The 144,179-nt window shown below is 45.5% G+C and overlaps 1 protein-coding gene across 1 annotated transcript; it reads right to left on the bottom strand.

Moving 5' to 3' along the window:
• Window positions 1-57,707: 57,707 nt before the first annotated feature.
• Window positions 57,708-103,133, bottom strand: FAM174C (family with sequence similarity 174 member C). The gene is made up of 3 exons (XM_033954566.1): window positions 102,871-103,133; window positions 62,899-63,015; window positions 57,708-59,951 (listed from the first exon to the last, which is right to left on the bottom strand). The coding sequence occupies exons 1-3, from the start codon at window positions 103,083-103,085 to the stop codon at window positions 59,948-59,950; spliced, it is 336 nt and encodes a 111-aa protein (XP_033810457.1). The 5' UTR covers window positions 103,086-103,133; the 3' UTR covers window positions 57,708-59,947.
• Between the last annotated feature and the right edge of the window lie 41,046 nt (window positions 103,134-144,179).

The raw sequence follows: 144,179 nt of genomic DNA, 5'->3' as shown, positions 1-144,179 counted from the left end.
GTTGCCAGGCATTAGACTATTCCTCTAATTTTTGCAGATCCTTTTTCATATTTTCCACTCCCTCTTCGGTGTCTACTCTGTTACAAATCTTGGTATCATCTGCAAAAAGGCACACTTTTCCTTCTAACCCTTCAGGAATGTCACTCACAAACATATTGAACAGGATTGGCCCCAGCACCGCACCCTGAGGGACTCCACTACTCACCTTTCCTTCCTCCGAGTGACTTCCATTAACCACCACCCTCTGGCGTCTGTCCGACAGCCAGTTTCTAACCCAGTTCACCACTTTGGGTCCTAACTTCAGCCCTTAAAGTTTGTTCAACAGCCTCCTATGAGGAACTGTATCAAAGGCTTTGCTGAAATCTAAGTAAATTACATCTAGCATATGTCCTCGATCCAGCTCTCTGGTCACCCAATCAAAAAATTCAATCAGGTTCGTTTGGCACGATTTACCTTTTGTAAAGCCATGTTGCCTCGGATCCTGTAACCCATTAGATTCAAGGAAGTACACTATCCTTTCTTTCAGCAACACTTCCATTATTTTTCCAATAACTGAAGTGAGGCTCACCAGCCTGTAGTTTCATGCTTCATCCCTGTGACCACTTTTATGAATAGGGACCACATCCGCTCTCCTCCAATCCCCAGGAATCACTCCTGTCTCCAGAGATTTGTTGAACAAGTCTTTAATAGGGCTCGCCAGAACCTCTCTGAGCTCCCTTAGTATCCTGGGATGGATTCCGTCTGGTCCCATCGCTTTGTCCACCTTCAGTTTTTCAAGTTGCTCATAAACACTCTCCTCCATGAACGGTGCAGAATCTACTCCATTTTCTCTTGTAACTTTGCCAGACAATCTCGGTCCTTCTCCAGGATTTTCTTCTGTGAACACAGAACAGAAGTATTTGTTTATCACATTTGCTTTTTCCTCATCACTCTCCACATATTGGTTCCCAGCATCTTTTAGTTTAGCAATTACATTTTTCATCTTCCTCCTTTCACTAATATATCAGAAAAATTTTTGTCTCCCTTTTTTACATTTTTAGCCATTTGTTCTTCCACCTGTGCTTTTACCAGACGTATCTCTCTCTTGGCTTCTTTCAGTTTCACCCTGTAGTCCTTTCTGCACTCCTCTTCTTGGGTTTTTTTATATTCCACGAACGCCAACTCTTTCACCTTTATTTTCTCCGCCACTAGTTTGGAGAACCATATTGGCTTCCTTTTTCTCTTGTTTTTATTGATTTTCTTCACATAAAGGTCCGTAGCTATTTTTATCGCTCCTCTCAACTTAGACCACTGTCTTTCCACTTCTCTTATGTCCTCCCATTCTAACAGCTCTTTCTTCAGGTACTCTCCCATTGCATTAAAGTTCATCCGTTTGAAATCTAGGACTTTAAATAAAGTGCGGCCGCTCTCCACTTTAGCCATTATATCAAACCAAACCATTTGATGATCGCTACTTCCCAGGTAAGCACCCACTCGAACATTAGAGATACTCTCTCCATTTGTGAGGACCAGATCCAATATTGCTTTTTCCCTTGTGGGTTCCATCACCATTTGTCTGAGCAGAGCCTCTTGAAAGGCATCCACAATCTCCCTACTTCTTTCCGATTCCGCAGACGGAACATTCCAGTCCACATCTGGGCCACCGAGGAGCTATTAGAATCATAGTGGCATGATTACTCTTGAGCTTGTCAAGAGTCTTGAGAATGAGAGGGAATGGAGGGAACGCATATAGGAAGAGATTCGTCCATTCCAGAAGGAAAGCATCTGCCTTGAGGCGATGAGGAGAGTATATCCTGGAGCAGAACTGAGGCAGTTTGTGGTTGTGGGGAGATGCAAAGAGATCTATCTGAGGAGTTCCCCACTGAGAAAAAATGTGATGAAGAGGTGAGGAATTGAGTGTCAATTTGTGAGGTTGCAGAAGATGACTCAACTTGTCTGCCAGACAGTTTTTCTCTCTTTGAATGTAGACAGCTTTCAGGAAGGTGTTGTGATGGATCGCCCAGTCCCACACCCTTTGATCTTCCTGACAAAGAGGGAGAGATCCTGTTCCTCCCTGCTTGTTGACATAGTACATGGTGACTTGATTGTCTGTCCGAATAAGACTACCTGGTTGTGAAAAAGATGCTGAAAAGCTTTGAGAGCATTGAAGATCACTCTGAGTTCCAACAGATTGATATGACACTAACAATCCGTGCTGGACCAGTGGCCTTGAGTACGGAGACTGTCGAGATGAGCTCCCCCCCCAAGCATAGGTCGTGGAATCTGTCACGAGGACCTTCTGATGAGGGGGTGTCTGAAACAGTAAACCTCTGGAGAGATTGGAAGAGAGCATCCACCAGTGGAGAGACTGTCTCAACGAAGAAGTGACTGTAATGTGTCGAGAGAGTGGATCGCAAGCCTACGTCCACTGAGATGCAAGTGTCTACGGAGAAATTCTGAGGTGAAGTATGGCAAAAGGAGTCACGTGAACAGTCGAGGCCATGTGACCGAGTAGTACCATGATGTGTCTCTCTGAGAGTGAAGAAAGGGAAGACACTTTGCGGAAAAGCTGAAGGAGATCATCCAGACGTGCTCAGGAAGGAATGCTCTGAGTTGGATAGTGTCCAGAGCAGCTCCGATGAATTGTAGATTCTAACAGGGCTGAAGGTGGGATTTGGGGAAATTGATTTCGAATCCCAAGCTTTGTAGGAACCACATAGTCCTTTGGGTCGCTATATTAACCCCCCCCCCCCACCCGAGATGTTGAATCCTTGATAAACCAGTTGTCCAGGTAGGGGAATACCTGAAGACCATGGTTCCGCAGAGCTGCTGCCACCCCACTAGGCACTGGGTGAACACTCTGGGAGATGATGCCAGGCCGAAGGGTAGCACTCTGTACTGAAAATGCAGATTCCCTACCCGAAATCTGAGGTACTGACGGGAGGCCGGATGAATGGGGATGTGAGTGTAAGCCTCCTTGAGATCTAGAGAACATAACCTATCGTTCTGATCTAGAAGGGGATAAAGGGATGCCAGGGACAACATGCAAAATTTTTCTTTGACCAAAAATTTGTTGAGAACCAGAGATCCAGTATGGGCCGCAGATCGCCTGTCTTCTTCGGAACTAGGAAGTAACGGAAGCCCTTGCAATGTACAGTTCTAAACCTTGATTCCAACTTGCCTGAAACAGCAGGAATGGCATATGGAGTCTCCAGGTTTCGTGTGAAAGTTTGAGAAAGCCTGTTAAAAGGAAGTTTGAGAGACTCCGCAAGAGACTGAGGCAAACTAATTTCCTCTAAATACTCCTTAGAGTACTTAGAACCAGAGTCCAATTTAAGATCCAGGTCCTCAGCCATTTGACAGAGGAAGGAAGAAAAGGACAATTGATCCGCAAGAGGATGGCCTCGAGAGGGTCTCGATGACCTCGAGGCACCTCGAGTGGAAAATGAAGGTGAGGCCTCTCTGAAGTATTGATATCCCAGCGAATAAGGGACGAGGCACCGGGAGAAGCATAGCACTCAGATTCTGCTATTGGTGTTCTGGATCAAGGAGTTGGAGGCCTCGAAGAGCTGGAACACCTGGACGAGGAAGGCTGCTCTCTTGAAGAGGACCTGCACCTCGATGAATGCCTTGATGGGTGACTCGACCAGCGATGAGAGTGCTGCCTGGAAGCAATTCTCATGCAAGGTCGAGGAGACTTCGCCCTATGCCTCAAAACGGGCAATACCTTATGTGAGGATATAGGGCTGGAAGCTGTAGATCTAAGTCCCATAGACTCAGTGGTTTGGATCGAAGCACGCCCAAAGACTCAGCTCCTTGTATGGAGTGTGAGGATTCCAGACGAGACACTTGCAAAAACTCGACTTCTTGCATAGAGTGTGAAGATTCCTGACCAGACACTCAGAAAGACTGGACTCCTTGCATAGAGTGTGTAGATTCAGCTCGAGGCACAGGCAAGGACTCGACCTCTTGTGAGCCTGCTGAGTGCCCAGGCTGGACTGCAGGAAGCAGAATCGAGGCAGGCCTATATTTGGTCAGTAACTAAACAAATTCACACTCTAAAATGGTCTGAATGGTAGCCTGCAATTATGGATCCGAGTCTAAAACTGGACCACTTGCTGAAGCTAAAGGCTCCGAGGACGAAGAGGAAGAATGCTTCAACTTGGAGGAATGATGCTTAGGTAGTTTGAGGACCACCGCTGGAACTGTCTGCTGACGTATCTGACCTGGCAGATTTACTCAAGGTCGAGGACATTCCAAACCAGGAAGGTCTGATGAGAGTCAAGGTCAAGGAGGTAGGAGGACATCCCGTAGCAGGCGTGACCGAATCATAGGTTGAGGGTAGAGTAGGGGTGAACTCGATGTGGTCAGGGCCCATACACTGAAAGCACCAACGGTGTGGGTCAGTGAGGGATATTGCACTCTAGCACTGGCTACACTTGACGAAGCCCGCAGGCTGAGGGCACGTGACAGGCCCCGCCGTCACTCGACAAAAAGTTTAACTTTTTTTTTTTTTTAAACAATGACCGAAAGAAAACACAGCGACACAGTAATAAAGAAATAAAACATGAGCTGCGGTGAGAGAAGGCACAAAGCGAACTAAGTTCAGCGCAGAACGTCAAAGACAGACTTCTCAGCTACACGGAAAACTGAGAACTGAGGAGACGCACCCTGTGCTGGGTGAGAAGGCACTCGCACATGTGCGGTGCAGCAGACTCGAAACTTCAGAGTTTCTTCAAGCAAGTCTGCTTGCGAGGCTGTCCACATCCGGGCTCCGTGGATGACATCACCCACATGTGAGAATAGGCTGCCTGCTTGTCCTGGGATAATGCCAACTACTGAAACTGTGATCTCATCACTCAAGAAGTCTGCGCAGCCCCCTAATCAACCAGTATTTAACATAATAAAGCAGAAGCTAATGCTCATGAACTACTTCCAGTGGGGATAAAGAACACCTCAACAAACAAGAAAACATTAGAGTGAACTTACTAATTTGCTTTTTTTTTTTCTTTTGAATTGCTAAAGAAATATGCTCTTAGCATAGACCTTAACCCAACAACTTCTTAAATTGGTAAATGGTACTGAGAAAAGAGACCAGTCCACATACTTAGGATGTATCAAAGAAGGTATTCAAGAAGAATGGGTCAACACAAATCCCAATGTCAAAACTCTGGCTTCCATTATTGTGTCTCCTCAAGCCTGTACATCTGGATGGTATTATCTTCTGAAACAGGACAATTACTACTATTTCTATTGCACTACTAGACATATGCAGCACTGTACACATTATATGTAGGTATCTGTACCTAGTGAGCTCACAATCTAAGTTGTACTTGGGACAACCGAGGGCAAAATGACTTGCCCAAGGTCACAAAAGGAGCTAAGTGGGGATCAAACCCTGTTTGCCAGGATCAAAGCCCACTACACTAACCATTAGGCTCTTCCTCTACTCCAGGGCAAAAACTATTAACTGACCTTCAAGGATGCCAGGGCTCGCTTTTTTCCCTTATATGATCCTACAAAAATTCTAAAATATCTGAAATTGAAAAACACAGGGGAGAAGTATACTTCTCTTGACACCAACGGCCTCTTTTAAAACTTGCGGCCTCTTTTACAAAGCCGCACAGAAACAGCCCCGAAGCCCTTTAAATCTCTATGGGCTTCGGGGCCATTGGAGCACAGCCGCTAGTGCAGCTTTGTAAAAGAGGCCATAAGTTTTAAAAATCCTTCAAATTTTGGAGGATGAGATGTAAAGCGTCAGCATCTATGAGACAAACATGTTTTTTTCAGTTACATAGATCTCTTTGGACCCCTGTTAGGTTACACAAGTTAGTTCTAAATCTAAAAGATGCTGGCACTGTCATTTAGACATTGGGACACTGGATCATCTGTTGTTCTATTGTCCTTTGAAACTCGGCTTCTGGAAGTCAATATGGGGACAGATTAATCTCATACTGGAATCAACAATCCCTTTGATGTATAAGGCAATTATATGTGGAACATTACTGCCTCCCATGGATCGCTACAAAGGCAGGCTCTTCTTGATTATGACAGGGATAGCTATGCAGATGATAACTCGCAGTTGGAAGAATTGCGAACGCCTCAACTTTCCATTATGGTGGGCCAGTTTATGTTTAGGGTACAAATACAAAAAGATGAATGCGGATATGTTGGGGCATAGCAAATTATTTAATTTGGTTTGGGGCCCGTTGACATCCTTTGTTAATTCAACATAGTTGTCTTGGTTTAAATTTTTTGTTTATTTTTAATACATGTCCAGGATGGGGAGGGAGGGTGGGTGGGGGATATCTTTTTGGATTATATCTTGATTAAATTGATGGAGGGGAGGGATATTTATCTTCTGCGTTGTTATTAATGGAATTTAAGTGCTTATTTTGTTATTAATGTCTGTATAATTATGGCACTTTGTATTAACTTTGAAAACTAATAAAGATTAAAAAAAAAAAATCTCCAAATTTTGACATATTCTATGGAAGAAGAGGACTTCCTGGAATGTAAAAGGGTATCTGTCACCAGGCAGAAAAGCCTCCAACCAAGCCATAAGACAAAATCAAAATGCATCTTGCATACTGAGCAGTCCCTGCACCAAGAGATGATCCGGATCCATGAATGACAAAGAATCATGCACCTTGAGTTTTACTAGATTTCCAAATCATTATGTTTATTAAAATATTTAATATTACAAAAAAGGTCATAGTGGCTTACAATATAATACGTAGCATACTAAAACAAATATAAAGAAACACCAAATTTTGAAAGGATAGAATAAATATATATTAATTACAAATCCAAGCATACCAATTCATTCAAATATAGAATATTCTATCTTATGCATTAGTCTCAGATACAGCCAATCCAATCTGCCAAACAATGTTATTGTGATATGTTAACGTTAAATACAATTTGAAAAAAAAAAAAGTTTTAAGTAATGCTTTGAATTTAGAATATACCAGTTCTGAATATAGATATGGGGGTAAGCCATCCCAGAGCACAGATGTTAAGAAAAAATATGCAGCCATCCAGGTAGATTCCTAGTGGGCATATCAAGGGGAGGGGAGAACCAATTTCTGAAAATCCAATGAACGCAACAATCTAGATGGAGTGTACAGGATAGTGAAGATGGCACACCACGATGTAAAGCCTTAAAAGTTATGCAAAGAATTTTGAATTTACATCTAAACTGAACAGGTAATCAGTGAAGACTGATCAATAACGGTGTTACATGATCACAAATGCTTTGCAGAGCAGCCTAGCTGCTGAGTTCTGGAGAGTTTGTAACCGTCGAAAAGACAAAGCAAACCTGTTAGTCCACCAAAAAACCCAGAAATACAGTAGTGCATCCTAGAGATTACAAAAGCATGTAATAATGTGTGAATGACAGCATGATCCAACATAGATGATATGGAAAGAATCCTTCTTAACCAAAAATAGCCTCTTTTAACAACCTGAGATGCGCCTCTAAAGACAATGATAACTCAAAACTAACTCCTAGATAATGAAAAGATTTTAAAGGGGTTAAATCTGTTCCAAAAAGTTTTATTGGGATTGTAGGGACCGGAAGAAGAGAATGACATGGGGAAAAAAATTGTCCCCATCCCCAAAAGCTCAGCCCCATCCTTGCCCCGTCCCCACAAGCTCAGTCCCTGTCCATGCTCCATCCCTGCAAACCATCTGATCCCATCCGAACAAGCCTCGAATAGTTATGATTTTATATTGAACTTATTTTATTAAAGTATAAAAAGAAACAATATTCTGTACAATTGTTTCAAGTTTATTTAAATTCTTTGATTTACTCGCATTCTCCAAATCCAATGCGATCTACATAAGTTAAGAGTTAGGTTAAAATAAAAAAACAAACAAACATAACAATTAATACTAATTACAATAATACATTTAGGGAAATAGGGGCCGACAACAATTGGCTTAAATACAATTCTAAAAAACAAAAAACAAAAAAGGAAGGTCTAATGACACAAAAGGTTGGGGAACAAATACCTGCTTGAATTGTAATTTTATAAACACAAATAATACAGAGCAAGGATAAACAAAACCCCTGTCTCCCCCCCCCCCTTCACAAATATCCCCTCCACTATCAAGAAAACTGAATAAGCCAAATTATTACAGAATGCTACACAGAAAAATCATGCTAACTGAATACTGCAGTCAAACATGACAGGAATAGTGTTAGGGGAGTGCAACTAGGGCAACTACCCCCGGTCAGAGAGAGCCCTACGCCAACTGGAAGCTAAAGCAGTACAGCCTGGGTTTTGCAGTCCCCAGTTATGTCTATCACCAACTCTGGCAGGATACATAGTTCAAATCTGATATATTTTAATCACAAAATAGAAAATAATTTTTTTTTCTACCTTTTGTTGACCGGTAATTTTATTCTTCACGTCACATTGGTCTCAGGTTCCGGTTTCTGTTTCCGTATGTCTACTCTTAACTCGCCAGGATCTCCTGTCCATTTGACATGTCTTCTTTCTCCATGCTCACCATTCATCTTTCATCTCTGTGTATGTTTTCCCCTATGTTCATCAAGGATTTCCTTTCTCTGTCTCCTATACTTCCCTTTCTAGTATTTCCCCTATGCCCATCTCCCTGCCTTCATCATTTCACCATTCTATGATCCCCTCCTCCTTTGTATAGTATTACTCCTCTATATCCCTATGCCATGTCTGTCAAGCATCTTCCTTCTGCATTCTTATTGTCCCCCATGTCTAGCCATCTTCTCTCTGTGTCCACCACCACCGCTGCTACACACGGCTGGAGAGAGGGAGAGGGAGAGCAGAGGGAGAGCTGTGCTAGGCGCTGGGAGAGCAGGAAGCGCCAGCACAGGCATCGGAGACTTCGGGGAAGCAGCGTGAGTAGCTCCGCCCACCCCATTGCATCAGTAGCCAGCGATTGGGCTCCTCCATAAAAGGAGGCGAGCCAACGGGCGCTGCTACTGCTTCCACCACCACCGCTGCTACACGCGGCTGGAGAGAGGGAGAGGGAGAGCTGTGCTAGGCACTGGGAGAGTGGGAAGCACCAGCACAGGCATCGGAGACTTCGGGGAAGCGGCGTGAGTAGCTCCACCCACCCCATTGCATCAGTAGCCAGCGACCGGGCTCCTCCATAAAAGGAGGCGAGCCAATGGGTGCTGCTACTGCTTCCACCACCACCGCTGCTACATGCGGCTGGAGAGAGGGAGAGGGAGAGCAGAGGGAGAGCTGTGCTAGGCACTGGGAGAGCGGGAAGCGCCAGCACAGGCATCAGAGACTTCGGGGAAGCGGCATGAGTAGCTCTGCCCACCCTATTGCATCAGTAGCCAGCGACCGGGCTCCTCCATAAAAGGAGGCGAGCCAATGGCGCGCAGCCATTCGGCGTGCAGCGAAGGGGAGCGCGCCTTTGCGAAGAGCCTAATTGCAGATGGGACAAACTTCTCTGTTAAGACAGAATTTCTCTAATCTTCTCAATTTTCTAATCTATTTACAAACAGGCAGCCTATGCGGCACAACTTGAATATGGCAGGGAGGATGAGAAATGCCAAGACTGCTATCAAACCCAGCATTCCAGCCACCGAGAGGACCCAGGAGGTGGTTACAGCCTGCACGCTACAGGAGGAGGACCCAAGACGGTGGACAAAGGTCTCTGTGCAGACCGAGGCCATTCCCCAGCACTACACTACAGTCTCCACGCAGACAGAAGGAGAGGACCAGCTGGACGGAGACATGTTGCAGGAAGTAAGGAACCTAAGAGAGGAGATGAAACGCCTGAGGAGCATCCGTGAGAACGAGGCCTTCATAGACGGAGTCATCCAGGAACTATCCCATATCACCGAGCCGGCACAGGACATATTCACACTCGAGACACCTGAACCTTTAGCTTCAAAACCAACACTTGGAGTACAGGAAATGGCTGAGGACACCGATTCCTGGCAGCTGGTTACCTCCTCCACAGGTAAGCACAAGAGACCCCCCTCCTTTTTTCAATTTCTTCACCTTCTTCTCTTTCTCACCTACAGGGCAGCTTTACATCAACCCATCATCTCACCCTGAAGAACAGATTCCAGATCCTACAGGAAGAGACTGCCAACAAGGAGGAGGATGAGGTCCAACCCACAGCTCCAGCTCCAGAGACGGCTGATCGACTCCCTCCGATGAGGCGAAGAGTAGTGGTCACTGGGGATTCCATGCTGAGGGGCACCGAGGGACCCAATCTGCAGACCGGATATGCAGTCAAGGGAGGTTTGCTGCCTGCCTTGAGCCAGAATCTGTGATGTTACTGCCTGTCTAGATAGACTTCTCACACCCCAGGACCACTTCCCTAAGCTTCTCATCCACATCGGAACAAATGACACTGCCAAGAACACCCCGGAGAATATACCTAGAGACTTCGGAGCCCTGGGTGAGAAGCTGAAGCATGTGGGAGCTCAGGTGGTCTTCTCCTCGATCCTCCCAGTTAGAGACAAAGGAAGAACCAGGGATGAGCATATCCAGAGGACCAACGAGTGGCTACGTGGTTGGTGCAGGGAGATGAACTTTGGATTCCTAGACCACGGAGAGGCACTTCAGGGACCAGACGGACTCCATCTAACCAGTAGAGGTAAGAATGACTTCGGACGCCGATTGGCCCGACTGCTTCACAGGGCTTTAAACTAGGTAAGTTGGGGGAGGGTACTGGTACAGTAAGCAACTATCCGGAGGAGGGGAGTTGCTACTCCACTTCTGTGCCCGAGGTAAGTACTCACCTTGCAAACGATTCTTTAGGTGCCACATCAGTTCAGATGGGAAACTCCCCTCGGGAGCCTAGCAATCACAGGGTATGGAGGGCTATGTATGTTAATGCACGCAGTCTGGGCAATAAAATTCTGGAATTAGAGACCGAAATAATGACTGCTGACCTGGATGTAGTAGCAGTTTCTGAGACTTGGTTCATGGACTCTCATGGGTGGGATATACTGGGTTACAACTTGCTTCGTCAAGACAGAGAGGGCAAGGTAGGGGGAGGGGTGGCACTATACACCAGAGAAGGCATCAAAACTACGAGAATCACAGATGTCAAGTACACCGGGGAATCCCTCTGGGTTAATTTGGCCAGAGGCAACGAAAAATGCCTGTACCTTGGTGTAATATACAGACCTCCAAGACAGCAGGAAGACAAGGACACTGGATTAATCAACAACATTGAGAATATCACCTTACGGGGGGATACGGTACTGCTAGGGGATTTCAATATGCCAGATGCAGATTGGAACGCACTTTCAGCATCTACCAGCGGCAGCAGAAGGCTATTGTCTTCCATAGGGGAGCGCGACTCAAGCAATTGGTGTTGGAGCCTACTAGGGCCCAGGTGATACTGGATCTGGTACTCACCAACGGAGAAAGCGTCTCAGAGATCTCGGTAGGCGATAAGCTAGCCTCCAGCGACCACAACATGATATGGTTCAACCTCAAAAAGGGTTTCTCTAGATCAAGCACGACAATAAAAGTACTCAACTTTCGAGGCACGGACTTTAAACGCATGGGAGATTTTGTCCGTCACGCACTGTAACACCAAGCGGTGACCAATGATGTGGAGGCTATGTGGTCAACCTTGAAATCTACCCTACACACAGCAACAGACCACTATATTAAATCGGGAAGTAAACGGCGAAGGAACAAGAGACCTCAATGATTCATTGCAGAGATATCAGATCTTGTCAAAGACAAGAAGCGAGCATTCATTTCCTACAAACGCTCAGAGGAAAAAGAGGCTAGAATAAAATATATGGCCAAGTCAGCAGCTGTCAAACTGGCAGTCAAAGAGGCCAAGCTTCGAGTAGAAGAAAACTTACCAAAGAACATCAAAAAGGGGGACAAATCTTTCTTCAGGTATATTAGTGATAGAAAAAGAAACACGGATGGGGTAGTATGCCTTAGAAAACCTGACGGGAATTATGCAGAATCAGACACAGATAAAGCCGAACTACTAAATGAGTGCTTCTGCTCAGTCTTCACCTGCGAGGCGCCGGGGTCCGGCCCACAGTTGCAGGAGAAGCATAACTCAGGAGACCCATTTCAGAACCACGAGTTTACACCCAGTGACGTCTACGGCGAGCTATCAAAACTCAAGGTGAACAAAGCCATGGGACCGGGCAATCTGCACCCCAGGGTGCTCAGAGAGCTGTGTGACGTCCTAGCGGAACCATTAGCCATACTCTTCAATCTCTCCCTGAGTACGGGAAAAGTCTCTTTGGACTGGAAAACAGCTAACGTCGTTCCTCTGCACAAAAAGGGTTGCAGGGCAAAGGCTGCGAATTACAGACCGGTGAGTCTCACTTCAATGGTGAGTAAGCTCATGGAAACACTAATCAAATGCAAATTAGACACTATCCTGAACGAGGAGAATCTACGCAATCCCAACCAACACGGTTTCACCAAGGGTAGGTCATGCCAATCCAATCTTATCAGCTTCTTCGACTGGGTAACTAGAAAGCTAGACCAGGGAGAGTCCCTGGACATTGTGTACCTGGACTTCAGTAAAGCTTTTGACAGCGTCCCCCACCGTAGATTATTGAACAAAATGAAATCAATGGGACTAGGTGTGACACTAACTGCATGAGTCAACGACTGTCTAAGTAGTAGACTTCAGAGGGTGTTGGTTAACAGTACCCTCTCTAAAACGTCAAAGGTGACTAGTGGAGTGCCGCAGGGCTCGGTCCTGGGTCCGATCCTTTTCAACATATTCATAGGAGACCTGACGCAGGGGCTTCAAGGTAAAATAGCATTATTCGCTGACGATGCCAAATTATGTAACACTGTAAGTAAAAATGATTTGTCAGACAGCATGAAGCAAGACCTGCTTTTACTGGAACATTGGTCCACGACCTGGCAGCTGGGCTTCAACGCGAAAAAATGCAAGATCTTGCACCTTGGCAACAATAATCCGTGTAGAATATACACACTGAATGGCGAGACCTTGGCTAGGACTGCAGCAGAGAGGGATTTAGGGGTGATCTTTAGTGGAGACATGAAAACAGCCATTCAAATGGAAAAGGCTTCATCCAAGGCTAGACAAATGCTGGGTTGTATCCGTAGAAGCTTTGTTAGCCGGAAGCTGGATGTCATAATGCCTTTGTACAGAACCATTGTGAGACCTCATCTGGAGTACTGTGTGCAATTCTGGAGGCCACACTACCGTAAAGATGTGATGAGAGTTGAGTCGGTTCAGCGCATGGCCACCAGGATGATCTTGGGGCTCAAAGATTTCTCATACGAGGACAGGCTGCATAAATTGCGGCTATACTCTCTCGAAGAGCGCAGGGAGAGGGGAGACATGATTGAGACATTTAAGTACATCACTGGTCGCATAGAGGTGGAAGACAACATTTTTCTTTCTCAAAGGTCCCTCGGCCACAAGAGGACATCCGCTGAAAATCAGGGGCGGGAAATTTATTGGGGATACCAGGAAGTACTTCTTCACAGAAAGAGTGGTAGACCATTGGGAACGAACTCCCGGAGCAGGTGATCGTGGCCAGCAGCATACAAGATTTTAAGAAAAAATGGGATGCCCATGTCGGATTTCTACGAGGGTAGTGTAGAGGTGATGCCACCTGTAAGTGATCGCTTGGAGGGTAGTTTGGGGAGGGATAACAGAGTGGGCAGACTTGAGTGGGCCCTTTTCTGCCGTCATCTTTCTATGTTTCTATATACCCTCCCATGTCTAGCATTACTCCTCTATGTCCATATACCAACCCCATGCATATGCAGCATTCCCCTTTTTGTCCCTGTTCCTATGCTCCCATCCATGTCCATCTACCCTTTTTTGTATATCTCCCTGTGTCCAGCTTCTCTCCTCTCTTACTTCCTTACACCAATGTGTCTCTCACATTCTCTTTCCTCCCTCCCTCCGCTATGTTCAATATTTCATTCACTCTTCCTTCATCCCCTTGGTTCAGCTTTTCTCTTTCTCTTTCCTTCTCTCTCCTCCTCCCTGCAAGTCCTGCACCCCTCTCCTTTCCCTCTAGCCTCCTTCCCATGGGTCCAAAACCTCTATCCCGTCCCTTCAGCACCCAGGTGTGGGACTGGCACCTCTCCCTTTCCTCCAGCTTCTCTTCACCCACCACATGAGCCTGTTTCTCTTCCCCCCAATCCCCAGACCGGATCCAGCAACTGTCTCCCTTCCCTGCAGCTCCAGCTGGTCTATGTCCAGCAGCCTAAGCAACACCCTCCCCCCTTCGCGGGTGCAGCAACAGTCTCTCCCTCTCTTGGATCCAACAGCCCCCCACCATCACACCCTCCTGATGGCTGGTGGCAAAAATACCCCAAAACAACAAACCTGCAACTCTTTTGGCTGGGTCAGCCCCATCGCACTTCCTGGGGCAGGCCTACCAGCCTGTTAGATGCTTCCCGCACGCAGGGCTTCTCTGACCAGAACTTTCTTGCCGGCGAGTCACTCCTTCTGATGCTATAAACCTCTAGCACAGCTTCATTAAAGGGGCACTAAATAAACTAACTGTAACTGGTAGTTGTCTCTCCCCATACTCAACACTTTATAAAACAATGAAAACCAACATAACCATGTTTCACCTTTCAGGCTGCATCAGGGATGGATACTATGATGAAATTAAAAACAATCATGAATAAATAAAAACCTAAACAATTAATAGAATCAAAAATAATGACAGAAGATTCTCCACATGGAATATGGTGTTTTGTTTTAACTTACGCTGCTCTGTTATGCTCGGAATGGGACAAGTCATCGTAGCCGTTTAATCATGGAATGTTTCATCACAGCCACACTGAAATGGCCACGCTGAATCATCCCATTCCACACGTCCAGAGGCCCGATGGACACTCAGTCCTGCCCCTGGAAGAGAAAACGACAGTTGGGCAGCCATGGAAGTCTGGTGGCCCAAAGCAGAGGGGATGCAGCACCTGACACCGCACAAAGTCCCAATCACTTGGAGTCCCAGAGTCATTAGTAGGTGGGGTTGGCAGTCCCAGTAATGGTATGGAAGGTGCACTGTGGCACACCACACTGGCACCAACAAAGCAGGATGGTGCAAGGAGTCTGTGGGGAAGGAAAGGGGGAGGGCATAATTTGGGGGGTGGGGGCATCGCCCCTTCAAACGCTGAATTTTAAAGACCCAGACTCAGAATAGGATGATCACTATGGCCAGTGCTGAAATGGCCACGATGAATCATCCTAGACTCGTTATGCTTGTCAGGAAGCGTGGAATATAAAGCTATATAAATAATAAACTACAAACCATAAATAAATTGGTCAATATTCAGCTGATTGCAGTTAGATCTCAGGCAATATCAGCCTGAGCCCGTATATGAAACTTATGTGAATCCTGGTTGAAAGATTTCGCCTCCATCTGATCCAACTACCAAATAAGCACAAACCTCCAAATGGCCAAAATGATAATAAACCCTCTATTGTCCACCTGTTCCCTTTCCAGGCACCAAAGACCCCCTTCATCTCCCTACCCACCTGATCCCAAGAACCTCCAGGTCTTACAAGGGGGGGAGGCATTAATGGTGGTATAATAGGACAGCCCTTATATGGAAGACTGATCCCTAGTAGTACTATGAGACTATTGCCAGGGGTAAAGAAAGGCACCATTTTGCATTTGGTGCCAGATGAGCAGGAGTGGAGGATCCCTCCTGCCCTGTCTAAGCCACTATGGAAGCCCCCTGGGTAAGTCCTAGAGGTTCTCAAGTGTGTGTATGTGGTGGACGAGAAGGGCTTTGGAGACATTAAGTTGGAGGTCAAGTTGGTGGGAGGAGCATTGGGTGTGCTCTTTGTGGTCATTTTGGCTATTGGGAGGGGGTTAGTGGATGGGAGGAGCATGGGAGGGGCCTTGATTCAGAAGACTATCAGTTTTCTCTTCTAGTTCTGTCACTCTACTTAATTTTGACATTATCATCTTGCTCAGTGTTACAATCTAATGTGCTCCTGCCATCAAGTGGTCATTTGTCTAAAACAGAAAGCTGCACTACAAATGTCAGATATATTGTACATTGTTATAAATAATTTATCTGGCTAGGGTTGCTTACTTATTACCAAATTGTTTTGTTATTTAACATAAACTGCCTTGAATGGATTGGTTCAGGGAAGCACTATTTAAGCTTATAAAATATAGAGGCTTCCGAATTTTAGTACAATCCCTAATCCTATCTCAACCAGATTACTATAATGTAACACTAGTTCTTTGCTCTAAAACAGTACAAAAAATTAGGTTCTTACCTTTGCTAATCTTTTTTTTTTTTTTGGAGGGGGGATCCACACTTTATTCTGGGACCAGTGGGTTATGTCCATCTACCCACCAGGACTTCAGAGACATACCCCTCCCCCTCTTACATCATCACTGTCCCTGTAAGCATCAGTTAGTGTTAAAGCAGCCAGGAACATCTGTAGAGGATAAGAACAAGAGAGAGAGGGGAATGGGGAAACTGCCCGGCAAGTAAGTCTATTCTACTCATATCAACAAATGCAAAACAGTAACAATAAAAAAACGAGAGAACCAGGTCATGAAACATTAGAAATCTGAATGACAAAAACAGTGCTATAAGGAGACATAGCCTGCATTACCAGAAGGGAGAGTCTGGACTAGGAACAAGTTTTCAAGTTTCAAGTTTTATTACCATTTGATGAATCGCCTATACAAACTTTCTAAGCGATGAACAGCATTATAAAAACAACAGTTTAGCGGACAAACAGCTTTTTAAACAAAAGTAAAAAAACTGACATAATTATAACACTTAACAAATTTCATCTTACAAATGGATTAGGGACAGACATGATGTAAGAGGGTAGGAGGGGAAAAGTTACAATTCTCTCAGGTATGAAAAAAACATAAAAAAGGATAGAACGAGGGGAAGGGATTCATATTGAATTCTAGAGTAAGTTAACGTGTCTCAGAATTTAATTGTTAAAAGCATCATTAAATAAAAAAGTTTTTAGAAGTTTTTTAAAAGAAATAAAATATTTTTCTTTTCTAATATAGTGTGGCAATGAATTCCACAATTGTGGAGCTATAACAGAAAACATGTCATCTCTTCTTGTGCCCACAATTTTCAAGGAAGGGACGGTTAATAGGTCTAGTGATGACGACCGAAGAGAGCGGGGGGGCATAATGAGGAATAATCATTCTTGTCATGAATTGTGGTTCATTGAAAGTTAGTATTTTGAATACTAGAAATAATATCTTAAAGGTAATACGGTGGCTAATAGGAAGCCAATGGGAGTTGATCAATAAAGGTGAAACATGGTCATATTTTTTCGCTTTGTGAATAAGTTTTATTGCAGTGTTTTGGATTATCTGAAGCCTTCTTTTTTTCTTTTTGTGTTATATTGATTAAGAGAGAATTACAGTAATCGATTTTAGTTATAATCATAGAATGAATAAGTATGTTAACGGATTTAGGGTCTAGAAATGTAGAGATAGAACGTATCAAACGTAGTTTATAGAAGCAAGATTTAACTATTTGACTAATGTGGTTATGGAATGATAGGTTAACATCAACGATTACTCCTAAAATTTTTAACATAGGTACTGATTCTAGGGGAATATTATCAAGTAAAAATGAGGATCTCGGCGTTAAATCTTTTTTCCAAGTGAAAAACATGGTTTTAGATTTTTGTATGTTTAGTGCTAATTTATTAAAGCTTAGCCAATTTTTTATCATATCCAATTTTTTATTGATTGCAGTAATTTCTTCGTCATTTTTCGGGTCAAATGGGTGGAGAAGTTGAATATCATCTGCGTATGAGAATGATGTAAAACCTAAAGATTGACAAATAGTAAGTAGTGGAGAAAGGAAAATGTTAAATAATAGAGGTGACAGAATAGAGCCTTGGGGTATCCCGAAGGATGATGAATAAGATTTAGAACAGTCATCATTAAATCTGACACTAGAGAAACGGTTTGAAAGAAAAGAAATAAACCAATTTAGGACTTGACCACCAATACCCAGAGATTCTAGCCGGTTAAGTAAGAGGTCGTGGTCAATAGTATCAAAGGCCGCAGATAAGTCCAATGAAAAAAGGGCAACTGATTTATGGTGGTCTAAGTAATAATGGATATTAGTTATAAGACCTAACATCGAGTAGTTTTTCGGTTAGCTTTGCTAGAAAAGGTAAATTAGAAATTGGACAATAGTTAGATGCATCATCCTGACTGATTTTATGATTTTTCAGTATTGGAATAAAAATAGCTGTTTTCCAGTTGGTGGGAACGGTTGCTGTGAGAAAACTATTTTGAATGAGTGACTGAATAAAAGGGCCGAAGCAAGAGAAAAATTTTTTCAAATAAAACGGGGGAATAATTTCTAAACGAGAACCTTTTATGTTGATTTTTTTGAAAAGTCCCTTCTATTTCTTTTAGAGATGGTATTTTAAAGTTAATACATTTGGCTGTAGGTATGGCATTATTAATGCAATTATCTAAGGAATTGCCTGTTGTGCTGACATCAAAAGTTTGTCGGATAGTGGCAATTTTTTCACAAAAGTAGTCCGCCAGACCCTGTGCTTTGAGAGTGGATTTTAGATTAGTATTACTATTTTTGGTCTCCGGTGTGATGGATTTTAGAATAGTATATAAAACAGAGGTATTTTTAGCTTTATAGATTTTAGTGGAATAGTAGTTTTTTTTTGCCTGGTTAATTTTATTTTTATAGAGAGACGCCTTTTCTCTTTAACGTTGTAAATTTGTAGGGGTTTTGGATGATCGCCATTTCCTTTCCAGTGAGCGGAGTTGTGTTTTTAGCAAAGAGAGGTCTTCCGAATACCAAGGATTGCAGAGTTTACGAGGGGAAATGGTTTTAGAGATCATTGGTGCTTTATTATTCAAAAGAGTTTCAAGAGAGGAATTCCAAAATTGTAATTGCTCCTCAATAGATTTGAAGTTGGGGATATTAGCAGAAGAACTAAAAAAAGGTATATCGGTGGTTTCTAATTTGGAAAAATCCCTAAACATAATCTTTTTGTTGAGTTCTAAAGAAGGTTTTGACATTATTGGTTTGGAATAATAGCAATTAAGCGAAATGAAAAAATGATCCGACCAGGGTACAGGAGAGATAAGCGGTACTGAATGATTTACATATTGAGATTTGGATGTAAGAATCATGTCCAGAGTGTGTTTAGAAGAGTGTTTAGGTTCCTGGATCAGAGTTTGCAGATCTAAAGTTTTAAGAAAGTTTAGTGTGGGGATCATGTGATGCACTGAGCCAAGGCAGAAGCAGGCTGCCTGAGCTCCCAGGCCCCGAGTCCTGAAGCGCCCTGTTACTAGCCTTTGGAGGTGAGCCGGGAGACGGCGCTTTGCAGCGCTTGCTGTGCATAATATATGGACAGATTTCTGTCCTCTCCTGCGTCGCCGATGTCCACCCGCACTAAAAAAAAGGATCGGGACCGCCCGCAGCACGGCGCTGACAAAATGGCGCCGGTCACCTCCACAGCCGCGATTCAGCAAATAGCGCCGGAGGCGCTGACGGCCCTTACTCAAGCAGTAACAGTGGCAATGCAGCCCAGCATAGAAAAACTTTCTGAACAGCTCCAAAAGCTTGAAAATCTACTTATGGAGACTACTAGCCACACCACAGCGCTGGAGACTTGGGTTTCCAGCATCGAGGATACACAGCAGGCACATGATGCACGTTACAGGAACTGCAGGCTCTGACTCAAAAACAAGCAGAAAGACTGGATGATCTTGAAAATAGATCCAGAAGATCTAACTTACGTTTTTTGGGGATTCCAGAAACAGTACCCGGTCCTAAGCTCCTGCAGGTGCTGGAGGCCTGGCTGACCAGTTCCTTTCCCTTGAAGGAGGGCCTGGGGCCTATTCGACTGGAGAGAGCACACCGGCTAGGCCGAGAACAAGCAAGAGAGGCGAGGCCTCGCATGGTAATAGCCAAACTTTTAAACTATAACCATAAAGTGGAAATCTTGCGCAAATATAAACAACTTCGGGAGACTTTAGCATTTGAGGAGTCTGAGGTGCGCATTTTCCAGGACTACTCTGTGCCCTAACGGAGCGCAGGAAGCAATTCTACCCACTTTGCTCCTCTTTGGCTGAAAAAAAAAATACGCTTTCTCTTTTTGTATCCAGCCACTTTGAAAATTTACCATCAGGGATGCTGGCAGGTATTTGAGGCCGCGGCCCTTTATGTGAACACTCAGGTGTTGCCCCAGTCGGACCTTACATGAAAGAAACATGTAACATGGTGTGCTTCCTTGTTTGTCACATGCTCCTGTGTGCCTGTGGCATTGTGGATGCACTGGGATCTCCTGGTTTGGGGGAAGCCTGGATCTCAGATAATATGGCTGTTACTTGCTATTCTGGTTTAAGTTTGTTTACAATTTTGTGTTTTTTCCTGTACTAGTTCAGAAATTGACATACTGTATATTTGAGCTCATCCTAACGTTCATTTGCTCTGCAGACTGCTCTTATGACTATTGTATTTACTGTATGGGAACTCGGGGCCCGGAGTGGCATTGTTTTGTGATCTTTCACACCTTTGGGACCGCCTAGGGCGAACCTGAGGCTGTGACCACAACCATGAAATTGGGGAGAAGATTGGGAAGGGAGGGGGGGTGGGGTTCTAGGGGGGTGAAGTCCTTGGCCTACGTGGTTGCTGCTGGTATTCTTTCGATTATTGGGAAGGGTGGGATCGGACCCTGCTGCGAGACTCCTGCACCTGACATTTACCATGGTACTGGTGCTGCTCGGGCAGGTCCTGAGCGTCATGTGGCTGCCCTGGGTATGGCTGGGAACCCGGGGTGGATTTTTTCTGCACTTAGCATTTTATATGTTTGTACTAGCCCCTTTTGTACCTGCTGGCTAACACTTTGAGAATAGTATCCTGGAATGTTTCGGGCATTACCTCTCCCATAAAACGAACAAAAATTTTAACACAGCTCAAACGATATAAGGTTGACATAGCCTGTCTGCAAGAAACCCGACTTACAGACTTGGAACATCAGAAATTGAGGAGGTCCTGGGTAGCCGCAGTGAATGCAGCATCTTCAACTCATAAGCGGGCAGGGCTGGCGATACTGATTAGTAAGACATTGCCTTACACTACGAAAGTAGTAGCCTCGGACCCACAGGGCCGCTACCTCTTGCTGCAGTTGTCCGTAGGCACATATTCCTTTTACTTGATGAATGTATATGCACCTAATACCTATGACCATTCCTTCTTTGAGGGTCTCACTGCCATGCTTCTTGGGCAGGTTACTGATCTGGTATACATTGCAGGGGATTTCAATCAGGTGTTTGACCCGACTTGTGATCGTTCTCAGCCGGGACCTGGTGCGAGTATATCTCATACCAGAGGCCTGCCCTATCTTTGCGTCACTTTAGATCTGGTGGACCCGTGGAGAATTCTCCATACCACTGAACGGGATTACACACACCGCTCCAGAGCACATAACACACAATCTAGGATAGATTACATCCTTACCACGTGCAGAGCATTTCTAAATGTAGATGCAGCGGTAATAGGCCCGGCGGTGATTTCAGATCACGCGATGATCTGGCTAGATGTAAATGTGGGCTTCGGTTTACGCGGACCTGTACGTTGGCACTTCCCTAGTTATCTATTTTCTGATGACCATTTCAAAACATACCTAATGACTAAATGGGGTGAATTCCTAGACTTTAATGGTCAGCATAGCAATGATCTGACACTGTTTTGGAGCACGGCTAAGGTGGGGCTCAGAGGAGATTGTATAGCTTATGTAATAGCGCGTAATCGCCATTTGTCCCAGGGAATACTGCGGTTGGAAAAAGAACTAGCAAGCGCTAAGCGTCAGTATACCCTGTTCCTGACCCGCCACGCTAGGAAACACTTAGCTTCCGTGGAAACGACCCTCAACTCCTATATACATGAGCGCACAGTGAAAATGCTCTTGTATCAAAAATTTCGCTACCATCGCTATGGAAATCGGGCAGGAACGTTATTAGCCCACTTGACTTCCCAGGTACGGGGTCACCGTTATGTTCTGGGATTGAAGGATAGTACGGGCCAATTTCACCACACTACTGAACACATTGCACAACTTTTTCAGTCCCACTTCGGGAAGATATATGGGCGCCGGGACTCGGGAGCTGAACCCCTTATTAAGGACTATTTCACGGATTCCGGTTTACAGCCGCTCTCTGACTCGGATGTTAGGTTTCTTAATGCACCCATCACCCCTAAAGAACTACATAAAGCTATCCACAATCAACAAAACTTTTCGGCTCCAGGGCCGGATGGCTTTACGGCAGAATTTTATAAACTGCTCTCAGGGCAGCTTAGTCCTTTTTTGAGGGACTATTACTCCCAGGTAATCCAGGATGAACATTTCCCTGGAGAAGCGAATGAGGCTTTAATCACGTTGATATTGAAGCCTAGCAAAGACAGTTCTGCTCCCGAGTCCTATCGCCCAATTTCTTTGCTGAATGTAGACATCAAAATTCTGTCCAAAATCTTAGCTGATAGATTAGCGACCCTTCTCCCCGATGTGATTGCATCCACACAAGTCGGCTTTGTACAGGGTAGACAAGCAGTACATAACGTATGTAAAGCATTGATAGCCTTAGCGCACACGCAACTCCATCACATTCCTATGCTTCTACTCAGCTTGGATGCGGCACAGGCGTTCGACCAGGTTGATTGTACGTACCTCTTTGAAGTGTTAAATTGTATGGGGATATCTGGCTGGTTCGCCTTGGCATTAAGCACTTTATATTCCACTCCAATAGCAAGACTACTTGTCAATGACATTATTACTGACCCAATACCTATTGAGAGGGGAACTCGACAGGGCTGTCCCCTGTCACCCCTCTTATTTCTATTGTACCTCGAACCCTTTCTTCGCACAGTGTCTCAGGACCCCGACATAGTGGGTGTGGACTTCGGGATTCATTCACTCAAAGTGTTGGCCTTTGCAGATGACCTATTATTTTTGCTAACTGACCCCGCTCACTCTGTTCGATATTTATTGCAAGCGCTTGACGAATTCAAATTTTATTCGGGATTTACGTTGAACTACCAGAAATCTATGGCCCTAGCTAACCCCATGACACTACAACAGACATGGAGCGGTCACTTCCCATTTACGTGGGCTCAGACTTCAATTCGCTATTTGGGGGTACAGATCCCCCGAGACCTTACGACCCTGTACACCAGCAATATCACCCCATTGCTTCAAGACACCTCACAACATCTACAGAATTGGTCCACTTTTCCCTTATCGGTGGCGGGCCGGGTAGCCCTTTTTAATATGGTGCTCTTTCCCAAATGGTTATATCGCTTTCAGGTTTTACCTCTGCTGCTGTCCCATGCCCATAACATTCGTTTAACGAAAGAGCTACAGCGTTTTCTATGGGGTGGTAAGCGACCACGTATGCCCTTGCTACGGATGTGTCTGCCCAGGGATAGGGGGGGCTATGGTTTATTAAATGTACGTTGGTATGCTATGGCTTGTCAGATGAGACATATTAATGATTGGTTTAGAGGAACATCTGATTTTTCTGCTACACCACAGGAGTTATCTTTGCTGGCTCCGTTCCATGTGAGCTATTTTCTACATGTGGCGGATCCGAGGATGCGTCCTTTGGTGTCTCACTACCCCATTTTTACGCCGGCCAGAAGGACATGGAGATGGGTCTGTAAAACAGCCAAATTGTCTTCTAGGTGTCTTTATATTTGCCTATACAGGGCAATGGAGCTTTCCAGCCGGGCATGCAAAATGCCACCTTTCTTAGGTGGCAAGCACAAGGTCTACAATATCTTTTTCACCTGTTTTCGGAGGAGAGGAGCCTGGTCACATTTGCCGAGCTGCAAAGGACTTTTGACTTACGGGCTAATGATCTCTTCGCCTATTACCAGATCCGTCACTATGTTCAGTCCCTCCCAGTGGCTGCCCTTACTGAAGTCTGCAGGGAGGTGCTTTCGGAACTCTTCAGCCTTTCAGCTAATCTGGATATATAAGCGACAGCGTGGGCTGAGGACTTGCATTGCCAGTTGACTGCTCAACAGTTACAATGGGTCCTAAAGAACATTCAGAAGGTGTCACCCAATATTACTCACTGGGAAATGCAATTGAAAATTGTTCTTAGACTTTACATTCCTCCGGAACATGCAGCCCGGATGGGGATTACTGCGTCACATTCTTGCCCGAAATGCAATCAGGCTCACGCATCTTTGAGTCACATGTTTTGGGCCTGCCCCGCAATCCAACAGTTTTGGAGACATCTGGGCCTATATACCACATCGCTTTGGGGACGGCGATGGCTTCCACAACCGAGGGCGTTATTTGGATTTTATAATATAGCCTCGCCCAAACCCAGGGGAATGTCAGCATTTATCTTCAGAGCCCTTTTGATGGGAAAAAAAGCCATCCTCACCAACTGGCTCTCCCATGATCCCCGTCATATGCACAATGGAGATCCCTAATGATAGTGCACGCAACACTGGAGAGACGCATAGTGGGAGACTTGACTCTTGGCCCGGGTCGCAAATTTTGTCAGGTGTGGGAGCACTTCTGGCAGAACCTCACACCGCGTACTCGCAGTAGACTTTTGAATCTTTAAGATTTTATTCCCACTCTCAGCTGTTGGACTGGCCATGGATTCTTGGGGAGGGGAGGGGAGAGGGGGGATGGGAGGGGAACTGATTATATTGTTGAAAATGTTATTTCCTGAATGGTACTACTGTTTGTATTTGCTTCTTACTGCTGGAATAATAAAAATCATTTAAACATAAAAAAAGTTTAGTGTTTCAGTAGTATACGAGTTAGTAAGACTATCAAAATGAATATTAAAATCTCCCAAAATTAAAGGACAAGCGGAAGCTGAACAGAAATCAAATATTAAATTTTGAAGGGAAAGTAACTTGGTATGGTCTATAGGGGGAGGAATATAGAGTAAAAGGAGGTCAGTTTTATGATACAGATTAATTTTAACGTGGAGAAATTTAATAGCGGCGTTATTAATGGATTGGTCACAGATCTTGACTAAATTCTTTTGGAAAATAATAGCTAAACCGCCGCCTTTACGATTGTGGCGATGGTTCCAATAGTAATCAAAATTAGGAGGACAACAGAAAGAAAGATAAGCTTCATTGCCAGTAGAGAGCCATGTTTCAGTGATGCAGAGAATATGTAGTCCTTGTTGAAGAATAGCATCTTTTAATAGATGATGTTTGCTTTTGATTGATCTGGAATTGATAAGGCCAAGTTTTAAAGTTGTATTGTTAAGGAAGAAATTTCTATGGAGAGGCACAGAAGTATTTATTGTTGTATCACTAGAGGGCAAAGATAGAGTTTGAACTGTCAAAATAGTATGTGGGAGAGTTCTAGTAGGTCTGTAAGGAGGAGGTCTATGACCCCAATGAACTGGAATATTATTATATGGAGAAAGCATAGTGGGGTCTGAATTAATGATAGTGTATTGGAATTGAGAAGTCAATGTTAAGGTGCAAAGAATAAGGAGAACTAAGGATTTGTATGTATGGCTAAAGAAGGCTATAAAAAATAAAAAAGGTTTAACAGTGAAGGCGCCATCGGAATGCGCACGAAGGAGTGAACTAAGGAGCAGGTCCTGCTCCTTTAGCGCGCTCCTTCGGCGTGCACCGCAGAGAGTCCAACTAAATAGGACATGCGCTAACCTGGTGGGGGGAGGAGTCCGGCGGGCCGCCGCCTTGCGGCGGCAGAAGAGTAGCAGACAAGTTTAACTACAATTAAAATAAAACAGTGAGTAAATCAAGACAAAACAGTAAAAATAATAAAAACAGATTAAAAATAATTTCCACAAAAAGGTGCTAGTTGGTACTAAACCCATTCTGATGGCACTCTTATAAAGGCTGATCAGAAAACAGAAAACAGAAATCCAGCTTACCAGTGGTTCCTGGAATAAAGTGTATATTTACAAGAAAGAAGATTAGCAAAGGTACCTAATCTTTCATTCTTGTGCAATCCCACTTTATTCCAGGACCAGTGGGACGTAATAAAGCAGTCCTGGAAAATCAGGGTGGAACTGATGAACCTGCTGCCAAAACAGAGGCACCAAAAGCAGCATCCTGCTTGGTCACATTGATCCTGTAAAACTTGGTGAACATATGCAAGGAAGACATAAGAACATAAGAATAGCCTCACTGGATCAGACCAATGGTCCATCAAGCCCAGTAGCCTGTTCTCACGGTGGCCAATCCAGGTCACTAGTACCTGGCCAAAACCCAAGGTGTAGCAATATTCCATGCTACCGATACAGGGCAAGCAGTGGCTTCCCCCGTGTCTTTATAAATAACAGACTATGGACTTTTCCTCCAGGAACTTGTCCAAACCTTTCTTAAAACCAGCTATGCTATCCGCTCTTACCACATCCTCTGGCAACGCATTCCAGAGCTTAACTATTCTCTGAGTGAAAAAAAATTTCCTCCAATTGGTTTTAAAAATATTTCCTTGTAACTTCATTGAGTGTCCCCTAGTCTTTGTAATTTTTGGCGGAGTGAAAAATCGATCTATGTGTATCCATTGGAGATTTTGTCCATCAGGAGCTACATAAACAAGCAATATCTGACAATGTGGAGGATATGTGGTCGTCTCTGAAGTCCATCCTACACGAAGCAACAGACCGATACATAAAGACAGTAAGTAAACGCAGGAGAAACAAAAGACCCCAATGGTTCAGTAAAGAAATTTCAGACCTAGTTAAACAGAAAAAAGACTCATTTATCACCTACAAACATTTAGGCAGAGATGGGGCGAAAGAGGACTATCTAGACAGATCTAAAGCTGTCAAAACAGCAGTCAGAGAAGCCAAACTCCGAATGGAGGAAGAGCTAGCACGGAAAATTAAGAAAGGGGATAAATCTTTCTTCAGCTATATTAGTGACAGGAAAAGAAACAAAGATGGGATAGTACGCCTGAAGCAATCGGATGGTAACTTTGCGGAATCAGATTCTGAGAAGGCAGAACTACTAAACAAATACTTCTGTTCAGTGTTCACCCGCGAAGCGCCGGGAGCTGGTCCACAGCTGCAGACGGGAGATAACCAGAAAGACCCGTTTCAAGATTTTGAATTTACGCCCAGTAGCGTCTATGACGAACTATCAAGACTCAAGGTAAACAAAGCCATGGGACCGGATAACCTACACCCCAGAATGCTCAGGGAGTTAAGGGAAGTCCTGGCAGAACCATTATCTGTTCTTTTCAATCTTTCCCTAAGCACAGGAAGGGTCCCCTTGGACTGGAAAACCGCCAACATAATCCCACTCCACAAAAAGGGCTGCAGGACAGAGACAGCAAACTACAGACCAGTGAGTCTCACGTCTATAGTGTGTAAACTCATGGAAACACTGATCAAACAGAATCTTGACACAATCCTAGACGAAGAAAAACTGCGTGATCCACACCAACACGGGTTCACCCAGGGCAGATCCTGCCAATCTAATCTGATTAGCTTTTTTGACTGGGTTACTAGACAACTGGACGCCGGAGAGTCACTGGACGTGGTATATTTGGACTTCAGTAAAGCATTTGATAGCGTCCCTCATCGAAGATTACTGAACAAGCTGAAATCGATAGGATTAGGAGACACTCTAACTACATGGGTTGGGGATTGGCTGAGCGGTAGATTTCAGAAGGTGGTGGTGAACGGTACCCCATCCGAAGCATCGGACGTGATCAGTGGAGTGCCGCAGGGCTCGGTCCTGGGCCCGATTCTATTTAACTTATTCATAAGAGATATGACGCAAGGACTTAGAGGAAGGGTATCACTGTTCGCCGACGACACCAAACTTTGCAACATAGTAGGCAAAAGCTTATTACCTGATAATATGACACACGACCTACTGTTGCTGGAACAATGGTCAACTACTTGGCAGCTAGGCTTCAATGCTAAAAAAATGCAAGATAATGCATCTGGGTAAGAGAAACCCGCGTAGAACTTATGTACTAAATGGTGAGACCTTGGTTAGGACCATGGCGGAACGCGACCTAAGGGTGATCATTAGTGAGGACATGAAGGTTGCCAATCAAGTGGAGAAGGCTTCCTCCAGGGCAAGACAAATGATGGGGTGTATCCGCAGAGGTTTCGTCAGCAGGAGACCTGAAGTTATGATGCCGTTGTACAGAGCCATGGTGAGGCCTCACTTGGAGTACTGTGTTCAGTTTTGGAGACCACACTACCGAAAGGACGTGCTGAGGATCGAGTCGGTTCAGCGAACGGCCACCAGGATGGTCTTGGGGCTCAAGGATCTCACGTATGAAGAAAGATTAAAAAAATTGCGGCTGTACTCACTTGAGGAAAGAAGAGAACGGGGAGATATGATTGAAACATATAAGTACATCACGGGACACATCGAGTCAGAAGATGATATCTTCTGGCTCATGGGACCCTCGACCACCAGAGGGCATCCGCTGAAAATCAGGGGAGGGAAGTTTCATGGCGACTCCAGGAAGTACTTCTTCACCGAAAGAGTAGTGGATCATTGGAACAGACTCCCACTCCAGGTGATAAAGGCCAGCAGCGTGACAGATTTTAAGAGAAAATGGGATACTCACGTGGGATCTTTAAGGGAGTAAATTCAGGGGAGGGGATACTTGGAATGGGCAGACTTGGTGGGCTATAGCCCTTTTCTACTGCTTTTTTCTATGTTTCTATTCTACTCCACTCAGGATTTTGTAATCATATCTCCCCTCAGCCATCTCTTTTCCAAGCTGAAGAGCCCTAAATGTTTTAGCCTTTCCTCATACGAGAGGAGTTCATCCCCTTTACCATCTTGGTTGCTCTTCTTTGAACCTTTTCTAGCACCACTATATCTTTCTTAATATGGAGACAAGAATTGAATGCAATACTCCAGATGAGTTCGCACCATGGAGCGATACAGGGGCATTATAACATTCTTAAACTTGTTAACCATCCCTTTTTTTAATAATTCCTAGCATCCTATTTGCTTTTTTGGCCGCTGCCACAAATTGGGCGGATTTCATTGTATTGTCTATGATGACACCCAGATCCTTTTCTTGGGCACTAATCCCCAAGGTGGACCCTAGCATCTGGTAACTGTGATTCAGGTTATTTTTCACAATGTGCATCACTTTGCATTTGTCCACATTAAATTTCATCTGCCATTTGGATGCCAAGTCTTCCAATTTCCTAAGGTCTACCTGCAATTTTTCACAATCCGCATGCGTTTTAACAACTTTGAACAGTTTAGTGTCATCTGCAAATTTAATCACCTCACTCATTCCAATTTCCAGATCATTTATAAATAAGTTAAATAGTACCCAGTATAGACCCCTGTGGCACTCCACTGTTTACTCTCCTCCATTGAGAAAAATGACCATTTAACCCTACCCTCTGCTTTCTATTCGATAACCAATTCCTAATCCACAACTGAACTTTGCCACCTTTCCCATGAGACTTTAATTTTCTCAGGAGGCTCTCGTGAGGAACTTTATCAAAAGCTTTCTGAAAATCTAGATACACTAAGGGCACAGTAAGGTCAGGAAAGTCAAGTAGGCATATAAGGTTGAATAATCAAAAAACAATGTTTGTACTTTTTTCTAAAAAATAATACAGTACTGTATATTCAATAGAGTTTGGATCCTATGTCATCCTTTGATGACCTCTTCTTGCTGTGCACTTCACCATGTTTTGCAATCCATCACCCACCTGTATGTACTGGAGCAGATCACCAGTGGGGTAAATTCTGTTCATGCAGACACTATAGTGCAATGTGCCTTAGATAAGAAAGGGGCTCAAAGACACCAGCACTGTAGGGATGTTAGCATAATGTGCCCACAATGTACTTGGTTTTTAAGCATTGCCAAGCCCCTCCCTTCAACATCTTTCTTCACTAAATACTATCCTCCCACCTTGAGCAGTAGGAGAAGTGCTCAAGCACATCATTTCCTGATGCCTGGATAAAAGCCTGATGCTTACGATAGGAGCCATATGATTGCGTGGTAATCCTGAAAACAGGACTGGTTATTTGCTCCTGCTGGAGACAGTTGAGAAGCAATGGAATAGGTGAAGTAGCCAAAAATAAGCAACTCATGATACCAGCAGACCACTGACCTGGCAAAGCAAACCACTGACCATGGAAGTGAAAAAGTAGCAAAATAGCAGTAATTGTTTTCAAGTTTCATAAAAATTTGATATACAGTACCACCTACCAGTTATCTAAGCGGTTTGTATATAATAAAGATGCAAGTGGGTACTTGAGTGCCTTGTGGCAATGGACAGACCAGCAGTGGCTGGGCCACATGATTTTTACCTGTGTTATTTTCTCTGTTTCTATGGCTCATGGTACAAACTAATAACTGACAAACCAGGCAAAGAGAATTTGTCTATATCTTAGCTGTCGGTTAGTGTAGTCTTGCAAAATGACAACTTCTTGGATCTTTCAGGTTGAAACTATTTTAGTTGGTAAACCTTTCCAGTGGACTCCCATTGCAGTTCCCATGATACTGAAAACTAGGAGATTATGGTGCTTATTTTAGCAGCTGTTTGTGCTATGAATTAGAGATTGACATGGAAAAATTTGTCCCCATTCCCGCAGGACTGCAATTTCCCTGTCCCTGTGAGTTTTGTCGCTATTCCTATCCCTTCCCCATTCTTGTAAGCTGTGCCTTAACTGCACAAGCCTCGAACACTTATGATTTTAAAGCGTTTGAGGCTAATGCAGATGAGGATGGAGCTTGCAGGAATGAGGCAGGGACAGGAAAAGAACTCGTGGGGATGGGACTGGAAAATGAGTTCCCCGTGTCATTCTCTACTATGAATGTCTGAAAACAAGCATTTAGATACCCACATTGCATGGATGTCCAAGAACCAATTTCATAAAGCCAGAATATGGGCAAGGGAAGTAGTATGGGTATGTTCTGTGCAGAACTAGCTCTGATTGCAGAAGGGGGAAGTGCTGTCCATATTCAAAAGATAGACATTCATAGTTATACCTGGTACTTGGCACATCTAGGTTACAGAAAGATGTTCTGATTGAGCAGTTAGAAACTTAGAAATATGATGGCAAATAAAGGCCAAATGACCTATCTAGTCTGCCCATCTGCAGTAACCATTATTGCTTTCTCTCTTGGAGAGATCCCACATGCCTATCCTAGGCCCTCTTGAATTCAGACACAGTCTCTGTCTCCACCACCTCTTCCAGGAGACTGTTCCAGGCATCTACTACTCTTTCTGTAAAAAAGTATTTCTGGAGCCTATCACCTCTTAGATTCCAGTTTTGCTGGCACAGCAGGAACTGGTGTAGTAAGATTTCTTTTGAAAGTTTGAGTGAGAATGCCATTCATGGGTAATTTGAATGAATCCCTAGGAGGATTAAGTATACTCCTTAGAGTATTTTGAATCAGACTCCAAAGTGGTGTAAAGATCTTTACTCATTTGGCATAGAAATTGAGTAAAGGATACTGAAGCAGAAGAGGGATAGTCCTGTTGAGTCGAAGGCGACCGGGAACCCCTCAAAGTACCTCTCATGGCAGAGAAAGAGGGTGAAGCCTCTCTGGAATAGTGATACCTGAGATCTGAATCCATAGGCAAAAAAGAACCAACTGGTGATGAAAACTCACAGGAGAAGGACTTGACTGATGAGAATGGTTCTGCCGTAGAATTCCTCGAGAAGGAAGCTGGTTGCCTCAAGGATTGTCTATGCCAGTGTTTTTCAACCGCCGGTCCACAGAAATTTTCTGCCAGTCCGCAGGGCCAGCACCTCCATCAGGCCCAAGAGATTGTTCTGTAGCCGCCAGTCCTTGGTACAATCAATGCGGCGTCTTCGGGCTGGCTTCCTGAGTGCTGCAGTGCACAAAGCCTGGAAAAAGACTCCTAACCGCGGCCTACGCCTGACCCAGAAGCCTTTTCTCTGACATCACGTCAGAGGGAAGGCTTCCAGATGAGGCGCGGGATACGCGCGAGGATCCGCTTCTCACATCTTTGTAAAGTGCAGCACTCAGGGAGCCAGCCCAAAGACCCTGTGTTGATTGCACCGTGGACCGGCCTGAAGCTAACACCGGGGAGCAGGCCAGAAGGCAAGGCACATGGAGGGAGAGAGACAACGGTAGGGGAAATGCTATTTTTTTTTTATTTAGTGATTTTACATCTGCCCTAATTGTCTATCCTGTCTGTTCAGGAAGAAATGCATTTGTTTGTTTTTCTCTGGGGGTTGTACTGCTTGCAGAGTCTTGCATCTTAGGGTTTGTTTGTGAATATTAGTACTTTCAGTTTTTGGTCCTGCATTTTGCATGGGGGTTATCTGTTTTCTTGTAGGAATGAATGTTGAAAAGCATACAGTGTGCTTTGTGTATTTTCATTTTGTGGTTAACCATTATGTGTTGTTAATACGATTATATTGTATGTGTGTATATGTGAAAAAATGATGGAAAAATGGTGTTACAATTAGTACTATTATGAGAGCGGGGTCTGCGGCGGAGATTGGGTGGAGATGGGCACGACTTAGCCCAGTGTTCAACTGCCGGTCCACAAAATAATTATTTTATTTCCGCCGGTCCATAGGTGTCAAAAGGTTGAAGTGCACTGGTCTATGCCTCAAGAAACGAGGTCTGTCTCGAGAAGAGAACCTGGGCCTTGATGAATGCCTTGATAGATGGTGTGGAGATGAACTGTGCCTCAGAGAACAAGGTAGTGATCTCGAATCCAGCCTCGATGAGAAATGTCGAGGAGTCCTCACCCTGTGCCTTGTAGAGGTAGGGCTGGAAGTTGGAAATCGAAGTCAAGACACTGATAAGGACTCAGCTCCTTGTGCAGATGTATCTCGAGGCACTCGCAAAGACTCAACTCATTGATTGAGTTTGATCTCTAAGCACTCTGAAGGACTCGACTCCTTGTATAGAGTGTATTGTCATTTCTGGAGGCACTCTCAAGAACTCGACTCCTTGTATAGAATGTTTTTTGCTCTCGAGGCACTCTCAAGGACTCGACTCCTTGTATTAATGCTGAGTGCTCAGGCTGGCCTGCAGGAAGCAGGGTTAATTTGGCAAGCGTGTTACCAAATTCTTGATGCAGAATAACTTCTAACATATTCTGCAGAGCTGACACCGAGACCACTAGAGCTGGTACAATTGGTGTGGCTATGGACTCCAAGGAAGACAACCTTGAGGAAGTGTGGTGCCTCGATTTCGAGACACATGTCCTTGAGATCCTCAGACTCACCGGTTTTAGAGGTGGCATGTCTGTAGGGGTTGGCTTAGCTATCGTACCTGATGGAGACATCAAGGATAACAGCACCTCAGAGGAAGATTTAGCTGAGTCCCCCAAAGATGAAGACTTCTCCATCAAGGAAGGTTTGATCAAGGTTAAGGTTGAAGGTTTTGACCCCATAGAAGACATTGCTGGAGTTGAAGTCGAGGCAGGAATGTAGCCCAGCAGGTGCCCGACTCCAGACGTGATCAGGCTATACTTCGTGAATAACTTGCCAGGACATGGAATGAAACACGGCTGCGGCAAAATCAAAGCCCGCAGGCTGAAGCTGCGAAGTAGGCCCCGCCGTGACATGATCAAAACACAAAACTTCTTTTAAAAAAAAAAAATGAAATGAAACGCACAAATAAACACAGCTACCCTGTAAAGAAAATACCCGAACCGTGGTAAGAGAAGGCACGCGTAGAATAACTCTTGCGCAGAGCGTCAAAACGAGGGCTTCTTGGCTCCACGGAAAACGTAGAACTGAGGAGACGTTGAGGCGATGCATGCCCTACCTCGGGCGGGAAGGCACTTGTGCATGTACAGTGTGGCAGTCACAAACTTTCTAAAGTTCTTCAAGCAAGTCTGCTTATGAAGCTGTCCGCATCGGGGCTCCGTGGTTGACGTCACCCATATATGAGAATATGCTGCCTGCTTGTCTGGGATAAAAGTAGTAACAAGAAAAAAATCAGAGTAATAACTTGGCATTGATTCCTGGGAGAAGAGCAGTGAAGTTAAGGTTCTGGACCAAGCCCTGTGGGCTTTCTTACATCGGTTACACTGCCAGAAGTTTTAAGACGCAGTTGTTTGAACACTGGTCTAATATTGCACATCACAAAGAAGTTGACATCTTGACCCGACACTGTGTCAAAGAACGGCAGTTTTGAAGAATTTAACTGTTTTGTTTTAGAGCATGTCCCTACCACTTTTGCGTAGGAGCAATGTGAAACGTCTTTTATATCAGCATGAGCACCGCTGGATTTTTTATTTGAACACTTTGTGGCCTAAGGGTCTTAATCAGCGGGTCGAATGGGTCACGTTTTTTGGATGATTGACAGTATGGGGTGGTCCACTTCATCAGCTGTTCTGTTCTTCCTGGATCGGTGATGGCTGCCGAGCCCAGAAGTGCCTCCGGAAGTGGAATCTTTGGGCTTTTTTAAGCAACGGCCATTTCTTGTGCCGGTGTGCACGGAACGGGAGCAGAGTTTTCAGCTGTATCACATTCCCTAACGAAGCCTCGTGGGAGGCGAAACAAGGACTTGTTGGAATTTGCATTGGATATGGACATGGTCCGTGGAGTGTTCATCTTGTGAGCGCCATTGTCATCTTGTCTGGCCAGACATTTTCATCTATGGCCTTGTGTGGACCATGGATCCTAAGCTAAGTGAAACTTTTTGTTTTTTCTTTTCCTGTGCACAGTGATGGGTTTTATCACCCTTTAATAAATACATTTCAGTGGTGGTGGAGTTTTTTTTGCTTATGATATTAAATGAAGCAGATTTGAACGTTTATCATTTTTGATTGTTGGCTGCTGACATATGAATTTTGAGGCTTTTTCTCCATCTTTTGATGAAATGTTTATCGGGAGGGTTTAGCCCATCTCTGTTGAGTAATATATATATATATATATATATATATATATATATATATATATATATTTGGTATTTTTTGGAATAAAATTAGTAACGTCATCTTATTCGTGTATCTTTTTACAATAAAATAAGCTGTGACACTTTGATGATTATTTTCTTCCAATTATACATGCTGATAGCGAAGTACTGTCATCAGCATTCAATGCAATTGTATCCATTTTAAATTAATTGATAAATTGCAAATTAATATGAATCCAATCGAAAAGGGAAAATTTATTGTAAATATATTAGACTTGGAGACAAAATAAAATTATCCCAATATTGTCTGTCTAGTAAAATGGTAAATAGAAATATGCTAAACTCATGCACTGCTCATTAAATCAAAATCATAATAAACCCATGCAGAGCTTCCTAAATTTATACAACTGATGTTAGCTGCTGTGTTAAACAAATATGTATAGCATAATGTATCATATACATTGACATTTTTGTTAACCTTTGACCCTTATTTTCAGGCACTGATTGCTTGCGTTGGAAAAAACCCAAAAACTTTTTCAGGGGGTCTGAAATAGAGATCTGAACGGGGACAACTGGGATCCCGCAGGTTCCCCCTTTGGGTCGCGGGGATCCCGTGACGACGCCCCTCATGGTCTCGGGGATCCCGCGGGGTTGGGAGGCAGCTCGAGCCAAATGGCTCGTCTTCTTTTCCTGCCCTTCTGCTCCCAGCACACCACATGTAGCCGACCCGGAAGTCTTCCCCCGATGTCAGAGCTGATGTCGGAGGTAAGGCTTCAGGTCAGCCACGTGGAGCGAGCAGGGCCTGCTGCCCTATGAAGAAGTGCTAGTTTAAATGGCTATACATTAACTGGAATCCAATTAAACCTCTTCAGACTAACTACAAACTTCCAGTATTATTTGTACTAGTATCTTTTATACCAAATCTTAAACCAATTAAGGATAGTACAGATCCTCAGAGGGTTAAAGCTACCCAATGGTTCATGTGAAACAAATCACTGAACCCGATCTTCAGAGGATCAATTATGCCTAATTTTTATTTTATTTGTGATTTTATAACATTTCTTTTAACTATTTTCTTAAAGTGAAGTACTTAACTTAAATAACTTTAAGGGAGCACCTCCACCAACATGTCCATGTTTCAAATACTTTCGTCAAGGTTGAGGCTCCCGATTTTGGTTATCATGGAGAGGAGCGGTTTCTTTAAAGCATGATAACCAAAATCGGGAGCCTCAACCCTGACAAAAGTATTTGAAACATGGACATGTTGGTGGAGGTGCTCCCTTAAAGTTATTTAAGTTAAGTTCTTCACTTTAAGAAAATAGTTAAAAGAAATGTTATAAAATCACAAATAAAATAAAAATTAGGCATAATTGATCCTCTGAAGATCGGGTTCAGTGATTTGTTTCACATGAACCCTCTGAGGATCTGTACCATCCTTAATTGGTTTAAGGTTTGGTATAAAAGATACTAGTGCAAAGAATACTGGAAGTTTGTAGTTAGTTACTGTGAAGAAGTGCAGCACTCGGGAGCAGTAAAGTCTTGCGGGAGCCTCAGAGATGGACAGAAAAGGCAGGGCCCGCTGCCTTGCGAAGACGTGCAGCACTCGGGAGACAGGAGGGAGGGGGGGGGGGGCAGAAAAGGCAGGGCCTGCTGCCCTGCGAAGAAGTGCAGCTCAGTCAGTCGGGAGAAACAGGGCTGTTTTGTGTTGTGTATTCAGAACCCATATCTGGTAAGTGTTCATTTAAATGCATTTTGGGGGGGCTTTCCTTTAGGCTTTGTCCTTTCAAAGTTTATTGCACTTTCTCTGGATTTTTGCTTTTCAGCATTGCGGGGGGGGGGGGGGGTAGCTTTCTTTAGACGGCCCATTCCGTATTTTCTGTGTGTGTTTTATTGACTTCTGAACATATGCACATCATAGTGTACTGTTATCTAGTTTTTTAAGGGGAAATCAGCATTTAAGAATTCTTTTTGTTAGTGTGTGTATCAAAGTGCAGGACTATACAAGTGCAGAATGGAAATTAGTCAACTGATGGGTCTGAAGTAATAGATAGAAGGTATACAAAATACAATGTAAAAGGGAGAATTGGGCGTGAGTGTGTCAATGAGAGAGAAAGAGAGATGGTGTACACGGGGAATGGAAGAAAGAGAATTTTTGGTCATACGGAGGAAGTGAGGTACAGATGATAGGGAAGAAAAAGATGAGAGGGAGAAATGTTGTGGTGGAAAGGGTACAGTATGACAGATTGAAAGGGATACAAGAGGGAGAAATGTTGGACATAGTGATGAAGGGAATGGAGGGAGAGATGTGGTATGGTGCTGGAGAAATGTTGGGCATTGGGTTGGTGGGCAGGGGCAAAAGATGCTGCACATGGTCCAGGGGATGACAGAGGGATAAATGCTGGACCATGGTAGGAGGAACCAATGGACAGCAACAGAAGAATTTACAGAAGATGGGAAAGTGGAAAAAAGAAACCTGGACCAACTTGATGGAAAAATAAGTTTCCAGCAAAAAAACAAAAGGAATTGACCCCAAAATATCCACAAAGAAGAAAATCCAGAGAAAACCAAAACTACTGTGGAGTGACGATGTTCCCAAATGGACTTTATTTGAAAGTATCAAAGTTCCAAAGGTACACTAAAATCATCCACATAAAATAATTCCATCCACATAAAAGTAAATCATCCACATAAGAGCCTTAAAGGACCTAGTCCGCTAGGGATACAGGACCCAACACGGTCCGCGTTTCGACAAAAAGTCTTCTTCAGGGGTCCCTGGGGGTCCTATAAAGGTGAGTACATGGGAAACAATTGTGTGGTGAACCGGAAGTGAGACACTGTTTCCAGACAACAAAGGTAAAAAACTGAATTTATTGACTAAAATGTTAGCTTTGGGAAATGTATATAGCAGATGTCTTTGTATTGTGTTCAAAAGAAAAGGAAATGCATTTCTGATTTTATTTCTACAATGTTGAAGTACTTGCTGACCCTTGCTGTGGCTGGTTGGGATCCCCAAGCACCGCCAGCAAAGGACCTCCTCTAGAGACGGCCAGAACTCCCCTCCACCAAGCGCAGCAGTCGCTGGCAGCATCCATGAGCCACTGAAGTGCCAGCATCTGTGACTCAGGGATGCTACTGCTGCCTGCTAAGCTTGGCAAAAGGGACCCCCGGCCAACTGCAAAGGAAGTCCTCAGCTGACAGCTTGGGGGTTCTCATCAGCTGAGTATTTCTATTTTATATTTACACTAGTGTTTAAGCCCGTTACATTAACGGGTGCTAGAAATCAGCCCCCTTTCCCTCTCCCCCTCCAGGTCCTCCCTGTCTCTCCATGGCCCCCCTTCTGTCTTCCCCCCCTAAGCAAAATGATCTGCCTCCCAGCACACCCCTCCCCACAAAGCAGCCCCCTTTCCCCTCCTGTGAGAATGTTTATCTGCATGGGCCACCTGCAGCACCCTCCAGCCGTTCCTCTGAGCTGAAACTCCTTCACTCGCCTTCCGGCTACACTTTTTTGAAGATGCGCGCCATCCCCGCAGTCTGGCCAGCTCCCCTAGTCCCTTGCCGCCGCCATCCCCTTCCCTTCCCGCGGTCGACAAACCTCTTGGCTCCAGCAGCGGCCGCAGCACTGTAAACACGCTGCTTCGCGGCCTCTACTGCCCCGATTTGCTCTGCCGTGTCTCTGATGATGTCATCAGGGACACGGAAGAGCAAATCAAAGCAGTAGAGGCCGCGAAGCAGCATGTTTACAGTGCTGCAGCAGCTGCTGGAGCCAAGAGGTTTGTCAACCGCAGAAAGGGAAGGGGGTGGCGGCGGCGGCAAGGGACTAAGGAAGCCGGCCAGACTGCGAGAAGAGAAAATCGGGTGGGAGGCTCAACGGGGGGGAGGGGCGAAGGCGAACTGAAAAGAACCCTAGGTGCATGGTAGTGCCGTTTTTCCATTTCCGGCTGTGCCCTTGCTTTCTCCCTAGCTCCCAGTGCCCTACCGGTCTGTACACCGCGATCTGGAGAGCAGGGAGTCCAACACTGGCGGCTGGGAAGCAGTAAGGCTGGGGACTCGCACATGTGCACTCCTGCAAAGCCACGGACCTACATCTCACAGATCAGGGATTTTAGATCACGCAGGTCTGAGTGCACATGCGCGACTAACGTTTTATTATATAGGATTAGAGGCTCTGGTAGAAACCCATTTACAAAGTATGTATTCTTCCCAATTAATATTTCCAAATTAATAAAGTATCTTTGCTTATTTCTAAATGGGTCTCCACCAGAGCCTTTAATTAACTATTTCTGAAGTTTATAGGGACGGGCGGGGATGGAGGGATTCCTCGCGGGGACAGGTGGGGACGGAGGGATTCCTCACGGGGACGGGTGGGATTTCTGTCCCCGCACAACTCTCTAGTCTGAAACATGCTTTGAGTTAGTTTAAAAATGTTTCCAGAATATTATTTTTTATAAACACTGATTAAAAACACCCAATTTTTGACATTGGTCACATAGGTGGAAAATCGCCTTAAAAATGAAAAGCACAGTATTAAATGCAATAAAATGAAAAATTATGAAGAAAAAACTTTACAGGAAGGCGCCTAAAGTGAAAAAATTTAGCGCACACAGGAGCATTTGAAAAACAATACTTCTTCATTCTATGGAAAACAAAGAACTGAAGGTCCTTCAAGCTGACGTCAGGCGGGAAGGCAAACATAGTATAGATAGTGCTAAAGTTTTAAATTGACAGTAACTTTGGTACATATTCATACTGTACGCTGTGGACCACCCATGTGAGAATATACTGCCTGTTTATCCTTGGAGAAACTCTCTCAAGTATGTTACTCAGGTGACTCATTTATCAAATTTGTTACTGTTGAGAATCTAAAATAAAGTGAATCAATATTAGTATTACATTACATTACATTAGGGATTTCTATTCTGCCATTACCTTGCAGTTCAAGGCGTATTACAAAAGAATTATCCAAGATGTATTACAACAAGAACTTACAAAAAAAAAAAATTGGTCATTTTCAAAAAGAGTAAGAAATGGGTAAGGTTATTTGTTTGGGGTAGTTGGCTTTAGTGAGAGGTGGAGTTTGAGACTTGTGGTATTATTTCTTTTTTCAGAGTTTTCTTGAAGAGTATGGTCTTTATTTCTTTTCTAAAAGTCTTGTAGTCGAGGGATGCTGTCAGTAGATAGGCGATTTGGTTGTCTAGTTTGGCTGCTTGAGTGGCCAGGAGGCCATCATATAGTTTTTTTCATTTGACCTCCTTAATTGGGGGGTATGAGAATGGGGTGTGAGTTTTCCTATGTCTGATTGCGGTGTTTTGGATGAGGTGGTTATTCAGGTAGTTTGGACTGTCTCCGTATAAAGTCTTAAATAGTAGGCAGTAGAATTTAAAGTGCAGACAAAACCTTGCTATCACTTTGACCCACTGTTGTAAAATTACAACATAGAAATAACCAGCTCTAAATCTCTTAAAATCAGTATATTCAATGATGTCATAAAATCTGCATGATCTACACATATTAATGATCACATAAAAAAATATTTCAAGCTTTTTACTTACTTTAGTCCTGATGTATCCCGTCCAAAACAACAAGATGATATACTCCAAAGCAGGCAACAGGGTTGTATGACTTCATGGCCAGATAAACAGACCTATTTACACATTCAACCATCCAATGGTGTTGCAGAACTGAACAATAGGTTCTATTAGTAATGTACATGAAGTTTTAAAAAGAAAAAAAATGGGGGAGGGTTTATTTTGTAGCCTTAAATGTGATGTTGTAATATTACAACACTGGTTCTCAGGGGGTTAAATTGTATTCTTGCTGGGATCGGAAGCCAGTGCAATTGGAGATATACTTCTGTAATGTAATCATGTTTCTTTAATGAGTAGATGAGTCTTAGTGCTGTGTTTTGGATAGTTTGTAGTTGTTTTGTTATGGTTGTAGGGCATGGGAGGTAGAAGATATTACAGTAGTCAAGTCTGAACAATCATGGCAGTTTACAAAATTAGTAGTATGTATAAACTTGAAATCTTAGTGGCCTTTAGCGCTATCTCTTATCACACCGAAGTCTTTTACATGAAAAAGATTGGAGACCACTAACCTAGGCCAAGTCTGAATTCCATGGCTTTGTCTATGGATATATGGACTATTTTCTGCGATTGTCCATATGATTGCAACTGTGACTGGCCACTGCCAGACACAGAATGGTGGGTTTAATGGACTTAGTGGTCTGAGTTAGCAAGGTCATTGTTATGTTCTTAGATTAGAAAAGCAAGTCTGACTATACAGATTTCACATTGGGCTTGATATTCTGACTCCAAGAGGCAGCCCACAATCAGCAGAGAGCCCAGATTTCAATGCTGAGCTGTTTCTAGTGACCAGTGTTTGAATATCCAGGTATGTTTTTTGACTGAGTATAACTTAACTGGTTGATATTCAGCACAGACTGATCAAGTTATAATGGGCAAAGATAGGCCTGCTATTTAGGTAGTCCAAATTGCCCATTTAACTTAGCTGGTGAAGGTGACAAAAGTGCCAAGAAACTTTATTGTTTAAACTCAAAAAATTCAACATGAACATGTTTTGGCCCTATGGCCGGCATCAGGAGTCTCACTGATTTTGTATATAACACTGTTCAACAGAAAAAAAAAGTTTTTCTTTGCTACTGAGAACTTAAGAAGTGTTCTTAGTTAATTTAATGACACCAATTTCAGATATGCAATTGAAATTCAGCTATCACGTCAGGTTTCTGAGATGCACGTTACTGATTTTTTTTTAGACAGTTTGCCATATCAGCACAATATTGCGAGTATGAACTGTGTCCCATCAAACTTGTGTTAAGGAGTTTACTCTGAAAACAAACACGAAGACAATGAGACATGTTACAGCATATATTTACGCCTCGCTTAACTCACACAAAAGTAATGTCAACATGTTCAGAAATGTTTGAGACACTTGCTTTTACACTTGTACTGTACATTTGTCTCTCTTTACAAGAACCAACAGTCTCCTATCATACTGGGATTGAACTTTTCCTGATATCTGCTTTCCATCACCTTGATGAAATCTTTCCCCATGCTCATCGCTGACATCACCAAGACTGGGTGGTAAGAAGTCGAGGTGAGAATGCAAGAAGTGCATTTTAAGTGACATTCTGGCACCCATTAGCTGATATGCTGTCAGCATGTTCTCCACAAGCTCAGCATAATTCTCGGATCTGTGATTACCAAGAAAATTCTGAACAACCAGCACGAATGCTGTTAATCTGGAATAGCAAAGAAAGAAGTAGGATAGAACACATCAACCAAAGAGACCTTTGTGTACCCTGTTGCTCAAGTCTTTTGGACTTTTTTTTAATGAGCATTCCATATATTTAAAGTCTTTTTAAAGATTATCTTGTAGTCTGTATTCCCAGCACTGGCGTGACTCCTAGTGAACCATTAGACATTCCCCTGAGGCAGGCCTCCATCTGGGGGTTGAAACAGTCAGGCCATCAACTGTATCCTTTCAATATAAGGACATCAAGTTTATAGGACTTTTTATACATGTGTTTTTATTTATGTTTCTCTAGTTTGAATTTATACAAATAAAAGATTGTTTGTCTCAAGCTTGACGTGTTCTATCCCACTCTCCACTTGTTCTTTCTTTGTTGGACTTTACGTGGGGTTTCTGTTTCCTTTACTTTGTTCTGAATCTGGAATAGCAGACATAAGAACATAAGAAGCGCCATCTCCGGATCAGACCTTCGGTCCATCAAGTCCGGCGATCCGCACACGCGGAGGCCCTGCCAGGTATACACCTGGCTTACCCTATAGCCAACCATATCTCTATATGCCTCTCTCAAGGAGTTATGCATCTAGTTTGCCCTTGAAGCCTAGGACTGTCGATTCTGCAATAATCTCACCTGGGAGAGTATTCCAGATGTCAACCACTCTCTGTGTGAAGCAGAACTTCCTGATATTAGTCCTGAACTTGCCCCCCCCTTAGCTTCATTTCATGTCCTCTTGTCTGTGTCAAATTGGACAATGTAAATAATCTTCTCTGCTCTATTTTGTCGATTCCTTTCAGTATTTTGAAGGTCTCGATCATATCCCCACGCAGTCTCCTTTTCTCAAGGGAGAACAATCCCAGTGTTTTAAGTCGATCCTCATATTCCAGTTTCTCCATACCCTTCACTAGTTTAGTTGCTCGCCTCTGCACCCTCTCCAGCAGTTTTATATCCTTCTTTAGGTAGGGAGACCAATGTTGGACGCAGTATTCCAAGTGGGGTCTGACCATTGCCCTATAAAGCGGCATTATAACTTTCTCCGATCTACTCGAGATTCCTTTCTTTATCATGCCCAACATTCTATTTGCCTTATTTGCTGCTGCCGCGCATTGTGCCGACGGCTTCAGGGTCCTATCTATCAGTACACCCAGATCCCTTTCTTGTTCACTTTTTCCCAGAGTTGCACCTGACATTCTGTACTCGTATTCCTTATTTTTACTGCCTAAATGCATTACCTTGCATTTCTCCACATTGAACTTCATCTGCCATTTCTCCGCCCAGTTTTCTAACCGACTCAAATCGCTCTGGAGTTCCTCACTGTCCTCCTGCGATCTGATTGCCCGGCAGAGTTTTGTGTCGTCTGCAAACTTGATGATCTCACTGGATGTTCCGTTTTCCAGGTCATTGATATAAATATTAAAAAGGATCGGCCCAAGTACCGAGCCCTGGGGTACACCACTAGTCACTTTCTCCCAGTCGGAGAACTTCCCATTTATGCCCACTCTCTGCTTCCTATTTTCCAGCCATTTGCCTATCCATCTTTGTATATCTCCCTCTATGCCATGGCTTTGTAGTTTCCTGAGAAGTCTTTCATGTGGAACTTTGTCAAATGCTTTCTGGAAGTCCAAGTATATTATGTCCACCGGCTTTCCACTATCAATTTGCTTGTTCACGGTCTCAAAGAATTGGAGTAAATTCGTCAAACACGATTTCCCTTTCCTGAATCCATGTTGACTGGGTTTCATCAAGTCGTGTGTGTCCAAGTGCTGAACTATGCTATCCTTGATCAGTGATTCAATCATCTTGCCGGGGACAGACGTAAGACTCACAGGTCTATAGTTGCCCGGTTCTCCTCTCGATCCTTTTTTGAAAATTGGCGTGATGTTCGCTTTCCTCCAGTCGTCTGGTATCTGACCAGTTCTGATTGACAGGTTTGCAAGTTTTTGCAATAACTCTCCGATTTCAACCTTCAATTCCTTCAAGACTCTCGGGTGAATTTCATCCGGTCCAGGGGATTTGTCACTTTTAAGTTTGTCGATCTGGTAGTATATCTGATCTAAGTTCACTTCAACTGTGGTGAGACTGTCCTCTATTTCTCCTGTAAACAGTTTCTCCGCTTCAGGTATTGTTGAGGTGTCCTCTTTCGTAAAGACGGACGCAAAGAAGGAATTTAGTTTGTCTGTGATTTGTTTATCTTCCTTGATGTACCCTTTTCTTCCCTTGTCGTCCAGGGGTCCCACTGCCTCTTTTGCAGGTTTTTTCCCTTTCACGTATCTAAAGAAGGGCTTGAAGTTTTTAGCCTCCCGGGCTATTTTTTCCTCATAGTCCTGTTTTGCATCCCTCACCGCCTTGTGACATTTCTTCTGTTCATCTGAGATGCCCACACATGAGGTGCCCACACTTTATCTTGGCCACCAACTTTACAGCCAAAATAATGCTTTTATGCGCTTTGAAGTCTACTGGATAGATTCTTTTGCTGATCTTGTGCAATAACTTGTCTGCAGACATAACAGAAATGATCAGACTGTTAACACAACCTCATCTGTTCATAATAATTATAACATCTTTGACAAAAACAAACAAAATATAAAAATTCACATGTAGAAAAAGCTAGCACAATCACTTTCTAGTATAAGCTTTCAAATTACTAGTATATGTAATTGATGAGTAGTCCTAAAATGCAATACACTTCCCCCTCTGAATCCATGGTTTCGGTTATTCGCGATTTTAAAACAAACACACATTTTAATTTTTCGGGCTATTTTAAGCTCTGTAAGCCCCCCCTTAAGCCTTACCTAGTGGTCTAGTGGGTTTTCAGGGCAGGAGTTATCTTCCCACGCTCCTGCCCTGTGCAGATCGCTCATAGGAAATGACTGCCTTGAGCTCCTGTAATCTCTCGAGACTACGACGGGAGCTCAAGGCAGCCATTTTCTTTGAGCGATCTGCACGAGGCAGGAGCATGAGAAGATCGCTCCTGCCCTGAAAACCCACTAGACCACCAGGTAAGACTTAAGGGGGGCTTACTGGGCTTAAAATAGCCAGGGGGAAGCAGGGGTTAGGGGCAAAACCGGCCTGAATATTATTTGCAGTTTTTTAATATTCATGGGCCGGCTCTGCCCCTAACCCCCGTGGATACGGAGGAAGAAGTGTATTGTGTTACAGAAACAGTAAAATACTGACGTTTCACGGTAGCATTATTGACGAAAATGATAAACAGAAACTGATGTGATAGACAAAAACTGTTTTCAGATTTAGAGTCAGCATGTGGCCCTTGTTAAGGTACAGGCGACAGAACTTCAGTAGCAAAATGCTTGTTGATCAGTGTAATGATTAAAGCACTCCAGCTATGTGTGATGCCTTGCTGTAAAAGTGTTTAAGCAATTTGAAAAAAGCACCTTTCCAAAAATGGTGTGCCGGGTCTCATTGTTCCACATACGTACCTATTTTGGGGAATACACATTTCACTCCTGGTTTTATGAATATTGGATGGACATATTGGGTTAAGAAAGGAGTGACCCCGATTCAATATGTTGTAGAAAATAACTGGCTATGTTCTCTTATGAGATATTGAAAAACGAGTTTACTCCTGAAACAGGGAGAGTGGTATCCACAACTTCAACTTCATCACTATGTACATTCATTGTTTTGCATGTGTCACATAGATTTTGATGAATCATATCTGATGAATATTAGCCTTTGCCAGCAGTAACGAAAAGATTGATGGGCCCTTATTACTAACCTCCAACATTGCCTCTCCGATATGAAAACTTGGATGTCAAACAACAAACTTCAACTAAACGCCACTAAAACAGAACTCTTATGGATCAGGAAAAAAAGCACCAAATTCACACGTCCTACCCTAGCATGGGACTCCACTCTACTAATGGCAACAGATCAGGTACGCAGCCTAGGAGTAACCTTAGATGGACACCTATCCCTATCTGCCCACATATCCCAAGTAATCTCCACCTCCTTCTACTACCTCCGCCAACTGAAAAGGATCAAACCCTACATCTCCACACCTGACCTCGCCCAACTCCTCTACGCATATGTCCTCTCCAGAATGGATTACTGTAACTCCCTATTTAATGGACTAACCAAAAATAATCTCAAACGCCTCCAACGTGTCCAAAATGCAGCTATCCGCCTCCTACACAACCTCAACTACCATGATCCCGTCTCCCCAGCACTCCGCGCTGAACACTGGCTCCCAATTAGCCAGCGCTGTGCTTTCAAGGCCCTAGCAGTAGCCCACAAGAGAATTTATGCCACCACCCCCTCCTACATAAAATCTAAGCTTCCCATCTACACCCCCACTCGCACCCTCCGCTCAAAATCGGAAATACGCCTATGCATTCCCCCTGGAAGGTCCCTCCTCTCAGAAACTGCCCGCAAACGATCCTACAGCCACTTCATCCCACATCTCTGGAATAAACTCCCCCCCCAACTCAGGCAACAGAACTCTTTATTGACATTCCGTAAAATGGTAAAGACCCTCCTCTTCAACTAAAGATCTCCCTCAGTCTACACCCCCCCTTAAACCCCACCTCTCTCTTCTCTCCCCTATTTAACTTCTCCTAAATTTCAGTATAGTCCTCTCTTAGTCTGTACTCTGAAAAATTGTTTGTACCCTGATAAATACTGCACAATCTTGTATGTCCAAGCACCTAAACCTATTGTACATCTTATTTGCCTAATTACTTCTACTGTGTATGTTTACTTGTAGACCGTTCTGAGCTACTGGGAGAACGGGATATAAATCTAAATAAATAAATTATTATGAAGGTGTAAAGAAACCATTGACTAGAAAGCACAGTTACTTACCATAATAGGTGTTATCTGGAGACAGCAGGCAGATTTTCTCATATGGGTGACATTATCCACGGAGCCTGGTATAGACAGTATGAAACTTTAAATTTTAAGAAACTTTGTGACTGCCCACTCTGTGCATCTGCCTTCTTGTCTGCCGAGGCTCACGGCACCAAAGTTCTGTTAGCAAGCTAAGAAGCCAACCAGGGGAGGTAGGAGGGTTGTGAGAAGATCTGCCTGCTGTCTCCAGATAACATCTGTTACGGTAAGTAACTGCTTTATCCTAGGACAAGCAGGCAGTATATTCTCACATATGGGATTCCCTAGCTTATTGCAGAGGGATGGAGGGAGAGTTGGCCTTAAGAAAATAAATTTTGTAAAACTGTTTGGCCAAAATGCCCATCTCATCTAAAATATGATTCCAGACAGTAGTGAGAAGTGAACGTGTGAACTGAGTACCAAGTAGCTGTTTTGTAGATCTCATCAATGGGAGTGGAATGCAGGAACGTAACTGAAGCTGCCTTAGCTCAGACTTTATGTGCTGTTACACGCCCCCCGCGTGCAGCCCAGCTTGAGCATAGCAGAAAAATACAGGCTGCAAGCCATGTGGAAATAGTTCTTTTGGTTACTGGGCAGTCCAATCTGTTGGGATCAAAGGAAATGAACAGTTGAGGAAATGTCCTGCGAGACTGAGTCCTTTGTAAGTAATAAGCAAGTGCTCGTTTGCAGTCCAGTTATAAAGAGCTTCTTCACCAGGGTGAGTATGAAGCTTTGGAAAGAAAACTGGAAGCACAATCGATCGATTCAAATGAAATTTTTCAACCACTTTTGGCAAGAATTTCAGATGGGTGCGGAGAACAACTATATCATGGTGGAACACTGTAAAAGGTGGGTCCGCCCCCCAATGCTTGAAGCTCACTCACTTGACATACAGAAGTGATAGATATTAAGAATACCACTTTCCAAGTGAGATATTTAAGATGAGCAGAAGACATTGATTCAAATGGAGGTTTCATTAATCTGGAAAGAACCACGTTAAGATCCCAAACCATTGGAGGCAGTTTAAGAGATTTGATGTTAAATCTGTAAACAAGAGGATGCATCAAAAGTGATTTATTGTTGACTTGAACATGAAAAGCACTGATAGCACTAAGGTGAACTCTGACTGAAGTGGTTTTAAGATCGGAGTTGGATGTGCAGAAGGTATTCCAACACTGAAAGTAGGGAAGAGGATGAAGCATCTTGATGATAAAGATCACACTACGCTGAAAACTGTGTCCATTTCTGTCAGTAGCACTGTTGTGTAGGTTTTCTAGATGCTTCTAAAATAAGCATGGAATATTGGCTAGTCTGTCCTGCAGATTAATGTTCATATCAGAAACTCTTATCCAAGCTAGACGTCTCATAGCCACTGACATAGCCAATAGTTCCCAATCCTGTCCTGCAGCCAGCCAGTCGGGTTTTTGGGCTAACCCTAATGAATATGCATGAGAGAGATTTGCATATAATGGAGGCAACAGGCATGCAAATCTGCTCCATGCATATTCATTAGGGCTATCCTGAAAACTTGACTGGCTGGTGGTCCTCCAGGACAGGGCTGGGAATCACTGCTCTAGCTGACATCTCAAAAGCATCATAGGCTGACCATGCAATATACTGTCTAGACCAGGGGTGCCCAAAAGGTCGATTGCTATCGACCAATAGATCGCAAAGGCAACACGAGTTGATCGTGGAGCCCATCCCGGGCTCCACGATAGACTCACATTGCCTTTGTGGTCTCCCCGTTCCCCGACACTGTAACAGTCCAGACTGCAGACGTGCCAGGCACACCAGCCTTCCTCCCTCCCCCCGTCAATTCTGATGTCAGAGAGGAAGTTCCGGGCCAGCCAATCGCAGACTGGCTGGCCCAGAACTTCCTCTCTGATGTCAGAATTGACATCAGGAGGAAGGCTGCTGGCCTGTTACAGCATCTGGGAGCAGGGAGAACTCTGCAGCAACGGTGGCTTGGGGGGGGGGGGGCTGTTCCCAGACGATGACGGCGGGGAGGTTGTTTAGCGGGCTGAGTTCAAGTTGCTGAGTGATAGTGCAGTGGAAGTGGGGGATATTTTTTGTGTTTGGGGCTGTTGTAGAGGGAAGTATTTGTTGGGTTGAAAGGGAAGTTTTGGGAGTAATGAGTCAGTTGCTGGGGCTTCATTTTATTAGGTGGGGCATTTTGATGGCGGTAGGGCAGTAGTGGGGAATAATTTCAGAGTAGGGGCAGTTTGGAGGGGTGGGAGATTAGAGAACAGGGAGAAACAGCAGAAAGGAGAACTTGCCTAACTTATATACAGTATGCATGCAAGTGTCTGCTATAGAAACATAGAAATAGACGGCAGATAAGGGCCACGGCCCATCTAGTCTGCCCACCCCAATGACCCTCCCCTACCTATCACTGTGAATAGATCCCACATGTCTGTCCCATTTGGCCTTAAAATCAGACACGCTGCTGGCCTCAATGACCTGAAGTGGAAGACTATTCCAGCGATCAACCACCCTTTCAGTGAAAAAGAATTTCCTGGTGTCACCGTGCAGTTTCCTGCCCCTGATTTTCCACGGATGCCCCCTTGGTGCCATGGGACCCTTGAAAAAGAAGATATCTTCTTCGACCTCGATGCGGCCCGTGAGATACTTGAACGTCTCAATCGTGTCTCCCCTCTCTCTGCGTTCCTCGAAGTGAGTAGAGCTGTAACTTCTCTAGCCGCTCCTCGTACGGGAGGTCCTTGAGTCCTGAGACCATCCTGGTGGCCATTCTCTGAACCAACTCTAGTCTCAGCACATCCTTACGGTAATGTGGCCTCCAGAATTGCACACAGTATTCTAGGTGAGGTCTCACCATGGATCTATACAATGGCATAATGACTTCAGGGTGACGAAACTCCTACGTATGCAACCTATGATTTGCCTTGCTTTGGAGGAAGCTTGCTCCACTTGATTGGCAGTCTTCATGTCTTCACTGACGATCACCCCCAGTGTTCTCCCCAGAAATTTTTTCCAGCCGGGTGGCATGAAAAAGTAGCCGGATGGGGCGGTATGGGGAAATTTGGTGGTGGGGAAAATGAACCCCCTCTTTTACTAAGGTGCGCTAGCATTTTTAGCACGCGCAAACCCCTGTGCTATGTGGAAAAACTAATGCCAGCTCAATGCTGGCGTTAGCATCTAGCGCATGTGGCAATTCTCCGCGCACTAAGCGCACACTAAAACCACTATTGTAACTTAATAAAAGGAGCCCTAAATGTGTACTATTTTTATTAGTTAATTATTATTATTATTTTCCAATGCTCAATATGACTTCCTTTTTTAAGGTTTGACACTTGTGCCAGAATATTTTTACTAAATTTAAGAAGTTTTTACCCTCTTTCAAATGGTATAGAGGTTAAAAAAAGGGAAAGGCGTTAATGAAGTCATTAGGTTCAATCTAGCCATCTAAATATAGCTGATCCAGTCATACAAGAAATGGCTCTACAGCAAGGGTGCCCATACTTTTTGGGCTTGCAAGCTACTTTTAAAATGACCAAGTCAAAATGATCTACCAACAATAAAATTAAAAAAAAAAAACCCACAAAGCACACCGTACGCAGAGAAAATGTTAATTATGGATCAAAGCTTCCAAATAATAAAGAAACCTTTTCTAACCAGAGTCCACCTGGTTCTTCATAGTCAAGTCCTTATCCAGTATTATTCCCAAAATCTTAATGGTAGATTGAATAGGATAGCAGAATTTATTTATAATCAAAGATGTCTTGGTATCAAATGGGCGTGGTGAAGCTACAAAGAACTTCGTTTTTCCTGAGTTAAGCTTTAGCTTAAATTTAGTCATCTATTGTTCCATTAGACCTAATACTGTGCAGTGCTACCAGACGCACGAAGCGCTGCACAGAGTAAGAAAACAGTCCCTGCTCCAAATTTCTACATTTCCTGTTACTTAAAACTGGTAAAACAATTGCCTAACTTTGACCAGTATATTCCTTCACAGCACCTTGCACAATACCAGCAGCTTGTGCAAACTATTTCACAGTCTAGACCAGGGGTGCCCATGCTTTTTGGTCTTGCGAGCTACTTTCAAAATGACCAGTTTAGTGATCAAAATGTGTCTGTTTTGAGAATTTATATCTGCTGTCTATATTTTGCACTATGGCCCCCTTTTACTAAATCGCAATAGCGGTTTTTAGCACAGGGAGCCTATAAGCATCGAGAGCAGTGCAGGGCATTCAGCGCATCTCCCTGCGCTAAAAACCGCTATTGCGATTTAGTAAAAAGGGAGGGGGTATATTTGTCTATTTTTGTATAGTTGTTCCTGAGGTGACAATGCATGAAATCATCTGCCTTGACCTCTTTGAAAACCTGCGGAATATATGATAAGGGCATATTTTGATGTTTCATCATTTAGAATTTTGGTGCAGTCTCTTATACTTAGCTTGATTCGCATGGCTCAAAATGCAGCAGTCAGGTTGATTTTTAGGTTGAAGAAATATGATCACGTAACACCCTCCGATCGAGTACTACATTGGCTGCCAATAGAGGCACGGTGAAGTTTAAGTTTGGTTGCTTCTGCTTCAAGGTTTTGGTTGGTTTATCTCCCAAATATATAATTGAGCTTTTTTCTTTTGCAACTAACAGACACAAGAGAAATTCAGATTTTAATTTTGTTTTTCCGCCTGATAAGAGGATGTAAATTTAAAAAACATCATCAAAATCTTTTTTCATATCAAGTAGCATTATGGGGTAAGGATTATGCTTATGCTTTCTAACTCCTATCTGGAATTTAGGAGACACTTAAAGACATATCTGTTTACGAAATATTTAGGCAGTTAATTAGCAAAGATTTTAAAATGGACTATTTAGATCATTATAGTATTCTTTTAATCTTTGGCTTTTTAATTCTATCTAATTTCTCTTTTAATTGTAATTTTTAATTATTATAAACCGCATAGAACTTCACGGACCTATGGTATATAAACTGATTATTATTAGTAGTAATAATTTAGAATCCTGCTCGCCAGGATGGAATTCTGATAAAGGTGACAAGTACAGCCTTCACGCCCTGGGGTTGCTGAGGTATAAGCTTTTGCAATGGAAGATTTTTTTAAGGGTTGATTCCACCACTAATTATTGATGTTGAAGCTGTGGCTTATCAAACCCTGGACAAGAAATGATCCTGCATAAGGAATCAAGTTCTCTTGAGCTATCGTAATTGTTAAAGGCGTTTCCCAAGTGTCTCTTTCAGAATGCCATGTAACTGTAACTTGAGGAGTTCTTTGGGAGGTTCATCATAGTCCAGGGCCTCAAAGTACTCCGCACTGAGATCATTTTCAGCGTCCAGTTGACAGGTAGGACTTTGCCTAATGTATCTGGTAAAAGAAAGTCTTTCTGAAGGAGATTTTCCCCCAGGAGGTGTTTTTTCTGCCGACTGTTCCAAAGGAATGCCATAAGACTCGGGTGCAGATAAAGTAGGTGAACTGACTAAATCGGAACATAATCTGAATCATATAGAAGGCTTGGAGACACTGTGCATCGATGAGAACGATTGTCTACGAGAAGATTTGAGACATTTTCGGTACCGATCTGAGGAAGACCAATGAGAGTCCCTCTTACACTTTGAAACATGAATCGATGTGATGAGGAGTGATGATATCTTGAGGTTGTTTGTCTGCAGAAGAGTGTCAATACTTTGAAGCAGAAGAGTGATGCTTCAACGAGGAGCACTGGTGAGAACATCAGTGGTAAGATTGATGTCTTGAATATAATCAAGAAATGGAACGACAGTCTCACAGGAGATCCTTGAGGAGTTCGATCCTCCAATGGATAGCTGACAGCAGTACCTTGAGGCCTTGTAACGCTATGCTCAAGCTAGGCCGGTACTGAGAGAGTTGATCCTAGCACCGTCATGCAGTGCAATTTAAATATATCAAGCTCCCTCTGCAAAAACTCAAGTTTCTCCCTAAAAGAAGGCACTGGTATTGATGGCTCAACAGCTGGTACCATCGGTGCAGCAGGTTGACTAGGAGTGGGTGACCTTGGTGAGGATGCACACCTTGTAGAAGAGACAATCAGTGAAGCTGGAGAGCAGTGGCATCATTGTTTAGTTTGCATCAAGGGACTCAATGCTGTAGAGACCTGCGACTCTTATTTGGAAGTGGGTGGCTTCTTAACTGGCTTCCCTAATGCTGGAATCTCTTGTAATATCGATGTCGAAGCCAATGTTGAAGTCTTTGATGTTGACGCCTGTGAAGATTTGGCTACATCCATGGCAGCACCGAATAACTGCTCTTGTTGAACACGACAGGCTTTAAGAGAGCGGATTTTTAAAGTTGAACAGTGAGAACAAGACTATTTTGTGTTCAGGGCCTAAACAATATAGACACAATTTATGGGAATCTGCAGCCAAAATAGACCGCTGACACTTTCCATACTTTTAAAAACCCGTCAAAAATCTTGACAGAGGGAATAAATTACTTCATCAAAATTGAACTTGTCATGAAAATTAAAACAAAAAATAAAAACAAAAGTTCATGAAAGCGAGAAGGCAAACAGACTGTTAAGTCCAGCCAAACAGTACTTTCCTTCGCTCTGCGTAAAATGAAGAACGGAGGTGCCACGAGCCTTGGTGGGCGGGAGGCAGTCATGCATGCGCGGTGCAGGTAGTCGTGAAGTTTCTTAAAACTTAAAGTAACAGTTCACTTTTCATAATGTCCACACCAGGCTCCATGGATGATGTCACCCATTTGTGAGAATATGCTGTCGCTTTAACCCTAATTGTAATGAGATGGAGTAGAGATTTTCAAAACTATACATCAGACAGCCTATTCAATAGTTTATGAGAAGGCCCTCGATTGGCAGAAAAGTGCGCAGCTCCAGGACTTAACATTATAAATCCCTCACATGAATGTACATCCATCTGACAAGAGCCAAAAAGATGGATTTCCCTACAGATGGAGCCTTTCTTAAATAGGACCTGCAGGAGGTCTCATATAAACATTGCATCTGGACCATCAATCTATGATCCTTCTAAGTAGAGCATGTGAGCAATTGCTCATACATTTTACTTGGTCATTTCATGGTCGCTCACAAAAATACTGACCTGACTTTCAAACAAAATTAAAACTATAAAAAATTAGTTAAACTAAACTAAATCAATTATTATTATTAATAAAAATAAGTTTTCTTGCATTTGCTACAAAACGGTATTTGGCATGTTATCTTACTCCTCATTTTACTTTGAGTTATACTAACAAGAGTTCTCGAAGAATACACTTGTTTGCATATCCCTCAATAAAATTATGTCATTATAAAAGGTTCCTTGAGAGAACTTTTTCTTTTCAGGCGACCAAACTGAATTTATGGCTGGCCAAAACTGTGTTAGAAGCTTCTTCTTATCTTGATTTAAAAAAACAGATAAAAACTCAATTATTTAACAGGTTGGGTTCTAAATGTATCTTACTTCTTTTAACTTTTTACTCTATTTTAACATTGTTGTATCCTTCCTACATTGTATGTACAGTGGTGCCTCGCATAACGGACACCTCGTACAGCGAACGCTGCGCATAACGAACTTTTTGTCTTGCTCCCTATAACGAACTTCGTTTCACACAACGAAGTCGCCCGAGGGGCCCGGGGGGGGGGGGCGGAACTACTCTCGCCGCTTCCTAATGTGAGCCGGGAACAGCAGCACCCTCCTGTCTGAATGCAGTGTTCCATCATCTCCCTCCACCTTACCTTAGATGCCGAGTTTTCCGGCTTTCTTTTTCGGCCAGCCACACACTTTCAAAGAGCAGCACATGCGCGCATGCTCTGTTGTTCAATCTTCTCCTCTGACGCAACCGGAAACCGGAAGTTGCAGGAGAGGAGAACATTGATCAACTTCAGCAGCTGCGCGTGCACAGCTTTTTGAAAGCGTGCGGCTGGGTGAAAAAGAAAGCTGGCAAACTCTGCATATAAGGTGAGGTGGAGGGAGGGAAATGTAGGGACATGTATTCTTATGGGAAAACAGGGCTGCAGAACGAATTATTTTGTTTTACATGTATTCTTATGGGAAAACGCGTTTCACACAACGAACGTTTCACATAACAAACTTGCTCCTGGAACGGATTAAGTTCGTTGTGTGAGGCACCACTGTATTTCTTTTTATATTGTATGCACTTAATCTATTGAATCTCAAACGATTTGCATTGTTTGTACTATGCTTAACTGTTGTGAACCGCCTAGAACTCTCAGGTATGGTGGTATATAAAAATAAATTATTATTATTATTAAATCAATTAACATAGGTGTAATGGTCTTTGTGCTTTATAGAGAGAAATGAATTGCTAATACTGGGATCAAAAATTGTTGGATTTTAGAACTTGTTGCTTAAATGAAAAAAAAATTTGCATGCATTCAGCCACTCCTTAGAGGAAGCATTGCTATCAACCCATACAAGCTTTTTGGAACTAACTTTGGACCTACCTGGACTGATTATATAATCATCAATGACACGCCTCACCTCAAAATTGTCTTCTGAATTATGTCAGACATTGTTAAGGGTACAGGTGTTTCTAGCCTATTCTTATGGAAGGCTATATCGATTGCAAAGAGGTGTCTGATGCTCTGTTGGATCAGGGAACACACCCCAGTCTCATGTTATAGAGAAATCAAATTCATTAATTCTTGAGTATGGAAAGGTTTTCAATGGATTTCCACAGAAGAAAATAATTTTTTTTCCTTAAATCGTAGACCCATATTTACAGACTTGTCCCACCAGGGTGCATTCTACCTATCTAATTACATTTGACAAGTAAGTTTCCACAGCTGAGCCCTGAAATTGGAGGATTGGTTTGAATCATACTCACATACTGTTTTTAGTCATCTTGGAGGGAGGGGCAGGGTTCAGGGGTGGGGTGACAACGTAAAGGAAATTCTCTTTTTTATATACCGTATTTGCCGGCGTATAAGACGACCCCCCAACTTTTACAGTTAAAATATAGAGTTTGTTATATACTCGCCATATAAGACTACCCCTTCTTCCGCACACCTTCTGCACAACAAATAAAACTTAAAAGAACATCAGAATTTATTTCAACAATTTTAATTAATTCACTAAAGCTGAATAGAACAATAAACCCATGGGAGCTGCCATGCTATTTGTTTTCTAAACTGTTAACCAAACTGAAACTGTCAATGATAGAAGGAAGATAACACATAGAGGGAGAGAGCAAGTGCCGGGCAAGTCCCTAGCAAGTTTGCTGGCATGACAGTTTCCCTTTAAAAGCCTTCAAAAGCCTCCTGTTCGCCCCCGCAACTTCCTTAAGGGCTAGACTCCACACACGGCCGCATGTGTGAGAGACGTAGTAAAGAGAAAAGGGGTGGGGCCAGAGCGCCGCTGCTTCCCGCTGCGCAGGATGAAGGAGCTGGCACCCTTGTCACACTGATGTCCCGCCATGGCCCCGCTGATGTCCCGGCAGGTTTACTAGTACCGTAAGCACCGTAAGGAGGTAAGGAAGGAGATGTTAGGGCATGTAAAGTAAGGGCATGTAAACAGTACCCGGCGTATAAGACGACCCCCGACTTTGGGGAGGATTTTAAGGTACTGAAAAGTCGTCTTATACGCCGGCAAATACGGTAGTTCTTATTATCAGTCAATGCAGGGACACTTACATTACTGTGTTTAACTGAAAGCTTGTATTGATTTGCTGTCTGCTGCTATTTGTTCTTCTGCACTGCATTGAGAATAAAGATAGTTAAACAAATTGTGAGCCCTCCAGAAACACCTATACCTATACAAATATACCTATTATACTTAAATATTAAGATACCTGCAAGCCCGAGGATACTGTATGTTCAGGTACAGTAGGTATATTTTCCTGTCACTGGAGGGCCCTGGATTAAAATCCACTGCACTGACCACTAGGCTGCTCCTCTGCTCTACAGGGCCATTGGTGAGGCCAATTTTGTACAAATACTGCCAGATGTCCTCATCCCTGTTTTTTGGCATTCATAATTTGGACATTTTATTTTAGAAAATGGCTCTTCACTTTGAGCATTCTCATGTATTTTTGAACAGGAAATCTTGATGTTTTCCTTGTTCGAAATGGCAGCAAGATGGATGCTTTTCTGGACATTAGGAGTGGAAGATCCCAATTCTTATTTGGCCTCTTTCAAAAATGCACCTCAATGTACCTGAACATAACTCACCTTCAGCTACTATTGAAAAAAGGTGCAAGCTAAATCCTAAAAAATAAATTTTAAAAACTTTATTTTTTTGGAAAACTTAGTCTTAAATATATTAGATGTATATTGTTAAAAATAGAAGGATCTATATTCAAAGCATTTAACCTGAAAAAAAATCACTTGTGTGGGCCTATCTGCTGATATTCTGTGGCACTTAACCTGTTAGTGTCATTGAATATCAACACTAACCGCTGAAGAATAGCTGGCAATTTTGTGGGTGATCCAGGGGCAGAGTCGGCACTTATGCGATGAAGTGCCAAGATTCAACATTTAACCACCTAAGTGAAAGCAAAGGTAGGACTAGTTTATGTGGTCTGATTTGTCTGATTTCACTTAGGCAGTTAAGTGCTGAATTCTGGCACTAAGTTAACTGGACAAATCAGACCACATAAAACTAGTCCTACCTTTATCTGGTTTCTCTTAAGTAGATAAGTACTGAATAGCAACACTTAACCAAGGTAAGAAATAGCCAGCCACAGAAACTCAGGTATTTAATGTCAGTGCCCAGACATGCCCTGGCACTGAATATGTGGGCACAATGCCAGAAACAGCAACAGTTAAAAAAATACTGATAGCACCCCCACCAACCCCAACTCAGAAAACCACAATGTAAAAAAAAAAGGAATTTTTATTTAAAGAGAAGATCAATGTTATTTTTGGCTTGAAGAATCCAAGTCTTTCTTTAACTAGATTCATCCACAGAACCAATGTCTATTATCACAGCTATCAAAACAGCCAAAAATGGAACTGCTAATCTACCAGGTCCAGTAACAGCAATATGATCTCATTATTCATGCATCCTAATCATAACATTTGAAAATTTAAATGGAATTTCATCAAATTCCTATGGTCCTTGATAAGACACCTGGCACAAGAATTAAGCAACTAGCACAGTCGACAACAATCAAAACAGCTGTGTTGCTTTCTGCAGTATTAAAGAATAATTAAGAAAAATATAGGTAATGCCAACTCATCTCCAACACTGGTGCATAAACCCAAGTGCCCTTTGAAACATGATTATCAAAATGAAGTACTTGAGATGGGTTGAGAGAGTAGAGGGAATCACCTGCTGCATTTCTAGGAATAGTATTTGAATATCTATCATGATATGGGAACAAAATTAAAAAAAAAACTTCCACTAGCATTATTATCCTTGCCTCAGACAAGACAATCTTGGGTTACCCCAAGACCAACAAAAACAGATCAAATTCTAGCTATGCTTTTTTTTAAGCATATTTTTAAGAGATCTTTGTTTGCAAATGTGCACTCACAAACGCACACAAAATACCAACTCAGGGCCAGATAATCAAAACTTTGCAGTAAAAATTGATGGGTCACTGTCGCAATCATTATTGTAGCGATTTCAAAAAGGTGAGTAATTCTCAAAAAACTGTGCATGCAAATGAGGTTGGCAGAGAGTAGCGAAGGTTCGCAAAATTTACAGGAGATGAGTCGCCGGTGATAGTGATTGGCACATGCGCACAATACACCACAAATGAGGCATAAATGGGCGTATGTACCGGGAAAAGCAACACCGTAAGTGGTGTGTCAATCAAAGGCATGCCAGAGCTAATGGATGAAGGGAGGGGGGGGAGATGCAACGTCGGCCTTCAATAAGCGTGCATAAGACATGCCTTTTCTCCCCCTAAAACTACTATAATTTATGTAAATCTTGAAATTTGTTTTTAATGTCATATTTTATAATGAACCACAGCCAGAAACACATAAGACACGGCTACAATACACACGCTTAAGAAGTGTGCTTTTGATTCCCTCCCCCAAAAATTTATGTGAATCATGTAATTTTATTTCCCCTATGAACCACAGTCAATACACACGCCAAAGATGCGCTTTGCACAGTACCAGAACCCTCAGACTAGTCGCTAATTTTTGGTCACCAAAAGCTGCCGCTGCGCTTGGAGAATCACTCAACGAAGATGAAGAATGGCCCAGAGTGCTTGTTTAAATACTGATGAGCCCATTTGCATGTCAGAATCGGAGACTCCTAGGAAGCTCGGAAAAACCATGGTAAGCCGTTTTGATAATCCACCGCTAAAATACGTGCACGCTAAAATGGCTGGAACCGGTTTAGCAACTGCATCAAAGGCAACCTTAAGTTTTGAGAATCTGGCCCTCAGTGATCTATTGAGGATTGTAAATACTGTTGCAGATACTACACACAAAATGTAATTCAGTACCTTTCTTCCTCTTTTGTGTGTGGGATTACTAAGCCAACTCAAAGAGCAGGACAGAAAATGGTACTTCCATTTCTAGCAGACAGCAGCTAAGGCAATATTGTAAAAGAACTAAATACCAAAACCAAAGAAGAACAGCTTTAAAAAAACACTTTCAAAATATAACAAGAAGCAAATGAAGTTCTGCCAGAAAGAAGCAAGAAATACAACAGACTTGTGGCAATTATAATACATACTGGCATAGTAAATGGAAGCAGATAAAGACCAAAATAGCCCATCCAGTCTGTCCAGTAAGGTGGTTAGGATTTAACTACTGCTCTGTGCAGGTTACTCCCCATGCCTTCTATTTAGGGCTATACGTAACTGTACCAAATGTCACTGGTCCACTTAACAATAGGAATGGAGACTTCTAAAATCCATAAAATATGAAAAACTGCTAAAGCCCATCTGTGAGAAGGTTCTGTAGATAACGCTACTTCTCATTCTCTTAACAACCTTCTGTAAGGAAAAGGTGCTGCTTCCTTTTAGGAAACAGTGTATGATTCATTAGTAGTCTTTTTGAATCACAAAAATGCACACACAAATAGTATTGAAGCTTCCATGGGTGCAACTCTTCCTTCCTCGGTTAATTCAGCATACAGATGCAGCCACATCTTCACCTAAAAGAAAAAATAACACCTAGTGAATTTCTGCTTATGAAGGGGCAGATGCACAAAGCCCACCATGCTGGCAACATTTCATTTTAAATGGTTTTATCTAGTCTAAATGACACAGTATCCTGAGGCCAATGCTAATGAGCTTGTTAGTATTAAAATTAGCCCTTGCAAAGCCCAGAATCACAAGCTGCACAAAACCCCTATAAAACTACCAAGAGCTGTCAATGGAGCCCCCATCTTGACTTTCCTGTCAGTATCCGAGCGCTGATTGGCACAGGAACTGACAGGCAAGTCAAAGTACCCCCCCAAACAAAATGAAAAATCCCTGATGGGCCAGTGGACCAGTTTCCCATCCTTGCAAGCCCAAAAATCTATGGTCCAGTGGACCCCACTCAACCCCAACCAAAAATATAAAATTTTCCTTATATGGTGTTTAGCCCCTTCCCAATGCATCCCAGGATGCACTGGGCAGGGACAGGGCACCACCATTTTGAAGAGGCAAGACCTGAGGCAGGAGGGAGTAGGCATCGCTCCTGCTGCTACGAAAGATAAGGATGGGAGTATTTGGATCACTTCTTTAGTTCGGAGGGTAGTGCTGTTCAGGTGGGGATTAGAGTCAGGTCTGGTCCACTGGACTACCATAGATTCTCTCTTTTGTCTGGGGGAAGGGGAGATTTAGTTGGGCCAGGCAGGGGTTCACTGGACCAGAGAGTTTTATTTACTTATTTATTTTTTAGGTAAGATGGGGTTCCTTGGACATGCTTAGAGAAGCACACTCTTGTGGCCATGTACCAGGAAGTTCTGACCCCCATTAGCAACAAATGCTCAATACTAACAGTGTGCATATAATTTGCGAGCTGTTTGTGTGGAGCGCTAGTCACTAAAAAAAGACCACTGTTTCTCCAATACTGTAGAGGGACAGCACAGGAGTTTTGTGCATCTAGCCCTAAAAACGTAATTGAAGTAGTGAGTGATATTTAAACAAAAGGTGCTGTGTAAAAGATGTAAGTTGGAGGGAAAATAAGGGCACATTGTGATATCCTCTTCCAAAGCTGTTGTCCTTTTCTTAATGGTGGAGCATTTCTCTTTCATAAAGCAGTTACTCAGCCTCTAGTAGGTGTTATCCAAGGACAGCAGGATAAATATTTTTATCCCAGAACAAGCAGGCAGCCTATTCTCAACATGTGGGTGACGTCATCCACAGAGCCCAGATACGGACAGATTTGCAAGCAGACTTGCCTGTAGAACTTTTAGAAAGTTTACGACTGCCGCACAGCACATGCCTTCCCGCCCAGTGGAGGGAACACGTCTCCTCAGTTCTCTGTTTTCCACGGAGGCTCTAAACCCAGTCCCCCTCACTCCCTGCCAGACTGCACCCTGTACCCCATCCCTGCCAGGCTCTGCACTCTGCCCCTCCAGTACCTTTTTAAATCCCCCGTACCTTTTAAAAACACCCCCACCCCCCATACCTTTTATGTATAAATCATTTTTATTGATAGGAGTAAAGACAACAATAGGTAACAAGCAGCAATTGAACAAAGAAATAAGCAATAGCTGTGAACAAAGAAACTCATCCACATCATCAAGTATTACATTACACCTCCCCTTGGTGCCCCCCTCCAAACAACCCCAAACAATACCAGCAGAAAGGAACTAATAAATAGCCCAAGGCCCTTGTGTCTGATAGGCCCAGAAAGAAAAGGGAATAAAGCACAACCACTTAGTATCCTCCTCCTGTCAACCTAGCAAGCAAACTGCAACTAATAAACCCCCCACATCAACTACTCACCCAAAACCAAACCCTAGAAAAAGAGAGAGAAAATGTTTTGTTTAACTAGGGGGAAGCAACCAGGCTGTCAAAAAACCCCTGCCAGCTCACCAAGGAGAAAAACCCCAAACCAGAGGGAAGTTAGACCCCCCATATCTTTAAGAAGCACCCTCCCCGCACCCCATTTTATCTTTTAAAAACACTCCCCCGCCCTCCCCTTTTAAAAACACTTTTATAGCCTGACGGCAGACATTCAGGAAGTGGGAAGGGCCCAGGCATCAACACAGAAAGCTGGCTTCTGCCAATGCCAATACACGCTGGACCACCAGGCTATAAGAGTGTTTTTAAAAAGGTATGACAGGGCGGATGGGTGGTGTTTTTAAAAGGTACGGGGGAGGGGTGGTGGTAAAAATTTGTATCTTCGCTGTATAAGACACTGACATTTCCAACCAATTTTGGGTGGAAAAAAGTGCATCATATGGAGCGAAAAATACGGTATCGATAGATAGAATGATTAGAAGAAGATAGATAGATGATAGATACATACATACACACACACACACGTCTTTAAGCCCGTTACATTAACAGGTGCTAGAATAGATGTGTGTGTCTGTCTTTCTTTCTTTCTCTCTACTTGGCTGCTTTCTGTCTCTTTCTGTGTCTCTCTCTCTCTCTCCTTGGCTGTCCACCACCACCCCCTTTCCTGCTCCCCCTGTCCAGCAGTAGCTCTTCTACCTTCCTTTTATCTCCCCCCTGTCCAGCAGCACCCCTTCCCTGCTCCCCCTGTCAAGCAGCAGCCACACACACACACAAAGTTGGCTCCTATGTTTAATTCTAGTACTTCCCCCCCTTCAGTGCTTCCCCATAAAGTTCCAATGCAGCCTCCAGTACACTTTCCAACAACTATCACAAGATATCAGGAAGCAAAACAGGATCCAGAAACCCACCTTTTTGATATAGCCTTCAATCCATAACTCTACTCCCCACTGCCCACCAACCAAGCCAGCAGATTAATGTTCCCCTTAACTGTATCCATGAAATCCTGTTTGTCTGTCTTGGCTGTTTAGATTGTAAGCTCTTTCGAGCAGGGACTGTCTTTTTCTTTGTAATTCTGTACAGTGCTGCATATGTCTGGTAGCACTATAGAAATAATAGTAGTAGTAATAGCAGAAAGCAGTTTACCTTCTTAGATTTCGGGCTTCAAACACTGCCTCTTCTTCACTGTCCTCCGATCTCATCTCCATGTTGTCATCAGAATCCGAAAGTAGTCCATATTTTTTCTTCTGAGGTCGCTTAAACCTGAAATAACATGAACCCAGTGAATGAAAAAAAAAAAAAAAGCACTGCTGGTAAAAACACATACAAGAGCAATTGCAGAATGTTCCATGTTCAACAGCTTAACTAATCCTGTTACAATTTTTATATTCCGCTATTTGCCAATGAAGATTCAAAACAGATTACAATTAGAAGAGTCTAGAACAGTATTCTAGGAAAAATACAATCAATAATCTAGAAGCATTATGCTTAACAAGATCATAAAATCTATCATAGTATCGTCCATTGATGTACTAAAAGTATCCCTCACTTAAAAATACACATCTCTGTACTCTCACAATGCAATCCCCTAAGATACAGAGCCTGGTAAAAGTTGGATGATTCTACAACTTCTACAATCAAGTCTGCACAGAATCCAGCTTCTGCTCAGCCAGGAGCCTCTGCTGCCTTAGATGCAGGACTCCAATCTGCCCTGCTGCTTCAGTCTGACTGGATCCTATGCTCTTTGGCTGGATCTTGCGGCTGCCCTGCTCAGGATTCTGTGGTCTTGACTGCATCTTTATCTTGCTCAGTTTCTTTTGAATTTTTTAAAATTCTTAATACTGACATTTGATCCAAAGGTAGCATCCAATCGAACTTTAATATAGGGAAAAAAATCTCCAAGGTGGATATGTGGCTAGGGCATTCCGAGATAACAGAGGATTTGGGACTGAATTGGGCAAGTTGGAGCCCTGAGTTTGAGAAACAATAATCACATACAAAATCACAGTAAAAAATACAAAACAGCAGAAAACCCCCCCAGCATAAAAAGAACTGATCCAACTCAAACTGTCATATGGCTTGCTCCAAAAAAAATAAAAAACACCACCAAAAAAAAAATAAACTCCGCTCGAACAGCACAGTTTTCACCCCCTTTCTAAAATACCAGAGCATATTCAATTGGCGCAGCGACAGAGGTAAGGCATTCCACAACGCAGGGTCCTGCACAGAAAACATGTTCGAAGAATGGGAAACAAGATTCTGGATCTAGAAGCTGTGATGGAAGAAGATGAGTTGGAAATAGTGGCAATCATGGAGATGTGGTTCACACAAAACTATGACAGGGATGTAGTTATACCGGGCTATAATCTGTTCAGGAAAGACGGTAGGAAGGAAAGGAGGGGGAGTAGCGTTATATAACACTAGTCTTTAAGCCCGTTACATTAACGGGTGCTAGAATAGATGTGTGTCTGTCTTTCTTTCTTTGTCTCTCTCTCAATGGCCGCTGTTTTTCTTTCTGTCTCTCTCTCCCTTTGGCCGCTGTCTGCCTGTCTTTCTTTCTTTGTCTCTCCCTTTTCTTGTCTGTGTGTCTTTCTGTCTCTCCCTCTCTCCTTGGCCACTGTCTTTCTGTGTGTCTCCCTCTGTCACTCTCTGTGTGTGTCTTTCTTTCTGTCTCTTTCTCTCCTTGGCTTCTGTCTGCCTGTCTTTCTGTCTCTCCCTCTCTCCTTAGCCGCTGTCTGTCTTTCTGTGTGTCTGTCTGGCTCTCTCTTTGGCCGCTGTCTGTGTGTCTGTCTGTCTTTCTGTCTCTTTCTCTCTCTCTCTCCTTGGCCACTGTCTGTGTGTCTGTCTGTCTTTCTATCTCTTTCTCTCTTTGGCTGTTGTCTGTGTATGTTTCTGTCTTTTTCTCTCGCTTTCTCCTTGGCCGCTGTTTATGTGCCTTTCTGTCTCTTTCTCTCTCTCATTGACCGGTGTGTGTCTGTCTTTCTGTCTCTTCCCTTCTTTCTCTCTCTCTCTCCTTGGCCACTGTCTGTGTATGTTTCTGTCTCTTTCTCCTTGGCCACTGTTTATGTGCCTTTCTGTCTCTTTCTCTCTCTCTCATTGGCCGCTGTGTGCCTGTCTGTCTTTCTGTCTCTTTCTCTCTCGTTGGCCGCTGTCTGTCTCTCTATCTCCTTGGCCGCTGTCTGTGTGTCTGTCTGTCTTTCTATTTCTTTCTCTCCTTGGCTGCTGTCTGTGTATGTTTCTGTCTCTTTCACCTTGGCCACTGTTTATGTGCCTTTCTGTCTCTTTCTCTCTCTCTCATTGGCCGCTGTGTGTCTTTCTGTCTGTCTTTCTGTCTCTTTCTCTCTCGTTGGCCGCTGTCTGTCTCTCTATCTTCTTGGCTGCTGTCTGTGTGTCTGTCTGTCTTTCTTTCTTTCTATTTCTTTCTCTCCTTGGCTGCTGTCTATGTATGTTTCTGTCTTTTTCTCTCTCTTTTTCCTTGGCCGCTGTTTATGTGCCTGTCTCTTTCTCTCTTTACTTGGCTGCTGCCTGTGTGTCTTTCTGTCTCTCTCTCTCTCTTTGGCCGCTGTCTGTCTTTCTATCTCTTTCTCTCTCTCTCTCTCCTTGGCCGCTGTCTTATCTGTCCCTTTCCTTCCCTCTCTCCCGTTTCCTGCCTGCGCCCCGCTCCCCTTCCTTTGACCGCCCCCCCCAGCCCATCCCACCCCCTCTGCAGCAGCGCCACCAGCCTCCAACAAATCCTCATCCTCGACCTGGAAATTCACCCAGAGGGTAGAGTGGAAGCAGAGGAGGGCTGTGCGACCACGGAGCAGCAATAGTTGTGGCCTTCCCTCCCCTAGCTCCATAGCTTGGTCGCCGCCGCCTCTTTCTCTCCCCGATGTCGGCTCCCAATGTGCACATGCGCCGCACATGCGCCATACTTTGCAACATTTCTCTGCCGACCACAGAGCGACGGACGCACAGAGCCACAAAAATTGAAGTGCGCATGTGCTCTAAGGGTATTATTATCTTAGATGTTAAAGATCATATTAAAGCCACACAATTGCAGGATCTGCAGGGCAAAGAAGAGGCACTGTGGATCAATTTGGGAATGGTGAATATATTTACATTGGTGTGATATACAGGCCTCCTTCATAGACATTTAGAATCTATCTAAAAAAGGGGAAGTTTTGCTAATAGGTGATTTTAACGTGCTGGATGCTGACTGGGGTATCTCTATTGCGAGGTCTTCTAGAAGTACTGAGACTCTGGATTCTCTACAAGAAACTATTCCAGTAGTTAGTAATGGAACTCATGAGGGATGAGATAATACTGGACTTAATGCTTACAAATGGGGAAAGTGTTTCTGATGTTACAGTGGGTGATCATCTGGCATCCAGTGACTACTGCATGGTATGGTTTAATATTAAGATGGGTATAGAGTGGGCTCATTCAAAAGCAAAGGCTCTACACTTTTTAAAAAACTAACTTTGTTCGGATGGGGGATTACGCCAAGGAATTGTCTGGATGGGAACGTCTGGAAGGAGTGGAAATGCAGTGGGCAAAACTGAAAGGAGTAATTGTAAGGGTGACAAACCTTTTTGTGAGGCAAGTAAGTAAAAGGAAAAGGAAAAGAAGGCCGCTTTGGTTCTCAAAAGTAGTAGCTGAGAAGGTAAGGAATAAGAGGGATAAATTATGTTCTTACCTGTTAATTTTCTTTCCCTTAGACGCAGCAGATGAATCCAGAGACCAATGGGATAGCACACATCTACCAGCAGGCGGAGATAGAGAAACTGATTAACAGGTGGTCCCATTGGCTGGCACTCCTCCTGTATCTCCAGTATAGCTCCTTGCCTAAGCATCCGTAACCATCAATAGGCATAGCATGGAAAAAAATAAAAAAAACTTCTTTCCCATAACAAATCTCAAAAGGCAATAATACAGAATACAACCCTCAATAATAACAAACTTCGAAAGTTGCAAAAGAAAAAACCGACAGACAATATCCAGAAAGGGTGGGGCTCTGGATTCATCTGCTGCATCTAAGGGAAAGAAAATTAACAGGTAAGAACATAATTTTTCCTTCCCTAGCAATCCAGAGACCAATGGGATGTAGCAAAGCAATCCTCAATCTGGGTGGGAAGCAAACGCCGCCTCCGCAACAACCGACGCACTAAACGCATCTACCGCATGCGCCCCCACATCCAACCAGTATTGCTGAGAGAAAGCACTCTCGGAAGACCAAGTAGCCGCGAGACAAAACTCCTCCAAGGAAAAAACCTCTGGACCGAGTCCAAGAAGTAGCCATCACTCTGATGGAATGGTCATGAAGTTCTTTCGCCAACCGCTTCCCTGCCATCAAGCAAGCGTAAAGAATGTCCTCCTGGACCCATCAAGCGATGGAGGCTTTGGACACCGCCATATGTTTGAGGCGTCCCTTGAAGAATACAAAAAGGTGATCTAAACAGTGTTCTTCAACCTTTTTACACCCGTGGACTGGCAGAAAAAAAAGAATTATTTTGTGGACCGACAAACTACTAGGACTAAAATTTAAAAACCCCGTTTCCGCCCCATCTCCGCGAGCTCGGTCCCCACAAATCATCTGATCCCATCCACACAAGCCTCAGTTATGATTTTATATTGAATGTATTTTATTAAAGTATAAAAAGAAACAATATTCTGTACAATTGTCATTTTATAAATACAAATAATTCAGAGCAAGGATCAACAAAACCCCTGTCTCCCCTCCCCTGCACATATATCCCCTCTACTATCAAGAAAATTGAACAAGCCAAATTATTACAGAATGCTACACAGAAATATCATGCTAACAGAATGCTAATATCATGCAGTCACACATGACAGGAATAGTTTTAGGGGAGTGCAACTAGAGCAACTGTCCCCTGGTCAGAGAGCGTCCTAAGCCAGCTGGAAGCTAAAGAAGCACTTCCTGGGTTTTGCAGTCCCCAGTTATGTTTAACACCAGCTCTAGCAGGATATATATTTCAAATCTGATATATTCTAATCACAAAATAGAAATAAAATTATTTTTTTCTACCTTTTGTCGTCTCTGGTTTCTACTTTCAATCTTCTTTTCACTCTCTTCCTTCCAGCGTCTGCCCTCTCTGTCTCTTCAATCCAGCATCTGCCCCTTCCATCCACTGTCTGTCCTCTCCCCCTTCCATATGGTATCTGTCTTCTTTCTATGCCCCTCTCCCCTTTCCATCCAGCTTGAACCCCTCTCTCCTTTTTACATGATTCATTCCAGCTTCATTGCTCTCTTCATTTTTATCTCTCCTACACCAGATCTATCATCGTTGTCCCTCTCTGCTTATTTTTCTGCTGACCCCTTCCTATCATCAATCTCTCTACTTTCTCATGCCTGTCTCCCCTTCCCCTCCTCTAATCTCTCTGCCAGCTGTTTCCTTCCTTTTTTCATTCTCCCTTCCCTCCTCCTCCTGTCCAGCAGTAATTCTCTTCCCTCCCCTCCCAGCAGCATCTCTCCTTCTCCCTCTCCAGTAGCATCTTTCCCTTTTTTTCCTTGCCCAGCAGCTTCCCAGATTCCTTTCCCTCCTCCCCTCCCAGAAGCATCTCTCCTTCTCCCTCTCCAGTAGCAGCTGTCCCTTTTTTTTCCTTGCCCAGCAGCTTCCCAGATTCCTTTACCTCCTCCCCTCCCCTCCCAGAAGTATCTCTCCTTCTCCCTCTCCAGTAGCAGCTGTCCCTTTTTTTCCTTGCCCAGCAGCTTCCCAGACTCTGATAGTGGTTTTCTCCCCTCCCAGCAGCTCTTCTTACTTCCCAGCGCAGCGATTCATGAAGGCAGCCTCGGGTCCTTTGTTGGGTCGCGCCGCCTCTGAGGAAAGAGGAAGTTGCATCATCAGAGGCAGCCGCGACTCAGCAAAAGCCCCAAGGCTGCCTTCATTAATCGCTGCGCTGGGAAGTAAAGGAGAGCTGCAGAGAGGGGAGAAAGCCACTGTCGGAGGCTCCCCAAGATCTTTCCGGCCCAGCGCACGCTTCACATGTTGATCTTGCCGGCCCTGCGCGGACTGGCAGGAAATTGAAGTAAGTCAATCTTGCCGGCCCTACGCAGACCGGCAAAAATTTCCTGCGGACTGGCGGTTGAAGAACTGTGATCTAAACAACTAAAAGTCATTAGAAACCTTGCTCACGGAGAACGCTACGCACTTTCAAAAAATGCAGCGAATAGAAGCACGTCCCCCCATTTCTCCTCCCAGGAAGAAGGAAGGAAAAGTGAGCGTGTCATAAAAGAAAGGATGACACCTCCTTAGAAAGAATTGTGGTACCGTCCGAACTGATACCCCAGATTTTGGAAATCAGAAATAGGAATCCCCGCTGAACAAGGCCTGCAACTTGGAAAACTGCAGAGCCGAAGCCATGGCCACAAGAAACCGCGTGTTCAACGGCACAAGGAGGAAATGAAGCCTTCGGTAAACTGCGAAGAAGTACCTGAAGATTGTACTCTGGACAGGGCTTTCTAAGAGGTGTACAAATATACCGTACTCCGTTTAGGAACTGAACTACATGAAGCTGAGAAGTAATCGAAGAGCAATATACCTAGCCCTTGTAACAAGCTAAGAATGGAACTTGAAGCTGAAAGGAATTGAACACTAAGCCCTTGGCAATACACCTGTGCCAAAAAGGAACTCTAGAAGGGTGCAAATGAGAAGTATCCAAGAAAGGAAAAACCTCCAAAAGGAAGCAGAAGCCACAGGTGAAGACGTCTGTAGCGCCTGGATAAAGAGAAGAAACAACCTGCTTCGCATAACCCTTACACGTCAGTCATGACTTCTCAAAAGCTAGGTCGTAATACCAAAGTAGTACGAATATCCATGTTGATCGGACCCTAGGTGAGCAAATCCGGATATACCAGGAAACGTCTTAGTCTGGCTGTAGAAAGACTCATCAGATCTGCATAGCAAGGATGGCGCAGACAAGCCAGAGATTCTACAAATACTGTGCCCGGAAAGCGAGCTTGAGATGGCAAATCCAAGCCATCATCAGCCAGGGGAAAACACTGAAAAAGAGAAACCAGAGGTGAGAAAGAAGCCACGCTGTTACCCCCTCTAACTCCCACTCCCTGTGCCCATCGAAGAAGCTAGGAAGCATTGAATTGTGAGACGAGGCCATGAGGTCTAGTTCCAGGAGATCTCACGTCCATAAAAAGAGCTGGAACGCCTGAGCCAAAATTCCCAATAGCCAGGATGTAGAAGATTTCACTATTACTAATGTTTACACTTTCTAGAGCGTGCACAGTGCTGTACACTGTAACATACAATAAATGGGCCATGCTCAGATTTTGCGGAGAGAAAGCCTATCCAAACTCTTTTCCTGACCCTTAAAATGATCTGTCAACAGAAGAGAAGATGAGGGTCCACCCATTGAAGTAGAACAACAACTGTACCTGGCAACTGAGTACATCACCTACTGCCCAAGCTGTAGAGAAATACCCCCATCATAATACTGACTGAAAGGACCCTCAGCGGCATTCCGGAAGAATGGTCTGAAGCTCCAGAAAGGTAGCCTGAGCATGCTCAAGAGTAGAAGAATGAACAAGTACTGAGTCGCCTCTTAAGACCAGACTCCTGGAGCTGAGGATGGAAGGCACCGAGCCCCCCAACCCGACAGCCCGTGATGTTTGGTGGCCCTGAGCTAGTCCAGCAAAGACCGAGGCATGCCTTTGAAAAGAGAAATCTCGCTGAGCCACCAAATCATACAGAGCGATGCATGAGGAGCCTACCAAATAATTGGAGCCCTGAGAAACCGGGAACCACCGGAACAAAAGCGACTGCTGTAGCATTACAGTGTTCTCCCCAGAAATTTTTTCCAGTCGGGTGGCATGAAAAAGAAGCCGGGTGGGGTGGGATGGGGAAATTTGGTGGTGGGGAAAATTAACCCCCTCTTTTACTAAGGCGCGCTAGCATTTTTAGAGCACGCAAACCCCCGCACTATGCGGGAAAACTAATGCCAGCTCAATGCTGGCATTAGCGTCTAGCGCGCATGCTAAGCGCATGCTAAAACCACTATTGCAAATTAGTAAAAGGAGCCCTAAATGTGTACTATTTTTATTAGTTTATTATTATTATTATTTTCCAATGCTCAATATGACTTCCTTTTAAAATGACCAAGTCAAAATGATCTACCAACAATAAAATTTAAAAAAATACAAAGCATACTGTACGCAGAGAAAATGTTAATTATTATTTATATTCCGCGGGTTTTCAAAGAGGTCAAGGCAGATGACTTTATGCAATGTCACCTCAGGAACAACTATACAAAAACAGACAAATATACCCTCTCCCTTTTTGCTAAATCGCAATAGCAGTTTTTAGCACAGGGAAATGCATTGAATGCCCTGCGCTGCTCTCGATGCTCATAGGCTCCCTGCGCTAAAAAGCACAGTTACTTACCGTAACAGGTGTTATCCAGGGACAGCAGGCAGATATTCTTAACGCATGGGTGACGTCACCGACGGAGCCCTCGGTACGGACCTTTTTAACTAGAAGTTTCTAGTTGGCCGCACCGCGCGTGCGCGAGTGCCTTCCCGCCCGACGGAGGAGTGCGTGGTCCCCAGTTAGGATAAGCCAGCTAAGAAGCCAACCCGGGGAGGTGGGTGGGACGTAAGAATATCTGCCTGCTGTCCCTGGATAACACCTGTTACGGTAAGTAACTGTGCTTTATCCCAGGACAAGCAGGCAGCATATTCTTAACGCATGGGTGACCTCCAAGCTAACAAAGAGGGAGGAGGGATGGTTGGCCATTAGGAAAATAAATTTTGTAACACAGATTGGCCGAAGTGTCCATCCCGTCTGGAGAAGGCATCCAGACAGTAGTGAGTAGTGAACGTGTGAACTGAGGACCAAGTGGCCGCCTTGCAGATTTCCTCGATGGGCGTGGAGCGGAGGAAAGCCACAGAAGCAGCCATAGCTCGGACTCTGTGTGCCGTGACAGCACCTTCCAGTGACAGACCGGCCCGAGCATAGCAGAACGCAATACAGGCAGCAAGCCAATTGGAAAGCGTTCGTTTGGAGACAGGATGACCCATACGGTTAGGGTCGAATGACAAAAAAAGCTGAGGAGAGGAGCGGTGAGCCCTGGTACGGTCAAGATAGTAGGCTAGGGCACGCTTACAATCCAGCGTGTGCAGCGCCTGTTCCCCAGGATGGGAATGGGGCTTAGGGAAAAAGACAGGCAACACAATGGACTGGTTGAGGTGAAAAGCTGAGACCACCTTAGGAAGAAATTTAGGATGGGTGCGCAGGACCACCTTGTCATGGTGAAAAACAGTGAAAGGTGGATCAGCGACCAGTGCATGCAGCTCACTAACCCTCCTGGCAGAGGTGATGGCAATCAGGAAAAGCACCTTCCAGGTAAGGAATTTGAGCGAAGTTGAGGCAAGAGGCTCAAAAGGAGGTTTCATGAGAGCTGATAAAACCACATTCAGGTCCCAGACGACAGGAGGAGGCTTCAGAGGCGGTTTGACATTGAAGAGACCTCTCATGAACCGGGAAACCAGAGGATGAGCCGTGAGAGGTTTTCCGAGGATAGGCTCGTGAAATGCAGTGATGGCACTGAGGTGGACTCTGATGGAGGTAGATTTGAGACCAGCATTGGACAGAGAGAGCAAATAGTCCAGTACAGATTCCACCGCCAAAGAGGTGGGATCCTGATGATGCCGTAGACACCAGGAGGAGAACCTGGTCCACTTCTGATGGTAACATTGGAGGGTGGCCGGTTTCCTGGAGGCGTCCAAAATGAGACGGACAGGCTGAGATAGATTCTCTGGAGAGGTCAGCCCGAGAGAAACCAAGCTGTCAGGTGGAGCGAAGACAGATTGGGATGTAGTAGAGATTGATGCTGCTGTGTAAGTAGAGTAGGAAACACAGGAAGAGGAATGGGCTCCCTGGAGCTGAGTTGGAGCAGGAGGGAGAACCAGTGTTGTCGTGGCCACCGAGGGGCGATGAGAATCATGGTGGCCCTGTCCCTGCGGAGCTTGAACAAGGTCCGCAACATCAGAGGAAGTGGAGGGAAGGCATACAGGAACCGATCCTTCCAATCGAGCAGGAATGCATCTGGTGCCAGACGATGAGGAGAGAAGAGTCTTGAACAGAATTGGGGCAGCTGATGATTGTGAGGTGCTGCAAAGAGGTCCACCTGCGGAGTGCCCCATCGAGCAAAGATGGAGTGGAGTGTTGGAGGATCCAGTGTCCACTCGTGAGGTTGAAGTATGCGGCTGAGATTGTCGGCCAGGGAGTTCTGTTCGCCCTGGATATAGACCGCCTTGAGGAAAAGATTGCGGGCCGTGGCCCAGGTCCAGATGCGTAGGGCCTCGAGGCAAAGGAGGCGAGATCCGGTGCCGCCTTGTTTGTTTATGTAGTACATGGCGACTTGATTGTCTGTGCACAGGAGAAGAACCTGGGGGCAGAGAAGATGCTGGAACGCTTTGAGAGCGTAGAACATGGCTCTGAGTTCCAGGAAATTGATGTGATGCTGACGCTCTTGTGGGGTCCAAAGACCCTGGGTGCGTAGATCCCCTAGATGGGCTCCCCACGCATAGGGGGAGGCATCTGTGGTGATGGTCATGGAGTGAGGGGGCAGATGAAAGAGTAGACCCCTGGAAAGATTTGAGGAGTTCAACCACCATTGGAGAGATTGCTGAAGAGATGATGTCACAGAGATGGGATGAGAAAGAAGATCCGTCGTTTGTGACCATTGGTTGGCGAGAGTCCATTGAGGTGTCCGGAGATGGAGGCGTGCCAGAGGAAGGACATGAACTGTCGATGCCATGTGGCCCAGGAGGACCATCATTTGTCGGGCAGGAATGGTGGGATGCATGAGGACCTGACGACAGAGATGGAGCAGGGTCCACTGACGATCGGAGGGAAGAAAAGCCCTCATTAGAGTGGTGTCCAGAACAGCTCCGATGAATTGAAGTCGCTGGGTGGGAAGCAGATGCGACTTGGGGTAGTTGATCTCGAACCCCAAGAGATGGAGGAGAGAGATGGTGTGATGAGTAGCCTGTAGCACAAGTTGAGGCGACGGTGCTTTCACCAACCAATCGTCCAAGTAGGGGAACACTTGGAGGTTGTGAGATCTGAGGAAGGCCGCTACCACTATCAGGCACTTGGTGAATACCCTGGGAGATGAGGCGAGGCCAAAGGGAAGCACCTTGTACTGATAGTGAAGGTGGTGTACCTGGAAACGCAGGTAGCGGCGAGAAGTCTGATTGATGGAGATGTGAGTGTAGGCCTCCTTGAGGTCCAGGGAACATAGCCAGTCGTGTTGAGAGAGAAGAGGGTAGAGCGTGGCAAGGGAAAGCATTCTGAACTTCTCCTTGACGAGGTGTTTGTTGAGGTTCCTGAGATCGAGAATGGGACGGAGGTCTCCCGTCTTTTTGGGTACCAGGAAGTAGCGGGAGTAGAATCCCTGACCCCTTTGTTCTGGAGGTACCTCTTCGATGGCATTGAGAAGAAGGAGGGATTGAACCTCCCTCAGGAGGAGGGGGATTTGAGATGAATGAGAAGCAGACTCTACGGGAGGGTTGTCCGGTGGAAGAGTCTGGAAGTTGAGAGAGTAGCCGTGGTGGATGATGTTGAGGACCCACTGGTCCGATGTGATGACCTCCCAACGGCTGGAGAAAATGGTGAGACGACCTCCGATTGGTTGTGGAAGAGGTAGCGAAGGTGGAAGACTGGCTATGCCCTGGAGAGAAGAGTCAAAAGGGCTGAGACGGCTTAGCAGAAGGCAGAGGCTTGTTAGGTTGAGTGGATTGAGAACGTGCCTGCGCCTGGTGATGTTGCTGCCGTGGCCGCCGAGACTGTTGGGAAGGCGGGTTGAGTGGTCTGGCTGAGAATCTGCGCTGGTATGAGGTTTGAGGCCTGTAAGGACGTGTAGGCGGAGCCTTCTTTTTTGGTTTAATCAGGGTGTCCCACCTAGTTTCATGCGCAGAGAGTTTTTGGGTGGTGGAATCCAGGGACTCTCCAAACAGTTCATCCCCAAGACAAGGGGCGTTGGCTAGACGATCTTGGTGATTAATGTCCAAGTCTGAGACTCTCAGCCAGGCCAGGCGGCGCATGGCTACAGCCATGGCAGAGGCACGGGAGGTAAGCTCGAAGGAATCATATATCGAGCGGACCAGAAATTTTCTCAATTGGAGGAGACCAGAGATTTGTTGCTGAAAAAGTGGGATCTTCCTCTCTGGGAGATACTTCTGGAGGGCTGACAACTGCTGGACCAAGTGTTTCATGTAGAATGAAAAATGGAAGGAATAGTTGTTCGCCCTGTTGGCCAACATGGCATTCTGATAGAGCCTCTTGCCAAACTTGTCCATGGTTTTACCCTCTCTGCCAGGGGGGGTGGAGGCATAGACACTGGAGCCCTGAGTCTTCTTTAAGGTGGATTCAACCAGGAGGGACTCATGGGGAAGTTGTGACTTATCGAATCCTGGAATAGGGATAACCCTATAAAGGTTATCTAACTTGCGTGGGGCCCCAGGTACTGTAAGGGGGTTTTCCCAATTTTTATAGAAAGTCTCCCGTAGGATGTCATGCACGGGTAGTTTAAGAAACTCCTTGGGAGGTTGCTCAAAATCCAGAGCCTCTAGAAAGGCTTGGGATTTCTTGGAGTCTGATTCCAGAGGGAGGGATAGGGCGGCAGACATCTCCCTGAGAAACTTTGAGAAGGAGGATTGCTCAGGCCTGGAGGTGGCATCAGGAGCTGAGGGATCCTCATCAGAGGAGGAGAGATCTTCCTCGGTACCGGGGGGGAGACTCTTCCCACAAGTCTGGGTCCCGGACCTCCGGGTGTGCATGACGCGACACCGGGGTGGAAGGGTCGGTATGGTGAGTCTTGGACAAAGATTTCCCAGAGCGTACCGAAACGGTACCGGGGGAGGAGGACCGGCGTCGGTCCCGGTCCCGGGAAGAATGGTGCTCCGCTCGGTCCCGAGGAGGATCCGCAGTGGCATGTTGGGCCGAGAGAATCGGCATGGAGGTATTAATAGGTACCGATGGGGTGGACACCGGTGGCTCGGTACGGGGCTCGGGCCGGTCTGGTACCGGAAGAAGCGGTGCCAGGATAGTAGGCAACAGTTGCTCGAGCTGACGTTTCAGCTGGTCTTGCAGTTGACCCTGGAGGATGGCCGCAATTCGGTCATCCAGGGGAGGCACCGGAACCGCTTTCTTTTTCTTCGGTTCCTTAGGTGCCGCTCTACGTCCCGGCGATGAGGAGGCCGATGATGAGGCACTCACCGAAATCGGGACGGAGCGCTTTCGGGCTCGGCTCGAGGCCGGCAGGGTCGGTGTCGCCACTGTGGCTGGTGGGCGCTCGAGGGAAGGGGTAGGCTTCTTAGCCGGCTTACCTTGCGCCAGCGGCGCCGATGTGGGGTCGGGCGTCGTCGAAGCCGACGGTGCCGATTTCTGTGGTACCGCTGTCGAAGTCGAGGATTCCATGGTCGACCCGGTGCCGAACAACAGATCTTGTTGGATTTTTCGGTTTTTAAGCGTCCGCTTTTTAAGAGTGGCACAGCGGGTGCAGGAGTCCGCCCGATGCTCTGGCCCCAAACACTGTAAACACCAATTGTGTGGGTCAGTGAGGGAGATCGGGCGTGCACACCGCTGGCACTTCTTGAAACCGACCTGCGGGGGCATGAAGGGGAAAACAGCCTCCGCAAAATCGAATCCCGAGGCCTGGATAATGGCAACAGGCCCCGCCGGGGCAAAACGAAAAAAGATAGAAAAAATCAAAGTTTTTTTTTTTTTGCAAACTAAAAGAAAAGAAACCCGAAGGTGAATACAGAGAAAATAAGAAAAAATTCGCGAGCGGGAAGGCAAAAAAGTGAGTTCAACGGTCGTTGAAAAACACACGCGTCTTCTTCGCTCCGCGGAAACGAAGAAACTGGGGACCACGCACTCCTCCGTCGGGCGGGAAGGCACTCGCGCACGCGTGGTGCGGCCAACTAGAAACTTCTAGTTAAAAAGGTCCGTACCGAGGGCTCCGTCGGTGACGTCACCCATGCGTTAAGAATATGCTGCCTGCTTGTCCTGGGATAAACCACTATTGTGGTTTAGTAAAAGGGGGCCATAGTGCAAAATATAGACAGCAGATATAAATTCTCAAAACGGACACATTTTGACCACTAAATTGAAAATAAAATCATTTTTCCTACCTTCTGGTCTGATTTCATGAGTCTCTGGTTGCATTTCCTTCTTCTGACTGTAAATCCAATATTTCTTTCTTTCTGTCCCTCTTTCTTTCTCTCTCCACCCTGCCTGCTTGTCTTTCTCTCCCCCTGCCCCCCTCTTTATTTCTGCCTTTCTTTCTCTCTCTCTCCCCCTGCCTGTCTTTCTTTCTCTCTCCCTCTGCCCCCCCCAAGCCATCGCACCGATTTCTCCACTTCCCCGATTCTTTCCCTACCCCCTAAGCCACCATGCCGATTTCTCTCTGCTGGCTCCCCGAGCCAGGCCAGACACATTCAAGCGCCGGACTCACAAGACTTCACCTCCGACGTCAATTCTAATGTCAGAGAGGAAGTTTCAGGCCAGCCAGGCAGTGATTGGCTGGCCCAGAACTTCCTCTCCGACATCAGAATTGACGTCGGAGGTGAAATCTTGTGAGTCCAGTGCTTGTACGCGCCTGGCCTGGTCAGGGAGGCAGGAAGAAAAAGAATGGAAAGGCAACGCGCTCGACTCACATTGCCTTTGCGATCTACTGGTCGATCACGATCGATCATTTGGGCATCCCTGCTGTTATGGTATCCTGTCCTGACCTGAGGAAAGGGGTTTAGTCCCTAAAAAACTGCCTTATTTCCATTTCCTATTTATAAACTTTAATCAATACAGTTACAATACTACTTGATTCTACGTAAAGCAACAAAACAATTTTTTTTCTACCTTTTGTCATTTCTGCTTTAATCATCTTCTCTTCACTCTCTTCTTTCTATTCAGCATTTGTCCTTGCTCCCTTCCATGCAACATCTGTCCTCTCTTTGTCCCTTCCCTCTCTCTCTCTCTATACCCCTTCCATCTACTGTCCACCCTCTCTCTACCTCTTGCATCCAATGTTCACCCTCTCTCTGTTCCATATGGCATCTTCCCTCTTTCTATGTCCCTTCAATAAACTGTATAACCATATGCCCTTTCTCTCCTTTGTACATGATTCATTTCAGCTTCACCCCCTCCCCTATGCTCTGGCATCTCTCTCTTCTCCTTTCCTTCCTTCCTTCCCACTCCACCCCATGGTCTGGCATCTCTATCTCTTTCACTTCTCTCCCCCCATATGTGCTGACATCTCTCCCCCCACCATGGTCTGGTAGCTCCTTTCCCTCCCTCCCTCCCTCCCATGGTCTTGGCATCTCATACCTCTCCTCTCCCTTCCCTGGTCTTACTTCTCCCCTCTCTCTCCCCAATTGGGTGCTGCTGCTGCTGCTGCAGCAGCACTTCTCTTCCCCTCCCCAAGTGGGTGCAGCAGCAGCTTTTCTCTCCCCCCCAATTGGGTGCACCAGCTTTTCTCTTCCCCCCTCCCCCTCCAAAAATTGGGTACAGCAGCAGCAACATTTCTCTTCCCTTCCCCTCCCCCCAAAAAATGGGTGCAGCAACAGAACATTTCTCTTCCCCCTCCCCCATTCGGTGCAGAAGCAGCATTTCTCTTCCCATCCCTCCCAGCTCATACACCCGTCGGCAGAGTCACTAGGCAAGTTGTGAGCTTCCCTCCATTGCTGACCTATTTTCCATAGGTCAGCGACAGAGGGAAGCTTACAACTTGCTGCTTTTACCTGCTTCGGGTCGCCTTCCTCGTTGCCGGGTCCTGCCTACTTTCTGTTTCCGCGAAGGCAGGACCCAGCAGCGAGGAAGGCCCAAAGCAAGTAAAACCGTTAACCTCAGTTTGGTGGGATAAGGCTTTAGAAACTTGGTAAGCCCTACAAGTGGTTCGCTGCTAGGCACGCTGGGACAAGGCAGGGAGGACGGGGGTTTTCGTTACAGAAGTTACACAGGCTGACATGCGCAGACAGGCCACACAGGTAGCAGCTTCCCAATACCTCGAACATGAGTCCCAGCAGGATGACCATGGCCATGCACAACACCATATCGGCGTGATTTTCAATCACGCACTCGTGGCTGAAGACCTGGAGGGCTCTTATTTTTCTTCCGCAGTACCATGCTGGCTGGCCAAGGGACTCACCACCCTCTCTGCACCGTAGTGCAACAACGAGCACTAAGAGGAGCCAAGCACGCAGACGCTAATCCCCCCCTCTTTCCAGAGGCAAACTGAAAACCAACCGTCCTACCTGCCCACCCCGCCTCCTCCTCCTCCCTCCTTAGGCACAACTCACCACGCACATAAGCTTGCTTCTCTCCCTCCCTTCCTTCAACTCGCTGCCCTATCTCCCGCCTTAGCCTGCAGCGAATTGAACCCATGCTCCAGGGTTTAAAAAAATTTTGACAGCCAACAGGATGACCATGGCCACGCACGACACCATATCGGCATGATTTTGAATCATGAACTTGTGGCTGAAGACCGGGGGGGTCTCTTATTTTTCTTCCGCAGTACCATGCTAGCTGGCCAAGGGACTCACCACCCGCTCTGCACCGCAGCGCAACAACGAGTGCTAAGAGAAGCCAAGCACGCAGACGCTAACCCCCCCCTCTTTCCAGAGGCAAACTGAAAACCAACCGTCCTACCAGCCCACCCCGCCTCCTCCTCCCTCCTTAGGCACAACTCACCACGCACATAAGCTTACTTCCCTCCCTCCCTTCCTTCAACTCGCTGCCCTATCTCCCGCCTTAGCCTGCAGCGAATTGAACCCATGCTCCAGGGTTTAAAAAAATGTTGACAGCCGGGCGCTCACCTAAGTTAGCTGGGCGGAGCGCCCGGCTATAACCCGCTAGGGAGAACACTGGCATTATAATGGGAAAGCAAGCCGAAGTTCCCATTGGAGTCAGCAACATGGATCCTATAACCTGTACAGAATCCCATACTCTGGGACATGGTGACCAAAGAAGAGACTGTGACCCATCGCCCTAGTCTCTAGGAAAAAACACATTTCTCCTATATGAATAAAAACATCTCCCCGATATACCTATAAATAGTACAAGAGAAAAGAGCGCTGTGCAAATTCGAAGATTCACGTCCAAAGAACTGAGGAAAAGAAACCACCCTTTTCGTGTCAGTCAAATGGCCCGACTGGAAGACATCCGAATCAAGCAGTCAGTCAAGAAGAAATTAGGTGAATCACCTGGTAGCGCCAAAACGGTACCACTGCCCACATTTTCTAAAATGTTCTTGAAGCCTTGGGTAGGTGAAACAGCATGTGCCAAAACCGAAAGCGCTGCTCAAAGAGAGGCAAGCAAACCTAGTGCCGATTCAGAGTCCATAGGGAAAATGTATATATTCTCCCAGTTTTTCTGCAGAAATGTGTAACCCTGAGAAACTAATTCAGCAGAATGGGATCCAGCCAGCCCAATGCCCCCATCTTGGGCACCATGCAGTAAGTGGAACAACATCCCTTAGTTCCCGAAGAACTACAAGAACTGCCCTGAGGACCAGTAACACTGAAAAGGGAAACACAAAACATAGAGACTCCAAGAACGAACTGGAAACCTGAGGAGGATGCAAAGTTGCAAGCATCCTGAAAAATCTTCACAGCCCCTTGACCTGACATTATAGCGTCTTCTCCCTTATGAGAAAGCCTGAAGAGTCATTGGAAGAAGTCAAGATCCCCTCAGAATGAAGTGCAGAAGATCAGGGAATGGCAGGATGAGAACTGGAGGATCTGCAAGAAGATTCTCCTAGGAAAAATCAAGCTTCACAATGTAAAGAGGAATATACTGGAATCATGAAAACAGTACTAACTCCATGCAACATGAGCGAAATACGTATGTCCTTTAAAGTGAATATGTACTAGACTCAATCAAGATGCTGCATCTACCGCCCCGTGGAAAACAACAGCATCCTTACAGTTATCAGACAAAGCTCACATCGCTAATGAGAGCTTCAGGGATGAGGCTAACAGCCACATAGCGCGAGATCCTCCGTGGGCTTGATAGAATAGGTAACTGGCTCCTGGTTAAAAGGAGCTGTACAGCCCTTCCTGTCTGGTCGTGGGGGGGGGGGGGGGGGCCCATCTAGCATGTGCCATGAGAAAATGGCGACAGGAGAAACCAGCATGATAAGCATGGAAATCTGAAGTCCAGGCCCCCTCAGAAATAGAGAAAGAGAGTCCTGGCCGCAGGAAGATGCACAGTGTCATTATGCCCATAGAACAGCCCGAACTTGGAAACTGTTTGTACTACCTTTAGGCATATATATCCTATGCCACTACTGGACACATGCAGCTCAGCACAGAGGCCCAAATAAGGACAGTTACCAACAGACAAAGGCTCAATCTGCAGGGACCTCAAGAGAGACAATGAGATACCTGTGTGAAATACAGGGCACTATCTTACTGCTGATCTCACCGTGCCGTGAGTTGCCATATGTCGCCCCAGTCCGGAGACAAACCGAGACTGGGCGACCTAGCACAGGTCAGAGTCTCTCTGGTAAACCCTTTGAGTGATAATCCCAGAGTCCGATTAACCAAGCAGCTTCCTTCAAGGGAGTACAGCAGGAACACAGACATAAGACATATAAATCTGCCCAAGCTTGTTCCAAAGCTGGTGAAACACATACAACTTGTCTGAACCGGAAAGGAGAGAAGCCCCGGCATACCCTGACCAAAGTCAGCTAGAAACAAACTACTGGAACGCTGCAGCTCTCCCGCCATCGCCGGAGACCCAAGCGCACGCCTGATTCTCGCTGACATGTGGCCGCTGCATCAACGCTCCTAGAAACATAGTCGGATTCAAGCCCCGCAAAATTTACCCTACCGCGGCTTGCATAGAAAGAAAATCAGACTTGGGAATAACCAGAAGAAAGGCCCACAGTGCCGAAAAAAACATGTCCCATCTCATGCACGCTGCTATAAACAGGCACCTGCACAATCAGCTGCACATGGCCGTGACAAACACCGATGAAAGAGAGCCTCAGAATAAACAGGACTACTATTGCTGCACTGAAACCCAACAATGAGAACAAGTGCAAGCATGAAATCGCACCGCTATTGCCGCGCTGTAACCAACAAGGAAACCAAGCGCATGAATGCAAAGGGTGGGAAGTCCCTCCACGGATTTCTAGTTATAAAACTTAGCCTCAATAAAATATCCATTCCTTAAACATACGTTGACCGAACCCACATTACTAAGACTCCCAAACAGAACCTGAAGTTCAAACAGACATACTCACAAGCTTGTTGTTAGGGCCTGTTGAAGCCAGTTAAAGCTGGTTGAGGTTGAGCAGAATGGAACAACTGTGGTCTCTTTTTTTTTTTTTATACAGAGAAGGGAAAGAAGAAAAAAATTGAGACCCAGTCAGACCCTCTATCATTGGAGGGAGGGTGAGGCAGGGACCTGGGGGGGGGGGGCCCAGGTGTAACCCCTAAAGCCGGCACCGTTCAGCCGGACACCCCTGTCTCACTGAAGAGAAAATCTCAACAGGAGAAATAGCATTGCCAGCTCACTGAAGAGAAACCTCAACAGGAGAAAATAAAGTTCCAGTCACAGCCAGAATTCAGGAGCTAGTTGAATAGCGATCATTTCCTGCTGGGAGATAGAGAATACTGAAGATACAGGAGGAGTGCCAGCCAGCAGCCAGCCAGTTTCTCTATCTCCGCCTGCTGGTAGATGTGTGCTATCCCATTGGCCTCTGGATTCATCTGCTGCTGTTGCTAGGGAAGTTAGCTTTCATAAACTACAAAAGATCACAGAAAGAGGAAAACAGGCAAAAATATCTGGAAAAGTTAAGAGGCTGGTCGTGTAGTCAGGAAAGCTGTCATGTAGTCGATTTTCAGAGGGTTGCGTTCATGAGGAGCTAGCTAAAATAAAGGTAGACAAAGCGATGGTGCCAGAAAGTGTATATCCGAGGGTGCTGAAGGAACTTAGGGAAATTCTGGTAGCTCTGCTGACTGACCTTTTCAATGAATCTCTAGAGTCGGGAGTGGTACCGGAGGACTGGAGAAGAGCAGATGTGGTCCCTCTCCACAAAAGTGGAAGTAAGGAAGAAGGAGAAATTAGGTTCTTGTCTGCTAATTTTCTTTCTTTTAGACTCTCCAGACCGATACAGCTCACTGATGGGCAATAGCTCACCATGACAAGCAGGTGGAGACTAAGACAAAACTTTAGCTGTAATACTAATAGCTGTGCTTCCCTCTAGTCTAACCAGTCTGCCAAATAGCCAAGCAGAACCAAGAAGTGCAAATTATAACAGTAACAACACTCCTAACAGGAGTAACAACTAACATAGAGCAATACTGTTGGAAATTGCATAGAAGAAGCCCCTTCAGTAAAACATCCCCACAGCTTGCCAGCTGAGCCAAAGCCACTGTTCTTTTGATCTCCCCCACCCTATAAAAATACTAGAACCCACAGAAAAAACACACTCTTCACACAAATCCTGATAAGAACAGACAGACAGGGTGGAAATCATTTGATCCATATAACCTTTCTTACCTAGGCGTTCCCGCTCAAGAGCCAAGCCTTAGGACAAAAGGGACCCAAATCTAACACTGGAATGGGACCCTGAGTCAGAAGGTCGGGCGAGAGGGGCAGTGGAAGAGGATCTGCCACGAGAAGACAAACCAGATCTGCATACCACGGGCACCTGGGCCAGACTGGAGACACCAGGATCACACAGCCAGGGTGCCGAACAACGCGAAGGATTCTGCCCACCATCAGCCATGGAGGAACCACATACAGGCCATCAGCCAAGGCTGTACAGAGCATCCAGCCCCTCAGTCTGAACATCCCTGCGCCAACAGAAGAACCATTGTGCTTTGGCACTGACATTCATGGCCATCAGGTCCATGACCAGCGGCCCCCAAGACTGCACAATCAACCTGAAGGCTGCGGGACTGAGACACCATTCTCCGAGATCTAGCACGTGATGACTGAGGAAGTCTGCCTGGACATTCTCCATTCCTGCTATGTGGGAAGCCGAGATGTCCTGAAAATAAGTCTCTGCCCACACCATAAGCAGAGCAGCCTCTGCACCACCAGATGACTCCTGGTTCACCCCTGACGATTGACATAAGCCACAGCCTTGGCATTGTCCAAGAGAACTCAAACAGACTTGCCTGTCAACAACATCTGAACGCTAGCAACGCCAGCCGGATGGCTCTGGTCTCCAGAACATTGATCGACCAAGACGCTCCCTCCGGAGACCAGCTGCCCTGAGCCAAGCGACCAAGACACTGAGATCCCCAACCAAGGAGACTGGCGTCCATGAGAAGCACAGTTCACTGGGGCTGATCTAGATGCATTCCCTGCACCAGATTGGAAGACTGTAGCAACCAACGGAGACTGTGACGAATCAACCCCCGAAGAGGAACGGGAGAGTCTATACTGTGCAACTGGAGCAACCACTGCTGAAGCGTGTGCATGCCAGGCCCACTGAACCACGTCCAGGAAAGCCGCCATTGACCCCAAGACCTGGACACTGGGAAGCCATCAGAAGACGAATCTGCGACTGCAACTTGACCACTCAAGCCTCTGTCAGGAAGACCTTCTCCAAGCTGGTGTTGAAAAGAACCCCAAGGTACTCCAGGTGCTGAGACTGAGTCAACCAGCTCTTGGACAGGTTGACTACCCATCCCAGCAACTACAGGAACTCTACAACCCGAGCCGTAACTCGGAAACTCTCCTGAAAAGACTTTGCTCAGATCAACCAGTTGTCCAGATAGGGGTGAACCAGAAAGCCCTCCTTGCACAAGGCCACCGCCACGACCACGATAAACATGGTGAATATCCGCGGAGCTGTTGCCAGATCAAAAGGAAGCGCACAAAACTGATAGTGCCGTCCCAAGATCATAAGGCGAAGGAACCGCTGATGGGCGGTACGAACAGGAACATGCAAGTAGACCTCCGTCAGATCGAAAGAGGCCAGAAATTCTCCCGGCTGAACCACCAGAATGACAGATCTCAGGGTCTCCATGCGAAAAGATGGAATTCGCAGAGCCCTGTTGACCCCCTTCAGATCCAAGATGGACCGAAAAGATCCCTCTTTCTTGGGCAGCATGAAGTAAATTGAATACCGGTCGGTGCTACACTCCTGCGGAGGAACAGCCACTACCACTTTGAGATCTAGCAATCTTTGAAGCGTCTGGCGAAAGGCCCGCTTCTTCCATGCCTCCTGACAAGAAGCATGAAAGTGATCTGGCAAGGAGTGGGAAAACTCCAGTGCAAAAACAAACCGAATCACCTCCAGGGCCCACTGATTCATTGTGATCTTGGCCCACCGCTGGGAAAAAAGGTACAGCTGCTAATGGACCTGGAGGGAAGGAGAAGGAGAGATTCTGCTGGGAGGGGAGAAAGGAAGGGAAGAGAGTTACTGCTGGACAGGAGGAGGAGGGAAGGGAGAAGGAAAAAAAGGAAGGAAACAGCTGGCAGGGAGATTAGAGAAGGGGAAGGGGAGAGACAGGAATGAGAAAATGGTAAAATTATGTTCTTACCTGTTAATTTTCTTTCCTTTAGAAGCAGCAGATGAATCCAGAGACAAGTGGGAATAGCTCACATCGACCAGCAGGTGGAGATAGAGAAACTGATTAACCGTTGGCCTTATAGCCTGGTATTCTCTCTGTCCATTCAGTTATGCTCCTTGCCCAAGCATCCCGAGATAGGAGAATGAGCATTCCAAAAAACTTCTTTCCAGTATCAAATGCAACCATGAAACATTACTGAATACAACTACCAACAATAACCCAACTGGAAAATAAACAAAGATTGCCCCCGAACACCTATACAGATATTTAACTTAAAGGGTGGGGCTCTGGATTCATCTGCTGCTTCTAAAGGAAAGAAAATTAACAGGTAAGAACATAATTTTACCTTCCTTAGCAAAGCAGCAGATGAATCCAGAGACAAGTGGGATGTAGCAAAGCAAAACTCAAATCGGGTGGGAAGCTAATGCCGCCTCCGCAATCACTGAAGCGCCAAAACTAACCTCCTCACGGGCCGCCACATCTAACCGGTAATGCTTTGAAAAGGTATTTCCCGACGACCAAGTAGCCGCCCTGCAAATTTCCTCCAAGGAAAGACCCCCGGACTCCGCCCACGACGTAGCCAATGCTCGAGTCGAATGAGCACGAAGTTGCTCTGGCACTTGCTTCCCCGTTAACAAATAAGCCGAAGCAATCATCTCTTTGACCCAAAGAGCAATGGAAGCTTTAGACGCGGCCATTCCTTTGTTTTTTCCCGCGAACAACACAAAGAGGTGATCTGACCGACGAAAGTCGTTAGTCACCCCCAAATAATGTAGAATCATCCGGCGCACATCCAGGAGACGTAACAACGAGTACTGCTCCCCCTAATCTTCCTTCCGAAAGGCCGGGAGGAATAAACACTGGTTCATATGAAAGGAAGACACCACCTTCGGCAGGAAGGACGGTACCGTTCGAACCGATACCCCAGCATCCGAAATCCGCAAAAATGGATCCCTGCAAGATAGCGCCTGCAATTCGGACACCCGTCTTGCAAAAGCCATAGCCACCAAAAACACTGTTTTTAAAGTGACATCTTTCAGCGTAGCCATGGATAAAGGCTCAAAAGGCACCGCCCTCAACCTCCCAAGGACAAGCTTAAGACTCCACGAGGGACAAGGTCTCTTCACAGGAGGTCGGATATGGTGAACCCCTTTTAAAAATTGGACTACGTCGGGCTGTGATGCGAGCGCCAAACGAGATATCCGGCCCTTGTAACAAGCAATGGCTGCCACCTGAACCTTCAGAGAATTATAGGCCAACCCTTTAGCTACGCCCTCTTGCAGAAAAGAAAGAATAGCCGATAAAGACGCCCGGAAGGGCGAAATACCGTGCCTCCCACACCACGAGTCAAAAACTTTCCAGACTCTAGCATAGGAGGTAGACGTGGAAATCTTCTTTGCTTGAAGAAGAGTGGCAATAACCTGCTCCGAATAACCCCTATTTCTTAGCCGCGACCGTTCAATAGCCAGGCCGTAAGACCAAAGTGGGACGGATCTTCTATGGAGATTGGACCCTGAGTTAGTAAGTCCCGAGTTACTTGAAATTTCAACCGATCGCCCGCATATAGTTGCATCAGATCCGCGTACCACGGACGGCGTGGCCAATCTGGAGCTACCAGGATCACCTGTCCCTGAAAGAGAGCGATGCGTTGTAACACTCGACTTATCATTGGCCAAGGAGGAAATATGTATAGGAGGGAATTTGGAGGCCAAGGGAGAGTTAACGCGTCTACCCCCTCCGAGTTCGGTTCCTTGCGTCTGCTGAAGAACCGAGGTAGCTTTGCATTGCGAGACGAGGCCATGAGATCTATTTCCGGGAGCCCCCACTTTAGGACTAGCATATCGAACGCCTGAGCGGACAGCTCCCACTCTCCTGGATCGAGACGATTTCTGCTGAGGAAGTCTGCCTGAATATTCTCGTGACCCGCAATGTATGCCGCCGAGAGGAGAGGAACATGCGTCTCTGCCCATTGAAACAGCACCATTGCCTCTTCGGCTAACTGAGGACTCCGTGTACCTCCCTGACGATTGATATACGCCACCGCTGTGACGCTGTCCGAAAAGATTCTGGTTGGACGGTCCTGAATCCTGGACTGAAATGCCAGAAGCGCAAGCCTGATAGCTCTCAACTCCAGCATATTGATCGACCACTGGGCCTCTACCGAGGACCAAACCCCCTGTATCGATGCTTGGAGGCACTGAGCCCCCCAGCCCCGAAGACTGGCATCTGTCGTAATTACGACCCAATCCGGCGTCGCTAACGGCATGCCCTGGAAAAGATTGAACTCGTTGAGCCACCACTGCATGCTGGAAGCCGCTCGAGGAGTCCACTGTAGACGCCGATCGTAATCCTGGGACGCCGGGGACCACCGTGAAAGAAGAGACATTTGCAATGGCCTCATGTGGAACCGAGCCCAGGGTACCACCTCTAGAGCCGCCACCATCGAGCCTAGAACCTGTACATAATCCCAAACCCGAGGTCTCGGGGACTCGAGAAGTAGACGAACCTGAGACTGTAACTTCTCTCCCCGTTCTCGGGGTAGAAACACCTTCCCCCGACAAGTATCGAACATCACTCCTAAATGCACCAAAGACTGGGACGGGGACAGCGAACTCTTGGGAAAGTTGATGATCCACCCCAAAGACTGAAGGAGAGATATCACTCTCTGAGTTACCGACAAACTTTCCTGCCTTGAAGAGGCGCGGATCAACCAATCGTCTAAGTAAGGGTGAACTCGAATCCCCTCCTTGCGGAGACATGCTGCCACTACCACCATCACTTTTGAAAAAGTGCGAGGAGCTGTTGCCAGACCAAAGGGCATCGCCCGAAATTGATAATGCTGGCCTAGGATCGCAAACCGCAGAAACCTCTGATGCGGGGGCCATATCGGAATGTGGAGGTACGCCTCCTTGAGATCGAGGGAAGTGAGGAACTCCCCCGGCCTCACTGCCGCAATGACAGACCGAACTGTCTCCATCCGAAAATGACGGACACTGAGAAATTCGTTGACTCTTTTGAGATCCAACACCGGTCTGAACGACCCCCCTTTCTTTGGCACAATTAAGTAAATGGAATACCTGCCGAGGCCCACTTCTTCCTGTGGCACCGGCACCACCGCCCCCAGATCCAGAAGCACCCGAAGAGTCATCCGGACCGAGTCTCTCTTGGTTGCCCCATAGCATGGGGACACCAAGAAAGAATCGGCGACGGGAGAGGAGAACTCTAACTTGTAACCGTCTTGAATAATTTCTAACACCCACTGATCCGACGTGATATTGGCCCACTCCGCTACAAAAGCCGACAGTCTTCCCCCTAAGGGAATAGCGGAGGGAGCCAAGACCCCGTCATTGTGAAGATCGATTTGCTGGGGCACGGGCTGACTGAGCTGAAGGAGGTTTCGCTGCACGAAAGGAACTTTTCTGCGGAAACCTAGGCCTTGAAGAAGGGAAGGAACCATACGTGGACCGAAAACCTGGTTTACCTGTCCGATATCTTCTAACATCCCGGAAACTGTCTCGAGGTGGAGGACTTCAACGGGGGTCTAGGCCTATCTTCCGGCAACCGTTGGGTTTTGGTATCCCCAAAATCCTTAACCAATCTATCTAAATCTTCCCCAAAAAGCAAACGGCCTTTAAAAGGGAGTTTTATGAGCCGGAGTTTGGACGCTGCATCTGCCGCCCAATTACGGAGCCATAAAGACCTACGAGAAACCACCGAAAGAGACATCTGTTTTGAGGAAGCCCGAATAATATCATATAAAGCATCTGCTAAATATGCCAGACCTGACTCCAAATCAGCCAGTTCTACTGGAACCGAACCACCAGACTCCATTAAATTATCAGTCATTAACTGAGACCACTGCAGACACGCCCGTGCCGCATATGAACTACAAATAGCGGCCTGTAAAGTGACCGCAGCCACTTCAAAGGACATCTTTAGAGAAGATTCAATCTTTCTGTCCTGAGCATCCTTTAGAGCAACTCCCCCTTCAACCGGTAAGGTAGTCTTTTTGGTAACTGCGGCCACCAGCGCGTCAACCCTGGGTAATTGAAATTTCTCAAGTTCATTCTGAGCAACCGGGTACAAGAGCCGCATGGCTTTTGCCACCCTCAGACTTGCCTCCGGCGTGTCCCACTGCGCCGTGATAAGTTCCTGCATAGCCTCATGCACTGGAAAGGACCTAGGTGGCTTTCGCGTCCCTGTCATAAGGGGATTGGCGGACCCAGAAATAGTAGCATCATCTTGCGAGATGTTTAACCCTTGCAACACCTTAGAAATTAAAGAAGAAAGTTCTTCCCTATGAAAAAGACGTAGAGCGGAAGGATCATCTACTTCCCTACCTGGGGGATCTTCCAAGTCTAATACCTCACCCTCTTCAAGGGAGTCAGGAAGAGATAACGGGGAGACTGGAATAGGATCTCCCTCGTCCGCGGCTGTGAGTCTGCGTTTCTTCGCTACCCGTGAGTTCCCGGGAGAAACCGCAAGAACCGCAGCCGCACCCGGAGGTTTGCTAGCAAAACCAGTAGTGGAAGTAGATGGAACCGGAAGCCCCGATAAACTCAAAGGCACCGGCTGAGCGCCCTGCAACATAAAAGCTCGGTGCATTAACATAACAAACTCTGGCGAAAACGAAGTTAGCCCGAATCCAGCCAACCCAGTCTGATCGGAGCAGAGGAGCGGAACCGCGGCTCCTCCCAGCGTCCCCGACGCTACTACCTCCGCTGGCTTCCCCTCCTCCGCCCCAGTAGTATGTTGTCCGGCCGACTCAACCGCGAGGGAAGGGGAAATCAATCGCGCCTCCCCAACGCGGGAAATAGCCACTTCTGTTGCCTGAGAAGCCTCTGCCGGTGTATCTGAACACCCGGCTGAGCACAGACCTAGCAGTGTCCTGCGCTTTCCGCAGCGCGAACACCGCTTTGCAGCCTCTGCTGCCATTAATTTTACTTTGCTGTATTGCTCGTTTGAAACCAGCCCACCAAACTCGCGACTCTGACTTTCTACCAAAAAGAATAGACCCGCTCTCGGTCGACGGATCGGACGGCCGGAATGCGGAGGGGGGGAACAAATAGTAGAAATGTACTCACCACCAATTCGCGATTCCTACAACGCTAAGTTATGGCTGGCAGTTGTAACTATAGCTGACCAAACAAGAACAGCACATTAATATCAGGCTCTTTTTTTTTTTTTTATACTGGAAAGAAGAACAACAGAGCTCAATGAATCCCTCAATCCTCCGGAGGGTAGGGTGGAGAAGGGACCTGGGAGGGCCCAGGTGTTACTCCTAAAGCCGGCACCGCTCAGCCAGGCACCCCTGTCTATCTGAAGAGAGCTAGTCTCAACAGCAGACTCAAGTTGCACAGAAATGCACCCGGCACAGCCAAAATCCAGGAGCTAGAGAGCTAGCTCACAACCCTGCTGGGAGATAGAGCAAACTGAATGGACAGAGAGAATACTAGGCTATAAGGCCAACGGTTAATCAGTTTCTCTATCTCCACCTGCTGGTCGATGTGAGCTATTCCCACTTGTCTCTGGATTCATCTGCTGCTTTGCTAAGGAAAGAGAGATTGATAATGGGAAGGGGGTCAGCAGAGAAATAAGCAGAGAGGGACAAAGATGCTAGATCCGGTGTAGGAGAGATAAAAATGAAGAGAGCAGTGAATCATGTAAAAAGGAGAGAGAGGGCGCAGGCTGGATGGAAAGGAGAGAGGGGCATAGAAAGAAGACAGATATCATATGGAAGGGGGAGAGGGCAGATGCTGGATTGAAGAGACAGAGATGGCAGATGCTGGAAGGAAGAGAGTGAAATGTTGGACATAGTGAAGGAGCAAGAAATGTGGCATTGTGCTGGAGAGGAGTGATGGAAGGAGAAATGGGCATGGGGCTGGTGAAAAATGCTATACATGATCCGGGGGTTGAGAGGGAGAAATGTTGGATGTGGCAGTAGAGGGGGTGGGAGAGATGCCTGGATCTCTCAAGACAGATGGACAGTGAGAGAGAGAGGGAGACATATTGCCAATAGGGGTGGAGGAGAGAGGAAAAAAAAGTTGGACTCATGACGAGACAGAGAGAGATGTTGGTTGGGGAAGGGAATGGGGCCCAGAGAATAGGAAGCATGCAGGAGGCAGAAATAAACAATGGATGTACAGTCAGAAGGAAATGCAACCAGAGACTCATGAAATCACCAGACAATGAAGGTAGGAAAAATAATTTTATTTTCAATTTAATGATCAAAAGGTGTCAGTTTTGTGAATTTATATCTGCTGTCTATATTTGTCTATTTTTCTATAGTTATTACCGATTGCGTATTTTAAAGTAATCTGCCTTGATCTCTTTGAAAAAAAAACCCCTCCCGAATATAAATAATTAACATTTTCTCTACATAGTGCATACAGTGTGCTTTGTGTTTTTTAAATTTTGTTGTTACCATATTAATAAGATTATATTGTGTGTATATGAAAAATGAATGGAGAAATTGTGTTACAATTAGTAGTATTATTATTATGGGGGTGGGGTCACAGGTAGAGCTTGGGCAGTTCTGGGTAGAGCTTGGGTGGGTTTAGGAGGGAGCTTGGGCAGAGTACTCGGTTAGTATTTGTTAGGTTTAGGGGGTATGGCTTGAAGAAGTTGAGAAACACTGCTAAACAGTACACAGTCTCAGTGTTCTCCCTAGCGTCTTTTAGCCGGGTGCTCCGCCTGGCTAATTTAGGTGAGCGCCCGGCTAAAAGAAGCTAGGGAGAACACTGTCTGCAAAAAAGTGTGGGAGAGACACCCTGAGGGAAGGAAGCGTGTTATCATTTTAGTTACAAATGATAACATGCTTCCTTCCCTCAGGTCGTCTCTCCCACACTTCCTTTGCAACACAACCAAGGGCCCTGCTTTGGGGTCTGTACGGCACTGACGTGGAAATGTAGGATCCTCCAAGACATTGAACTACCGCCTCATCTTTCTCCTTTCAATAATTCAGCACAGCCTCACTTGTTCTCTGCCCGGATTGATGCAGCAAGTTCCACCTCGACACAGGCAAGGGCCAGCAACATCAGAGATCACCTGATATACTAGCACAAGGGTAGGGAACTCCAGTCCTCGAGAGCTGTGTTCCAGTTGGGTTTTCAGGATTTCCCCAATGAATATGCATTGAAAGCAGTGCATGCAAATAGATCTCATGCATATTCATTGGGGAAATCCTGAAAACCTGACTGGAATACGGCTCTCGAGGACTGGAGTTCCCTACTCCTGTGCTAGCGCATGTGTATTAATCGAAAAGCAATGGGAACAAGTTGCTGATTCCTAAGACCAAACGTTATAAATCTTGTTCAATGAATGTTTCAAGTCTATAATTGAACTCTCAGATGCCTGCTCTGGTGAATCATCAAAGATTTCTATCCAGAAATGCAGGAGGAGGTATCGTTCATCGAGTTCGTTATAAATAATAAACTAGTGCAAAAATATGTGCTAAACAAAAAACTTTCAATAAATAAAAATAGAAAAATCGCACTTATCTTGTCATTATTAGTAGTTATCAAAACCCTCGTTCTTAGTAGTTATTTGCAAGTGTCGATATCAAAACCCTACAGGGACCCATTTCACCATTTGTGTGGCTTCCTCAGGGGTCAAAATCTATAACACAAAAAATAACATATAAACAACTTCAAACACTTTAAAAACATTTCACAAAATGCTCAAGATGGAAAATTTGTGGCCCGTCTTGAATGTAATAGAAAGACCAAAAACTTACGGTGCAGCTAGACTCTGTTGAAGAGGCAAAATGGCGCTGACAGCTGGCAGAATGCCCGCGCATGCGCTTTTAACAGATACCTCAGTTGTCTCCTAAAATGATCACGCATGCGTACTGTATTGGCTAAATGAATGTAAACATAGAAACATAGAAGATGACGGCAGAAAAGGGCCATAGCCCATCAAGTCTGCCCACCCTACTGTCCCTTCCTCTTAAGTCTATACCTAGTGACTATTTATTCACATTGACTCTCTTAGGGATCCCCTATAGGCATCCCATTTATTTTTAAAGTCCCATTTATTCTTAAAGTCCAACACAATGCAGGTCTCGATCATCCCATCAAGTCTGCTGACCCATCCTCTTAAGTCTATACCTAGCGACTGATGTTCCAGTTTGACCCTCGTAGGGATCCCACATAGGTATCCCATTTATTCTTAAAGTCCAGCACGCTGCTGGCCTCGATCACCTGCGCTGGAAGCTCATTCCAACGGTTAACCACTCTTTCTGTGAAGAAGTACTTCCTGATGTCGTCATGAAATTTCCCGCCCCTGAGTTTGAGCGGATGCCCTCTGGTGGCAGAGGGTCCCCTGAGAAAGAAGATATCATCTTCCACCTCGATACGTCCTGTGATGTATTTAAATGTCTCAATCATGTCTCCCCTCTCCCTATGTTCTTCTAGAGTGTAGAGCTGTAGTTTGTTTAGTCTCTCCTCGTACGAGAGACCTTTGAGACCCAAGATCCTCCTGGTGGCCATCCGTTGAACCGACTCGATTCTAAGTACATCTTTACGGTAATGTGGCCTCCAGAATTGTACACAGTATTCCAGATGAGGTCTCACCATGGTTCTGTACAATGGCATTATGACTTCAGGCTTCTTGCTGACAAAGCTTCTACTGATACATCCCATCATCTGCCTTGCTTTAGATGAAGCCTTCTCCACTTGATTGGCAGTTTTCATGTCTGCACTGATGATTACTCCTAGGTCTCGTTCCGCCGAAGTACTAATTAAAGTTTCTCCATTCAAGGTGTAATTTCTGCATGGATTACCGCTACCGAGGTGCATAACCTTACATTTCCCAGCGTTGAAGCCCAGTTGCCAGGTCGAGGACCATCTTTCCAATGTAAGCAGGTCCTGTGTCATACTATCCTGTAAATTACATTCACTTACTGTATTGCATAGTTTAGCGTCGTCGGCGAATGATGTTATTTTACCCTGAAGCCCGAGTCAGATCCCCTATGAATATGTTGAAAAGGAGTGGGCCCAGGACTGAACCCTGCGGTACTCCGCTGGTCACCTCCGATGTTTTAGAGAGGGTACCGTTAACCATTACCCTTTGAAGTCTTCCGCTTAGCCAATCCTTGACCCAAGTAGTTAGTGTTTCTCCTAACCCCATCGATTTCATTTTGCTCAACAGCCTGCGGTGTGGGACGCTATCAAATGCTTTACTGAAATCCAGGTACACGATGTCCATAGACTCTCCCAAGTCTAGCTTCCTTGTCACCCAGTCAAAGAAGCTGATGAGATTGGATTGGCAGGACCTACCCTTGGTGAATCCATGTTGATTGGGATCCCGTAGATTCCCTTCATACAGGATCGTGTCTAATTTGCGTTTAATTAAAGTTTCCATGAGTTTACACACTATTGATGTGAGACTCACCGGTCTGTAATTCGCAGCCTCTGCCCTGCAACCCTTTTTGTGCAGAGGAATGACATTGGCTGTTTTCCAGTCCAAGGGTACTCTCCCCGTGCTTAGTGAGAGATTGAAGAGTGCGGCTAGTGGTATCGCCAGGACATCGCACAACTCTTTGAGCACTCTTGGGTGCAGATTGTCTGGTCCCATGGCTTTATTTACCTTTAGTCTTGACAGTTCGCTGTAAACTTCACCTGGTGTGAACTCAAAATTCTGAAACGGGTCGTCCGCACTTGACTTAGCCTCTAACTGAGGACCATGTCCTGGTGCCTCGCAAGTGAAGACCGAGCAGAAGTATTTGTTCAATAGTTCAGCTTTATCTGAATCTGCTTCCACATAATTCCCATCCGGTTTGCTAAGGCATACTATCCCGTCTGTGTTCTTTTTCCTATCACTAAAATACCTGAAGAAGGATTTGTCCCCCTTCTTAATGTTCTTTGCTAGAGTTTCTTCCACATGAAGTTTGGCTTCCCTATTGCTGTTTTGACCGCTGTAGATCTGGTCCTATATTCCATGATAGCTTCTCTTGTTTCCGTATGCTTGTAGGAAAGAAATGCTTTTTTTTTCTCCTTAACAAGGTGCGAGATCTCTGTGGTGAACCATTGGGGTTTATTGTTTCTTTGTCGTTTATTTACTGATTTTATGTAGCAGCTAGTTGCTTCATGTATGGTTGATTTCAGTGTTAACCACTTAGCTTCTACATCATCAGTCTCCACTTGGTCCTGCAGCGTCCGATGGATGAAATCTCCCATGTGTGTGAAGTCTGTGCCGCGGAAATTGAGTACCTTTGTTTTCGTGTTTGATCTAGGGAAGCCTTTCCTAAGATTGAACCATACTATGTTGTGGTCGCTGGAGGCTAGCGTATCTCCTACTGAGACTTCTGAGACGCTTTCCCCATTGGTGAGTACCAGGTCGAGGATTGCCTGGGCCCTAGTGGGCTCCATTACCATTTGTTTGAGACGGGCTCCCTTTATGGAGTTTAATAGCCTCTTACTAGCACTGGTTGTCGCTGAAAGTGTGCTCCAGTCAGCATCAGGCATATTGAAGTCCCCAAGTAGTACAGTGTCTCCCCTTAGAGTGATATTCTCAATGACTTCAATTAAGTCTGTGTCCATGTCATCCAGTTGTCTAGGGGGTCTGTATACCACACCAAGATACAGGCACTTCTCGCTGCCTCTTGCCAGGTTTACCCAGAGGGATTCCCCTGTGTATTTGACATCTGTAATCCTGGTGGTTTTGATGTCCTCTTTAATAAATAATGCTACCCCACTACCTAACCTGCCCTCTCTGTCCCGACGAAGTAAGTTGTAACCCGGTATAGCTATATCCCACCCATGAGCGTCTGTTAGCCAAGTTTTGGATATCGCCGCCACGTCTAGGTCTGCATTCCTTATTTCAGTCTCTAATTCTAGAATTTTATTACCTAAACTGTGTGCATTAACATACATAGCCCTCCACTCTTTATGTTTGCTAAATCCCTTTGATACTTTTTCTACCTGAGTAGGTGTGACCCCTAGAGAACTGTTTGTAGTGTGGGTATTTACCTCGGAGCTTTGACTCATCTCATCAGGATAGTTCCTTACTGCGCTGGTATTGGCTGAAAAAAATATATATGTTCAAAAAAATTTTTTTTAATTATTATTACTAGAGAAAGGATGTCCAATCCACAGAAGTATTCAGTCCTTTTGGTTTCATAGTGTCTAATTTATAGATCCAACGTATTTCCCTTTGTGCTAGGCGTCTTTTTCTGTCACCCCCTCGTACACTAGATGTTACTCTATCAATGCAGAAACTTCTAAGATCTTCGAATTTATGGTGTGCAAGAGAGCAGTGCTCTACTAGAGGTGCATTTGCTCTGTTGTTTTTCAAATTGGACTTATGTTCAACCATTCTGGTCCTGAATGTTCTTGTGGTCATTCCTACATACAGTTTGTTGCAAGGACACATTATGATATAGATTACATAGTCAGAGGAGCACGTGAAAGTGTTTCAAAACATAACGCTTTCCATCACCTGGATTGGTAAAATCCTTCTGTGAGACCGTCATCGCACAGGTGCTACATTTCCCGCACCTAAAAAATCCTGTGGGTAACACTTTCTTATTTGTGGTCAACTCAATATCATCACTAGTAGAGGATAGTATTTCCTTTAAATTTCTCTCTCTGGAGAAAGCAATTCTCAGATCCATTTTCTCGAAGATCAAATTAGTTTTAATTATTTTCCAGTTATCTTTCAGAATTGTAGCGATCTTGTTGCCTTGGTTGAAATATTTAAGTACACAAGTCATAGTACTGTCATCTTGTGTGTTCTTATTTTTACTCGAAGGGGATTTTTCTTGCATGAGCCATTCCCTATGGTAATACTTAGCTCTTCTTAAAGAGTGTTTCAGTACAGCCTTTGGGTAACCTCTATGTTCTAACTTCAATGTAAAAGATTTAGATTGTCTGGTGTAGTCTTTGGCATTAGAACAATTACGTTTTAAACGTAACAGTTGCGAAAAAGGCAAGTTCTTCCTTAAACTATAAGGATGGCAGCTATTAAAATGTAAGAAAGTATTCTTGTCTGTAGATTTGATGAAAACATCAAAATGGTTGTCAGTTTGTGTGATCTTCAAATCTAGATACTCTATGCAACTGGTGGAATATCGCATGGTAAATTGTATACTAGAATTACAACTATTCAGCCATTTTACGAAACTGATCAGATCTTTCTCTGTGCCTGTCCATAATAGTAGAACATCGTCTATATATCTATACCATTTCACAATATAGGTATCCATCTGCTCTCAAATTGGGCCATATAAAGATTCGCAACTGATGGAGCAAAGGTCGCTCCCATGGCCACCCCCACTTTTTGTTTGTAGAAATATTGCTTGTAAAGAAAAAAATTTTCTTTCATCGCTATTCTGGCAAGAGATAGCAAAAATTCCGTTGGGATAAAATGTGGTCTTTCTCTTCTATTTAAAGTTTCTTTGATGATGTCTAAGGCATCTTCCTGAGGAATAGACGTATAAAGGGAAGTGACATCCAAAGTGACTAGAGTCAAAGGGAAAAGATCTTCAGAAATAGAGTCTAATTTACCCATCACATCTTTGGCATCTTTGACATAAGAAGTAATTTTAGTTACTTCGTATTTCAGAAATTCGTCCACAAATCTTGAGAGTGGTTCTAAAAGAGATCCCTTGGAGGATATTATAGGCCGGCCCGGGGGGTTAACTAGCCTTTTGTGAATTTTCGGTAGAATATAGAAAATAGGGACAATTTGATTCATTTCATTGAGAAATTTGTAATCTTTATATGTAAGAAATCCTTTCTGAAGACCCTGCTTTGATATTTGTTGAATCTGCCTTTGTAGTCTTCTAGTAGGATTTAAAGAAGATTTTTCATATGTGTCTGTCTCTCCTAATTGCCGCATGATCTCCGCATGGTATTTTCCAGAATCAGAAACAACTATGGCGCCTCCTTTGTCAGCTTTGGTGATAATAATGGAGGTATCATTTTTCAATTCTTGAATAGCTTGTCTTTCTTGATACTTTAAATTATTCAAGCTGAATTTTTTCTTGTTATTTTTATTTTCTTGCCACATTTCTATGTCTTTCAGGACACATTGTTTGAAAGTCTGAACTGTGGGATCTAAAGGAATAGGGGAATACCATGTGCTCTTGAGAGAAATAATAGTGCGGTCTGAATCAATTGGAGAATCCTGGAAAAAAAACCCGTAGTTGTAGTTTTCTTATTAATTTCTCTAAATCTACCCGAAACTGTAACTGATTGAAGCTTGTTGATGGTACGAAAGATAAGCCATAAGTGAGAACTTTTGCTTCTAAGGTAGTCAAAATGGTTCCTCCTGGCTTGTAATCGAGTGTTGGGCCTTGGTCGTTGGGATCCCCTTCCTCTTGTTCATTTAGCCAATACAGTACGCATGCGTGATCATTTTAAGAGACAGCTGAGGTATCTGTTAAAAGCGCATGCGCCGGCGTTCTGCCGGCTGTCAGCGCCATTTTGCCTCTTCAACAGAGTCTAGCTGCACCGTAAGTTTTTGGTCTTTCTATTACATTCAAGACGGGCCACAAATTTTCCATCTTGAGCATTTTGTGAAATGTTTTTAAAGTGTTTGAAGTTGTTTATATGTTATTTTTTGTGTTATAGATTTTGACCCCTGAGGAAGCCACACAAATGGTGAAATGGGTCCCCGTAGGGTTTTGATATCGACACTTGCAAATAACTACTAAGAACGAGGATTTTGATAACTACTAATAATGACAAGATAAGTGCGATTTTTCTATTTTTATTTATTGAAAGTTTTGTTTAGCACATATTTTTGCACTAGTTTATTATTTATAACGAACTCGATGAACGATACCTCCTCCTGCATTTCTGGATAGAAATCTTTGATGATTCACCAGAGCAGGCATCTGAGAGTTCAATTATAGACATTAATTGAACAAGTTTTATAACGTTTGGTCCTAGCGCATGTGTATGGCATCCTCCGCGGGCAGCCAGATCACTGCACATGGAACTTGCTACACTCACCCGCCAGTAGATAAGGTGATGCCTTCTGTCTGTGTCGCTTTGCTACATCAGCTCGAGTAGAGAACAAGTACCATGCTAGTGAACTGTGGTTTGCCACCAAAGCGGTGAGTGTTAATGTGCTGGAAGTTCTGCGATCACCATCAGGGTCAATCTTATATGTCGTCTTTTTTATTTTATTTGTGCTAGTTACATGAATAAATTCATGCATAGAATTTATTCATGGAACCAGCGCAAATAAAATTAAAAAGACGACTTATTGTAATTTGCCTGACAGCTGCAGTACTGTTATCGATTGCCTTTTGGAGCATCGGGGATTTTGCTAGGCCACCCCACCTCCGATGATGCAACTTCTTTCTTCCTCGGAGGTGGGACGACCTAGCAGAGGCCCTGAGGCTGCTGGAGGGAATTGATTCGCTAAAGCTACAGCAGCAGTCAGGCAAATTACAATAAGGAGAGAGCGGTGCTGCTGCTAGTCCAGGCTAGTGTTATGGGGAGGGTTTGAAAAATCGCCTGGTTTTTCAGTGGGTTTTATTTCCTTTATTTGGCTGGAGTCAAACACAGTACTTCAGGCTGTGCCGAGTCAGGCCAGGAAATCCCCAGAGCCGGTGAGAGTCTGTTAATCAGGAGGAGAGAGTGGTGCCAATGGACCTGGGAGATAAGAGGGAGGGGTGTTGATAGGAAATGAGAAAAAGAGGAGAAGAGGGAGTGGTGCTGCTAGACCTGGGAGGTGAGTGGGTAAGGTACTGCTTCTGGTCAGAAGGGAGAGAAAGGGAAGGGAGAGGAGCCCTGCTAGTCTGAGAGGAGAGATGATGCTGGCCCTGGGGGTGGAAAGGAGAGGTGCTGCAGCTAGTCGGTGTGGGAAACTGAAGTAGAGAGGAGAGGGAGAGGTGCTGTTGGAGCCGAGTGGTGGAGGGAGATGAAAGGAAGAGGTGCTGCTGGATTGAGAACAGAGGAGAGTGCTGCTTAACTTAAAATGGAAGAGGGAAAGCTGCAGCAGGACTGAGGGGAGAGCAGTGGAGGAGGAGAGGGGAAGGGGGAAGAGAAATGCTGCTGCTGCACCCAATTGGGGAGAGAGAGGAAAAAGGAAAACCAGGAAGGGAGAGGAGAAGAAAGAGATGGCAAGACCATGGGAGGAAGGGAAAGAAAGGTGATACTAGACCATGGAGGAAGAGATGTCAGGGCATGGGGGAGGGGGAAAGAGACAGATGCCAGACCAGGGGAAAGGAAGGAAGGAGGGAGGGAGAGAAAAGAAGGATAGGAGATACCAGATAATGGAGGGGGAAAGGAGAGAGATGACAGGGCGAGGGAAGGGAAACTAAGGAGACAAAGGGAAAAGGGAAGGAGGGAAAGGAAGGAGAGGAGGAGCCAGAGCAGAGAGGGAGAGATAAGAGAGGAGAGCGATGCCAGGGCATGGGGGAGGGAAGGAGATAGAGATACCAGACCATGGGGTGGAGTGGGAAGGAAGGAAGGGAGAAGAGTGAGATGCCAGAGTATAAAGGAAGGAGTGGAGACAGAAAAATGGAGCGGTCATGAAGCTGAAATGAATTATGTACAAAGGAGAGAAAGGGCACAGGATATACAGTTTTTTGAAGCTACATAAAAAGAGGGAAGATGCATATGGAAAAGAGAGAGGGAAGACACTGGGTGAAAAGGGCAGAGAGATGGGGGACAGTAGATGGAAGGGGCAGAGAGAACAGAGGCTGGTGGAAGGGGCAAAGATAGTGGGCAGATGTTGCATTGAAGGGAGAGAGGACAACGCTGTATAGAAAGAAATGAGCAAAGAGATGATGATTAAAGCAGAAACTACAAAAGGTAGAAAGAAATTTTTTTGTTGCTTTACATAGAATCAAGTTGTATTGTAACTGTATTGATAAAACTTTATAAATAGGAAATGGAAATAAGGCAATTGCTTTTGGACTAAACCCCTTTCCTCAGGTCAGGCAGGACACCATAACAGCAGTATACTGTACTGTCTGGAAGAAAGATTTGGCCTCTGAAAGCTAATTGAAAAATGGATTAGTGCAATAAAATTGTATTTTCTTATTTCTCATTATTTGTTTTATTTTTAAAGTGGTGATTATGTATCAGTTTTTTTCAAATTTACATCTACTGTCTTTATATTTTGCACAGTATTAGGGGATATGTGTTACTGTTTCTGTGGTGTTGCATTAGTTTAACTTTTGTCTACATATTTCTATTTTTAATCTGTGATTATTCCATATTGGGTAAGGGTGTTTCTGTATTCTGTGTGTATTTAAAGGACATGGTTTTCTGTTAGCATTGACTGTACAAAATCAATTGACTGTGCAGGATCTGGCTTGTTTAGTTTTACAATTCGTGTGTTGGTGTTCTAGTGCTCACTGCATTGTTTAAAATGCTGCATTTTCCTAGGTGCACCACCCTTGTCCTGTGGCTCATGGATTATTACTAAAAATAACTTTTTTTTATATAGAGGGGGTTGTTAAATATATACTAGGTATGCCACTGGATTAATGATCCTAATCTCTAACCACCAAATTTCCCTATCCTGCCCCACCCTGCTACTTTTTCATGCCACCCAGCTGGAAAAAATTTATGCGGAGAACACTGAGTCTATAAAAATATTAAATATTCAAGAACATTAAACATTAAAGAAATAGTCCTCAAAACAAATTATTGTAGTTTAAATAAAAAGAAAAGATAGGAAATTTACTCTTACTTTTGTTCTTTGTGCATCCTACTATTCCCTCTCCACCACCACATCCAACATTTCTCCCTCTCATCTCTCCCTATCCCATGCTTCTGTACCTAACATCTCTCTCACCACCATGTCCAATCTTTCTTTTCCCTACCTATGCCCAACAATTTGCTGCTTTAATCATTTCCCAATGTGCACCATCTCTTTCCCTCTCATTCAGACCAATGCCCAACAATTCTCCCTAGTCCCTCCCCATCTCGGCATCTCTCACTCCCTCCCTCGTTTCATCCTATGTCCCAAGTTCATGCTCCCTCCCTCCCTCCATCCTTTGTCCAAAGTTTGTGCTCTCTCCCTTCCCAACGCAACTAGCGTCTCCCTTCTTGTGCCAATGCGCCTGACCCATAAGACTTCTCTCTGACGTTAGAGGAAAGGCTTGAGGGTCAGCAGGCCGCGTGCAGGAGCCGCTGTTCGGGAGTTTGGAAAGAGCAGTGCGACTGGGAGGAAGGAGACTCAGTCAGCTAAAAGTAGACACCTGTGTGATGGTGGGAGGGAGGCGGACACGAATTTGGGATACAGAACGAAGAAAAGAAGACGGGCATGTTGGGACACGGAAGGGAGAAAGTCAGAACTCTAGTTCGTAAGTATGAGATAATGAAAGCTGTCATTCTTAAACTGGGGACTGCCTGTATTAGTCAGATCCCCCATAGACTCGATTATTAGAATTATAGAGTGGTTCCGGCTTTTTCTCTAGGATACCTCTCTCTACTTACAGTCCCATCCCATAATACTTTCTTAAAAACCAATTAGAGCACAACTGATAGGTATAGCAGAATCATAAATTCAACATATAACATTTTTCATTAAAGTGGTTATAAAAGAAGTGATTGGGGTTTGCGGTACTTTCGGGCTCGCATCCGCAGTTGCCTCACCTCAGTGCGCGGACGATGAAGTAAAGAAGCGCAAGCAGGCAGATTCCACTTAAAACATAGAGAGCTCGCACTACCGGAGCCGAATTATCCAGGGACTGCCGAGGCGGCAATGAAGTACTACTTTCATTACGCGGTCCAGGGGTGGTATCACTAGCCATCACCGCGGCCCAGAAAGCAGTACTCAGTACAAATAACCGGCACCTAACCCCCGCCATTTTCCACGCCTCAGCACTCAACTAGGGCATTTAACAGGAAGAGCCTAGCACCTACGTCACTTCCGCCATCTTCTCTGCTTCAAGCGAGCAGCGCTCCGTTACCGAACGTTATCGCTTACGTCATCAACAGAGGCACACCGTAACGCCCATTTCTGCTACTCCAGGATACCCCTCTCCCCAAAAAAGTACGGACTTTCATGGTTAAATAAGGTATTTCTAGAGGAGGGAGGTTTGTCAGTTGTAGCTCAAAATGAGTTATAGTAAAGTATATGCTTTCCTGATTGTCTGCTGCTCTAACATTACATTACATTACGGATTTCTATTCCGCCTGTGCCTTGCGGTTCTAGGCGGATTACAATATAGAAAATATCTGGGACATTCCAGTAGAATTACATTTCAGGGTAGGAGTAAGTTACAGGAACAGTGAAGAGTTATGATATTACAATTTCACAGAAGATATTAGTTATTACAGAAGATAATACATATAGCAGAAGATAATGCATTTTGCAGAGGTAATACATGTCAACTCGATCAGTTAAGGGTGTAGTGTAGAAGAGTTACAGTACATTCTTGATCACAGACAAAGAGATGATATGGATGAGTGATTCCGAAGTCGTTGAATGGGAACTCATTGGGCGGTGGTTAGAGTGATGGGAGATATTTTTTGAACAGTAGTGTTTTTATTTCTTTGCGGAACTCTTTTATGTCTGTTGTTTTGGTCAGTAATTTAGAGATGTCAGAGTCTATTTTGGCTGCCTGTGTCCCCAGGAGGTTGTCATAGAGTTTCTTACGACAGGTACCGTTGAGTGGTGGATAGGTGAAGAGGTTCTGTGTTCTCCTTTTTCTTGGTGGGTGGTAGTAGTGAAAACGGTTATTTAGGTAACTGGGTGCCGTGCCATCGGTTACTTTGAAAATGAGACAGTAGAGTTTGAATTGTGTTCTTGCTTTTATTGGTAGCCAGTGGGATTCTAGGTATGCATTGGTAATGTGGTCGTATTTGCTGAGTGAATATATGAGTCTGAGGGCTGTGTTCTGGATGGTCTGTAGTTTTTTTATTGTGTTGGTCGGGCAGGGTAAGTAGAGGCTGTTGCAATAGTCGACGATACTTAGTACCATGGATTGGACAATGATCCTGAATTGGTCTTTTTTAAAGAATTTTCTGATTTTTCTTAAATTTCGCATTGTGAAGAATGCTTTTTGGGTGATTTTTTGGATTTGTGTTTGCATTGTACAGCATCTGTCTAAGTGTATTCCAAGGATTTTGAGGGAGTTCTGTATAGGGTACTTGATTGAGTTTACTTCCAGTTCTGTTAGGGATGGTTTTTTGTCTTTCTCTAGTAATAAGAATTTGGTTTTGGCAGAGTTCAGCTTCAACTTGTGATCTATCATCCATTTATCCACTGTTTCCAATGTAGTTTTCAGGTGTTCTGTGGAGATTGGGTTATGTATGTCGAATGGAAGGAGGATGGTAATGTCGTCCGCGTAGCTGAGAGAAGTAATATTTTGGGCGTCTAGGACGGTGCCTAGGGAGGATATGAATAGGTTGAAAAGTGTGGGAGAGAGGGGAGAGCCTTGTGGTACTCCACATGGATTGGACCATGGTTCAGATAGAATGTTATTCCTCCGACTCGGTTTATAACCCTGCCTATGTGAAAAGATCAGCTCAGGCCCTCCCTTAGCATAGGATTCCACTCAACGTAAACATCAGCCTTCTACAAGTGTGATTTTTTTTTTTTTAAATAAATCTTGATATACCGAAACACACATAGCAACTGTCTTCCTCAAGCGAGAGGCATTTGCTACAAAACTAAATATTTAACCACACATTGGCTTTTTCAGGCCCCTTCTGCCTCCTTATGGAATCAATCAACTTTAGCAGTATGCCTAAGGTGACCATTTATTTTTTTTCATCAAAACGGGACATCTATTAATTGTCAGTCCCGCCCCCAATTTCTTCCATTCATGTACACATATTTTATTAATACATAATGGTAACCATAAAATTTTGAAAAATTACAAAGCATACTATACACAGAGAAAATGTTAATTATCATATTTGGGGGGTTTCGAAGATGTCAAGGCAGATGACTTCAAAATATGCAATGTCACCTCAGTAACTATAGAAAATTAGACAAATATAGTGCAAAATATAGACAGCAGATATAAATTCTCAAAATTGACACATTTTGATCACTAAATTGAAAATAAAATCATTTTTCCTACGTTAGCTGTCTGGTGATTTCATGAGTCTCTGGTTGCATCCTTTCTTTCATTTCTTTCTGCACTCAGGCACAATAATTGTCCTTTTCTATTCCCTCCCTCCTTCCTATGTCCTTAGTGCCCTCAGTGCTCCTTCCTATGTCCCCCTCACTGCCTTCCAGCCTTTGTTCCACCCCTCCCCCGAAGCTAGCCAGCCTACCCCCCTCCCACCCTCCCTCCAGCACCGAGCCTGCCCCTCCCTGGACTGGACCCCCCGCTGCTGATCCCTACCGCCACTTCAAAAAAAATCCGGTCTGCCGCAATTAAAGCAAAGTAAGGTCCAGGATTGGTTGGCCCGGAACTTCCTCTCCAAAGTCAGAATTTACGTTGGGAAGGTTTGTGGGCCGACGCCTGTACGTTACCGCTTTAGTTGTGGCAGTTAACAGTGGACCGGGGGGGGAGGTGTTTTTGAAGCGACGGTAGGCAGCAGCAGCAGCGGGGGCTGATCCAGGGGGGGGGAGGGGGCAGACTTCGGCGCTGAAGGGAGGGTGAGCGATCGCCTGTCCCATTGTCCCCACAGACAGCTTCAGGACGCTGTCCCTGAAAATGGGACATTTCAGCGTCCCAAAGCTGTGTGTGGGGACAACGGGACAGGGGATCTAAAAACTGGACGTATGGTCACCTTAAGTATGCCTAACGTGACCATTTATTTTTTTCATCGAAACGGGACATCTGATTTTCAGTCCCACCCCCACAGCAGCCATTTTGATGGCTCTGCACGGGGCAAGAATGTTGGAAGATCACTCCTGCCCCATGTCAGTGCTAGACCACCAGGTAAGGTCTGGGGGATGTCCAGGGCAGCGTTTCGCCATTAAAAAACAAGGGGGAGGGAATCACAAATAACCAAATTTGTGAGTTGGGAAATCGCGAATCGGGAGGGGGGAGCTGTATAGTGCAAAATATAGACAGCAGATATAAATTCTCAAAACTGACACATTTTGATTACTAAATTGAAAATAAAATCATTTTTCCTACTTTTGTCTGGTGATTTCATGAGTCTCTGGTTAGACTTCCTTGACTGTACATCCTTTCTTTCTTTCTCTTTCTCTCCCTGCCCTTTTTTCTGTCTTTCTCTCTCCTTGCACCAAGCCACCGCTGCAACACTCCCCTTTTTCTTTCTCTCTCCCTGCCTCCCCCTACGCCACTGCCGTTGACAATTTCTCCCTGCTTCCCCGCCGCCAATGCAGTAATAGGATGAGGCGAGTTCAGCGACTGCACAACGGGCATCCCAGAAGCCTTCCCCTGACATCAATTTTGATGTAAGAGAGGCAGTTCCGGGCCAGCCAATCGCTGGGGGAGAGTGTGACACAGTGGTTAAAGCTACAGCCTCAGCACCCTGGGTTGTGGGTTCAAACCCACACTGCTCTTTGTGACCCTGGGCAAGTCTCTTAATCCCTAATCCAATAACTTTCTCACTTATGTTCAAAAATAAATTAGATGGCACTACTCGTTCATTGAAAGTTTTGTTTACATCAAACCTCATTAAATAAGTGAATAAGAGGAGAGCCTCAGATCCCCATGCATGACAATTTGTTTGCTGCCGCACTGGAAAGGGAAAGGTCTTCACCGGCTCTAATCCCCGAGGACTGGCAGAGACACTGAGACTTTAAAACATCAAATCAATTGCTCCTCCTGCAGTTAAGTAATCCAGACACCTTTAAAAATTTTTTTTGAAAAAGTCTGAATAATTTGAAATGTCTGACTGAGGGTAGGAGGGGGATTAGAGCCAGTGAAGACCTTTCCCTTTCCAGTGCGGCAGCAAACAAATTGTCACGCACGGGGATCTGAGGCTCTCCCCTTATTATTCACTTATTTAATGAGGTTTGATGTAAACAAAACTTTCAATGAACGAGTAGTGCCATCTAATTTATTTTTGAACATAAGTGAGAAAGCACAGTTACTTACTGTAACAGGTGTTATCCAGGGACAGCAGGCAGATATTCTTGACTGATGGGTGACGGCACCGACGGAGCCCCGGTACGGACAATTTTAGAGTGATTGCACTCTAAGAACTTGGAAAGTTCTAGTAGGCCGCACCGCGCACGCGCGAGTGCCTTCCCGCCTGACAGAGGCGCGCGGTCCCCAGTTAGGATAAGCCAGCTAAGAAGCCAACCCGGGGAGGTGGGTGGGACGCAAGAATATCTGCCTGCTGTCCCTAGATAACACCTGTTACGGTAAGTAAGAACATAAGAACATAAGAAGTTGCCTCCGCTGAGGCAGACCCTAGGTCCATCCTGCTCAGCGGTCCGCTCCCGCGGCGGCCCATCAGGCCCATTTACTGAGCAATGGTCTATACCTATCTATACCCCTCAATCCCTTTTTCTTCTAGGAATCTATCCTGTGCTTTATCCCAGGACAAGCAGGCAGCATATTCTTGACTGATAGGTGACCTCCAAGCTAATAAAAAGAGGGATGGAGGGAAGGTTGGCCATTAGGAAAACAAATTTTGTAAAACAGATTGGCCGAAGTGCCCATCCCGTCTGGAGAAAGCATCCAGACAATAATGAGATGTAAAAGTATGAACTGAGGACCAAGTAGCAGCCTTGCAGATTTCCTCAATAGGAGTTGAACGGAGGAAAGCTACAGATGCTGCCATAGCTCGAACTCTATGGGCCGTGACAGAACCTTCCAGTGTCAGTCCGGACTGAGCATAACAGAATGAAATGCACGCTGCAAGCCAATTGGACAGCGTACGTTTAGAAACAGGACGTCCCAATTTATTCGGATCAAAGGACAGAAATAGTTGGGGTGATGATCTGTGGGGCTTAGTACGGTCCAAATAGTAAGCCAAAGCCCGCTTACAGTCCAAAGTATGCAGAGCCTGTTCTCCAGAATGAGAGTGAGGTTTCGGAAAGAAGACAGGCAGAACAATAGATTGGTTGAGATGGAATTCAGAGACAACCTTAGGGAGAAACTTTGGATGTGTACACAGAACCACCTTGTCATGATGAAAGACAGTAAAAGGTGGATCTGCAACTAGTGCATGTAGCTCACTGACCCTCCTGGCAGAGGTAAGAGCAATAAGGAAAAGTACTTTCCAAGTGAGAAACTTGAAAGGAGCGGTAGCCAAAGGTTCAAATGGAGGCTTCATTAAGGCGGAAAGAATCACATTGAGATCCCAGATTACAGGAGGGGCTTTAAGAGGTGGTTTCACATTGAAAAGACCCCGCATGAATCTGGACACCAAGGGATGAGCTGAGAGAAGTTTTCCATGAACCGGCTCATGAAAAGCAGCAATAGCACTGAGGTGGACTCTGATGGAAGTAGACTTGAGGCCAGAGTCAGACAAAGAAAGAAGATAATCCAACAATGTCTCCACTGCAAGGGAAGTGGGATCAAGATGATGAAGAAGACACCAGGAAGAAAATCGTGTCCACTTCTGATGGTAACATTGCAGAGTGGCCGGTGTCCTGGAGGCATCCAGAATGGAACGAACGGGCTGAGACAAAAGAGTATCATGAGAAGTCAGCCTGAGAGATACCAAGCTGTCAGGTGCAGAGACTGGAGGTTGGGATGTAGAAGGGTCTCCTGATGCTGTGTAAGCAGAGAAGGAAACAGTGGAAGAAGAAAGGGTTCCCTGGAACTGAGTTGAAGTAGAAGGGAGAACCAATGTTGCCTGGGCCACCGTGGAGCAATCAGAATCATGGTGGCTCGTTCCCTCTTGAGCTTGAACAAGGTTCTTAACATGAGAGGCAGAGGAGGGAAAGCGTACAGGAACAGATTGGACCAATCGAGGAGAAATGCATCCGCTGCCAGACGGTGAGGAGAGTAGAGTCTGGAGCAGAATAGGGGCAGCTGGTGATTGTGAGGAGCTGCAAAGAGGTCTATCTGAGGAGTGCCCCATTGAGCGAAGATGGACTGTAGAGTGAAAGGATCGAGTGTCCACTCGTGAGGCTGGAGAATTCTGCTGAGCTTGTCCGCTAAGGAATTCTGTTCTCCCTGAATGTAGATAGCTTTCAGGAATAGATGGTGATCTGTGGCCCAAGCCCAGATCTTCTGGGCTTCCTGGCACAAGAGGCGAGAGCCTGTCCCACCCTGCTTGTTGATGTAGTACATCGCAACTTGATTGTCTGTGCACAGCAGGAGGACTTGAGGAAAGAGAAGATGTTGGAAGGCCTTGAGGGCATAAAACATCGCTCTGAGTTCCAGGAAATTGATGTGATGCTTCATTTCCTGAGCTGTCCAAAGTCCTTGAGTTTGGAACTCGTTCAAATGAGCTCCCCAGGCATAAGGGGAGGCGTCGGTGGTGATGATAAGTTGATGAGGAGGTAGATGGAACAGAAGACCTCTGGAGAGATTTGAGGATATCAACCACCATTGTAGAGACTGACGAAGAGATGATGTCACAGATATGTGACGTGAGCAAGGATCCATCGCTTGGGACCACTGGGTAGCTAGGGTCCATTGAGGAGTGCGCAGGTGAAGACGTGCGAAGGGTGTGACATGAACTGTGGAGGCCATGTGACCCAAGAGTATCATCATTTGCTTGGCAGAGATGGAACGTTGTGGAAGCACCTGCTGACATAGAGATTGAAGCGTTTGAAGACGGTTGGATGGCAGGAACGCTCTCATGAGGACTGTGTCCAAGACCGCTCCAATGAATTGAAGTCTCTGAGTGGGGATGAGATGAGATTTGGGTAGATTGATCTCGAACCCCAGAAATTGCAGAAACAGGATGGTCTGGTTGGTGGCCTGAAGAAGTGTCTGAGATGAATTGGCCTTTATCAACCAATCGTCCAGATAAGGAAACACCTGAAGGTGGTGGGAACGTAGAAAGGCAGCCACCACAATCAGACATTTGGTAAACACTCTTGGAGAGGAGGCAAGACCGAAGGGTAGCACCTTGTACTGGTAATGACAACGATTGATCATGAAGCGTAGGTACTGTCTGGAGGCCAGATTGACCGGTTTGTGAGTGTATGCTTCTTTGAGATCGAGGGAACATAGCCAGTCGCCTTGATTGAGAAGAGGGTAAAGAGTGGCCAGAGAAAGCATTCTGAATTTCTCTTTGACCAAGTATTTGTTGAGATCGCGAAGATCTAAAATGGGTCTGAGATCTCCTGTTTTTTTGGGGACTAGAAAATAACGGGAGTAGAATCCCTGCCCCTTTTGATCTAGAGGAACTTCCTCTATGGCGTTCAGAAGGAGGAGGGATTGAACCTCTTGAAGAAGGAGGGAAGACTGAGGAGTGTTCAAAGCAGACTCTTTTGGTAGACCTTGGGCAGGAAGAGTAAAAGTTGAGAGAGTAGCCGTGGCGGATGATGTTGAGGACCCACTGATCCGAGGTGATGGTTTCCCAACGGCTTATGAAATGAGTAAGGCGTCCTCCTATAGGCAGCGGAAGATGGACAGATGGAGGGATACTGGCTATGTCCTGGAGAACTAGGTCAAAAGGGTTGTGAGGATTTTTGTGGAGGAGGAGGCTTCACCTGTTGTTGCTGCTGTGCTGGTCTAGTGTTTTGCCTCTGTTGTTGCCTCTGACGCCTGGGATGTTGAGGTGCCGGTGGCAAAGAAGAGCCACAAATCGACGTTGGTAGGCCGATTGCTGACGAAAAGGCCTGGTAGGTGGGGGGTCTTCTTTTTTGTTTTGAGGAGAGTATCCCACCTAGTTTCATGAGCTGAGAGCTTTTGGGTAGTGGAGTCCATGGATTCTCCAAACAGCTCATCCCCCAGGCAAGGTGCATTAGCCAGTCGATCCTGATGATTGACATCAAGTTCTGAAACTCTGAGCCATGCCAGTCGGCGCATGGCCACCGACATAGCCGTGGCCCGAGAGGTCAGCTCAAAGGTGTCATAGATCGACCTGACCATGAACTTATGAAGTTGTAAGAGCGATGAAGAAGTTTGGCGAAAGGCAGATCTTTTACGGTCAGGGAGGTACTTCTCAAAAGCAGTCAGATTTTGTATGAGATGCTTGAGATAGAATGAGAAATGGAAAGCGTAATTCCCTGACCTGTTGGCCAACATCGCATTCTGGTACAACCTCTTGCCAAATTTGTCCATGGCTTTACCTTCTCTGCTAGGAGGGACTGAGGCGTACACACTAGCTCCCGTGGATTTCTTTAGAGTGGATTCCACTAATAGAGACTCATGTGGGAGCTGTGGTTTGTCAAACCCAGGAATCGGGATGACTTTATATAAAGAGTCTAACTTGCGGGGGGCTCCTGGGACGGTCAAAGGTGTCTCTAAATTCTTGTAAAAAGTCTCTCTCAAGATGTCATGGAGAGGTAATTTGAGATATTCCCTTGGAGGCTGGTCAAAATCCAGTGCATCAAGAAAAGCTTTGGAGTTCTTTGACTCAGCCTCCAAGGGAATAGAGAGAGAGTCACACATCTCTTTCAAAAAAGATGAGAAAGAGGTTACATCTGGTTTAGAGGATGGGTCTAAAGCAGAAGGATCCTCATCACCAGATGAACATTCCCTTCAGAGAGAAGAGGGTCCTCCGAGTCACCCCACAGATCAGGATCCCTAACCTGAAAACTGCGGTCTCGAGATTCCGGTGTGGAGGGTTCCAGGTGTCGGGATTTACGTGCCGACTTACCTGACCTCATAGACACGGTACCGGGGGACGTTAATGGCTGCATCGGTGCCGAAGTTTGAACAGCCTGGTGTTGAGCTCTCGGTTCCGGTGCGAGGACTGGCATGGAGACCGAGGAAGCAGAATGTACCGGTACCGACAAAGTGGATGCCGATAAAAGGGGCTGCTCCACTGTTGGTACCGGTGGCTCAGACCAGACCGGGACGCTTGGTGTCAAAAGTGCAGGAAGGAGTTGTTGCAACTGCTCCTTAAGCTGCACCTGCAGGACAGCAGCAATCCGCTCGTCCAGCGAAGGCACCGGTACCGCCTTTTTCTTCTGCGGTACCTGCGGTGCCGCTCTACGCCCCGAGGATGAGGAACCCGAGGTCGAGGGGCTCACCTCTATTGGGGCGGAGCGCTTCCGTGGGCGCCTCGAGGTCGGCAGGACTGGGCTCGCTGCTACTGAGACCGGAGGACTCTCCAACGGGGAAGGCTTCTTAGCCGGCTTACCTGAGGGATGCGGTATCGCGCGGTGTCGACGAGGTGGGTGCCAACTGAGACGGGGCCGATGTCGGTGCCGGGGAATCAGACATCTCGGCACCAAATAATAAGCGCTGTTGGATCTGCCGGTTTTTCAGAGTTCTCTTTTTTTAAAGTCGCACAGCGGGTGCAGGTAGACGCTAGATGGTCAGGACCAAGACACTGTAGACACCAGTTGTGCGGGTCAGTGAGTGAAATTGGTCGTGCACACCGCTGGCACTTCTTAAACCCGGGTTGAGGGGGCATGAAGGTAAAAACGGCTTCTGCCAAATCGAAGGCCGAGGCCTCGATGGTGGCAACAGGCCCCGCCGGGGCGAAACTGAAAGAATTGAAAAAAAAAAGAAAGTTTTTTTTTTTTAATAAAGAAAAGAAAAGAAAATGAAGGAAATAATATTTCCTTAAGGGTTTACGCGAGCGGGAAGGCGATACCAAAAAAGTCTTTCAACAGCCGTTGAAAGAAACGCGTCTTCTTAGCTCCGCGGAAACTAAGAAACTGGGGACCGCGCGCCTCTGTCGGGCGGGAAGGCACTCGCGCGTGCGCGGTGCGGCCTACTAGAACTTTCCAAGTTCTTAGAGTGCAATCACTCTAAAATTGTCCGTACCGGGGCTCCGTCGGTGCCGTCACCCATCAGTCAAGAATATGCTGCCTGCTTGTCCTGGGATAAAGTAGGAATTGATTTTCTTTCTCGTTCCTGTATATTGGGCATTTCAAGTCTCTTAATCCCCCCATTGAATAAATTTGTAAAAACATAATAATGTATTTTCATCATATCTCTTCTTTTCTTTTGTTTATTTATTTTTAAATAAACAAAAGGTGGAGGGAGGGGAATAAATATTGATAGTGATATTTGGGTAACTTTATTCTTTATTTGTATTGTATATTAGGATATATTATATTATTATATGCAGGAAAATGAAATTATTGAATGATATTTATGTTACCTGTATAGATAATAGTGGAATATGTGGAATATCTTTTGTTCTTTCATTTGTATGACACTGTTTTTGATTAAAAATCAATAAAGAATTAAAAAAAATAAAAATAAATCCCCCCATTCCTCCAGGTACATTAGATTTTGAGCCCACCAGGGAAAAATGCTTGAGTACCTGAATAAATTCATGTAAACCGTTCTGAGCTCTCCTGGGAGAACAGTATAGAAAATTAAATAAATAAACATCAGAATTGATGTCAGGGAGACTTCTGGGCCAGCTGTTGTGCAGTCGTTGTACTCGCCTTGCCCCTTTGCTGTGTCAGTAATTGGGAAGCAGAGAGAGAGCCCAGCCTCCACAATCGCCTGTCCCGTTGTCCCTACGCACAGCTTTGAGACGCTCTTTGAAAACAGGACTTTTCAGCGTCCCGAAGCTGTGCGTGGGGACAATGGGATAGGGGGATCTAAAAATGAGACGTATGGTCACATTAAGTATGCCGGCTTAGGCCCTCTCCTCCACAACCTCCATGGCAGTATTGCTAACAAACCACTCAAGGCAAATAAAGTACAGCTCTCAGCCAGGCTAGGGAACCCTCCCATGTCCATTGTGTTGGTTCCCATGTCATTCTTTAGTGTCTATGTCAGTGGTTCCCAAACCTGTCCTGGAGGATCCCAGGCCAGTCGGGTTTTCAAGATAGCCCTAATGAATATGCATGACAGAGATTTGCATATAATGGAGATGCCAGGAATGCAGATCTGCTCCATGCATATTCATTAGGGCTATCTTGAAAACCCGACTGGCCTGGGGGTCCTCCAGGACAGGTTTGGGAACTACTGGTCTATGTCAACCTCAGTCCTTTTGGGTTACCAGACGACAAAAAAATGTCCAGCCCAACTCATGGCAAAAAGTAGCCCAACTTGTGTTGAAGTAGCCCAAACAATTGCCGCTGAAAACGCCTCTAATGTATCAAATACGTCATACAAATACACTGTTTATTTATACATTGCACATATCCCAAACAGTCCATAATGGTATACAAAAAACCAAATACAAAACATTCAGGAAAAACACAATAAAAGCAAGCACTTAACGTAAAAGTTCTTCCCAAAATTAAAAGCTCTTCAAACTTCTGTACATAACAGGCCAGATTCTTTATAGGATGCCCAGTCTCAGAAGCCGCTTAAGTGGCTTTAGAGAATTGCACACAGGCGTCCTATATAGAATCGTCTGTCCTCACAGATGCCTAAGCCTGCTTAACCACCACAATTCTCTAACCGGTGTCCATGTCACAGGTACCAGGTAGAGAATTGGGTTGCTGCTAAGCTGATCAGAGCAAGCGAATCTCCCTGCCACGATTAGTTTAGCAGCTGTGGCAAGAAACCTGCCCTTCCCCCCCCCCCGCCCCCCGCGAAGATAACTAGCAGGAGGGAAGCCCAGTCCCTCCTACCGGAACCCCCAAAGACCCCCCTCACCCCTGAATGTCCATAGCAGGAGTGTCCTATTCCTCCTGCAGGAGGGAAACTCCCCCCCTCCCCCCCCCCCCCCCCGACATCCCCTGGCAGGAAGGACGCCCAATCTATTCACTCAGATTTCCTTTTCTGCTTCTTTGGAGTTTTACTTTCTTCCCAGGATCACCTATTTTACATTTTGTCCCCCTCCCCCTCCGGTCTATCCTGAGCTTCTCTCCTCTGTATTCCTCTCCATTCCCCTGCTTCTATCATCCCTCTGTCAGAATCACCCTTTTTCAAGCAATGTCACTCTGTCTAGCTGTCCTTTTATGCCATCTCAATTCTCTCTCCCCATCAAGCATTCTTCTCCATGTCTGTGCCCAGCATTACTTGTGTCCCTCTATTTACACTCAATCCCCATCTAGAATCTCTTCTGTTATGTTCTTCTTGGTGTGTTGGATCTTCCACTCCTGAGGGACCACTCATCCCTCTTATGCCTGCACTCCCAGTCAGCATCTCTCTTCCCTGTACACCCCAGCAAGCAGTACAAACACAACCCTAGCCAGTATCTCTCATCCCTGTACCTCCCAGCCAGCTGTATACCAACCCCCTGTCAGCATTGCATACCTGTAGACCCCACCCCCAGCCAGCTATATACCCCCACCCCCATCATCTCATCCCTGTCCCCTTCCAGCAAACATTTTAGTCTTTCCTATCCTCCCTGAGCCAGCATTTATCATCCATTCACACTCCCTAGCCAGCATCTCCTACAATCTCTCTGTGAAGCTGCAGCTTTCCCTCTAGTGTGTGTTCTGGGGGGGGGGGGGGGGCTGGGGCAGCTCATCAGTCTGCCCGCTATAGCCTTGCACGTGACAGTTCCCACCACGGCGCCGGACTGGTCTCATGAAATTTAATTGGTTCTGCTGCGGCACAATCACAAATGACCTCGGAGTTCCTAAGGCCATTTGTGCTGGGCCTGTTGTGCTGCTGCAGCAGAAGCAAACACCCCTCCTGCAAACTACATTACAGAACACCCACCCTAAATAATCCATTTGCGAAAGAAAATACCCAATGTTCTTTATTATTATGAAACTTTTTTTATTGGTAAATAGAATAACAACTCACAACCACAGAATACAGAGAAGGATTGTAACAGTTACAAGAAAAGTCAAAGGAGGGCACCTCTCCCCCAAAGAGGACTGGACTCTGATGTCCTCTCAGGGAACGAAGAAACCCAAACACCCCCCCACAGACCCATACCCCCCCTTCCCCCCAAACCCCTCCACCCCCCAACCCCAACAGAAAGAATCCCAGGTCAGACAGGTGGAGCAGAATACAGTTGCAACCCATTCACAATTCGACTACGACTCCTCGGCGGCAAACTGTCCAAGTAGGGAAGCCAAGTATGAATAAAGTCACTACTCTTTCGGCGAGAGGAACAAGCCAGCCGGGCCTCCCAACACATCAGCTCATGTAGTTTGTTCCTCCAATACCAGAAGGAGGGAGGAACATCGGCCAGCCAATGGTTCAAGATACACTTCTTCCCTAAAATATAACATTTACTCAAGAACAACTTTTCAGCGGAAGAAAAAAACAGAAAATGCAGGGAAGTAAGCAAACAACATGTGGAAAATAGAAAGAGGAACAGGAACCCGAAGGAGATCCTGCAGGAAGGAGGCCAGAGCCCCCCAGAAACCCTGTATACTCTCACAACTCCAAAAGCCATGAAAATAAGAGTTCACTTCAGTGTTACAGGTGAGACAAATCTGGGTATCCACACAGCCCATATAGAAGGCCCGGCTCTGGGAGGTATAGGCCCGCAGCAAGGTCCTGTAATGGCACTCTCGCAGCTCCGCATTTGAGACTAAGGCCGGAATCCGGCGTATAGCGTGGAGCAACCAATCCGCCTTAAGCTCCCTCCCCACATCCCTCCGCCAAGCCTCCAAAACCAAGGAAAAGTCATGGGGAGGCTCCAGGGCTACAAGCCGCCTTTGAAAAAAAGAAACCGAAATCTGAGGTTCCGGATCCTCCCCCCCCTCCAAAAAAGCTCTAAACCGTATCCCAAAGGACAATGAGAGAGAATCTCTAGGAAGCGAGTGCACATAGTGACACAGCTGACAATGCGCGTAATCAAGCCCTTGAGAAGGAAGACCCCCTTGTTGCAAATCAGCGCAGGATTGCAGCTCCCCGTCATCCCGCAGAACCTGAAAGAGAAATTCACAGCCCTTAGCCCGCCATCTTCCAAAAACTGAAGGCCCTAATCCCGGAGGGAAAGAAAGATTACCGGCCAGGGGCAACAACACACTAACCCGAGAGTCCTGATGCCACATGGGAAGAATCCGCCGCCACACCTCCCAAAGAGGGCGAAACAAGACACTACGTCTACCAGGAGCAGGCACCTCCACCAACCGTGCGTGCAAAAGAGACACAAGGTGGGTAGGATAAAAATAATCGCGTTCGAAGGAGATGTCCGTATATAGAGCGGTACCCAAAGTCCAATCTCGAATATGCCGCAATAGACAAGCCCAGTTATAAAACCTGAGATTCGGCACCCCAAAGCCTCCCCGGTCCCACGAACCCACCATAAAGCGCCACCGTAGCTTAGGCTTGCGGCCTCCCCAACAGAACCTCGAAAGCAAAGAGTAAAAAGTCCGTATGTCCCGCTGCAAAAGACACAAGGGAAGCGTCTGCAGGACGTACAACCATCGAGGAAAGAGCACCATCCGAAAGAGATGCACTCTACCCATCAAGGAGAGCGGCAACTCCCGCCAAGCAGCCAGAACCGATCCCATAGAAGACAAGAGATGCGTAACGTTCAACCGATAAAGTTCCCGCACATCCATAGAAAGCCGGATTCCCAAATAGCGAAAGGAAGAATCAGCCCATTTCAAAGGAAAAGTCCCTCCCCAAGACGCCCGGAGCCCCGCCGAAGAGGCCAATGCCTCAGATTTAGTCAGATTCAATGCAAACCCAGAAAAGTCCCCAAATTCCCGAACACTCTCCAAGAGAGTAGACAAGGAGCGGTGTGGATCAGACAAAAAGACCAAAAGATCATCAGCAAAAGCTGCCACCTTAAAATGAGTGGCACCCAATTGAAGGCCACAGATGTCCACATTAGCTTGCAGCTCCCGAATCAACGGATCCAAATAAAGAGCAAAAAGCAAGGGCGATAAAGGGCAGCCCTGGCGGGTACCCCTCCGAATCGGAAAGGAGGCCGAAAGGCCCCCGTTCACCGAGATCTGCGCCGCTGGATCACTATACAGCGCTTGGAGAGCATTGAAAAAGAAAGGGCCAAACCCGTACGCACGAAGCACAGCAAAGAGGAACCCCCACCCCACTCGATCAAAGGCCTTTTCAGCATCAAAACTAATAAGTAGGGCGGGGGTGCCCTCCACGCCAGCCTTCTCCAAAGCCAACAGAATACGACGAATGTTTTTAGACACCGGACGAGCACGTACAAAGCCCACCTGCTGGTCAGACACCAACGAAGGCAGTACCCGGGCCAAACGATTGGCCAGCACTTTAGCCATCAATTTCGTCTCAAAATTCAGCAAGGAAATGGGTCTATAGGATTCCGGCAAAACCGGATCCCGATCCGGCTTGGGAAGAACGATAATCTGCGCAAGATTCAAATAACGGGGCAAAAAACCTTCAGCAACGCTCAAATTAAAAATCTCCGACAAAATCGGGGCAATCTCGGAAGCGAGCAACTTATAAAACTCCCCTCGAAAACCATCGGGCCCCGGCGCCTTGCCCAACGGGCACGCATGAATCACACTCTCCACCTCCTCAGCAGTAAGAGGACAGTCCAACATATCAGAGTCAAGAATCGATAGGCGGGGCAAATCCAAACTATCCAAATAGACCTTACCATCAAGGAGGTCCGGGTCAGGCGAATCATACAAAGCGGCAAAAAAATCACGTAAAATACGAGTAACATCTCCAGGCTTATGATGTAGAACCCCCCCCCCCCCCCCCGAGTCTCTCAACGCCGCCACACCGGACGCCCCCCGATGAGAGCGGGCCAACCGAGCCAACAGCCGGCTACTCTTATTGGCAAACCGAAATAGTTGGAATTTATAGTGATCCCGTGATCTCATCGCTCCCCGATGTAAGAGCTCATTCAAATCCTGCTGAGCCTCTAAAAGCTGCGTCCGGAGCCCCAAGGAGCCACCACCAGCATACCGTCTCCGCAAAAGCAAAACCCGACGCTCCAGCGCCAATACTGCCCGGTGCCGCAGTTTAGTTTCGTGGGCCACAAACGCCAAGATCTCCCCGCGTAATACGGCTTTCGCCGTTTCCCAATACAGGATGGGATCGTCTCTATGCTCCAAATTTGTATGTTGGAAATCCCCCCACTTACGCAACAGAAAATCATGAAATCGAGTATTCCGATACAAATGACAAGGGAACACCCACCGGGCGCCACCCCCTCTAGAGGGCCCCCACTGCCAGTCCAGACTCACCCACGCGTGATCGGATATCTCAATGGGGCCAATCACTGCGTCCTGAACCACCGGAAGCAACTCCCTGGACAAAAGAACCAGATCGATCCTAGAAAATGAACCATGGGCCCTAGAAAGGTGGGAATAATCCCGTTCCACCGGGTGCAAAACCCGCCAAACATCCAACAAATCAAGTGAAGAAGCCAGAAGCTGAGCCCCCGTACAAGTTTTGTGGGCTTCCCTTCCCGCCGAGGAAGAGCGGTCCAGCCTCGGGTCCGGAACCTCATTAAAATCCCCCCCAAGCAACAAAGGGATCTCACCAAATTGCAACAAAAGAGAACGCAGCTTTCTAAAAAATTTGGCAGAGGGATTATTAGGAGCGTACAGGTTACACAAAAGCAGAGGTTTATTGTTAAGAGTAACCGAAGCGATCAAATATCGGCCCCCAGGATCCTTAAGAACCCTGTGAGTCTGTAGCGAAAGGCCCTTACGAAAGAGAATCACAACACCTCCCTTCCCCCCCAGAGCCGGAGCCTCCAGATGATCACCCACCCACCATGTACAGAGCTTAGCATGTTCCACAGAGGTTAACCAAGTTTCCTGTAGAAACGCCAAGGAAGCTCGTTTCCGATTAAGCTGCTGTAATATTTTAAAGCGTTTAATTGGGGAATGAATACCCCCCACATTCCAGGAAATCAGTTTATGTTCCAGAAAAAACAAGATAGAGATAACATAGCAAGTACAATAAAACCCTTTGAGCAGAACCAGAGGAGTGTCCCAGCCACCACCCCCCCAGCCATATCAACCACCAAGAAGCCCTCCTGACCCCCACCAGTCTGAACCTAGGAATACCCCAACCCTCCAAAAACCTCCCCTTCCCCCTCCCAGAAAATCCCCACCTTCCCCAACCCCCCCGCTTCCCCCCTACCCACCAGCCACACCACAACCCAACGGTTGCCACTTCCTGAAAGCAAGATACGCCCACCACAGGATCAGCAGGATATCCAGACACCAAACACCCCCCCCTTCGACTCTCAACCCCCGGTCTAACCACACATACCCACCAGCCCACCGCAAACAAAGGAGCCCCCAGACAACAAACAACCAAACCCACTCTCACACTCCCATCCTTCCACACCAAGAGATATCAAAAGCACCCCAACAACATGGAGCTCATGCCCCTAAAGAGTCCAGAAGCCAGAGCGAGTCCAACAGAAGACCAAAGGGAGGCAGAGGAGTTGGTCCACGGAGGCGTCCCCGAAAACCCCAGCCCCAAAAGGCCAGAGCTCGAAAGGATCTCCAACAGTGCAACAGCAAAGTCTTCAAAAACTAGGAGGAGGCAGCAGGAAAGTGTTCATCCACAAATTTCTGAGCGGCCTCAGGAGAGTCAAAGTGATGAGCTGAGCCAGAGAACATCACCCGCAGACGTGCCGGGTATTGCAGAGAAAAAGGAACATGGCGGCGAACCAGCGCAGAGCAAAGAGAAGAAAACTTGCGACGAGCCTGGGAAACCTCCGCAGAATAGTCTTGAAAGCAGAGGATGGAGACGTTGTTATATTGCAGTTTCTTCCCCTGCCGCAAAGCTCGAAGGACCTCCATCTTATGCCGGTAATTCAAAATCCTGCAGATCACCACCCGCGGATGATCCGCGCCGTCTCTGCGCCATCCCAAACGATGGGCCCGTTCGATATGCAGGGGACCCAATTTTTGCGGTAAAGCCAGGGACTCCGTCAGCCAATGCTCCAAGACGTCCCCCAGGTCGCTCTCCGCAATAGTCTCCGGCAGGCCGACAAACCGCAAGTTGTTCCGGCGGGACCGGTTTTCAAGGTCCTCCACCTTGGCCTTCAGCGCCGCCAGAGAAGAAGCCTGCACCCCCTGTTCCTGAGTCAGCCGGAGAACCGAATCCTCCACATTGCTGACCCTCTGTTGGGTATCCCGGACCTCGGAGGTGAGAGCAGCAAAACGCTGGTCCATCGAGTCCAGCTTGTCCAAAATCCGCTGCAGTTTGGCACCGAGCGTGCCCTCCAGCGCGGCCTGCACCTCCGCCGACACCTCCGCCACCCAAAGCGAGCTAGGGGACTCCGGCGAGGCAGGAGCCGCGTGCGCTGCCATCTTGTTGTCATGCGGCTTCCCACGCTCGCGGCTCTTTGCCGGCGTCTTAGCGGCCATCCCTCCTTCACCCGCAGCGAAAATGGCTCGAGGACCAAGCGCGGCGATCCCACAGCCCGGGGGAGCAGTGTCCGGCTAAAAGCGCTGATTAACAAAAAAAAGGCTGTGGCGGGCGTATCGGAGCCGCGAAGCACTCAACTTCACAGTCCCATGCTTCCGCCGGAAGTCCTCTAGCCAATGTTCTTTATTTCCCGCTGTGGGGCATAAAAAGTAGCCCAATTGGGCAGGAAAACTGCCCAACTGGCAACATTGCTTCTACATCAGCATTCTTCAATGCAAGGCTTGAGGGCCAGTGGTTGTGCCCGTTCATACTCTGATTCTTCCCTCTCTCTTTAAAGAATGACACGGGGATGGTTTCCCGCAACCACAGGGATGGGGACAAATTCTGTCTCTGTCCAATCTTGGCTCATCAGCACTGCCCTGAGATTCTAATTTCTACTAATGGAAAAGTTGTAGAGAAGTGAGGCATATTTACATATGTGCTGAGAGTATGAGGGCAGGAAAATATTTTTTGTATGTTTTCTCAAATATTGGGTGTCTGTTGATGGGAGTGGATGCTACATTACTTAATTTTCTCATGGGAGGATTGGAAGATAGGGAGGATAAATTCTCTGTCTTCTGGGGACTATGGCTGCTTGCGTTGTGGCGGCATCTACTTGAAAACAACCCCTTACCAAGTTATCAGATGAACTGACTTGCAGTTTGCTATCAACATCTGCACAAGGCAATGGAAGAAATTCCAGACTGGAAAGCTCTCAACCATGATTGTTTGTTGTGATAATGGGGGAAAGGAGGACATGAGCACCAATGCATGTTTGTTTTGACTGATCTATATGCATTAATAAAATTTTAGTTAGAAAAAATATATTTGCCTTCAAATACCTCCTCTTGAATTGTAACTTCCCTACGGCCAAGATGGCTGTGTGATTCAGCAGCTCCTCCCTCACTAGCACCATTCTGCTTATCTGTCAGCATAGCAGTTCTATTTTTCACTCTAAAAGTGAATAATTTATTTGACTACATCACCTACTGCAAGTATGTCATCATGCAGGCAGACGAGGTTGGAAGCAGCTTTTGTGGCTGGGAGCACAGCAAAAAGGCAGAAGGCAGATCCAACTCCATCTAAAGCAGGGATCTCAAAGTCCCTCCTTGAGGGCTGCAATCCAATGGGTTTTCAGGATTTCCCCAATGAATATGCATTGAAAGCATGCACATAGATCTCTTGCATATTCATTGGGGAAATCCTGAAAACCCGATTGGATTACGGCCCTCAAGAAGGGACTTTGAGACCGCTGATCTAAAGTGCCCCTCCCAAAGGACACTTCTGAATTTGAACAACTGATGGAAGAATTAAAATCAATCAGAGGTATGCTGCAAACACATACTAACAAGTTAGATACAATGCAGGAAGAACTACATAGAATGACAGTTGAATAAAGTTCAAACAGATTGTAAAGATAAGGCCAGACTCACAAGGGAGTTGGAAGAAGCAAATGACCAAAGTCACAGAAGTAACATCAGAATCCTTCGGCTCCCTGAGGGGATTGAAGGTATCTGTGTGCTCTTCAATCTTTCCCTAAGTACAGGAAGAGTCCCATTGGACTGGAAAACAGCTAACGTAATTCCGCTCAACAAAGTGTTGCAGGACGGAGGCTGCAAATTACAGACCGGTAAGTCTCACATCGATAGTGAGTAAACTTATGGAAACACTAATCAAACACAAATTAGATACGATCCTGAATGAGAATCTACGAGATCCCCATCAACATGGATTTACAAAGGGAAGGTCCTGCCAATCATAAGAACATAAGAAGTTGCCCCCGCTGAGTCAGACCAGAGGTCCATCTTGCTCAGCGGTCCGCTCCCGCGGCGGCCCATCAGGCCTAGTGCCTGAACAGTGGTCCCTGATTAATTTTGTAACTTACCTCTAATCCCATCCCTATAATCTACCTTTACTCTTATCTGTACCCCTCAATCCCTTTGTCTTCCAAGTACCTATCCAAAGCTTCTTTGAACCCCTGTAGCGTGCTCCTGTTTATCACATCCTCTGGTAGCGCGTTCCATGTATCCACCACCCTCTGTGTGAAAAAGAACTTCCTGGCGTTTGTTCTAAACCTCTCCCCTTTCAATTTCTCTGAGTGCCCCTTTGTACTTATTGATCCCCTTAATTTGAAAAATCTGTCCCTGTCTATTTTTTCTATGCCCTTCATGATCTTGAAGGTTTCTATCATGTCTCCTCTAAGTCTCCGCTTTTCCAGGGAGAAAAGCCCTAGCTTTTTCAGTCTGTCAGTATATGAGAGGTCCTCCATGCCCTTTATTAGCTTAGTTGCTCTTCTCTGGACCCTCTCAAGTACCTCCATGTCCTTCTTGAGGTACGGCGACCAGAACTGAACACAGTACTCCAGGTGCGGGCGCACCATAGCACGATACAGTGGCAGGATGACTTCCTTTGTCCTGGTCGTGATACCCTTCTTAATGATACCCAACATTCTGTTTGCTTTCCTTGAGGCCGTGGCACACTAAGCCGACGCCTTCAATGTTGTGTCTACCATCACTCCCAGGTCTCTTTCAAGGTCGCTCACCCCTAGCGCTGATCCCCCCCATTTTGTAAGTGAACATCGGGGTTTTTTTCCCTATATGCATGACCTTGCATTTCCCTATGTTGAAACTCATTTGCCACTTTTTGGCCCATTTTTCCAGTGTTGTCAGATCTTTTTGGAGATCTTCGCAGTCCTCCATGTTATTGACCTTGCGATATAGTTTGGTGTCATCCACAAATTTAATAACCTCACATTTTGTTCCTGCTTCCAGGTCGTTAATGAATATATTGAATAGGAGCGGTCCCAGCACCGACCCCTGTGGAACTCCGCTCGTGACCCATTGCCAGTCTGAGTAATGTCCCTTTACTCCAACCCTCTGTTTCCTGTCCACCAGCCAGTTTTTGATCCATCGGTGGACCTCCCCTTGCACCCCATGGTTCCATAGTTTCCTTAGTAGTCTTTCGTGTGGCACCTTGTCGAAGGCTTTTTGGAAGTCAAGGTAAATGATATCTATGGATTCCCCTTTATCCACCTGGCTGGTTACCCCCTCAAAGAAGTATAATAAGTTCGTGAGGCATGACCTGCCCTTGCAGAAGCAATGCTGGCTCGACTTTAGCTGCCCATAGTTGTCAATGTGTTCCCAGATGCTGCCTTTAATCAGTGCTTCCATCATCTTTCCCGGGACCGAGGTCAAGCTCACCGGCCTGTAGTTTCCTGGGTCTCCCCTTGAGCCTTTCTTGAAGATGGGCGTGACATTTGCTATTTTCCAGTCTTCCGGAATTTCTCCAGTTTTTAGGGATAGGTTGCATATTTGTCGAAGTGGCTCAGCTATTTCGTTCCTTAGTTCCTTGAGTACCCTTGGGTGAATGCCATCCGGACCTGGCAATTTGTCGCTCTTTAGCCTGTCTATCTGCCTGAGGACATCCACCTTGCTCACCTCTAGCTGGACCAGATTTTCATCCTGCTCTCCTTTTACGATCTCCTCGGGCTCCGGAATGTTGGTTGTGTCCTCCCTCGGGAAAACTGATGTGAAGAACTTATTTAGCCTGTCAGCTTCCTTTCTGTCCCCATCATCCAAGGGTCCCACTTCCTCCCTTGCTGGTTGCTTCCCCTTAACGTACCTGAAGAATGATTTGAAGTTTGTTGCTTCCCCTGCCAGTCTCTCTTCATATTCTTTTTTTTGCTTTCCTAACCACTCGATGACACTCCTTTTGGTGTTTTTTGTGTTCCTTTTGGTTCTCCTCTGTTTTGTCCTTTTTCCATTTTTTGAATGATGCTTTCTTGTCACTTATCACCTTTTTCACTGCATTTGTTATCCACACTGGGTTTTTTGTTCTATTTTTTTTGCACCCTTTCCTGTACTTGGGGATGCACAGGTTCTGTGCTTCGTGCACTGTGCCCTTGAGTATGGTCCAGGCATTTTCTACGGACTCCATCTTCCTTGCGCTGTCGTTGAGTTTCTTTCCCACCATTTTCCTCATGGCATCATAATTCCCTTTTTTGAAGTTAAGTGCAGTCGTTGTAGTTCTTTTCACCTTTGATGATCCAATTTCTAGCCTGTACTGGATCGTGTTGTGATCGCTGTTTCCTAGTGGGGCTAGTACCGCCACCTCCTTAGCGGGTCCCCCTAGTCCGTTGAGGATTAGGTCAAGAGTGGCATCACCCCGTGTTGGTTCCGTGACCAGCTGTTCCATGAAACAATCCCTTGTGACCTCCAGGAATTTGATCTCCCTCATGCAGTTTGAGTGCCCAATACTCCAGTTTATTCCCGGGTAGTTGAAGTCTCCCATCACCACCACACTTCCGCTTTTGCATACCTGCCTCAGTTCAGCCTCCAGATCCTGGTCGATTTCTTCCGTTTGTCCAGGTGGGCGATAGTACAGACCCAATTTTATGTCTGCTCCAGTTCCTCCTGGTAGCTTAACCCATAGTGATTCCAAGTCGTCCGCCCTTACTGTTGTTTCCATTCTGGTTGAAGGTATGGAATCTTTTATATATAGCGCTATTCCTCCACCCTTTTTGTGTGACCTATCTCTCCTGTAGAGTTTGAATCCTGGTAAAGCCACATCCCATTCATTGTCATCAGTGCACCACGTTTCTGTGACTCCAATTATGTCTAGGCCCTTTTTGCTGGCTAGGATTTCCAGCTCTCCCATTTTAGCCCTTAGGCTCCTAGCATTAGTGTATAGGCAAAGTAAGTCCCGTTTGTTCGCCTTTCTTGCTGTTTTTCCTTGTGGTTTGGCGCTCCTGGCCTCCTCGTGAGTTGCCAGACCCCAAGCCTCGTCTCGGTCATCCTCCTTCTGTGGTGTGTCTGTTTCGTCCTCAGCCTGTTCCCCTGTTTTTGGTTGTCTCTCTGGATTCCGTTGTTCTCTATTAGTGCTGCTTGCCAGTTTTATTTGTGCACAAGACCCCTGCAATTCTCCCTTAGGTCCTTTTTCAAAAAGTTCCCACTCAGACCTGAGCCCTCTTTTACAGTGTCCTTGCTCAATATCTTTGGCCCGGGTCCCCTGCATTGCGTCCTTAGGTTCTTTTTCCAAAAGTTCCCTCTCAGTCCCGATTCCTTTTTTACAATCTAATCAGCTTCTTTGACTGGGTAACAAAAAATCTGGATATGGGGGGAGTACTTGGACTTCAGTAAGGTTTTTGATAGTGTCCCACACCGCAGGTTATTGAGCAAGATGAGTTCATTGGGATTAGGAGAAACATTGACTGCATGGGTTAAACACTGGCTCAGAGGTAGACCTCAGAGGGTGGTGGTAAATTGTACTCTCTCTGAAACGTCAGAAGTGATCAGTGGAGTGCCACAGGGCTCGGTCTTGGGTCCGATCCTATTTAATATCTTCGTAAGGGACCTGGCTCAGGGGCTGCGAGGTAAAATTACACTATTCACAGATGAAGCTAAACTATGCAACATAGTAGGCAAAAGCACAGTGCCCGACAGTATGGCGCAGGACCTACTCTTATTGGAACATTAGAAACATAGAAAATGACGGCAGAAAAGGGCTATAGCCCACCAAGTCTGCCCATTGCAATTTGCCTCCCCCCAGAGTTCACTCCCTTAGAGATCCCACATGAGTATCCCATTTCTTCTTAAAATCAGTCACGCTGCTGGCTTCAATCACCTGCAGTGGGAGTCCATTCCAACGCTCCACCACTCTCTCGGTGAAAAAGTACTTCCTGGAGTCGCTATGAAATTTCCCTCCTCTGATTTTCAGCGGATGCCCTCTGGTTGTTGAGGGTCCCATGAGACAGAAGATATTATCTTCTGACTCGATACGTCCCGTGATGTATTTGTACGTTTCAATCATGTCTCCCCGTTCTCTTCTTTCTTCAAGTGAGTACAGCCTCAATTTTTTTAGTCTTTCTTCGTACGTGAGATCCTTTAGCCCCAGGACCATTCTGGTCGCCATTCGCTGAACTGACTCGATCCTCAGTATGTCCTTACGGTAGTGTGGTCTCCAGAACTGAACACAGTACTCCAAGTGAGGCCTCACCATGGATCTGTACAACGGCATCATGACTTCAGGTCTCCTGCTGACAAATCCTCTACGGATACAACCTATCATCTGTCTTGCCTTGGAGGAAGCCTTCTCCACTTGATTGGCAGCCTTCATGTCCTCACTAATAATCACCCCTAGATCGCGTTCTGCCTTGGTCTCAACTAAGGTCTCACCATTCAGTACATAATTTTTGTGTGGAATTTTCTTTCCCAGGTGCATCACCTTGCATTTTTTAGCATTAAAGCTTAGCTGCCAAGTAGTTGACCATCTTTCCAGCAGTCGTAGATCGTGTGTCATATTATCAGGCAATAAGCTTTTGCCTATTATGTTGCAAAGTTTGGCGTCGTCAGCGAATAGTGCTACCCTTCCTTTAAGTCCTTGGTCCACAACTTGGCAACTAAGTTTTAATGCCAAAAAGTAAGGGGTCATGCACCTTGGCAGCAGAAATCCATGCAAAACTTACACCCTAAATGGTGAGACCTTAGCAAGAACTGCAGCAGAACGGGAGTTAGGAGTGATCATTAGTGAAGATTTGAAGACTGCCAATCAAGTGGATACAGCTTCATCCAAGGCTAGACAAATGATGGGTTGTATCTGAAGAAATTTCGTCAGCTGGAAGCCCAAAGTTATAATGCCGTTGTACAGATCCATGGTGAGACCTCACCTGGAATATTGTGTGCAATTCTGGAGGCCACATTATCAAAAAGATGTGCTGAGAGTTGAGTCGGTTCAGGGAATGGCAACCAGGATGGTCTCAGGACTCAAGAATCTCCCTTATGAGGAACGGCTGGGTAAGTTGCAGCTATACTCACTCGAGGAACGCAGAGAGGGGAGACATGATTGAGACGTTAAAATATGTCACAGGCCGTATTGAAGTAGAAGATATCTTTTTCCTTAAAGGACCTATGGCAACAAGAGGGCATCCATTGAAAATCAGGGGAGGGAGATTTCATAGTGACACTAGGAAGTATTTCTTCACCAAAAGGGTGGTTGATCATTGGAATGATCTTCCACTGCTGGTAATTGAGGCCAGCAGAGTACTAGATTTTAAGAAAAAATGGGATATAAGCATATGGGATCACTTCAAGGAAGAACTTAGGGAGGTGGGTCATTATAGTGGGCAGACTTGTTGGGCCATGGCCCTTTTCTGCCATCATATTCTATGTTTCTATAAGGTACCAATGTTATTTCTTTTGTAGAAGAAATGCTGCCAAAGTTACTGCCTCTTGACCTGCATTTCCCACTAGAAATTGAGAGAGCACACCAGATTCCAGGGAGAATTTCTAACCGACAAAGGTCCCAAGCCTATTTTCTGCAAGCTGTTGCGTTTCAGACAGGCAATGGATATTCTGACTAAGGCTAAACAACTCAACTCCTTAAAATGGCAAGAAAACAGGATTCACATCTTACCTGACTTTGCCAAGACAACTGCAAGCTGCAGAAAGCAGTTTTTGATCTCCGTCCTCAATTAAGACAGCTGGGTATTAAGTACAGTTCATTGTATCCAGCGACTATGAAAATTATATTTAACAACAAAACTACCCACTATGAGGACCCAGTAAAACTCGAGGAGTTCCTTAATCAACATATGGATCATATGTCTTAAAGAGGAATTCAGAATGAGGCTACAATATATTTCATAAAATTTTTCTTTTTTTTTTTTCTTTCACTGAGTTAAGTGATTTGTTTATAAATCTTTCAAAAAAATCTTTCAAGTAAGATGAATAGGGTTTAATTTTACCATTTGTTTTAGTTTAGTGATTAACATTGAATGTATGGTGCTGGGAATCACGGGAGGGTTTCTCATGAGCCAGTGGAAGCGAGAGTATTAGAAGAGAGGCAGGACTTTCAGGTTCAGGTTTAATAAGGATTTGATTGATCGCTTAGTCAGAATTCTAAGCAATGTACATATCAGTAAAATTACATAATTTAGGGAACAATACAATAAATGAAAAAAACTAAGTCTTGCAAGACTAATTATAAACTAACATTACATAAGAACATAAGCAGTGCCTACGCCGGGTCAGACCATAGGTCCATCCTGCCCAGCAGTCCGCTCCTGCGGCGGCCCAAACAGGTCACGACCTGTCTAAATCACCAGAAGGGGCCCCCATGCCGCCTTGGTTTCCCTTCCTAGCCCTCCGGTCTTGCACATGCACGACCTGGGTTTCTATACTTATTTTCTGGTTAGCTTTCTCAATATCCCATGATCCCTTTATCCTTCAGGAATCCGTCCAGTCTCTGTCCATTAAAACACAAGGAGAGGTAGGGAAAGCAAATACAAATTGTTTGATAGTAAGACATTCAAGGAAAAAACAAAAGGAAAGATCAATATACTTCAGAAAAGCTATAAAGTGCAATTAAAATAAGGCCACTAGACTGGCTTACTAATTATCAAATGCATCCTTAAAAAGAAAGCTTTTTAATTTGCTCTTAAATCTATCCAAGTTGCATTCTTCCCTTAAATAAATAGGGAGTGAGTTCCATGTTTGAGGGGCTGTGACAGAAAAAATGAATTGCCGCCGTGAATTAATAATTTTAAGTCAGGGAATCATCAGTAAATGTTGCTCATTCGATCTCAATAATCTATTTGAGGTGTAGGGAATCAGTAGTTTATAAATAAAAGCAGGAGTTTTATAAAGTAATGATTTGAGTGTAAGCAAACAATTAATATGTTATCCGATGAGCTACCGGCAGCCAATGCGCTTTCTTAAGGAGAGGTGGAGTTAGTGGAAATAAGGTTAGAAACTTAAATTTAGGCATAAGACTGTTGACTTAAAAACAAACAAACCAGAAAACAGGGCAAATTGTTGTTGTTCCAGCTGGCAGAAGGGGTTAAGTGCCAGTTGATGCTGGTAGACTATGAACTTGGAACTTTTGAATTGAACGGCAGGGCGGCCTATGAATCAGCAAGTGAGAGCGCGCGCATATATGACAGTTTATGTGAGGAGGATCGGAGCCTAGTTAGTGGGCGAACTTGCAGTATGGAGGCGACTTGACTGCTGCTCCTCTGCCTCCTCTTCTTGCAGAGATTAACTGACCGTTGCACTGTGGTCTGTATGGGAGTGAGGCGCTGAGCCGGTAGCCACACGCTACTTTAAAAAATAAAAAAAAGTCACGAACCTTGTTCGCATCTGAGGCACCGCCCAGCCCTGACAGAACTGAAAACGGAGAAGGCAAAGAATAAAAAGTGGCCGAGGATCGCAGTGAGGGTAGAGCGGCTTACCGACCCCAAGTCTCCAGAGGCCCGCAAGAGGAATTTGAAGCCTCAGCTGCTGCTGTCAAGCTTACTGAGGGAGAATAAGGAGTAAGACCTTCATGAGAATGAAGGTGAAGACCCCATGAGACCCCAGAAGAAACGTTTAATAGAGTGTTGCTGAATTGAACTTACCCAAGCCTTATAAACAATGCAAAAAGTGCATATTTTCTTGGCAGCACAAATACTTCTTCTGCAAGAAGACTTCATCTCTGCCCTAGAAGCTAGCAAACCACCTGCTGACTGACCGCATTAGATGTTCTGGGACTTTCCAAGAAAGTGCTTGGGTCACAAGAAAACCAAACCACATAAATCTAGGTCAAAATAACTTACCAGAAGTTATACTAACTGCAGGTGAAAAGAGTTGGCAGATCTACAATCAAGCCTAGGCGGGAGGGGGGCCCACTCTCAGGAATTATTGATCTTAGTATTAAGAATGCATTGTCAGGGGAAATATAGTCATATTTGGCACCAGGTGACATCATGCTTCATTATGGTTCAATGACCAATATGTATACTATCCAATCAACAGTAATGACAAATGAAACAATCCAACAGAAAGCAAGTATGTAATTTGAAACCAGGTAGTACTCATGACTTTAGGCTATTGTACCAGTCTGAAAGCTGTAGCCGGGCTGGCTTGTTTCAGAACGGATTGGGCAACATATTGCATATCGATATTCTGTGTAAGCTCCTCCATTAGCCTAACTTAAGAACATAAGAGTTGCCTCCGCCGGGTAAGACCAGAGGTCCCATCACGCCCAGCAGCCCGCACCAGCCCATCAGGTCCATGACCTGTTAAGTGTCCCTGTCTTTCCTGTACCTATCTCTATCTGTCCCTGCCTTTCCTATACCTATCTCTATGTCTATCTGTACCCCTCAATCCCCTTATCCTGTAGGTATTTATCCAAACCTTCTTTGAACCCCTGTAGCGTGCCCTGCCCTACCACAGCCTCCGGGAGCACGTTCCATGTGTCGACCAACCTCTGAGTAAAGAAGAACTTCCTAGAATTTGTTCTAAAGCTGTCCCCTTTCAATTTCTCCGAGTGCCCCCTTGTATTTGTGGCTCCCCTCAGTCTGAAGAATCTGTCCCTGTCTACTTTTTCTATGCCTTTCAGGATTTTGAAGGTTTCTATCATGTCTCCTCTAAATCTCCGCTTTTCCAGGGAGAAAAGCCCCAGCTTTTCTAACCTATCAGTGTATGAAAGGTTTTCCATACCTCTTACCAATTTAGTTGCTCTTCTCTGGACTCCTTCAAGTATTGCCATGTCTTTCTTGAGGTACGGTGACCAGTACTGGACACAGTACTTCAGATTGGGGCGCACCATTGCACGATACAGTGGCATGATGACTTCCTTCGTCCTGATCGTGATACCCTTTTTGATGATACCCAACATTCTGTTTGCTTTCTTTGAGGCTGTCGCACATTGTGCCGATGCCTTCAAAGTCATATCCACCAATACACCCAGGTCTCTTTCAAGGTTACTTACCCCTAGCAATGATCCACCCATTTTATAGCTGAACATTGGGTTCTTTTTCCCTACATGCATGACCTTGCATTTCTCTACGTTAAAGCTCATTTGCCACTTTTTTGCCCATTCTTGCTGTTCCTACAGTGTTCTCCCTAGCGCCTTTTAGCCGGGCGCTCCACCCGGCTAATTTAGGTGAGCGTCCGGCTGTCATCTGTTGCAAATCCTGCTGCCGCCACTGCTCAACATTGACGAGCCGCCAAAAGTTCCTGCCTGACTTTTTTCTTTCTTTAAAATGGCAGCAAGCGACTTGAAGCCGTGCTGTGGGGCTCTAACAGTACCACTGTCTATGCTGGCATCCCTTCTCTCCAAAACTGGAAGTTACATCCTGGGGGGGGGGGGGGGGAGGGTGGTAGGGAAGAGAAGGGAAACCGGCACGGACAGTGGTACCATTAGAGCCCCAGAGCATGCGGGAGATAGGTCAGTGACTGAGGGAAGTTAAAACTTGCCTTGCTGCTCTTTACTTGCTTCGGGCCTTTCTGGGTGCCGGGTCCTGCCTACTTTCTGTTTCCGAGAAGGCAGGACCCGGCAACGAGGATGGCCTGAAGCAAGTAAAAGCAGCAAGTTCTAAGCTTCCCTCCATCGCTGACCTATGGAAGATAGGTCAGCGATAGAGGGAAGCTTACAACTTGCCTAGCGACTCTGCTTATGGGTGTGTGACATTGGAGGGATGGGAAGAGAAATGTTCTGCTGCTGCACCCATTTTTTGGGGGAGGCGGGAATAGAAAAGTTGCTGCATCCAATGGGGGGTAGAGAAGTGCTGCTGCTGCACCCAGTTGGGGAGGGGAAGAGAAGTGCTGCTGCTGAAGCACCCAATTGGGGGAAGAGAGGGGAGAAGGAAAACCAGGGAGAGGAGAGGAAAGAGATGCCAAGACCAAGGGAGGGAGGGAAAGGAAAGGAGCTACCAGACCACAGAAGGGGTGGGAGAAATGTCAGGGCATATGGGGGGAGGAGGCAAATGCAAGACCAGGTGAAAAGAAGGAACGAGAGAAAGGAAGAAGAGATCCCAGATAATGGAGGGGGAGATGGAAGGAGAGATGCCAGGGCATGGGGGGAAGGAAGGGAAACTAAAGGAGGCAAATGACAAACCAGAGGGAAAGAAAGGAGGAGGTGCCAGAGGAGGGAGAGATAGGAGGGAGATGCCAGGGCATGGGGAGAGAGAGAAGGAGATAAGAGATGCCAGACCATGGGGTGGAATGGGAAGGAAGGAAAGGAAAAGAGAGAGATGCCAGAGCATAGGGAAGGGGGTGAAGCTGAAATGAATCATGTACAAAAGGAGAGAAAGGGCACAGGACCGTTTATTGAAGGGACATAGAAAGAGGGAAGAAACCATATGGAACAGAGAGAGGGCGGACACTAGATGGAAAGGGCAGAGAAGGTGGACAGTGGATGCAAGGGGCAGAGAGAGGGTGGACAGTAGATGGAAGAGGTAAAAAGAGAGGGCAGAGACTGGGTGGAAGGAGCAAAGAGAGAGGACAGATGTATGGAAGGGAGCGAGGACAAACGCTGAATAGAAAGAGAGCGAAGAGGATTAAAGCAGAAATGACAAAAGGTAGAAAAATGTTATTGCTTTACATAGAATCAAGTAGTATTGTAACTGTATTGATTAAAGTTTATAAATAGGAAATGGAAATAAGGCAATTTTGGGGGAACTCAACCAATGTTCCCTCTAATTTTTCATAGGCTGTATGCGCAAAAAAATTCATCTGTGCGCATTTTAAAGAAAACCTAAATTTGTGTGCACTATAAAAATGATTGCCAGAGGGCCTGGAGTTCAGTTATGGGCAGGTCTTTGAGTTTAGTCTGAATTAACGAAAACACAATGTAATTTTAGTTACACTTTATGTTAGTTACACTTTATGTAACAAAGTCTCATTTCAATAAACATAAATTATGTTTCATTGAAATGTTTCATTGAGCGCTACCTATAAATAAGGTATCACTGTATTTTATACTTAAAATTTAGAAAATAACAGCAATTTAGTTTTCAAAGTTTTACCCTGCGATCTTTCATATTTATCCAGTCCGAATAAATTCTGTCAAGATCTGTTGAGCCTCCATCTTGAAGGTGACTCTTAACATGCATCAGCATTTCCAAATGCTCTAAATGTAAACAATTCCTTTGTTTAGTCTTCAAATTGTTCATTAGGCTAAAACCACACTCACAATCTGAACTAGATGCTAAGAATGTGGCACCAATGTCCATCAATTTTGCTAATCTGCAAATTGATCATTCTGAAATGCAAATTTTGTCATATCTGGAAAGCTGTTTATCAGATTGCTTTTGATTTTTTCTGCAACAAGGAATTTAAAGTCATTGTATTGCTGAATAATAAGTTTCCAAGTTTTATTATATAGTTTGATTAATCGCCTATTCTACATTCTAGGCGATGTACAAATGGTTAAAAATATCTAAAATCATGGGTAACATATTACATAGACATACAGTATATCATATTAAATTTTTTTTAAAAAAAGTAAATACAATATCAAAACAACAGGGAAATTATTTAGTGGTTACAATCTATATTAAATTTAATATATTAAGGTAAAAACATTAGGAGGGAAGACAAACATGAAAAAAATAAATGTAAGATAAAGACAGATTGAAGAATTATTTATTCACTAAAAGCATCATTAAAAAGGAAACTTTTAAGTTTAGTCTTGAATTTGTCTAAATTCTTTTCCTCTCTTATATAGAGTGGGAGATCATTCCAAGACTGAGGAGCAGTCACTGAAAAAATAGTATGACGCCTCGTATTAACAACTCTCAGTGAGGGAATGGCCAATAAATGTTGATCCTGTGATCTCAGTGTTCTAGAAGTAGTATAAGGAATTAAAACTCTAAAAATAAAAGCGGGAGTTTGAAATATTAATGATTTAAAAGTAAGTAAACATACTTTAAATAAAATGCGATGTGCAACAGGTAGCCAGTGTGCCTCCTTGAGTAATGGTGAGACATGATCAAATTTTTTAGCTTTGTGAATTATTTTAATAGAGGCGTTCTGAATAATTTGAAGACGTCTAATTTCTTTTTGTGGCAAGCCTTTAAATAAGGCGTTACAATAATCGATTTTGGAAATCACTAGAGAATGTATTAGAATATTCAGGGATTTTGCACATAAAAATTTGGCCATGGAACGAATTTGGCGCAGTCTGTAAAAAGTAGATTTAACCACTTGGCTTATATAATCGTGGTATGATAATTTATTGTCAAATATTATTCCTAAAATCCTAATGTTTTGGGTTGTCTGCAATGAAATGCCTTTAATAGAAATTGGAATAAGCAGTGTGCTACAGTCCTTCCATGGAAAGAGCATAACGTTAGTTTTATGAATATTTAAGGCTAGTTTATTAGCATCTAGCCAATGATGAATTTGATCCAGTTTGTCATTTATTGCTACTATTTCTTGTGGATTATTGGGATCAATTGGATGTAATAATTGTATATCGTCTGCGTAGGCGAATACCGAAAATCCGATGGATTGACATAAAGTCATAAGAGGAGCAAGGAAGATGTTAAATAAAATAGGAGAAAGTATTGATCCTTGAGGGATACCATAAGGTAATGAGAAACTGTTTGAGGTCATATTATTAAAAAAGACATTGGAGGAACGGTTTTCAAAGTAAGATTTAAACCAGCGCAGAACTTGATCAGTCACACCAATAGACTGAAGCCTATTTATTAAAAGAGTATGGTCAATGGTGTCAAAGGCAGACGAAAGATCAAGTGAAATCAATATGACAGAAGAGTGGTGATCTAAATGGTAAAGTATAGTTGTCATACCGATCAAGGAATGCTCTGTAGAATGATTTTGTCTGAATCCGGTTTGATTTGGATGTAATACATTAGTTTTTTCTATATATTCTGATATTTGATTAAACACAATTTTTTCCGTTATTTTTGCTAAATAAGGGATATTGGCAATTGGCCTGTAGTTAGTTTTTATATCAGAACCAATTTTTTGATCCTTAAGAACTGGGCGTATAGTAGATTTTTTCCAAGCTAATGGCACAATACTTTGTTGTAAACAAATGTTAATTAAGGTATGTATATAGGGACCAAAGATAGAAATAGGAGGAATGGATTCCGTAAAGGATCCTTTAGGATTGATAGTTTTGATGATTGATTCTAGATCTTTAAGGCTTGGAAGGTTGAAATGAGAACATTTCGAAGTAAGTAATGGATGCCTTTCGTGATCTAATGTAGTAATGGATTGTTGTTTTAATGTAAAATTTTTTCTAATGTTATTGACTTTCTCGACAAAACAATCTGCTAACTCTTGTGCAGTTGGAAGGGGTTTTGAATCATAAGGCAAGTTTTTGGATTGATGATTAATGGATTTTAAAATACTATATAGCATGGAAGTATTTTTAGCCTGTATAATTTGTCTAGAATAATATGCCGATTTTGCTTGAATTATTTTTTCTTTGTAATATGTTGCATGTTCTTTAAATTTTGATAAATTGAAATGATTTTTGTCTTTCCTCCAAGTTCGTTCCAACGAGCGAAGTTGTTTTTTAATTAAATCCAGCTCAGCGTTAAACCATGGATTGGTTTTCTTTCTTGATGAAATGTATTTTGTTTGAGTTGGAGCTAATTTATCAATTAAGAACCGGGTAGAGTCGTGCCATTTGCATATAAAGTCTTCTAAAGAGGACACTTTCCTCTGGAAGAAATTCTTTATACTTTAAACAGAGAGATCTGATATGTCCATTTCCGAAGTCAAAGTCGCATACTGATATTGCTGTACAGTCAAAAGCAGACCATTCCTCAACTTCATTTTCAGGAAATCTTTCACCCAGATGCAAACATAGGATGTTGATGAAGGTTAATATGGAATTAGTATCCACTGAAACTTTTTCTCCAGACCTCATCCTGTTGTCAAGAAGACTGTTGACTTTATCACTCCACTTAACCTTGTCGCCTAAGTATTGTTGCTGCACTAAATGTGGAATGTCTTTTCTCATGTGTGCTGCAACACCATCTATTTTGCCCAACATAACAGAGGCACCATCAGAGGTGAACATAACCATTTTATTCAGGTCAAGTTCATGTTTCCTATATAATTCCCTAATTGCTGTTACTATTGATGTAGCATCACATGCTTCCAACAGTAGCATCCCACTAAATGTCCTATACTCATTTGAATTGGCTGGCCGCTACTTAAAGTAAAGTACTTGTTGACAGAAATGTCTGTACTTTCATCAACAGTTAACGTATGATATGTTGCTAATTTAATGTCTGCTATACGATCATCTTGCACAATGCCATTGATAATTTCAAGAAATTCAAATGCATAGTTATCCCAGGACAAGCAGGCAGCATATTCTCACATGTGGGTGACGTCACCTATGGAGCCCCGACGCGGACAGCTTTTCAAGCAAACTTGAAGAAGTTTCAAGCTTGCTGTGCTGCACCACGCATGTGCATGCCTTCTCCCTCCACTAGAGGGCGCATCCCCACCTCGTGGTCCTCAGTTCTGTAGTTTCCGCGGAGCCAGAAGCCCTGTTCTAGTGTTTCTCCATGTTGACTGCCTTCTTGCACCGCGGCTTTATTATTTTGACTTCGGAGTCGCTGTGCGTGTTTTATTTTTCTCTGTTCGTTTAAAAAAAAAAAAAAAATTTTGATCGTCTTTCGGCTTCCGGGGGCTCCTGGGTTGCCGTGGGCCGCGTGGCCTCGATCGGTCGCGGTCTCTTTTTGGTTTCATGTCCCGGCCCTTGTCGGGGTTTAAAAAGTGCACCAAGTGTGATCAGCTGCTGTCGATCACTAACACCCATCGCTGGTGCCTTTTGTGTTTGGGTGTTGACCACCCCACGGATTCGTGCCCCCGGTGCGCGACTTTTCAACCTCGGGCCCTCCGCCGACGTCGTGCACGCATGGCGGAGTTGTTTGTTGTGGAGTCCTCGGCGGGCCTGGCCTCGATGTAAGCCTCGGCTTCGGCCCCGGCCTTGACCTCGGCGGCCCCGCCTGTATTCGACATCGAAGCCCTCTTCCTCGGGCTCAAAGTCCTCTACTCCCAGGGAATACTCGTTCCCGAGGTCGCCCTCTGTAGAGTGTACTGCGGCTACCGACATGCCGTCTATGATGGCGGTCCCGGTTTTTCAGGACATGCTCCGGGCTCTTATTTTATCGGACCTGTCCACCACCTTGGCCCATCTCCAGCCTGCCTTGGCCCCGACCTCTGACCCGGCCCAGCCTGAGTGTCGCTTCATATGCCCCGGGACAGGGTGCGCCGGTCTCGACGGATCTCATCGGAGTCTTCCTCCGGGTTCTCGTGGGGCTCTTCGCCTACGGGCCGCCTTCGTTTGAAGCGCCAGTCTAAGCGCTCGAAGCATTCCAGGGGTTCCCCTCCGAGACGGGGGCGTTCCCCACGGGACTGGGATGTCGAGGCGCTTCGGGTCTCGGAGCTTTCACTCTCGAACCCGAGGTTGCTTCGTTCGCCCCCTCGGAAGGGCTCGCTCCGGGGGTCCCGGGATTCCTCTCCGAGGCGTCGGAAGGTCTCGGTGCCCCGGACCCCGAGGTCTTCCCCGAGGGGCTCCTCGGGGCCTCGGAGGTCCCCGACCCCGGCGCGTTCACTGGGCGCTGCCTCGTGGGGGTCTGATCCCGGAGCGGGCCGTGAACCCCGATACTCTCGTGAGGCCTCGCCGTCTTTTTCGGCAGCGTGGGGCTCTCACTCTCCTACCCCAGATGAGGACCGGTCCGGCCTGCGTCAGTCCTCGTTTTCGAGGTTTGTTCAAGATATGGGACGGGCCTTGGATCTGGACCTGTTGGCCGGGTCCCAATATTCTAAGGAGTTCCTGGCGGAACAGGATCTGCCTTCCCCGCCTAGGGAAACACCCCGCCTGCCTTTGAATCCAGTTCTGCGCCAGGCTTTTTTGCGGAACCTGGAATCCCCCTATGCCGTGACGTCTGTTCCTTCAAAGATGGAATCCAAATACCACACGGTGCCCTGTAAGGGGTTTGAGCGGGCGCAGTTATCCCACCAATCGTTGATGGTGGAATCCTCCCTTAAGAAATCTCAACCTTCACGGGTCTCCGAAGCGGTCCAGCTGGGCCGCGAGGGCCGCACCCTAGATAAGTTTGGTCGGAGACTCTATCAGAACTCAATGATGGCTAATAGAGTTCTGAATTACGCCTTCACCTTTACTTCTTATCTCCGCCATTTGGTGAAGTCATTGCCGACCTTCCAAGGGGCCCTCCCTGCTTCTCACCGGGATGAATTTGGGCGACTGGTCGAGTCCCTCTCCCTGCTCAGCCTGTTTTTGTTTCATGCCACCTATGATGCCTTCGAGCTCACCTCTAGGGTGTTCGCGGTTGCGATGCGCCGGCTGGCGTGGCTGCGAATCGTCGATATGGATCCTAACCTGCAGGAGCGCCTGGCCAATCTGCCCTGCGTGGGCTCGGAGCTCTTTGACGAGTCCCTGGAGGCAGCTACAAAGCGCCTCTCGGAGCACGAGCGGTCTTTCGCTTCTTTGGTGCGTCCAAAGGCAAAACCGTCGGCTCCTAAGACCTACCAGGCTCCGCCTAGGCGTTATCCTCAGAAGACCACACTGGCTTTCTCTAGGCCGCCCCCTCGAAGGCCTCCTCAGTAGTCTCGGGCGCAGCAGCAGAAGCCTCAGGCACAAGGGGCGTCTAAACCCGCCCCGTCTTTTTGACGCCCTGAGCAGTTGGGGGCGGGCCCCCTCCGCACTGTCATCTACCCCAATTCCCATCGGGGGTCGTCTCCGTGCCTTCTATCCTGCTTGGACCCTCCTCACTTCGGACGCATGGGTCCTTCGGGTTGTATCAGAGGGTTACTCCCTCAACTTCAGGGAAACTCCTCCGGACAGTCCACCCGGCGCGTGTCCTTCCAACAGATCGCAGCTCCCCCTTCTCCTGTCGGAAGCCAGAGCATTGCTACGCCTCCGGGCGGTAGAACGCGTCCCTCCCGGGCAGCGGGACAGGGGGTTCTTCTCCCGCTACTTTTTGGTCCCGAAAAAGACCGGGGACCTACGCCCCATTCTAGACCTCCGGCAGCTCAACAAGTACCTTGTCCGAGAGAAGTTCCGTATGCTCTCCCTCCCGGTTCTGTACCCACTTCTGGACGAAGGGGACTGGATGTGTTCCCTCGACTTGAAGGAGGCTTACACCCATGTTCCGGTGCATTCCGCCTTTCACAAATTCCTGCGGTTTCAGGTGGGGGAATTGCACCTTCAATATCGGGTCCTCCCTTTCGGCTTGGCTTTGTCCCCTCGAGTCTTCACGAAGTGCTTGGTGGTGGTTGCAGCAGCCCTGCGGTCCCGGGGGCTTCAGGTTTTTCCCTACCTGGATGATTGGCTGATCAAGGCCTCGTCCAGGGAGGGGGTTATCTTAGCGACCCAACAAACTATAATCTTTCTTCAGCGTCTGGGGTTCGAAGTGAATTTCCCAAAGTCCCAGTTGTGCCTCTCTCAATCCCTTCAGTTCATAGGGGCCGTGCTGGACACGGTTCACGTCCGTTCGTTCCTTCCTCTTCCGCGATTGGAGACTCTGGTTCGGATGAGTCAGCAGGTTTCGCTCCGGCCCTCGGCGAATTGCCTGATGATGCTGCTGGGTCACATGGCTTCTATAGTTCATGTCACGCCGTTTGCCCGCTTACATTTGCGGATCCCTCAGTGGACGTTGGGCCTCGCAGTGGCGTCAGGATCGGGACCCGATCTCCAGTCCAGTGACGGTAACTCCCTCTTTGAGACGCTCGCTCCGTTGGTGGACCGACTCTTCCAATCTTTCCAGGGGTTTGCTCTTTCTCGCCCCTGTGCACCACAAAGTCCTCACCACGGACTTCTCGGAGTACGCTTGGGGGGCTTATCTTGACAGTCTGCGCACTCAGGGTCTGTGGTCGGCAGAGGACCGTCGCTGTCACATCAATGTGTTGGAACTTCGAGCCATTTATCTGGCCGCTCTGACCTTCCGCCACCTGCTTCACAATCGCGTAGTTTTGGTCTGGACGGACAACCAGGTGGCGATGTATTATGTCAACAAACAAGGGGGGACGGGATCCTGGTCCCTGTGTCAGGAGGCCCTTCATCTGTGGGAGTGGGCGATTTCCCACAACATCTTCCTTCGAGCGATTTACATTCAAGGGGAGCAGAATTGTCTAGTGGACAAGCTCAGCCGCCTTCTGCAGCCGCACGAGTGGTCGCTGAACTCCCGAGTCTTGCACCAGGTGTTCGAACGGTGGGGGACGCCTCAGGTGGATCTGTTCACTTCCCCTGTCAATCACAAATTGCCTCTCTTTTGTTCCAGGATGTACTCCCTGGATCGTCTCGAGGCCGACGCCTTCCTCCTCGATTGGGAGGGGATGTTCCTCTACGCGTTTCCGCCTTTTCCTCTGATCCTGCGGACGCTAGTACATCTCAAGTCGGTGCGGGCCACTCTGATTCTGATTGTTTCTCGGTGGCCTCGCCAGCCGTGGTTCTCCCTGCTTCTTCAACTCAGCGTCAGGGAGCCTCTGCTTCTGCCTGTTTTTCCCCTCTCTGCTGTCTCAGAGTCGGGGTTCTCTTTTGCATCCCAATCTTCAGTCCTTACATCTGACAGCTTGGTTCCTTTCCCCCTGACTTCTGTTCCTTTATCTCAGTCAGTACGGGAGGTTTTGGAGGCTTCTTGTAAAGTCTCGACGAGACTCTGCTACTCTCAGAAGTGGACCAGATTCTCGTCTTGGTGTTCCTCTCATCATCTGGATCCTGTGTCGGTTCCTGTGTCTTTGGTTCTGGAGTATTTGCTTCATTTGTCTCATTCCGGTCTGAAGACAACTTCTATTCGGGTTCCATCGGCACCTTGAGGGAAAGTCCTTATCCCTTCAGCCTTTGGTTTCTCATTTCATGAGGGGTCTCTTGAACGTCCATCCTCCTCTCAAGCCTCCCCCTGTGGTTTGGGATCTTAATGTGGTTCTGGCTCAACTTATGAAACCTCCGTTTGAGCCTATGGATAAGTCTCATCTCAAGTTCCTCACTTGGAAGGTGATCTTTCTACTTGTGCTCACTTCCGCTCGACGGATTAGTGAGCTGCAGGCCTTGGTAGCGGACCCGCCTTTTACTGTGTTCCATCATGACAAGGTGGTACTCCGCACTCATCCTAAATTTTTACCAAAGGTTGTGTCTGATTTCCACCTCAATCAAACATAGAATATGACGGCAGAAAAGGGCTGTAGCCCATCAAGTCTGCCCACGCTAATGATCCACCCCCAGACTTCACCCGGCTAGAGATCCCACATACGTATCCCATTTCTTTTTAATTAATGTTGTATTAACATCAAGCAGCTTTCAAATGACATTATAAGCAAATAAAAATAAAATATTTTCAACACATTGCTAATTATTACCTGCATCTTTACCTAAACTGTTTTGCCCTAGCTCTCACTTTGTACTACAGCAAAATAAAAAAGTAGCAGATAAAGATCAATCACGCAGGTCTCCTTCAAGGCTTAGTAACACCTCTCTTGAAGGTCTGGAAGTGGGGATAGCATCTATTTCATATATCCTCAGTGAAACCTCAGGAAGAAACCTAGTGAGCAAAACATTATTAGAGGTGCTGTAGAGCCATTTATTGTATGACTGGATGAGCTATATTTATCTCTTTTTTTTTTTTAGTTGTTTAAATTCATGGAGAAATAAATGGCTAGAGTGAACCTAATGACTTCATTAACACATTCCCTTTTTTAAACCTCTATACCATTTGAAGGAGGGTAAATATCTATTCCCTTCTAGAATTGGATACTTCTTAAATTTAGTAAAAATATTCTGGCACAAGTGTCAAACCTTAAAAAAGGAAGTCATATTGAGCATTGGAAAATAATAACTAATAAAACTAGTACACATTTAGGGCTCCTTTTACTAAACTAAACTAAACCTTAAGTTTATATACCGCATCATCTCCACGGATGTGGAGCTCGGCACGGTTTACAAGAACTTAAAATATAGGAAGAGAAGGGAAATAAAAGATTTACATGAACTTATATATAGAAGAGAAGAGTAAGCTGCGATAGCGGTTTTAGAGCACGCTTAGCGAGCTAGACGCTAATCCCAGCATTTGAGCTGGTGTTAGTTTTCCCACGTAGCACAGGGGTTTGCACGCGCTAATATTCTGCACATGCTAAAAACGCTAGTGCACCTTAGTAAAAGAGGGGGTTAATTTTCACCAAATTTCCCTATCCCGCCCCACCCGGCTGGAAAAAATTTCTGGGGAGAACATTGTCTTATATCCTATTTGGATACATAAGAACATAATTGCCGCTGCTGGGTCAGACCAGTGGTCCATTGTGCCCAGCAGTCCGTTCTCACGGAAGCCCCTAGGTCAAAGACCAGTGCCCTGAGACCAGCCCTACCTGCGTACGTTCCGGTTCAGCAGGAACTTGTCTAACTGTCTTGAATCCCTGGAGGGTGTTTTCCCCTATATCAGCCTCCAGAAGCAATTGCCTACAGCATCTAGGAACTTGGAAATGCCTAGGTTCCAGTCTATCCCTGGAAAATTGAAGAAGTTACCCATGATAACTGCGTTGCCTCCCTTGCAGTTGTTTAATCTCATTCATCATTTCTCCATCAATTGATACTATTATTTTTAATAGAAGCTGACTTTTGTTTATTATTAATAAATCTATATTTTATACAGCAATTAGGTTGTCAGTGAGGTCATTATTATTACTCTGAAGAGGCTTAGCAGCAGCCTTTTCACCATCATAGTTAAAAGATCATTATATTGGTAATGTTAAAGATGATGCTGTGGCTAGTCATGCAGAAATTGAAGGGCTGTGGGTTTAATAATTATACTGACTTTTCCGATTCCATCTTAATATTACTGGCTAGTTATACCCCAAGACCTCTGCTGGGCCCCAGCTAATGTTGCCTATGATGGATATCTAATATAATAAAATGGTAGGACGCGCATGCGCACTAAAAAAACGTGTTCCCTGATCCCGTCGCGTTTTTTTTAGTGCGCATGCG

Source organism: Geotrypetes seraphini, chromosome 8 (genome assembly GCF_902459505.1).
Source record: "Geotrypetes seraphini chromosome 8, aGeoSer1.1, whole genome shotgun sequence".
NCBI classification, from domain to species: domain Eukaryota; kingdom Metazoa; phylum Chordata; class Amphibia; order Gymnophiona; family Dermophiidae; genus Geotrypetes; species Geotrypetes seraphini.
Note: the sequence above shows the minus strand (reverse complement) of the source record. Positions and strands in the feature narration are given on the sequence as shown.

What these genes read in the sequence shown, in the direction of transcription:
- FAM174C (XM_033954566.1), bottom strand. Translation starts at nt 103,085, where the DNA reads ATGGCGGGGGTTAGGTGCCGGTTATTTGTACTGAGTACTGCTTTCTGG. An exon ending in TTCATCGTCCGCGCACTGAG is followed by an intron (nt 63,016 to 102,870) that starts GTGAGGCAACTG and finishes ATGTTATTTCAG; the next exon opens with GTTTAAGCGACCTCAGAAGA.